This window comes from Dama dama, chromosome 15 (assembly GCF_033118175.1).
Source record: "Dama dama isolate Ldn47 chromosome 15, ASM3311817v1, whole genome shotgun sequence".
Taxonomy (NCBI): Eukaryota; Metazoa; Chordata; class Mammalia; order Artiodactyla; family Cervidae; genus Dama; species Dama dama.
The window spans coordinates 46,404,107-46,525,381 of NC_083695.1; the positions used below are offsets into that span (position 1 = coordinate 46,404,107).

Below are 121,275 nucleotides of genomic sequence, written 5' to 3' on the forward strand. Positions count from 1 at the left end.
ACAAGTCAAGAGATCCAGTTGATAGTACAAGGGATTACCACCAGAGCATCGGGGAGAACTGACCCGTCTCGGTTCCCTTACCAACAGGCTGTGTGGCCTTAGGCTAGTATCTTGACTTCTCTGAGCCTGGGCTTGTCCTTCTATGAAATGAAATGATCCCCACCTCACAGGATCATTATAAGGATCCAATAAAGTAATGCCACACTCTCCAAACTATGTGCCAAAGCATCTGCAAGAACTCACAAGGGCCCTGCTGGGAAGTTTTAAATTTTCAAGGCCAGGCGGAAGCCAGCCACATCTATCAGATGCCATGCGAGCTGCTGCACAAGGGAGCTCACAGCTTCAACGGGAGATCTCGCTGCACTCCTTTCAAGGATGTCGTATTTCCATGAAGTCAGATTTTGCAAACACCACACAAATAATCCACACAGAACATGAAATGAGGAGCGATGGCATCCAATGTGATTCTAAGTTTAGAGAAGTCATGCAGAGCTCACTGATGTACTTCCAATTAGAAAGTAATGGTAGCTCTTCAAGAATAAAAGAAAACTATTATTTTTCATTCAATTTACATGTGTTATTTTCAAATGACTACTAAGCTTTTGGGACAGAAACACTTACTGAGTTGCTTGGACCCAACCATCTAATGAACAGAACAGTAGGTATTTTTTATAGCCCAAGAGAGACATGAAACATTAACCTGAGGTTCAAGGGGCACTCAGGGCACCGTGAACTAAAGTTTGAGAAGTTCTGAAGGTCTTGGTTTGGAAAGGACTCAGTACAGGTTCAAAGTGTGGAATGGGGCTTAGGAACAATTGTCTGGCCCCAAGGCTGCTGGCCAGCACTGCATGAACCTCTCCAGGCCCAGGGCTGGAGGAGACCTTTCTTTTCACGTGTCACCCTCAACTGTGCAGTTATCCAATGGCTGTCTCATGAGCACCTGGCACTGTTCTTGACCCTAGTGACCACTCAGCAGGAATAAGGCAGCAAGATCCCTGGCATCATGGAGCACAGTTCCAGTGCAGAGGTACGGTGTAGTCTAGGCATGCTTCATGTGAAGGCAGGCAGTGGTGAGTGCTATTTGAATGAATGGAGTGTGATGGAGTGAATGGAGTGTGATGCTTGGTAGATAGCTGGGTGCAATGTCAAAGAAACAGGGACAGGAACACCCAGGAGAGAAGACCAGAGCAATGGCACTGAAGTGGGGATAGAAGTCACTTGCAACAGGTATTCAGAGTGACCAAAGCCACGGGCTGCGGGGGAGGAGGACAGCCAAGGAGTCAAGGAGTCACCAGGGCCAGGCAGGACGCAGGGAGAGGAAGCTTCAGCAGACTTGAGTCAAGTGTCTGGAGCGTAACTTCCTTGAGGAGAGGATGGGGAGGCTGCTGCGATGATGCAGCCCCAGCTGATGGCGGTCTTAGCTCAAGGTGGCTAGAGGGGAGGTGGTGAGAGATGGCCAGATTCTGGATTTATGCTCAAGGCGAGCACCTATGCACATTGCTCACAGCCTGTAGGTGGAGGGTGATGGAAAACAGAATTCACAGATGACCCCTGGGTTTGAATGAATGAATGGAGATGCCATTTCCAAGATGGGGACCAACAGAGAGAAAGGGGTGTTTGTGTGTGTGTGTGTGTGTGGGAGGACATGGAGAGTCTAGCTATGGAATCCTGAGGTCCTAATGTCCATCCAAGCTCTTTGAACACAGCTGATCCATGCTGGCACCTCCACGAGGGCAGGTGTGCGGGCAGGAGTCACACAGACCTGCATCCAGACTGGGTGGGTAGACTCAGCTGCCGGCATGACATGATTTGAGAGATTTCCTGAGCCTCTGGACAGGTCAAATGGTGCCCCCCCCACCCACCCACCACATTTGTTTCTTGCAGGAGATGAGCATCGAGTATCGCCACAGCCTCTGCCCCAGCCAGTCTGGGCCAGCTCCAGAGACTATCCCACCAGGGGAGCAGGAGATGGGGCACTGAGGCCCTGCCAAGGACATGGGAGTCAGAGCCTGTCCCTGAGGCCTGAGACCTAGGAGGGGGCAGCAAAGCCAGTCCCTCTAGGTTCCACCCACCCCTTGGCTCTTCTAAAAGGGCTCACCAGCTTTGGAAGAAGTAGCATTACAAATAGGGAGTAGCTTTGGACCAAAATCCTTATCTGTTGAATGTAATCGAAATTCCTCCCTGTGGTCTTCAAGACCTTGAGTGCTGGGGCCCCCACTGCCCTCTCCTCGTCCTTGTCATATGCTATCCAGGCTTCCTTACAGATGTTCAAACCACCATCACAGTGAAGCCCTACATGGGAGCTGCGCTCACTGGAGCAAGCCCTTGTATGTACCAGCACCGCAGTTCTAAGCACACAGTGACTTTGCGCATCTCAGCTTTGGAACAATCCTAGGCAGCAGGCTCTATCCCCTTTTGCAGATGAGGGAGCTGAGGTGAAATAACAAGTGGCAGAGCTGGACCTCACACTAGGCAGAGGACTGGCTCCTTAACAATTATGTCCCTCTGTCTGGAGAGAGGACACACTCTTTCCTCTACCCTGGACCCTTCATCAGGCTCAGCCTGGGAGTGAAGAGATCTTTCCTCTGACTCGGGGCTCTTGTCTCTTTTTAGGGCTCCATTTGACCACCATGTCCTCGGGGAGCTCCTTGGGACCTCCCATCCAAAGCAGGTTCCCGGGTTATATGCTCTATCAGAGCCTCATGCTCATGTCTTCACAGCACTGGCCACAAATGGTAGGTGTGTCATTAATGGTTTGTGACTGGTTTGCTCTCCGTCTGCCCCACACACCCCAAAGGGGGCCTAAATCACTACTCTGTCCCCAACCCTCAGCATAGCACCTGGAAAGGGCCAGGCCCTTGAGAAATAGCTGTGGCAGGCAGGAGGGAGACAGGGAGGGCCACCCAGGCCTGACACCCACTTGTGGGATCAGCCTTCAGGAAGCAGCCTCAGCAGCACCAACCATGCCCGCAGCTGGGGCATCCCCAGCCTCCTTTCCCAGGGACAGGCTTCCCTGTACGGGAGTCAGGCTCCTTTCTCTCCCCGGAAGCACATTTGGGCATCTTTCTCTTCCTCTCCAAGCCTGCTCAGAAGCAAAAGGAAACTCACCCTTACCAGCACCCACTGTGGTCTCTTGTCATCATGCTGGCCGCCCTGAGGGGAGGGCATCACTCAGCCCCACATTCCAGGTAAGGAAACAAGGCTCCAGGAACTGCCCAGGTCCACTCACTTTATTACAGAAGGGGGCCTTCTCCTGCAGGTTGTCCCCTGCTCCTCAAGTATAATAGGAGGTTAAAATGCAGCCATCACTTCCTGCCTCAATTCTGATGGAGGGGCCGATACAGCAGGCAACAGATGGCAGGATGAGCGTGAGAGGAATCACAAGTGCCCAGTTTACACACAGAACTCGGAGAGCCCGTTCCACAACTCGCACCCCTAGCTGGCTTTCGCCTGGACGCGTTTCCAGTGACAGCAAGAAGCAAACAAAAAGTTAAAGGGTTCAAATCCCACATCCCGCTGGTTCTGCCTCTCCCGCGTGCTCACAGCCAGCCACATACTGACAGCAGTCTGGCCTCTCTGAGACCGGGGGTTGCGATCTTGGGTGGGAACAGCGCCTGTGCCCTGAGCCCAGGAGCCACCCCGAGGGCCAGGACTCACCCAGCAGGGGAAGTCTTCCTCCCCTCCAGATCCCTCCCGAGGGGAGCCAAGCGGGAAGAGAACAGAAGACAGAGCACAGTGAACCCTCTCAGCAATGGAAATCCTGGTGATTTTCCTTTCTGTGCCTGCTTAGAGCTTTTCTCATTTTTCTACAATATCTGTGCATTTCTTTTAAACACATAAGTTTGATTTTAAATGAATGCTGAAAAGAAGGAAGACTGATATTAGACCCCCACCCTCAGCACATTTGGGGAGGGGCCACGAGAGGCTGGGGATCTGAGGGGAGCCGGGCTGGGGCTGTGGGCTGTGGGGGACCCTGAAGGGGCCACAGTCCCCAGACCCAGGCCTGGGCAGCCAATCCCATGTCAGACAAGCCCCAGAGGGGCAGGCTCAGCATACGTGTCTTGGGCTGGTTCTCATCCCCAGCAAGGCCTTACTCTGATAAAGCATCAGAGAGGGCATTAATTAGGCTGTGACTCGGTGATGAGCACATCACCTGCAAGATGAAGAAGTGCCACTTGGACAAGACACAACCTCCTGGATCCACAGTCTACTCCTGCTAGTTCACACCTGCAACAGGCAAGTCCCCATTAAAGTCGCCAGTAACTACATTCCTGGCCCACAAAACCCAGATTCAGAGGTGGAAGATATAAGTTAATTCATGGAATGGAGGGAGGGAGAGAGTCTATGCGGCTTGCCTACTTCACCCCTGACACTAGACATGGGGAAACTGAGGACCAGATGAACCCAACGACTCTGGGAGACTCTGCTTATAAACTGTAAGGGCTATACCTATGGCCTTTAAAAAAAAAAGGAAATACCAACATAGGCTACAACATGGATGAACCTCAAGGACATTATATTAAGTGAACTAGGACAGTCAGAAGAAACACAAATTCTGCTTGATTCCATTTGTATGAGGTACCTAGTATAGTCACATTCATAGAGACAGGAAGTAGAATGGTGGTTGCCAGAGGCTGCGGGGATGGGAGTCAGGGGTGAGGTGTAATAGGTACACAGCTCAGTTTGGAAAGATAACAGGGTTCTGTAGATGAATGGTGATGATGGTTGTACAATAATAAGGACATATTTAACACTCCTGAACTACACACTTAGACATGGTTAAGATAGAAATTTTATCATATGTGTATTTCACCACAATTAAAAATAAATTCTTCAAAACAAAACTGTAAGAGCTGAGGGAAAGTGAGGTCAAGGTCCTCAAGAAGATGAAAACCGCTCAAGACTGGGACTCCTTATTGCTCCTCCAGTGGGTGAGGACCCCCAAAGTGTCTCAGGCCACCCCCACACACATATCCATGAGCAGCACCCTCAACCCACCCAACCCACCACATCTCTGGCCGAGGAAGCATCATGAGGTATGCACACCTCCCTTGAGCCCTTTCTCTGTCCCTCGACTATATAGTACCGGTCAGGTGGGGATTCCCAAAGCAGGACATCAGACCCTGAGAGATGTACCCAGGCCAACAAAAGTCTTTGGCATGAAGCCTGTCACAGATGTCTCCCTCTTTCCTCACCAACACCCCAAGTCTGAACAGCAACTGAGTGTCTATCAAAGGGGGGCGATGCTCTTTGTGAAGTGAAAGTCGCTCAGTCTTGTCTGACTCTTTGTGACCCCATGGACTATATAGTCCATGGAATTCTCCAGGCCAGAATACCAGACTGGATAGCCTTTCCCTTCTCCAGGGCATCTTCCCAATCCAGGGATCAAACCCAGGTCTCCTGCATTGCAGGCGGAGTCTTTACCAGCTGAGCCACAGGGTTGCTCTTTGGTGAAGACATAAATGGCTGAAAGCCACATGGAGGAATGCTAAAAAAATGAACCACTGGGAATCGCCTCCTCTCTGCTCTGCCCTGCCCTCCCTGGATGAGAACACGGAAGACATACCGATACACAAGGCAGATACAGACAAGACCAAGAGAGGCCATCTGAACAACAGACAAGCTCAAAGGCAAACACAGAAACAAATCTAATGCAATGATATTTATCAGGGAAATGGGTAAAGTCTGTGATCTGTGCCCAAAGATCCAACTATCGAGAGGGGGATGGATCTCAGCAGTAGAGCATGTGGTCGGTATGACTTCACAGTAAGTTCACTGTGACACCATATGGTTGTGGGTTGCCTTAACAGAGGCAGAACCTGCAGAAAAAAGGGAGGGTAAAGTCACAGCCAGACCATCAGGCCAGAGGGAGGGAGTTGTGGGGAGGAGTGTAAAGTAAAAGAACGGGGGGCCATTTAGGCACAAGTGGATACTAGGTAACTGCCTCTCCCTGGTTTAGGGTATAGCAGAAGCAGTAGATGAAGGGAGAGAAAGAGGGGTTTTCTTTTCTTTACCATCAGTGTATATGGTGGTCTCTCTCTGGGGGTGATGGGTTTCTGGTCATGGGACACTGAAGCCCCCTTGACAGGATGTTGTGGAGAATCTTCAGGCACACTATGGGCTAACAGACACATTTTTAAATCCCTTTCAACAAAAAAATGACTGGTTTTAGAATGGGATGTGAATTATAAAGCTATGTCTTCCTTCCAACTTAAACATGCTTTCAGAATTTCAATTGATTTCAATTGAACTTAAATTGTCCAAAAACCAGCATCTCCCTTAATTCCCATACCCACTTTTTAACACAGGGGGGAAATGATTTCTACAAATAGGATCCTTTTAGACCTAACTCTTGATTTCTCCATGATTTCACAGTACCAATAGTAATATGAGATTTCTCCAAGTGTTCTCCTGCCTGAACAACTTCATCAACCTGGAGCACTGTTGACAACAAAAGAGCAAAATATGAATGCACCCTTTGCAATGCTCAAGGCAGCAGATAAACCCGTGGTTACCAAGTGAAAACCCAGATTCCAAAACACATGCATTTTGCCCACAAAAAGTAGGCTCAAGGCCCTCACCACATACTTGAAGACTTCCAAATGCATGGCTAACATAACTTTTCTGTCTTACAAGGTTGCCACAAGCTAGAAAGCAATGAGACTGTTAATAGCAGAAACACTGATGGGTAATACTGAGATAAAAGACAAAAAATTTATAAAACAGCCAAAAAATTCAACATGCACAGTAACCTGGAGCCATTTAGTACAAGGCAAGCAAAGTGGCAAGCTTTAGAATGGCCTGAAGCTGCCGGTTCCTGGCCACAGGAACCACCGCAAGAGACAATGTTTGAAAGGGCTTTGAAAATCACACCAAGTCTGTGTCTGCTAGTGACGGGGTGACGCGGAGTCAGCCATGAAAGAGGCTGTCCTCCTCTTTACTATGTCAGGGTGGTAGCAGATACTCGCAAATATCTACGCCAAAACTGAGTCATAATTATCAACATCCTATAAAATGAGAATGGTGACAGGACACCTCTGGGGTCTGAAAGCCAGATGCAGCCTGCAAAGGAGGAGGAAACGGGCTTTGAAGTTTGACTCCTGGTTCCACCGTTAACTGGTCATGGGACTTCACACCATCTTTCCAAGCTCCAGCTTCTTCATCTATAAGAAGAGGTAATATATCTACCTCTATAAAGCACCCAGTACTAAGTCCTCCAACAATTATTATTTCCACGACCACATACAAAATAAAGGGCAAGAGTAAGTTCCAATGCACAGCTTGCTCTAGTTACCAGTTCAAATCAGTGACCAACAAAAATCTAGACTTGCTCTGAGCATCCCCGGGAGGACACACAGAATGAACAGTGAGATCCTCCTCCAGATGTGTGGCTGTGTTGCAAGCATCCTTCACCCTGCCTTACACAGCCCCTACATGGTTTTCACAGCTGTGTGGCTTCCTTGATGAGCCCCGTTCCCATCATATCGAAAAGCAGAATAATTTATTCTGCCACTAGAATCTTGAGGAGTAAGCCAACAAGCTTTAAAAGTCTCATCTTTTCATGTCTGGATTTCCATACTTGGGGCTCTAGTTTTCTTTTGTTTTTTTATCTGTCAAAAAGCTAAATCACGAGTGGTCTAAAAATTAAATTAGTTACAAAGGAAGTCATTCCCGTGTGGCAGTAGCAACAAAAAATTATGAAGAAACTAACCACCCAATTCTAGAGAATTGACTGAATAAATTATAATCACCTTATTGAATGCACTAAAGCTATGACAAAATTATATTGTAAGAGGACATTTGGTGCAAAAATATAGTAATAGTAAAATATTAAATTTTAAAAGTAGGTTAAAAAAAACAGTAAGTCAAAATTATCCCATTTTGTGTGTGTGTGTGAATATGTATATATATATCTGTATATACACAATAGTACATATATACATAGTACATATGTGTATATGCACACGTACAACCATATACCATATCAATATATGGTCACAGGTATATATAGTAAATAATACTATTTAGAAATAGAAAATATTTATAAATTAAACATTGATTTTTTTAATTCTAAATAAGTTTTAAAATACATAAATTTATTGGAGATACATATTTATAAATGGGAAGGAAACAAATGTACCAATCACAAATATTCCTCATGGTTGATTCTGGATGCTAAGATAAGCTTTATATTTTTCTTTGTGTTTTGTTGTATCTTCCACTTTTTCTAAACTGACCGAGTATTACTCTCACAATAAGTGTGTCTTTCTCGTGACTCGTGATTCCCCATCTCCTTTCATTCCGATGATGGGAGAGATGCTCTCCTTTAGAAGAGATTTCCACTGAGGTTTCTAAGGAGTAAGAATTGTGTCCTCAGCACCCGGCTGAGACTCCATGACTGCTAATGGCCTCAGTCTGCACTGGAGCTATTGACTGGCAAACGTGGACCTAAGGACTGGCCGTGGAGGACCCACCAGGAACATTTCATCGATTTCCTGTTTGGTGGGGATCGAAGTCAGTGATCCCTTGCACGGGATGCAACCCAACCTGCCAGCCAGCAAAGCCCCTACAAGGCCAGGACTTCTTCCCTCTCACCTACCACAAGTGCCATCACCCAAGCCTGTGCAAGAGCCTCCCGCTCCCCAAATGCAGATTGAAAATTATTTTGTTTGGAGAACTTACTACCTCCTGGACACTAAATTAAAATGCACAATTAGATTTCCATTAAGTTACAGCAAATTCTGCTGAATTGATTTAATCGGCCTACATTCCTATATGACATCATGCTTTAAAGGCTTGGCCCGAACATAAATACTTAATGTAATAAATACAGTCTGAAGTATTTGATCTCCTCGGCAGTTTAATTGATCTACTACAGAGACTGACAGGAAAAATTAAGTTAGTTCTGTCTCGTCTTTGCCAATAGCACATTTTCATCATATAAAGGCACAAGAACGACAATTTCGGTTACAAGTAGAGCTATTGCACACTGATTTTTTGCTAAATGGTCACGTTAAGGGTAAGAATATTGAGCAAGTAAGTGCGTAAGTGGATTTATAAAACTTTTCATATACATATAGTTCATTTCTTTTTTGCTTCATAGAAAAATAGAATAAACATGTTCTGTGATTCCTAATATCAGTTCCTTACAGTTTGCAAGGAGTGTGGGGGTAACAATGTTGGTAGACACCTGTAATATTTAAGCAGAGATTATTCAATGCCGTGGCTAACTGTGTTCACCTATAAACAAATATACAACAGGGTCTAACTCACTCCCAGGTGATTTCTATCACAGAACTCCCAAACTGCTTTCTCCCATCTCTATGTTACGGTTTTTATTGCCTCTTTAACAGGAGTTGTGTTTATTTTTGTACCCACCTCACCTCCCAAATTTGCAGGGTAAGAGCCTTCACCTATCCTCACCCCACAGCCCTGATTCTAGAGCTAAAATGTCCATTCTGGATACAAAGAAAACACTCTATTATATTTGGGGGAGGGAGGAAGGGGAAGTCTATCTTTCCTGATCTAGGGAGCATATTTTGATTCCTCAAAGTTGCCGTCTCCCAGGTCCTAATCTTCCTCAATACCCCAAGAAAAGAAAACCTATGGTCACCACAAAGCTACCCAACCTGATTAATGCCAAAATCCCCAGGTTTATTTGGCAGGTTACCCTGGGGTGGTTTAGTTGCTAAGTCGTGTCTGACTCTTGCAACCCCATGGACTATAGCCTGCCAGGCTCCTCTGTCCATGGGATTCTCCAGGAAAGAACACTTGGAGTGGGTAGCTATTTCCTTCTCCAGGGAATCTTCCTGACCCAGCAATCGAACCCAGGTCTCCTGCACTGCAGGCAGATTCTTAACCAACTGAGCTACAAGGGAAGCCCCTACCCTGGGGGAGTAGACGCTAAATCCCTCCTCGTCAGTCCCACGTGTGCATGCACTGTCCTGATATTTGTTTATTCACTCAGCAAATGCTCTCTGATGGGAGTCAGCTCAACCAACCATTCCTTGTGCTGTGACCCAGTCTGGGGCCAGGATCAATGTCCTGTTTCTGCTTAGATGCCTTTGAGGGGGCCAGCAAAAGATGACAGCACCCAGATCCAAGAACCCTGCTCATCAGGGGAGCAACAGGGACACACACCCTAGGTGATCTGATGCCAGTGAGTGCCACCCTCCCTCCTTCCAGCAGCACCCTGCTGCCTCTGGGCATAAGCCAGGAGCCCTCTGCTCAGCTCTGCACTCCAGGGCCCCATTGATTAGCAGGAAGGGCAAACCCATCAGCACCCATAGGAAATGGCTTCTGGAAAGTGAGTTGCAGTTTTTAAAGCCAGAGAATGACAGCAGGGGCCTGTAAAAGGAACAGAATCAATACGGGGTGTGGGGAACTGGACAATGGGACACTTGGGTCCCTGGCCTGTCTTACCTCTGGTAGACACACTATGTGACCTTGGGCAGTCCTATCCACCTCTGAGCCTCAGTTTCTCCTACTGTATCCTGGAGAAGTGGTGGTAACATACTCATCAAGGAGATTCCTTCCAAATGTTAAGTGCTGGCATTCTTCACCCCTGTCTTCGTGACATTGGCTAAGCACAGAGGATCTAGGGCTGACCCAACCACATCCCCCACGAGGACAGATCATGCTCCAGCCCTCAGGTGCCCTGTTCCCCAACACCTGCACCTTCGGAGGTAAGCCGGGGTCCTGCAAGGCTGTGCTGCTTTCCTGAAGCTGCACACACTGCGGACCTTAGGCCGGGAGCCTCTCCCATTGAGTGGTGAACTCTGCAGGAAGTGGGATCCTCTGCCCTAGTCAGACTTCACTACCTCCTACTCTGCACCAGCCTCTGTGTTAAGGGCAGAGGTGAATGCCTTGGAAGGATCTAGAGGTGATTCAGATAAGGACAGTGCCCTTAAAGCACTTATAGTCAGGACTGGGAAGTTAGGTGAGTTCAAAAACAAACCTCTCAGGACTTCCCTGGTGGTCCACTGGCTAAGACTTTGCACTCCCAATGCAGGGGGCCCAGGTTTGATCCCTGGTCAGAGAACTAGATCCCACACGCCACAACTAAATTCCCACATGCTGCAACTAAAACCTGGTGAGGTCAAATAAATAAATAAATATTTGTTTAAATCCCAACTCACATCACAAGGCCAGAGTATCCTCAATACCTGTGCAGTCAGTCTCCACAGAGGGCCTTCGATGAACCACGCTCCCAGTGTTCACATCTGTGTGCAATTCCCTCCACCTGTATCTGAGCTGGCTCTGTGAGCAGCTTCTATCAATAGAATTCAGCAGAAGTAACACTGTGCCTGTTCTGAATAGAAGTCTTTAACAAGACCTGGCATCTTCTGCATTTATAATCTCAGGATCCAACCACCATCCAACTCCCACCAAAGAGAGAGAGAGAGAGAAAGACAGGGCACTCTCAGCATCCCTGCCAGGGCACCAGGCTCAGAGGCGTTGCCATCCTGCATGTATCAGCCCCAGCCACCATCTGACTGCAACCTCATGAGACACTCTAGGCAAAAGCAGCAACAGAACCACCCGGCTGAGCCCAGCCCGTCCTGGGAATTGGGAGAGACAATAAAACAGCTGGGCAGTCCTGCTGCCGCTTTTATTATACTAAGTTGGGGGGTAAAGTAAAACAGTACTGAAAATCGGAATAAAGGTTATCAGGGGAAAAAGTTACGAGCCAATTTCTTCATGGTCATAGACAAAAAAGCCCTAAACAAAATATCAACCAGTCCATCTATATATAAAAAGAATAACATGTCACCTCTAATTTGGGTTAATTCCAGGAATGCACAATTGGTTTAACATTAAACAATCAACCAATGCAATTTACTGTATTAATATTTGAGAAAGAAAATTCATGTGGTTGTCTCAACAGCAGCAGGAAAAAGTATTCCATGAAATTCAACATCCCTTCATATTCATGATTTTTTAAAATAATAATTAAAATAAAACTCTCAGAAAACTAGGGCAAGAGAAAAACATCTTTACTTGATAAAGTATATGTTAAAAATAAAAAGGCAGACAGCAAACATGATGGTGAAACCTTCATGAGGTTGTGAGAGCTTTCCCCTGAGATCAAGAATAAGGGCATAAAGCCAGTATCAGTCACAAAGACCAGCTATTGTATGATACGATTCCACTCAGAGAAATATCCGCAGTGGCAATAACAGAATGTCCACAATCTGTAGAGACAGAAATATTAGTGGTAACACGGGGCAGGGAAGGTTGGGGGAAACGGTGACTGACTGCTAATAGGTCTGGGGTGATGAAAATTTTCTAAAGTCGATCGTATGATGGTTTCACAACTCTTGTCCATACAAAAAAATCACTGAGTTGTTCATTTTAATGGGTGCATTGCATGGTATGTGAATTGTATTTCAATAAAGCTGTTACTGAAAAAAAGAACAAGGCAACGATGCCTATTATCACCACTTCTATTCAATACTGTACTAGAGGTTCTGGCCAGCACAGCTAGACAAGAAAAAGAGAAATAACTGCAGTCTGCCCTTCTGTATCCCCAGGTTTTACATCCTCAGATCCAACCAACCAATTGAAATCAACCCCCCAACTGGTTGAATACAGAGATGTGAAACCCTCAGATATAAAAGACCAACTATACTCATTATATTACAACATTTTCCATAAGGGACTCGAGGATGGGCAGGTTTCAGTATGGCAGGTGGGGAAGGTCACCCTGGAACCAATCCCTGTGGATACCCAAGGATAACTGTATAAGGTGGAAAGGGAGAGACATATTATTGTCGTTATCTACAGATGATCTGATCGTGAACAGAGAATATCATAAAAAATTGACAACTAAACCTAATTACACGGATAACTCCCCCACATATGCCGAGTCAAAGGAACCAGGCATGAAAAACATATCCCATATGATTCTATTTATATGTATACACATGTACCATTCAAAAAAGTTCAGACTAGACAGTAGCGTTTCAGAATGCCTACTCAGGTGTCTGACAAAACCACGTTACCATTGCAGTCAGCATAATGGGTTTTTTTAGGGACAAGAAAAGTGATATGAGAAGAATGGGGCATGGGGATTCAGGGGCTTCTGGGGTCCAGGCAGAGTTCCAGAAGAAAGGTGGCACATGAGTGCTTAAAATTATTCAGTAAGTTCTAAATGCATATTTTCTGAATTTTCCTGATTATCAGAGTTCATAACAAAATAATTTTAACTGCTTACTAAGATTGTGATTTTTCTTTAAAAATCACAACACAGAGGAAAAAGTGATTAAGAGAATTAGGGGGAAAATGTTTCCAGGGGCTTGAAAGAGGAAGAGGCTGCCTCCAGCTCTGAGTTTAGCCCTGATGGGGAAACACTTATTGGCCAGTAAAGCCCTCCCAGTCTCAGACTCTGGATGCTTTACCTTGGCTTGGAAGCCCAAGGGCCAAGTTGGGAGGGCACATTCTGGGGTAACTATGGGGCTTTGTTCCCAGGAAGGACATGGCCAGACCCTTTCCCAGCACTGGATGCCCTGCCCCTCGCCTCTCACCTCTCTCCTCATCCTCACACATGTGACGCAGGCTCAGGACGGCTATTCTGATTGCAGCATCGACTGAGCACCCGCTGCATGTCAGAACACCCTCATCTGGAGGGACCTGGAGGGATGGAGCTAGGCTACAGGGTTGGGACCAGGTCTGGATGCCTCTGGGCTCCTCCCCACCTAGGCCTCACGTGGGACCAAGGCCTCACCTGGAGCAGGTGGAGAGGGGAACATAAGAGGAGGTCAGACCTCCTTCCTCAGCTCTGCTGTGGTTCTCTCAGCTTAGGCCTGACTCCAGGGGTCCATAGAAGACACGGAGAGTCCCCAGAGACCTGCCTTGCCTCGCAGGCTGCCCATCCTCCCTCTGGTCCCCATCTTGTTGAGGACGGTCAGCTGTGATGCCCCGCCTAGCCAGGGAGAGTGGCTCCATGGCTAAGTTATGAAAGCTCTCCCCTGGCAGCTGTAAGGAGTTTCCACCTCACACCCAGCTCTCCGAATCACAGGTTAGATACAGCCAGGCTAAGTACACAAAAGAGAGGGCCTTCACCGACGGGGGCCCGTCCTGCGGCCAGCACTTCCCCAGAACAAACCCAAGCACTTCCCTCGGCCATCAATAACCTCCTCTGCATTAATGAATTGTGAACATAAGGCTGGCCATTAACACAGTGCAGGAAAACTCTTTGTGTTGCAAAGGCTTTTTCTCTAGACACTCATTATTGATACGCAAACCCTGACTTCATGGGGTAGGGTCCTGCTGCCTTTTTCTTTTCCAGTTTCCATAGGACATCCAATACAGAAATACACTGACTGCCTGCCTGGTCAGGATGGGCCCTCTCTGACCACCCCGGAATACAAAGCACATCACTGGCTGCATGAAACCTCAGGGAAGGAATGAGTGCCCTGACCAGCAAATCTTACCAGGGGTGGGAAGGAGCCACCATCACTGCCAAAAATCAGAACAATGGGGGTTACAGGAAATAGGTGAATGCCAGCAGTGATAAGGGCTTCCCATGTGGCACTAGTGGTAAAGAACCCACTTGCCAATGCAGGAGAAACAAGAGACAAGTGGATTTGAACCCTGGGTCAGGAAGATCCCCTGGAGGAGGGCATGGCAACCCACTCCAGTGTTCTTGCCTGGAGAATCCCATGGACAGAGGAGCCTGGCAGGCTACAGTCCATAGGGTTGCAGAGTCGGACAGGACTGAAGCGACTTAGCACGTCTGCATGGAAGTCATAAAGTTCACAGAAACAGTAGAAGCTTGGAAGAAAAGACGTTTTATTGGATCTTAGAAATATGAGTGGGACCCAGTGACTTGGAAATGAGAATGGAGGAATCTAGTTAATAATGATATTGTTAACTCACACCTCCCACTGGTCTAGAAGCCTCAGATATTCTAATTCACGCTCCCCCCATTTATTCCTGTAAATTCAGTCCTATAATGTCAAGATCCCCAAATTTACAGATGAGGAAGCAGAGGTAGAGATTCCCAGTACTTTACTCAAGATGTACATGGCTAGGGACTTCCCTGGTGGGCCAGTAGTTAAGAATCTGCCTTCCAATGCAGGGGACACAGGTTCGATCCCTGGTTGGGAAACTTAAGATCTCACATGTCACAGGCCGACTAAGCCCACGAGCCACAACTAGAGAGCCTGCATGCCAAAACTAAGAGCCAACCCAGAAAAATAAATCAATTAATTAAAATAAATAAATATCAATAAAAATTAAAAGATTAACATGGCTAAAGAATGCAAGCATGAGGATTCTCATCAGGCAGGCCACCCAGAGCCCTTGCTTAAAGCTACTGCGCTCGTCAGCTGCCTGATAATTAAAGCAGAAAACTTTCACAAATGTGTGGTTTTCAACTACCTGGCTCTATCACCAGTGGACAGTCTCCTGGCCCCTCTGTTGGACTCAGCCCAGTGCCCATCCAGGGGCCTGCCCAGCAGAGACTACATGCTAGTCTGCCACACTTACACATACAGGCTCTCTGTTTAACCAGCCCACCCAGAGGGTTCATAATCTCCTGTCCTTCAAGGGAACCAACCCCACCTCTCATGCTTCCTGGGCTCCTGATTGCTTGCGCAGCCTTGCTGACCCATCTAGATACATCCCTCCATGAAAACCCCTCCATACACCCCAATGCTGAACCTGCTGAATGGGTGTCCCCAGTGCTCCAACCCCAGAGCTGCCCCCCAGCCTCCCGGGGCCTGGCAGCAAGCAGAGGAGAGTCACCCAGCCCAGGACGTGGCAGGGGCAGGACTCCAGGAGGTCTCTGCCCTCAGCCCCTGGCCTGAGGCAAGTCCACCAAGCCAGCCCAGTGTGTGCCATGCCAGTTTTGAGTTGTGCAGATTTTCCAAAGCCAGGGGTCCTTTCCAGCTTCATCTTGGTTTTCCCAGCTCTCCAGCTGCTTCTGAACCCCAGGACCCTACCTTCAACACGTCTCTCCATGCAATGAAAATGAGGGCCTCTAATTTCCTAAGAAAACTATAATCCAGAGTTTTCTGCTACTGACTTCTCAATCTGGGTACTAAAGCTCTGCAAAGCAGCTGGGAGACCTGTTCCCCTTCATCTTTTCTGGACCACATTCCCCCTTAATAAAAAAATTAAAAGCAGAATCTAGATACACCGGCATGTGCTAAGCCACAGTCAAAGAGCTGCCAGCACTCAGCCAGTCCACCCATTCATATTGGAGGCAGGACTTGGGGACAACCCACAGCTCTGTGCTCTGGCACCCCCACCGAGCACAGTCCCTCTGTAACTAGCTCTCTGGATCCACTCCTGCTTGTCTTTTTCTCCTCCAGTGCCATCCACTCCAGGTGGAGATAGTCAATATTCCAAGAACGCTCTTGTTCTCAGAGCACATTCAAAGCCAATGTTGCCAGGAAAGTGAGTTCAACAGTTACTTAAAGGACCTAAGGACTTCAAGGACCAACTCCTAAAGCAACTCAGCACCCTATACCTTGCCAACCTCCAAGCTCCCCCACAAACACTCCTGGAAGCTCTCTCAACGTTCCCCAGGCAAAGACTTCACATCTGTCACAACAACACCTAGAATCAGAGGACCAAGACTTCCTACTCAGAGTCCCTCAACTTTATAGAGAATGATCTGCAGGCAGTCAGCTCTAGAACCATTGGCCGGGGAGGGCTCCATGTGCATCCAGGGAATTGATCCTGCCCAGGCACTGGGAGCCCACATTCCCCTCACACTTAGGCCAGGCATTTTGGTGCATCTTTGGCTTGGATCCTCAGGCCCTGGTCTGGAGTCTTGGGAGTGACACCAAAAGTGCCATCCAGGGCAGGGTCAGCACAGTGCTGTCTTTGGTCCAGGGCTATATGATCCCACCAGGACCACAAAGTCTGGGGAAGGAGACATGAGCACTGGTCTGAGTCCAGAAGCTTAAATTCCCTTTGATTATTTTCCTGTGGGTCATTTGCAAGTTGCCTCAGGCCTGGAGGAGTGGGCTAGGATCTCTGGGCTGTGGTGCTCAGCTGACAGTGGTCCTGGTCTGTGGGTGAGTCCAGATTCCCCCACCAGGGCTCATACCCAGTGGACTCATAGCTGCTCTCACTTGCCAGGGAGAAGAGGTAGGGGGTGGGATGGGGCGGGGCCCAAAGTCCCTACAAGCAGGTGCCCACCCAAAGGAATGAATGAATACATCGTGTCTGGAGGAAAGAGCACATCAGGACCCATGGAGATCAGCCCTGATCTGAAAGGGGAGACCTTGCTGATATAAATGACATGTGAGCAAGTGGTCTTCCTCCCTGGAACCTCAATTTCTTATTTACGAAAAGAGGGATGGGCATGGAAGCCCGGATGTATACCTTCTAGCACCCACATGCATCAAGTTCCCAACATGAGGGTGCCCCCTTGTTGGCCAGAAGCCCCTGAGAAGCAGAGTTCAGGGCACCAGCCTTGCCAGCACCTGGCTGCCCAGCCACTTGTGCGGGTGAACTCAGGAGAAGGCGGCTGACATCCCAGAGGTCCTGGCACTGAGCCAGGCCTAGAAAATTGGGATCGCTTCTCTCTTGGGTCCAGACTGGGCCATGCGCTTAACTTCTGTAGCTCGAGGAATCTCCTGATAGAAGGAGACATTGGCTGTAAGAGTCTACAGGTCATAGGCCTCAAACCAACGAACAAACGTTCCACAAAACAATCAAGGGTTGAACCCCAAGGCATCCAGAACCTGACTTTCAGGTACACAGTTGTTACCCCAGGTCCGGAGGCAGAAGCAAGTCTGCCAAGCACATCTCCAGGGACGGCCAAGCCCACCGGGACTGCAGCAAGGCTGTGCTGATCAGCTGACTTGGTGGAGACTTCTAGCTCAAAAAACCCCACTGCTGGGAGTGCCACCTCACAGGGTCGGGCACTTTTAGAATGCAAAAGTACCCAGCTAATACCAGCTGTTATCTCAGAGCCATCCCAGCCCCACTGACCTCTTGTGCAGCTCTAGAGTCTCCCTGATACATCACTGACTCCACTACCCTATGTGAGAATTAAATGGGCCAAATGCAAGACAGTTTTAAACAGTTCGTAGGGTTCTCACAGCTAGAATACTGGCGTGGTTTGCCATCCCCTCCTCCAGAAAGAAGAAAAGAGGCAGAGTACAGCAGAACTGATGCTTTCGAACCATGGTGATGAAGACTCTTGAGAGTCCCTTGGACAGCAAGGAGATCAAACCAGTCAATCTTAAAGGAAATCAATCCTGAAACCTCTTTGTAAGAACTGATGCTGAAGGTGAAGCTCCAGCACTCTAGCCATCTGATGCAAACAGCTGACTGATTGGAAAAGACCCTGATGGTGGGAAAGATTGAAAGCAGGAGAAAAGGGTGACAGAGAATGAGGTGGTTGGATGGCATCACCAATTCATTTGATATGAACTTAGGCAAACTCTGGGAGATAGTGAGAGACAGAGAAGCCTGGCATGCTGCAGTCCATGGGGTTGTGAAAAGTTGAACCTGACTTGGCAACTTAACAACTCCCACCACCAGGCAGAGCACAGAAAAGGTTTTCAATAATCACTCACTTCCTGCCTTTCCGACACAACTTAGCTTGCAGAGACTAACAAGCCAGCTGCTCAGAGAGACCAGATAGTAAGGGCCACGATGGGTAAGGGGTAAGGATGAGCAGCAAGAGGGGAACTTTGCCAGGGAGGGCAGAACTGAGGAGGAGCTATGACTACAGGAAGAAGAACTCAGAAAGCAGAGATGGGAGGGGTGGAGTAAAATTGTTCCCCACAGGAAGGCAGGCCACAGGCTGGTCTGACCAAGGATGTGCCCATTTGGCCCAAAGAATTGGAAGCCACATTTAAAAGATGGGGTTATTCTAAACAGAAATCTGGATTTCTAGCTTCTCCTGAAATTTCAGTCGTTCTGGCAATGTTGGTTCCATATATCCATTTGCCTGCCAGGGGCTGACCTGAATGGCAGTTGACACTTGAGTGGGCAAATGCTCCCCAGCCCACCCTCCACCCGCACCCAGTTCTGCTGAATCGCAAGGCACCCCTTAGCATGATCCTTGCATAACTGCTGATGGTAGAGAAGCGTGCCTTTTCCCCACCCCTTGCTCAAAAGTGGGAGAAAGACGCACAGACTGAGAAGGTTGCGAGTTTCAAATGATCAAGAAGAGCTCATTTGTATCTGGGGGAGCGAAGGCAAAGCCTCACACACTCGCTTCGCTCACTGCCTGCCTCTCTCTGTAAATGTGGAGGGTGCCGCCTGCCCCAGCACACCTCGTGTCCCTGACTGTAGCCAGGAAGGCCTTCCAGTGAGGATGTCCAGGCTTCCCAAGCAAGTGTCACCGCAAGGTACAAGGATGTGCCCTGGTTTTGTGCACACTGTGATTCCCATCACCTCTGCAGAGCCCTGCACGCCCCAAGCCTTCCCCTCCACCAAAGGAAAGTCTGTTTCCAGCAAGGCAAGTTCAGGGCAGGCCCCAAGGGTGTACTGGGGTTGGGGGGAGTACCTACAAGCAGAGGAAGAAGAAGAGGATGACAGATTCACCTGTCCCTCCCCCCAGCCCTGCCTCCTTCTGATCCGTCCTGTGTCCCCCTCTCACCACTGCCTTCAGCCTCTCAGTGACAGGCAGGCAGTCTCCCCTGCTCCCTGCCAGCAGTCCGGGCCTCTCTCCCTTCCTTCAGCTACCACAGGCCTCCGCCAGGGCCTCAGCTTGCCACAGATCCCCCAAAGGCTGTCCCAGCAAAGAAATGTGGGATTCACCTTCAACTCATGAGGCTGGAGTGGGGCAAGCAGAGAATGTTTATAAAATAGACAGTCACTCCCAGGAGCTGAGTTGGCCCTCACCGAAGCAGAGATGATTCAACAGACAGACACAGGATTGCTCCTCTGTCTGGGCAAGCTCCCTGAATGATACCTATATCCCACCGGTAATCTCTTTCCGGAACCTCCTTGTAATTGAGATCCCCACCTTCATTCTCAGCTCCCTGTCGTCTATTAGTCTGTGACTGTGTCCCAAGGCCACTCTGTAGAGGGCCTCTACGTGGCCCCTGGAGCTGAAGGAAGCACCAAGAGGGCATGGGATCCAGAGATGGATGGAGCTGAGTCTCAGCCTCCTGCACCAGGATTTGCCCAGCTGCCAGGACCACTCAGAAGTGGCTCCAGGCCTCAGGCCCCCACTTCCAACAGTGAAAAATCCCACGTGAGAGTGCGGTATCCAAGGCCTGCAAGCTCTGGCTCTGCACCTTATCTCTTGGTCCCATCCTGTGAGCACCCAACATGCGGGCCATTTACCAGACAAGCCTGGATCTCCTCCCTGCTGCTCTGCACGCCTGTTCCCTGTGCCTAGAATACCCTTCTCCCCTTCTTGCCCTTTAGGAGATTCTCCAGGGAGGCTCCATCATGCCCTCATTCAGACTCCAGAAACTATATTTGCATTGCAGATTGCCATGATGTGTGTGTGTGTGTGTGTGTGTGTGTGTGTGTGTGAAGAACTTGCTGGAGGGAGACCCCCTTGAGGCCAGGAGACCCCAGACCCTAAAAGAGAACACAGGAAACACTCTAGGGGGGCCTCTCCCACTACTAAAAGGCCATAGCCCACACCTGTACCTCCACCTCCCAGACCCACTGTGACAGACAAACCCCAACACTAACACTTGCTGCCCCACGCCCACTCTGGGGCCCAGCCCTGCTCCCGGCCAGTACAGCTGCCTGGCTTCCTCACAGAGTGGGTTTGGGGCCAAGAACTAAAAGACACTGGATGGACCCATTCATCCAGTGGGTTGCCCCAGAAACCCCCGACGGACAGTCCCATCAGAGTCCCTCTCTGTCGGCCTGACAAAAATGGCCCAGATGGTTTCCACCCTTCAAACAATAGCAGCCTTTGAAAAGAGAGAAAATCTGAGAAGACCACAAGCTCCAACAGTTCAGACCGCTGACCTGGAGTAGGAAATAGCAACCCACTCCAGTATTCTTGCCTGGAAAATCCCAAGGACAGAGGAGTCTGGCGGGCTACAGTCCATGGGATCGCAAAGAGTCAGATATGATTGAGCACGCATGCCGATCTCTGACATCAGGAGGCCCCGGGGAAGGCTGGTGGGCGAGCTGCATGCATGGAGACGGTCCTCGAAAGGTGGGACAACTGTCTACTGCAGGCCTCACCCATGAGCTGCAGGCTAGCACCTAACACTGGTCAACTTGAAGAGGGGAAAGGACAGGGTGGGATGAATTGAGAAAGTAGCATTGACATATATACACTGCTGCTGCTGCTAAGTCACTTCAGTCATGTCCGACTCTGTGCATCCCCATAGACGGCAGCCCCCCAGGTAAAATAGATACCCGGTGGAAAGCTGCTATGCAACCCAGGTATCTCAGCCTGGTGCTCTGTGATGACCTAGAAGGGTAGGATATGAGGAGGGGAGGAGGCTCAAGAGGGAGGGGATATATGTGTGTATATATATATATATAATTATGACTGATTCGCATTGTTGTATGGCAAAAACCAACACAACACTGTAAAGCAATTTTCCTCCAATTAAAAAAATTTTTTTTCAATTAAAAAATAAAATAAAATCAGTACCAATGCAGTGGCTCCTTCTGAAACAGCCACCTCTCGGCCAGTCCTTTGGCCAATGCACTTAAACTTAATGACATTCACCTGTATTCTCAAGACATCTAGAAATCAAACAAGACAGCATGTGTGCAAGAGGATGCTGTTTGCAACCCTGGCTGAGCCTGAAAGAAGGAGAAAAGGAGCTGCACCCGCCCCAGGTGCAAGGATGGGCCAGACCAAGAACAGTCTCCACGATCCCTGGGAGGAGGTGCAGACCTGCAGAGTCCAGACTCACCTTTTAGGGAGGCGACGTGTGACAGGGCCTGGGCATAGGTGGCCGTATTCAGGAGGGTTCCCGGCAAGCACGAGGGGAAGAACGGCCCTGTGGGACCCACAGTGCGTCCCAGGCTGGCAGAGAAAGAAAATCACAGGGTGAGTTCTCAACCTGGCATTCCCACCAGCCCCCGCCCCCCAGGCCTGAGTTCAGCCAGCCTCACCTCTGCTGGGCCTCCAGGGCCTCCTTCTTGCTCCGGGCCTGGTCCCCCGGGGGCGGGGAGTTGAGGTTTCTCACCGGTGGAGGCGTCACCTCTGCCATGGGTTCCTTGGCTCCTGGATCCTGGTCAGAGGCCCCTCTCTCTGTTTTCCTCCATTTGGCTCTTCGGTTCTGGAACCAAACCTGAGTCCGTGAAGGAAACACACATACACCCAGAGAAGGCAGAAAATCAGACAAGGAAGTAACCAGAACCTAAACCCAATTGCCTGATCCCCATGCCTGGGCCCATAGGCACCTAACAGCAGGTGTGTGGGAGCACAGCCTCCTCTCTCCAGAGATTTAGCAAAGTGATGCTCGCTGAATTACAGCTTCAGACCCACAGGTGGGTCAGAAAACAAGTGTAGAAAATGTGACAAGCATTTTTAAGATTTTTTTTTAATGTGGACCATTTTTAAAGTCTCTATTGAATTTGTTATAATATTGCTTCTGTTTTATGCTTTGGTTTTTTGGCCTAGAGGCATGTGGGATCTTAGCTTCCTGACCAGGGATCAAATCCACATCCCCTTGCACTGGAAGGCAAAGTCTTAACCACTGGACCACCAGGGAAGGCATTTTTAAATGAGTATCAAATCACAGCAAGTATCCAAATGCACTGCCCAGAGTAAGGGTAAACGTACCCTCTTGTGGAAATTCTCAGTGCATGCAAGTTCATTTATTTGATGTGAAATGTGTTTCCTATGGGGAGAAGGGGGGATTCATCATCAAAGCAGTTTGTAAAACACTGCCCTGCGGTTTCCTCATGCAAAATACTCATTCTCTCTTCCAGCAGGTTTGGCCTGAGTGTGTCTGGACTCATGCATGTGATTTAATCCTGCCACATCATCACATCATGACAAGTACATCACTTGTGCACCCAGTAGGAACACTGACTCTGGAGTCGGCTCCGGCTTAGAATCCTGGATGCCAGTGACTCTAATTCAGAATCCACCGCCATCTTTTCAGGCAGGTGGCTCTTCTACCCCCATTTTACAGATAAGAAAACTAAACACAAAGTGTTTAACTTGTCCAAGATGATTCAAGTGCTATGTGGCAGATCCACAATTTGAAGCCCAGTGGCTTAGCTGGGAACCATGATCCAAACTGTTTGGGAGTAATAATAGTGTGCCCCCACCACCCCCCACCCCCGCCGCAAGCATTGTTAGGAAAATGAACAGAGACGGATGAAGAACACCGAGCACAGTGCCTGGCACAGAGCAATTAATCACGCAGTGAACGTGGGCCAGTGTTATTATCTGCACCATCTTCAGGTTAGGAGGCAGCTTATGATTCACCTGCTCTAAGCACCTTCTTAGAGACGGGTGTGGAGTTCTTTAACCCCTGGGAACTAAGACTGTGTTTGTAGGACAGCCTCAGGGCAGCCAGGCAGACCGGGCCCAAGGTAGCCCCAGAGGTCAGTGAAATCTGCAGTTCTTAACTCTATGCAGCTAAACCTCTTTCCCATCTTTCCTGGGAGATTAGTCCTGGTTTAAAAAAAAAAAAAGGCTTGGCTAGACCCTGCTCCTATTTCCCTGGGCATCCTCTCATCCTCCTGTCAACAGACTGGCCCAGGAGAGAGCCTGGGAATTGAGGCTCACCCCACCTCTGAATTTTCATTCTCCTTTAACTGGGTTTCTTTCTTTTTTAATCTAGTTGGTTTTTAATTGCACATATCAGCAACCATTGAATAATGATTTTATCTATATTCTAAATTTAGGGCAGTTAAATGCAAAGCAAAATGCAGACACTTTCTGGCGTCTTAATTGAATGAAGGTCACAGCTATAACAACATTTAATTGAGCTATTTTTCATTATCATATTTTAATGACTTTGCACTGACAGTTCGCCTGCTTCTGAGGAAAGAGCATGATGGAGTCGTTTATTTCCCTATTTAGTTATTGTTTGACAACATCAGCTTCGATTAAGACCCTGCTTTATAGAACATTAATCATATTTGAATGAGCAAGGGGTATAAATGTAAACACATCTCCCTTCCCGCCAGCAAACCCATGTCCCCACACGGAGGCTCACTAAACAAATGCTTCACAACCATTGTCTGTTTGCATAATAGCCAACAATAGCCCGAACAACAATCCCCAGCTTTAATTGTCACCACCCCTATCTCACCCTTGCACCTTTCAGGGAGAAGTTATGATCTTCCACTTCTGAATGCTCAATAATTGTGTCATTTATCTCAATTTGCAGTTCAGTCTTTAGGCAGCTATTGGCAAGCTGGCATTAAAAAAAGAAAGGATAAACAGCATCCTGGCCAAAGGAGATTTTCATTTCCAAATAATAATCAGTTTAATTTGCCCGCATATGACCAATGATTCATGTTCAGATTTAATAATCAGGATCACATAATCTGATTATAGGGGAAATAATTTGTTTACAACCCCCAATTTACTGCTCAGAATTCCATTATCTCTCTTCAGCCATTGGTTTTTAAGAGATACTAACATGACCCAGGGGAACCAAAAGCAAACTATTATATTTCCTACAATTAGATCTTTGCATAGTCTTAACCCCAAGCCCCTACATAAAAAAGAACAGAAACAGCATGGAGGAAACCCCATAAATAAAATGAATATATAATTGTGCTCAAAGAATAGCTCTCCCAGAGAGACGGCGCTGAGAATCTATTCCTCCTGCATTCGGGCACATCTGCTGGGCTCGACGGGCTTGTGCACTTAAATGTAATCACCATGGAGCTTCTAAAAAGAAATCCTGCTTAGAGACGGTCACTGCGGGCCACGCTCAGCTCAGAGGCAGCCCTTCGATGCTGCCGTTTAAAGATTTTTAAATTGCCCATGTTCTTCATATCCACTTCGCTGAAAGAGTCCACACACTGGAGAAAAGTTGGACATGATGCAATTTCTGGAAAGCAGATTCTACCCTGTTCCCATATGAAAACATAGTTCTCTGCAATTGACCGGCCTTACCCCAGAGCGGTCAGAACTGCTTTGAGAATAGCATCTCAGCTCTTTTTTTTTTTTTTCCAAAGCAAGGAAATGGATGTGCATTGATGTAATTTAGTACCTTAGAGACGCGGACAAATTAGTGTAGAACATTATCACTAGTTAATTATGAATGACCGATTAATCAACCTAATCTAATATTCCACATTATGTTGATGTTATTAAAGTGCATCATGAAAATGACAGATAGTCTTCATTTGCTTTCTTTGGCCAAATGTGCACTATGCAGTCATGATGTCAAAAAAAAAAAAAAAGTTTGCCAGTTTTAATATTAGAGAGTTAAATAATTAAAAAGAAGGTTTACCTGCACTCTGGCTTCTGTGAGGTTGATTTTCATGGCTAGCTCTTCTCTGGTAAAGACATCAGGATAGTGTGTTTGGGCAAAGACTGCCTCCAGAGCTTCTAACTGGTAAAAGGAAAAAATATTTACTGGTGAGAGGTTGCGGCTAGGTGAGAGGAAACAGATGCATATTTCAAATTTTCTATGAGTGGTGAGGAAGTCATTTCACAGATCAAATGGGGAGGAAGAGAAAGAAGAGAGCTCTTTGAAAAGATCCCACAGAATTAAAATTTCAACCGCGGATGACTTAGGAGCAAAGACACACCAACAACCTCAGGGCTATGCCAAGAGGTAGAAGGAGAGAGGAACTAAAATGTATATGCCTTTACATTTAAAGTGCAGCCCATGTGGCTGTCACTGTAGGGCTTGGAAGGATAGAAGCAACTTGCACAAGCCCTCACTGTGTCAGTTCCATGGAAACCGCCTAGGCTTTCTGCTCCAGGGCGCTCTGGGAGAAAGACAGGTTTAAGGGCCCTGGAAACACAATGTCAAGGTTCCAGTTGTAGCCCTTCCACCGATGGACAACGATACCTTCTACAATTCCCTCAACCTCTTGGGCTTTCTAATCTATCTGCTGGGGATGAGAATACCTGACCTTCCTTCCTCAGAAGGTTATTTCAAGGTTGAAACGATATTGCTACATCGCTGATGTGAACATGTCCCCGAGATTATCAACCTGACACAAATGGGCGCCAGCATCACTGCCTCTTCATTTACTATCTGGGATCACAACAAGGTCACCATCCTCTGCCCTCTCTCCAAACAGATTCCTTGACACACAAATTGTTCAAGAAAGCAGAAAGATCCGGTTTAAGATAATTAGTCAGCAGCCTTATTTTAAAAGACAAAGAAGAGCTGCTCAAACTCTGAGTTTTTTGGAGGCAGGAAGTGGCTGGCTTTCAGAAGGGGGACATCATCACCTGCTGAAGAGTGAATGTGGTCCGGTTACGGCGCTGTTTTCTCCGCAGAAATCCATCGTCGAAATCTCCCGTAGAATGGTTGCCAAAGGGTGCAGTGCCTGCGATGAGCAAACTGGATCAGTCTGAACACAGCCCCACCCCACAGTCCTCACGCAGAGCCCCTGCTATGCACCCTCGCTGGGAGGCAGCGGCCTGTCCCCTCCAGACAGAACCTTGTCTAGCCAAAAGTGTTTTTCTTTGCTCCTATTGTTAAGGTTCCCTCTTTTCCACTCTCTCATGCGCGCTCTCTCTCTTTCTGTCCCAGTAATCTCTGACTTTAAGCTCAACTACGCCTATTTCATAGGATGATGGCAACCTTACTCCCCCAGACAGCCAAGTCCACTTGTGAAATTCTGGACCCTCTGAGTCAGGAAGGGTCACTGACTTGAGATGGAGCCTTCATCAGCTTTCTGGCTCCAGCTGCATCTCTACACCTTCAGCTCATCCCTTCTACTTCTGATCTTTTAATAGAAGCCTCAAAGTTTCTCTTTTGCTCACCTGTTACTTTACTTTTCCTTGTTTCTATAAACAATAAGGATTAAAGGCTGGAAAAGGGAAAAGAAAGACATCTCCAAGAGATATCCCCAGCACTCTTCTCCTAGAACTTCAGGGCATGAGCAAGTAAGAAGTTTATAAATGAATATTAATACCATTGGTCACAGCTCATCGGCACCATAGTGGATCTGTTACATAGATGTCAATTAACAAGAAATCTGCTCTAATAGTGACTGTCCTGAATTGCAAGCAGACTTCAACAGAACCATTCTCAAAGGGCATCCCAGCCTCTGGCCAGGCTCATAAAAGACCTACGGCTCCTGATTCTCTGAAAAGAAAGGCATTCTTTCCACAGTCCTCCCTGGCAGCCTCCAAAGCTCGTATTAAGCCGGAACAGAGTTTGGCCCCAAACGTGCATTCAGATCATTTTCCAAATGTGCGTCATTTACTTGACAGTCCACAAAGACTTCTTAACAAAACAAATGAGCAAGTTCCCATTAGCCAATGAATGCTGTACCTGCCATGGACTCCGGTCTCAGAATCACTGCATGCTCGGCATTAGGGGCTGACAAGTCACACTGCCCAGGCATTATCCCTCTGAAGGACCTCAGGCCCACAGTAGCAAGGTCCTTTGGGCTTTTTAAAATTCTGTGTACTAAAATTCTATGTTCTACTCATTACGCTACTCCCCTCATCCTATGCCACAAGACCTTCACTCCCTGGTGAAGACTTCTCCTTCCATTGTCTCATCCAAATTGCTTTCTTCCCTGAAATCCTCAAAATATTTTTCTCTAGCTCATTGGAAACTTCAAAGAGACAGACTCTAAACAGTCTTATTCCCACTATTTTGTGAGAAACCAAATTGTCTCCTTTTAAAACAAAACATCTGACTGGTGAAGATGAAATGCAACCTCTAAGACTCTCCAATCACAATCAGCTTCACAAATTTCTGCTTGCTTGTCCCAAATTGTATCACAAAGTGTACATATAATATCTTTAAATGAAACCCTTTATGTCATACTGGATCCTAAAAAAGGCTGACAGTTGATCAAATTAATAAGAACAAAGACTGACAACCTAATAGAAAAGAGGAAAATATGAGAACATGTTTTTTACTTAAAAATAAATAGAATGGTTGATAATGTTATGAAATTTTAAACCTTTAAATAATTAACAAAACATTTTTGCAAAAAAAAAAAAAATAAGATGCACAATTATAGCCAGTACAGATAAAAGTATAATGAATTGTACACATTCTTCACCATTTGTAAGAGCACAAATTGGTGAAGACTTATTAGAGGATAATTTGACAATATCTGCCCAAAATTTTAAGTGTATATACAGGTATTTAGCCTATAAATATACTTAAAAAGTGTACCAAAATAGAGAGAGAATATTGTTCCTGGTAACAAGATAACAGAAAAAAACAGAAACAACTAAAGTCCCCAACGGTGAATATTTTCTGTACGACATATAATGGAATACTACACAGCTGTTTAAAATAAGCCAGTAGATCTGCATACAATAACACAGAAAAATCACCAAAATCTGTACCATGAAGAGGAAAAACCAAGTACTGAACGATGTGGCAGTACAATCTCGGTACAAAGAAGGCATAACATATACAGGAAAAAATACATAAATGAGGGTAAATGCAGGTAAAAACACATTTTTCTTGAATGAATCACAAGAAACCAACAATAGGGAATATCTTTAGAAAAAGAGATAGAGAAAGAGGATCTCACTTTTCAGTGTACAAGTTTCTGTTCTATTCGAATTTTCTGAGCAGGTAGATGTAGTACTTTTTAATTTAACTTCAGCAAAATTAACTGAGAAGTAAGATTTTGAGCCATGTTTGCTTTCTCCTGTATGACTTTCTAGATTAATAAAAATTAAAAAGCCAGTAGGCAATAATGAGATGTCAGATTCCAAAGATCTGTCCTCCGCCTTTCCATCCGCAGCAGTCACTTCCTCCCCAGCAAGACTAAACTAAAATAAAACACCCTTTTCTGTAAAGCTGGCTTTGAAACACATCTGCAAAGGAATAAAAAAGTTCTTAAAATCCCATTTCCTTTTCTTCTGGTCACAGAAATCATGATCACCATCGAGGCGGGATGTGCCCAGATGCAGGAAAGAAAGATGAGCTGAGCTGAGGGTAGCAGCAGCTCGGTGCTCTGGGGCCACGACAGGCTGGCCAAGGCTCTCCCCAAGTGACTTCTGCAACCCACTCTGCAGGCTGGACTTTCCCCTTCAGCCACCCTGGCAGCCCACCATGTGCTAAATGCCCAAAGCTCAACCATCCCACTTTAACTGGAGAGGTGGGCTGCCGAATACCAATCAGTCCAAACCCGAGATTCAGATATGCAGAAAAGGTGTATCTAGTGCAAAAGCAGAGGCTCTCCCTGCAGTCCTAGGTCAGGGGATGAACCTCTCAGACCTTTATAAAGCCCATCAGCATGGGTCCTTGGGAGCAAAAGGAGGTAAAATGCAGTCACGTGTCTGTCCTTCCCTTCTTAGGAATGCTGATCAAGCTGGCAGGGCTTGAACACTGGTCTTCCTTAGCCTGCTTTAGAAAATCTTACTGAACTCTTAAAAGCTTCTATGGAAAAAACAAAGCAAACTTTCTGAAATCCCTTGTGCATGGCCCAGCTGAAGTCAGCTACTGCTCCAGGTAACCAGGGCAAGGTGAAGGAGCATGCTCTGATATTTCAGGTTCTCCAGGGTCTCACTACCTTTTGCCCTGCCCCATGCCTTTGATTTCTTTACGTCCAAAATTCACTCACCTCCCCCATCCCCAAATAGAGGAGTAGGTTGCCAAAACCAAGTCTTGGTATTGCTCCCAATATGATAGGCTACAGTCCATGGGGTCGCAAAGAGTCAGACACGACTGAACAACTTCACTTCACAGACATCCTGATAGCCCAAGGCTGAGACTACTGGTCTGAGGAAGGCACTGTTAAAGGGCCAGAGTGTGTGGCTTTGCATTTGCCTGAGGCATTAGTAATCTCCTCTGTTTGTGGCGGGCCCACCCCTGGGGAGTCCTCAAGACCAGCGATCCAAGCTCTCCCCTCTCACCAACTTATCCCCACCTAACAATCCACTGCAGGGACCATGCCAAGGATCCTGAAGGAAAATTTATTCTAAGAACTGGAGACCCTCAAAGACCCAAACTCTGGCCATGGGATGCCCATGGGAGTGGGAACTGGTTAGCATTTGGGGTCAGAAAACCAGTGAGTCACAGAGGAGGAGCCATACCAGGGCACTTGGTGGGCAAGGCCGCCGGACTCCTGAGGGCCACGTTGTCCTGGAGCAGACCTTGAGGACCCTGTGCAAGACTGCCTTGGGCCGGGAGTGAGAGCAGCCTGGCAGAGGGTGGCTCCTGCTCCTTTCGGGCCCAGGGCCATGCAAGCCACCTAGTCCACCGTGAAAGATTGATGCAGCCCCCTGGGCAGGGGAGTCTCGATTAGAGGCGTGACACCAGCATCTGTGCTAGGAGGGTCCGCTGGTACCGGCAGCGCACATTGCCTGGGGCCGACCAGCCCAGGCAGAGATGCGGGAGGTAGGAGGCAGGTGGCGACGGGGTCGCAAGACTGGAGCGCGACGTGGGGAGGGGTCTAGGGGGCCTCTACCCAACTGCCGGTGGCTGCGCCCTTCTCCGAGCTGGGACCTAACCTAACCAGCCCCAGCTGCCGCTCGGGCCCTTTCTGGCCGGCACCGGCCTTCTGGAGCAGCTTCGGCTCGGCGCTTACTCACCCTCTAGTTGTGGTGGACAGTGGAAATAAAACATCGCCGACGGCCCGATCGACTGCACGGCCAGGACTCGGGAGGGTGACCGCTGGACCGCCAAGGCACGCGTACGCGTCTATCTGGCCCGGCTGCAGAGCAAACAGCGACAGAGTCTAAGTCTCCCTCTGCCTAAGCCTCCACCCGGCCCGGGAGCGTACTGGGCGCTCCCTTCCTGGAAAATCCCCTCCCAACGCCTTCAGCCCACTATGGGGACTGGCGGGGAGGCGGAGTGCCGTCGCAAGCCGGGGACCCTGTGGGCAGCCCTTCCGTTCGGGTCCACCACCCGGACAGACGTCCCCCAGCCTCGGCCCCAACACCAAGCCTACGCAGTCTGGTTCCCGGCTCTCAGGGGTCCCCACCGCAATCCCTGCTCCCAAGCCACCTCCGCCGAGTCGGCGAGCGCGCCAGGGCATCAGCGCCAAAGCCAGCCCCCGCCAGGAAGGCAGCCCCAAGGCCGGCCGCACCGGGCTCGGGGTGTGGGTGGGGAGTCCCGCGTACCTCGGCGGGAGGCGGGAGAGGAAGGCCGGAGCGCGACCGCCTCTGGTCCGCTCGCCGGGCTCGACTGGCAGCGGGCGGGGCTCCGCGCGGCTGGCGCCCGCAGGACCAGAAAAGTGACTCGGGAAGTGGCCAGATGTCTTGCTGTCTGTCTACAGCGCGCGCCGCCGCTCAGCACTCGCCTTTATAATCTCACGCATAATTGGCCTTAATCTGATTATTTCCAGCGCTGTCTACAGCGAGTAACTTGGATAGGTCTACTGGGCCTTACAAATGGCCCACGTGGTGTAAAAAAAAAAAAAAAAAAAAAAAAAAATCCGTCATTTCTTAGCAAACATCAGGAATGTCTTTCCTCTTTTCTTTTAGAAGGTTGAAACAATCACCACTACCACCACCCCCAAAAGGCATTATTCTCTGACCACTCCACCCCACCCCCACCCCGAGTTCCCTCTGCCTCAAACCTTTTTTCTCCGCCGGAGCTTGACTTTAGACTCCCCTTGTCAGAGGCCTGGTGACTCCCGGGCTGCGAATTGACAAAGAGCTGCTAATTGTCGCCACCGGATGGGTTTTGGGGGGACTCTTTGCACACGGCTTCCCTTTCCAAGCGATCGTACAAAAGGAAAGTTTGATTTTGTTCTCAGCAAGGGGTCCCTGAATTTATGTTCGCTTCTCCATGCAAATGATATGCGGTGGGACCCTTCGCAATTACTTTTAAAATGCATCCGAGGCAGACACTCAGCAGAGAGAGACCGCCCTTCCCTCTGCCTGGGTGAAAATTAAACTCTAAAGTACCGGGCTGAAATTTTCAAGTCAGGGGCGCGGGATTGGATCAAATCACATAAACTGCAAAAAAAGCAAGTCTAATGGCGCATAATTGGTTCTGTAATAGCATTACACTAGGATAATAGCCCGTTACGGCCCCCTGCACTATTAAGTGCTTCCCTGGCGGAAAGCCTTTATGATATTAAAGGGGGAATATAATGATATTTTGGTTATTAAATGCGTGTAATTAATTTATGCACCACTGAAAATAAAGTTGGTATTATGACCCACTCAAGATGCATCAGAAGATGCAAGTCAGACAACTGTTGATAAGTTCTGGTGTCTGTGTTCCGTCTAGACTGCTGATTTTATTTTGGGACGATGGCTTCTTGGACAGACTGCATAAATTGAATATTTTATAAACATTCTAATGCTGCGTTCAGGATCCCTGGCGAGGCAGTAGGTCGGGTCCCTGCATCGCCTGGGATCCAGCCTTGATCTTAAAGACACAGTGAATGGAAAACAAAAGGCCTGGCGGCCCACACGTGGACATCCACCCCAAGGACGGTGCATCGAGCGGGAGGGCAGATTGCCTGCCAGGGCCCTGGACCACTCGTGGATGACCCTCTGAAAACCACCAGGAGGAAGAAGCAGGACCACTTCGGCAGAGACAAATCGGGCCGCTACACTTCAGCGGCCCCTCCTGGACTCAGCCCGCCCAGGCGCAGAAAGCCGACCCCGTCTCAAAGAAGAAACCACTGGAAACGATGGCTGGATTCTGAGCGGAGAGAGCCCGGGGCGCCAGCTTCGCCAGGGCCACCGACTCCAGGAGTCCAGGCGACCCGCCAGCGGGGAGCATGCCTGCAGGTCTGGGCGGCGGGTGCAATAGCAAGCTGGGCTGGCGGGGCAGTGAGAGAGCCATTTCCACTCCATCCGGAAAGGGCTAGAGCCCTGAGAACCGACCCTATTTCAGCCCAGGCCAGGAAGCTCAGCGCGCTCTCTCTCCTTGTCTCCCTCAAAGCACCCGTGCTCTCTGGAGTTCTTTTCAAGAGCCAGGGTCTTCCCTTGAGTGCCTGAGTCTGCCAAAAGCCCCCTCAAACTCCTACCTACCCTAGGCGGCCTCCTGCAAGCACCCTGCGCGCTCCGGAGCCGAGTGCCTGTGAAGCGAGGTGAGGAAGACATCTGGGCTGGCTCCACAAGATGCTCCAAGGAATACCTGAGTATCTGTGTAGGAACCCCAGGAACCAGGCGCCCAGCGCCGCGTTGGCCCCAAAAACCAACGAGGTCCAAGCCCGTCTCAGGTCCCCTTTTCTGACATCGGCTGAAGCAGTTTCCTGCCAAGGCCCAGAGATGTCCCGGGCGCTGGACGGGTTTGTCCTGGGTCTGCGGGCAGGGCGCTCCCCGAGCCTCCCTGTCGGTCAGAACCCTGGACAGCGGCACCTGTTTCTACCGGGGTGCTAAGGGAAGCGACCAGTCACAAGGTCCCCTCTGCGGCCCTGTGCTCCGCGGCGGCGGGACGCACCCCGCCAGATTCTGGGTGTTGGGAGCCGATCCCAATCCGCTTCTTGTCCAAAACGAGAAAGTTACTTGGGACGCTCGCTCAGTGCTCGCAGCAGGGGCTGAACCCTCCGTTCCTCAGTCCAACGCCCAACTTCTGTCCCGCGGCCCCAGCCGGGAAGCATCCCACTGCCGCTCTCCGTGTAGTCCCGGCCTTCCCAGCGTTCCGCTCCCGAGCCTGGCTGTCTCCCCGGTGAGACACTTAGCCGGGCTCCCGCAAAACACTCACCTAGAGCGGGGCTCAGAGCCAGCGGGACCCTCGGTCTCGTTTCCCCGAAGTTCCTCTCCCCCAGCCTCGAGGCCGGGCTCGTTCCTGTTGGCAAAACAGCGAATAAACAACCAACCAAGCAATCACAGAAAGGAAAGGCTACAGCAAACTTTGATGACGAGGCGGGCCCTCTTTTTTTCCTCGGATTGTCTCCGACCCTCCGGGTCGGGACCGGAAAGAGGTGACTCACACGTATTGCTACCATTTCCCTCCCCTCTAAAAAAGAGCTTCGGTAACGAAAAGGTTATTTTTTCTTAATTCCTGTGCGGTAAAATATATTTTCCAATTAACCAAATTCACCGATCTGTCCCGCTTGGACACTCTGATAATTTACAACCTAAAAGTGTACTTTCTTTATCTAAAGACCAAGGTGACTGCTTTTAATTTTCTCTAACCTCTTTACACTTGATGTTCACCAGACTCATAATGTTAATTGGCTTCATATACGGATCATCAGTTTAATGAAGAAATAAATCCTGTGTTGCTTTATGTTTTAACAGTGATTGCTTTAATGAGGAATGTGACGTGTTCCAAAATCAAAGCTGCAGGAGACATTAGAGGGGGCTTCTATTAGGAAGGAAATGCTTATTTAAAGTTAAAACCACCACGGGTCATATTTCAACAGTTTCTGTCAGCGCCAGCCTTCCCCTTTCCCACCTGGGTTGCTTCCAGTCTCTAGAAGGATGCAATTGTGTGGTTGGTCCTCAAAGGCTCCTTCTCTGAATTTAATATACAGCAGCCACAGACTTCATTCTCTCGAAGAATCATTTTCTAGCCACTAAACAGGCATGCTACCTTACCTCCTGTCCAGCAGAGCAGAGAGAAGCTGCAACAGAGTAGTGAGTTCAACTTTCAAGGTTGTTCACTTAAAAAAAATAAAATCAAGTGGGAAGACAGTACCACACACCCTAAGATTTGTGTGCAGCTGTTACAGAACGGTGCCCCTAGCGCAGCGCATCCCTACCACTGAAAATTCAAGCCTCCGCTCTTAAAAGACAGACAACTTCGGCTTGGGCCGAGTGGGCAGTTGCTGACCCAGGCTCTGGCCCCTGAGAATGTCTGCAGGGGATGCGCTGGGCTCCCGTCTGGGTGATGGTAGCTTTCCATCTCCGTATCAATTAATAGGAGAGTAAATCTGCTTTCTCTAATGGGTGTTTGATTTTTCTAATTTTAAGCTTGTTCTCTGTGAAGAAAGAACTGTCATTGCAAAAATACTGAGAGCAGCAATAAAATGCTGGAAATTGGAACATCTAGACCTGGAAGCCCTAAATTGTCCTTCTGTTGAATTATGAGTTATTTTTAATTGATTCCTGAAAAGAATTCCAAATCCTTAAAAAATGTAGGGGGTTGAAATGCCAGGTCAGTGTCTCCAACATCACACATGGTATTTATTTCTTACCATTTGCTCTGTTTTAGGAAAATGGAAAAACATTTGGAGACACCACTGTCAACATCTTTTGCGTCCGAATGCACTGTGTTGGATTTGACTTTTCAGCTGTACTCAGAAGAGATTTTTTCCAACCTCCCTTTCAAAACTTTCTTTAGCAGAAAAAAATTTCAGTAAACACAGTTTAAAACCATAACAATGGGGTCAAGCAGATAAAAATATTTCAGTTTTCAGGGAAGAAAAAAGAACACACTGAATTCCTGTTTACAAGTTTTCAAAGTGTCCAGATGATCTGTAATATTGTTTCACTGTTTAAATTTTTTAAAGCCTCTCAGGTGGAGCTCCCTGTGGCCACACAGCTTTCCCAAGACAGAAAGTGCAGCACATGCGTGCTCAGTAGGGACCCCATACATCCTCTGCAAATCTACTGTCATTTGTAGTTTTGGAAATGGCCAGCCAAGAAAGTTTGGTTTGCCAAGCATGATGGAAGAAGTGGGGGACATAGCAGCTAATTGAAATTCCAGGTGAACAGGGTACTATGAATAGGATACACACACACACACACACATACACATACACACACAAGGAAAAGATAGGCATTTTATTATCTTGGAAATTTCCTATCATTCATTAGTTTTATTGTCATGTAAAAGTAAGAGCAGCTACTTAAATACAAACCAGCTTCCAATAACTTCACCTGCAATGACTGCAGGACAAAGTGTATTCCCATATGGTTCTTGGGGGCTCTCATAGCTGGCTCTAGTCTGCCTAATCCTCACAAGGTGAGAAAGCATTGCACCGGAGGCAGGCCCGCTGCCTGAAGAGTCTGGGCGTACTTGTCACTCAAGCAGGCTCCAGTCCTCATGAGCAAGATGAGCTTGAGCAGGTCACATGCCCTTTGAAGACCCCCATGACTTTCTACACAAAGAGGTGATAAAAATGCCTATTTCAAGTTCTGGTGGGAAGATTAAAAACAGTACTAAAGGGCTTAGGGCACTGAAAATATTCTGCATATTACAGTGATGGATACATATCACTATACTTTTGTTACAACCCAAAGACTGTACAACACCAAGAATGAACCTTAATATAAACTCCTAGCTCTGGGTGATTATGATGTATGTGTAGATTCACTGACTGTAACATCTGATGGGGGTGCTGATAATGGGGAGGCTATGCATAGAAAATTGCTCTAAAAAAATAAAGTCTATCTTTTTCAATTACGGGGAGGGGAGAAATGCTGAAAACAATGCCCAGCATGTAACAACCACTCATTTGCTACAACTGTTATACTATCATTATTGTTATTGTTGTCTTGCCACCACTATGATCCACGAGGGGGCCACATTTTTGGAGAGATGCTACTCTGAGCTGCTCTGGATACTTAGAGATGGCACATGCCTCTTCTGGCTGTCTCCAAGAGGAGTCCACCTTGGGCTGAAGCAGCACCATGGGGAGAGTCCCTCTTTGGCACCTTCTCCTACCCCATCTGCCAGTCTACCAAGCTTGTTTCCTTACATTTTTCCCTTCATGTTTCTTTGCTTGGTTTGTTGAGTATTACTCAGCACACACCTATTTGGCTAGAAAACCTAAACCAAGGCCCTTTAAGCTGTATCAGAGGTGTTTTACTTGGCCAACAGAAATCTTTTAGAAATTCAAATTGAGTGCCTTTAGACTGGGTGTGTCAACTCTACTTACCTACAACCCCCACTATTCCACTCTACTTTCCTCCAGGTCGCCTCTCATATTTGTGTGACCCACCAGGTTCCTGCAGACATTTGACTTTCCTACCTCTGACATAAATTCTGTGTGAGTCTAGCATAATTTCCAGACTGTTAATGCATTCTTATCAAATATTAGGATGGGAAAGGGGTATATCGAGGAAGACAGAGTCCACAGTCCCTGGAGGTTCAGAGTCTAGTTCAGTCCACTTCTGTAAACATTTATCTAGCAACCCCTCTGTGCTAGGAGCAGGAGACACAGACCTGATATCTGGCCACAGGAGTCAATCTCTAGAGATTTTGGATAGGAAAGGAAATGGGAGGGAGCAGGGAGAAGGGAAACTGGCACCATCTGGTACCACTCTGAAAGGCACTGGCTTCACTGGTCTTCTTTCTTCTGCCCTAGAGAGCTCTCTAGAAGGGCAGCTTTCATAATATAGACCATCTCCTGCTGGGGGAGGGGCTCCCAGGATGCTCCTGCATCCTTTTGCAGCTTCAGATGGAGAAGCACCCTCTCTGCCCAGAGCACACAACCAAGTCTCCCCTCAGTCCTCAGTGTCCTGGCCATCATACCAGAGCCCAAGGGTCTTGACAAGGCTCAGTATCAGCCCTCAGCCTCTTGCTTCCCAATTCCTGCTGCAGGGAAAGTCTCAGGGAGCTGGACCATAGTCTGGGATATGTCCTAAAGCTGAATCTACAGGAATCAATTTCTAAGATCCCAACATCCAGGACTACTCTGCTGGATCTACTGGAGTCACTGACTTGGAGCAAAATCATTTTAGCAATATTTAGTTGTTAATTGTAGCTGGCTATTATTAAAGACATCATAATAAGTTGCTGAAAAGAAAATGAAATCAATCCAAGGAAATCTCAAATAGGATCCAGCCTAAAATAGAAGAAAGATCTATCTCCAAATCTAAATGATCTCACCAATAAACCTCTAGGACAAATAACTTTCAAGGTCAATCCTTCAGTGTAAAACAGTTCTCCCCATAAGAATAAAATAACAGAGTTGCTGAAAGTTAAGGGGGAGTGGGGAAGTGGCACCTGGACAAACTGGTTGACAACAGAAGCGGGACTGGAGTCCATCTCCCAGCCACAAGCCCTGTGCTCTTGACTGGCCCTCTTTAATAAGTCATGTTTCTCCTGAAACAAAACACACAGTCAATTGTCCATGCTAGGTGTTCAGTAAATGTGCAGAATTTAATTGAAATGGCTATTAAAGAAATGAAATGTTTGCAACATGAATATTAGTAAGCACAATAAAAGCTTTCTAATTTCTAATAGACTCGAATTATGTAAACATCTACGGTGGGAAGGGAGTAGGTCTGTAATCACACAGACGTGGGGTTAACTTTCTTAAACCCCTTTCTTGTCTACAAAGCAGGATTGACAATGCCTGCCTTTCAGTATCTGGCTGGCCATCAGTACATCAGAACATCAGTACCTTATTCTCTCTCTCTGTCTCATACGCACACACACACTCACATACACACACCCAGTAGGTGCTTCAGAACTGTGACTTCTCTGTGACATGCTTGCAAACCTGGATTTAGAGGACCTTCCCCCTTCTCTTCTGACCAGCCCACTCCTGTCTGTGGTTAGACCCCGCCTCTTCCAACCTACTGTCCCTGACCCACACCCAGTTCACAGTTCTGCTCATACTCTCTGGTTCTGCCTTTGTGACTCGGTTCACCATCATCTTGCCCAGCATGGACCGGCCCTGTGTGTATGTAGCAGAACTTCTCAGCACACTCCAAGAGTAGGGTCCATTCTGCCTCCCTCCCCCCATGCTGGCCTCACTCAGTGGGAGCCTCTCAGAGCCCATTTAAATCTCACTATAAATATTTATTGAATGAACCTGACTGATGTCTGAGCAAGGCTGGTGCAGGCAATTCCCACCACTCTGCCCCATCACCTATCAGCCCACAGCACCCCACAGGCCAGCCTGGTGAGTGGCAAGCCTCAGCTTGACATCCTGATACACACTGGGGACATCCTCCATGTACCTGGCTATCCATCCGTTTTTTCATTCATTCCACAAACAGCTGTGGAGTCCCAGTTGTGTGCCAGGTGCATTCAGGGGATGCACTTGTACACAAGACCCGCAGGGATCAAGGAGGTTGGTGTGTCAGGAAAGCCTCTCATAACCATTATAGCAGAGCTCACTAGAGTCCAGGTTCCAGTGACAGGCTATACCCTGGAAGGGTGGACCCCTGCTCCCCAAGTCTGCCCCCTCCCAAGCCCCCAGCCGCATGGTTCAGAGTCCCGGCCAGAGAGGCTGAGCCCAGCTGCTGCAGGACAGCAGCTGAAGCAGTGATGGATAAGGCTCAGCTTTGCTGGGGAGGTGGGGGGCTCCCACAAAGCTTCCCTGATGCCATGCTGAAGCTCCAATTTTCCTCTTCTTCACCTCTCACTCCTCCAACAGTTGCTCACCGAGAGCCATGTTGTGCAAGAGATGGCTTTTCTTTCACTATGCTTAAAATCTTTTAATTTTGTTTATTTGCATGATTTTTTTTTCTAATATTGTCTCCCCAAGTAGACTAAAAGTTTTGAAGGTAGAGAACAGGTCAGAGTGGGCTCATCATGACATTCTCTGCCCTTAGCCCAATGCCTAGTACCTACTACTAGACATGCAATATAGAACACATAAGAATGAGACAATATCTACGGGTTCAAGTTCAGGAGGACATGGACATCAGTAGAGCATTTGGCAACCAATGCCTCTCCCTGCAGTGCTGGTCTGTGTCTTTCATGTTCCCTGGGATAAGCCAGGGCACAAATAAGTACATGAATCAAGGGCCAACCAATTGTCTCCTCTCTCCTGTATCTCTTACTAATTGTTGCAGAGGGCTTTTGAATAGGCACAAGCAGTCACTTCTGAGATAATAGTGAGCAAAGTGGGCACACAGTGCAGTCTTACAGGAGGAAAGCACTTCTCCTAGGCTGTGTTGCCCAACTTGACTCACAAATCATTTGAGAGCTTTCTCTCTCCCCACTTCACATCCCGCAGTACTAGAATATACGTGGTGTTTCATGTCTGAAATCCCCAGGCTGCTCTCCAGCTCCTGAACATCATCTCCTCATCTGCAACAGATAAATGATTCCCATCTCAGAAGAAGTGCTTTATGATATGGTAAAAGGCTCCATAGATGTGGTGGTGGAGGTTAGCAGGTATGAGGCCCCATCCCTGAAGAGGGGTGGGTTTGGGGAATGGGTAATAGTCTCTCTGCTTTTGCAACTTCTCTGTCTCTCTCCCTGTTCCCTCCCTCTCCCTCAATATCCTCTGTCTGGTCCAGCCCCTAACCGGCAAAGCCTGTGCTAAATTCTGTCCTATCTAAGGGATGCCCTATCTGCCTTAGCTCTCCCAAGATTGTCTGTGTGGGCTCTGACCTCTCACCACCTTCGCCCCTTTAACCAAGAAATAGAGTTCGGATGGGGAGAGGAACCAGTGAAGAAATGGGGGAGAGGGAGAAGATCCTCAATTTTTAATTTTGAAGGGGTGTCCACCTGGCTATTGTGGTGAAAGTTTTGTTGCGTTGTTGTTTAACCAGAATCGATGTTGGCTTTGTTTTATTACATTTGAAATGTGAAGACAATTGTACAGAACACCACTGACCAAGGTCCACAGCCTGCCTCTTTGTAACACTGGTCTCTTTACACAAAGATCATTTCTCCCTGACATCTGAGAGCATCAGAACTTATAATAGATTCTAAGATTTTTTAAGTGAATAGATTTTTTTGAAGTGGTAGGTTCCTTTTATTCTGCTCCTCAGAAAAAAGAGTTTGAAGGAAAAATCAATGAATTAAATGTGAAGATAATTTTTAAAAAGCACATAGGACCATGAAATTTAAAACAGCCACAATGTTACAACCTAAAAGAACCATTATTAACATTTTATTGTCGAGCTTACAGATGTTTTATATGAATTTGTTTTATGTATACTTTTTAAAGAACAAAAGTGGGACCATAACACTACCTGGGTCTTACTCACTTCACAATATATTGTGAATGTCTTTCTGTGTCATTAAATGTTCTTCCACAATATTCTTAGTGGTTCTACACACAGTTAGGATATATGTTCAGTTGTTGGGATAGAGACCTTTAACAGTGGCTTAAACGAGACAGTGCATTTCCCTCTTATGTGGATGTCCACTCTGCTTTGATGGCTCTCCTCTCTGAAGTGGCAGGGCTCCCTTTAATCTGCTTTCTCCACCATCCCTCAGGTGTGGCCCTTGTCCACGTGGCCCAGAGAACCCTCTCCACATCTGCCTCACAGCCAGCAGGGAGGGTAGAGAAGCAGGGTTGGTAGCACACCCTTCAGTGGAGGGCACAGCCCTTCCAGCATCTGGACGGTACACATGCTACCTCGGCTTGCATCCCTGTGGCCGGGAGCATGTCCCCACCCAGCTGGCAGGGAGACATCCATGTGCCCAGATGAATATCACAGGGTCTGTTATCCTGGGAGAAAGGAGAGTGAACACTGGGGGACAACTGTCAGTATCTGCTGCCACAGTGCTGTTTCACTGAGGGACTGTTGTGGAACATTCGTACAGCCATTGTTTTTCTCTTAAGATAAATTTTCCAGTAGACAAACTGCTTGAACAAGCAATAAACATATTGAAGATTCCTGAGAGTCATTCGTGCCTATTCAATCCCTAAGCTATGTCCAACTTTTTGTGACCCCATGGTCTGTAGCCCACCAGATTCCTCTGTCCATTGGATTTCCCAGGCAAGAATACTGGAGTGGGCTGCCATTTCCTTCTCCAGGGCATCTCCCCAACTCAGGGATCAAACCTGCATCTCCTGCAGTAGCAGGAGGATTCTTTTACCACTGAGCCACCTGGAAAGCCCGAGTCTTTTGTACTTGTTCCCAAATCTGTGAAAGCCTATGCCCACTTAAATATTTTTCTTTTTGGCTTCCCTTCTACCTTGAGCGAGCTTCCCTTGTGGCTCAGCTGGTTAAGAATCCGCCTACAATGCAGGAAACCTGGGTTCGATCCCTGGGTTGGGAAGATCCCCTGGGGAAGGGAAAGGCTACCCACTCCAGCATTCTGGTCTGGAGAATTCCATGAACTGTATAGTCCATGGGGTGGCAAAAAGTTGGACATGACTGAGTGACTTTCACTTTCACTACCTTGAGCACCCTTCAACTCCCCATCCTTTACCAAGGAGACCAGCCCGCGTGAATGGTAGACATCAGTGACCACCACCCCAAACTGAAAACTGTAACACAGATCTTGCAAGCCTGCATCAGCCCCTCTCTAGTCTTGGGTGGCAACATTGAAACCAGACAGGGTCTCAGGGACAGCCCAGAAAGTCAGATGGAAAGACTCACAGGCCAGGGAACAATCTGCATGGAAGACCATGATTCCCTAAACAGACCCTTGGGAGGCTGATTGTGGACACTGTCAGGAAACCCAAAGCCAGGGTACACTGGGGTGGGAGCTGGAAGGCGGTGTAGGCAGGTTCTGGGAGAGGCATGAGGTCAGGGTTTTCCTTCCCAGGCTAAGGAGGAAGATAGTCACAGGTCAAATACCAGGGGAGTCGGGACTCTAGCACTCTAGCCTGCTGGCTAATTTCTCCCTAGAGCAGGGGCATAAACAGAGGTCCTCAGGACTCCCGAAATCTCCTCGGCTCCTCCACCACCAGGGCCGCCACCAGCAGACGGGGCCTCTGTTCACACCCCGACAGAATGGCCATACATCCTGGGTCACAGGTCAGCACTGGTGACTTGATGAAAATATGAGCTCAGATTAAAAGGAGAAGAGGGGAAGTGGGAGGAAGGCAGGAAGGAAAACCTTGAGTAACCCCATCTTGGGGACCAGAAAAGGGGAAGGGGGGGGGCTCTCTCTGTCCCCAGTTGGCTCAGCCCAGTTTCCTCAGACTGGGCTGGTGAAGAAGTGTTACCCACTGGCTAAGCTTCTGAGAGTGCTGCTGTTATCCTGACGTCCCATGGCGGTCCCCCAACACAGAGTCACCCCTATTGATTTAAGCCAGAGCCAACGACTTGCCACTAGGTGGCACCAAAATGCAAAGACACTCGCTCCTTCCTCTTCAGCAGGAAGTCCGGCACAGACAGCTTCACATGGAAAACTGAAGCCCCCGCTGATTTATCTGGGTGTTGCCTGCTCCCATCAAAGCCCGGGCACAGAGTGGGGACTCAGAATGTGTGAATGTCTTCTGGTTGCAGGACAGACGGACGGATGGACAGATGGATGAGTGAATAGAGCTGATACCTCCTGCAAGACCTGGGCATGTCTTCTCCTCCAGGTGGGCACTGCAGATGAAGCTGGGGTCCACCCTGGGCCTCACAGGCAGCTCTAGGTCAAGAACGGGCCTTTCCCGATGCTTCTGCCTCTGGCTCCATGTGGGCCCACAGATGGGGCAAAGGGTCTTTATTATACAAATTGGTGGTTTACCTGCTTATGGGGAGGGGAGTGAAGGGGTTGGAGGTTGAAGAGCAAGAGATCACTGGGAGTATCCTAATGGTCTCACCCAGGGCAATCAGAGAAACCCTTCCTGTACCCAGTCCCCAGCGCAGCCTTCCCACCTTCAAAGCTCAGGCCTTCCCATTATTCATTCCCAGCTCAAAGTCATCTCTTCAAGAGAAGACTCCCAGGGCCACCACAGAACTCTCCCCACGTCCCCAACTCTCAGCTCTTCTCCTGCTTTAATTTCCTTCTTAGCCATCAACACCGTCCCACGTTTTATTGGTCCACCTCCCAGCTAGCATGCAAGCCCAGTGGAGCATCTCAGTGTCTAGAACTGCACCTGGCACACAGCATTCTGTTAACCGAACAAACTCAAAGCTCTTCCCCTGGCTGGACCAGCTTCCAGCAGGCTCTGGTCCCCTCCCCCACCCAAGCCAGGACTCCCACCCCCAGGGTGAGCTCATTACCCCTAAGAAGTGCACCTTTGCACAACAATAGGCAACGTCCCCTTAATTACTCTGCTGATTTTGGGTCCTGCAGTCCTAGCTCTGCAGCAGCACCATTGCAAACTTCATTCCCTTACAAAGTCCAGGATACACAAATCTAATATATTTTGTTTTAATTATCGCTGTTTAATGAGCCATAGTGAGACTATGGCGAGGGTGCACGAAAGGAGATCATTTAGGTGAGGCCAGTGCGGAGGTGTTGGTGAGTGAGAGCCTTACCTGAAGTTTCATTTGCAGCTGCATGGCTGCCTCTCTGCCTGATGGAGAGCAGTCACAACCCACGGGGACGATGGCTCCCACAGGCTGGGTGCCTGGCTTGCTCCCCATACTCATGGAGGCAGCAGACAACTTTTTAAATACTTTCTGACAGTCTGATAAGCCTCAAACAAAAATGGCATCTTGTTTTATCTTTTTTTTTTTTTTTTTCATTTTTAGGTGGTTAAACAGTTTATTGTACATATATTCTGTTTGTTGCTTAGTGGCTAAGTCATGTCCCACTTTTTGCAATCCTATGGACTGTAGTCCTCAGGGCTCTGCTGTCCCTGGGATTCTCCAGGCAAGAATACTGGAGTGGGTTGTCATTTCCCTCTCCAGGGATTGAACCAGCATCTCCTGCATTGCAAGCTTCTTTTACTGCTGAGCCCCCAGGGAACCTTATATTGCTTCTACTGTAATGTATTTCTTTGGGGTTTTTTTAGGGGGGTCTGAGTATTCCATGCTTACTTTCCTACTGGAAGGTTCATGATTCCTGCTGGAGGACTGATGATTTGCAAGAGCTTTAAATACAGTAAGATTTTCCCCTTGTTTGTCATCTGTGTTGTATATATTCTTAGTTTATTGTGCGGCAGTGGCTGTGTGTCTACCCAGGACAATCCCACCTGCTCTGGGCTTTCAACTCTGTGAAGCAAGGTTGTCCCGTCACTGCCCTTGAGATGAGTTGGGGGAGGCAGAGCCCTCGTTCCTCCTTAAGGCATTGGTTCTCTGGCTACTCAGGAAGGGACACCGTCCTCCCCAGCACCCAGGAGGACCTCATTCTCACCATCACCTACATCACTTTCCCTCCGCCCTGCACGCCCGCTTCCCTGCTTTCCCAGACACTCCCTCTATTCTAGTGTTAAATTTAGGCTCCTGGATCCATCAAATGTTTGTTTCTGCTTAGGAGGGAACAGGAGAAAGAAAACACAGCCTTGGAGCACCACTGACAGAGTTCAGGGGAAAGGAACTATCCAGAAAAACCACACACAGAGGAGCCTGCAGGCTCCCTGTGTGACGGCTTGCCTTACTTGTCATGTTCACCTTCTAAAGTCAGGGTCAGTCTAGGAGCGGGATGAGTGAGGACTGCTTTCAGCATCTGCTGCCTCCTCAAAGGATGGAGGAATTTGGGCAGGCAGTGTCAGCTGCAGAGAAGGTGGATGGACCATGGAGACAGTTGAGGCCTCCCTCAGGTGACACTCTGCCTGCAGAGCCACATCTGGTCACTCACAAACTGCCCCTGACCATTGCAAGAGCTGAAGCCCTGGGAGGAAGGTGCAGGTACCCGCCTTGCATGGGATTTCCTGGCTCAACCTGACCCTGGTTCTGGTCACACAAAAACATGGAGGGGAACAGAGGCATGAGAGAGGCTTGTCTGCCCGCTGCCAACTACAGACAGGGGATTATTTGAAGAAAGTGGGTATGGGTGTGCTTTCATCTTCAGTCAACAAACTGTTGCCAGGCTAGAGGGGCCCAGACATACCCAGAGCTGTCCTGCTGTCAGGGCACGTCCATAGCAAAACAGCAGAAGGCTCTGCAGACCTAAAGAATCCGTTCCCATATGGATCTCCAGACAGCCAGTGTTCCCAAAGACATGGGCCTATGCAGTTGGGTTTCACTGCAAAATGATAAAGCTTCTGTCTGCGATGGGGATATGGATGTTTGGGAGCTGGGGGACTCATGAACCAGGGTCTCTGACTGCCAAGTGGCTCTGCAGGTTCCAGCCCCACAAAAGGTGAGAGAGGAGGATAAAACCTCAGAGCCATGGAGGGACTGAGCTGGGGCAGAATGAGTCCTTGCCAGTCCCCCCCCCACCCCCACCCCAACTCCATCACGATGGACTGATGGAAAAACAGCCAGGACTGGAACCTGGGCCACTGGGCTCAGGTCATTGTGGCAGGAGTGGAGCCTGAGCAGCTTCATGCTGGCCAGCCAGGCAGGACCCTGCGGGGGAAGTGATCAGGAGAGAGGGCAGGGTCAGAGTCCAGCGAAGGCTGGGGAAGGACTCTGAATGCGGCTTCTACTCCATCTGGGCCAGTGGCCTGCAGATCGATGCTTTGGTCCTGCTCATTCAGGGTTCTGCTTAATTCTCAGCGTGCAAAGGGCTAGTTCCAGACGGCTTTCATCTCTAATGTGCCCCCTGCCTGTCAGAGGAACTGAGACACTCAGTGCACTGTCAACAGAGCCCTCGCTCTCTGGGGCTGAGTGTGGAGCCATCCTCACCATCAGTCAGGGCTGGGTAGTCCCCCGGGGGGCTCCTTGCCCCTGTTTTTGGTGTAGATGACAAGCAAGGGGTTCGTGTTCTCTTCCCTGGCCACTTCCAGTTGACCTTGCCATAGCTGTCCTTCTGCAACATGCCCATCTTGTTTGCAGTCAGGACCACAAAGAACAGAAAGCTGCTGGCCAAGGCCTTCATCCAGATCCAGACAGACACCTGGAGATGCCAGGATCCAAACAGGAGTCAAACAGGATGGCCCTGCAGCCATACAACCTGGGTCCAAACTCTGGCTCTTATCAGCTGAATGCTTTTTTCCCCCAGTGGTTAGCATTTATTGGGAACATTCTACATGCCAGACACTTGATATTTTGCATTATCTGAAACCAGTCTTCACAGTAACTCCATAAAGTAGGTGCTGTATTTATTCCTATCTTACATATAAAGAATCTGAGACTTAGAAGTAAGCTGTGTTGAGATAAGTAAATTTAATACAGACCAGTTCCCTATAAGACAAACCAAATGAGCAAGTCATGGTTTTCTGCCTAAGCAGACCCAAGCCAGAATGCTTTTAATGCATGGCCCTCTCCCATGAGATACTATATTCCTTGACTGGAACCTGAGAGAGGGAACCCCATTTTCTTGGATTACAGATTACCTGGATTATAAATCTGTCATCACACTGAGACGGGGAGGAAGCAGGGAAGGAATAGTCTGTCAGGAGTCACAGATTTTAGCTGTTCTCACCAATATTTAGCAGATTTCTTGACTGTCTCTTATTTACAATATACCCTTAGGATTATTTCCAAAAACATTAAATTTTCCAGGGAGGGGAGGGGTGTTTGTCTTCTGGAATTTCATCCAGTTACAGTCCTTTTCTGGATTGCACTTCTGCAGAGCCCTTCACACTGCCATTCTAGGAGTCTAAAAGATGTTTTAATGTTGGAAAATTATTGTGAACTTTACAACACTAAGAGATTTAAAGGGGAAAAACAACACAATTAAATCAATAGATGCAGAAAGAGCATTTAATAAAATTCAGCACTGGATCCAGAACTGGAAAGAGCATTTCTTTAACGGATAAAAATCATTTGCCAGAAAATAAAAGCAACCACGTGTTTAATGGTAAAACTTTGGAAATTTAATCTTCAGTGTCAGGAATAAGGCAAGGATGCCAATCACTGTCAAATATATTATCATATTAGAAATATGTAGTATAAGTATTGAAATGAAAGAAATACAATTGTCATTACTTGCAGCTGACAAGATTGTTACATCCAGGACAATTTATAGACTTATTGGATTTAATAAAAGAGTTCAGCAAGGTTGCTAAATACAAGACCAATATGTAAAATCCAACAATCCTCCAGTTCATAAACTAAAAAATGGAATACTTAAAGTGTTATGATAGCAAAACTGTAGAATTAGCAATAAATGTAAGATGTGCATGACCTTGTAAGATGTAAGTGAAAGACAATGGAATTATGTCTTTATAATATGTATCATGAATAAAGTGATGTGTTCTATTCATAGTTGAGAAACTCAGTAAAGAATCCTCTGCAAGCAACCTGTACAGTCATTACAATTTCAAAAACAAGATCCAAATGTGATAAGCTGATTCCAAAACTTAGGAACAAAGGTCCAAGAAATTTCTTAGAAGATGAGGGTAATCATTCTACTAGATTATGATTGCCAATTATAAAGCTACAATGATTAAAATGGTGGGTTATTGGCAAAATTAAGTAAGTAGACCAATTTAACCTGAGTACAGAGACCAGAAATATTCCCATAATTACATGGAAATTAGATATAATGATAGATGAAGGCTTATAAATCAGGAGGGAAAGGATGAAATGCAGTTTTTAAAGGTGCTAGAAAAAGTAACTATCCACATGGAGTTTGCAAGAGAATTTATGAGAATGTAATCATGGCTTTAGTTAGGAAAAGGGTTCTCAAGGAAACAAAATGAAACTGGATTTGACTATATTTAAATTAAAAACTTCTGTATAATATCATAAAGTCCTCTATTCTAATTCTCCATATCTTTATGTAGAAGTTAAAAAATCCCTAACAAAACATCTATAAAATAGCTAGGAACATCTATAAAATAGCTAGGAATCGACCTAATATGAACTGTGCAAAACCTTCATGAAGAAAGTTATTAAAATTACTCCAATAAAATGAAGCCTATCATGATACTAACGGCAAAAACTATATTATTTAAAAGTCTATTATTCTCAAATTAATGTATAAACTAATACAATCTCAATCAAAAGAACAACACGATTTTAGTGGAACTTAATAAACTGATTCTAAGTTTCACCTGAAACAGAAAATGCACAAGAATAAGACAAGGGCAGTGGGGGAGAAGGAAAGGAAACTGGCCTATAGATAGCACAACACTGTACCAAGTCAGTGAAGTGTGTGGTCATGGGAACAGAATCTAGATCCACTACCCAGAAACAGACAAGTGAGCATATGATAAATTTGGCATTTTTCAAATGGTCGGAGAAAAGATTGGACTATTCAATAATAGCAGGAACAATGGCCTTTCTGTCTTAGAGACACCTCTGAAACAGAAAAGAACCTATAGTAAAACTAGGTAAACATAACATGAACAGGGAACTTGTAAAGGAGGATCTACAAATGGAAATGTTTGTTTTATAAGTAATCAGAAAAATTCAAGGTAAAACAAGGTATTTTCAACCACAACACTGGCTCAGAAAACAAACTCCTAAGATTGACATGGGCTACTGTTTCCAAGAGTGCGGAGAAATTAGTTCTTTTATGGGGTGTGAATTGAAGGAGGTAGTTCCACAGCATCCATTAAATTAAAAAACCCACCTAATTTTAAGTCCAGCAATTCCATGAAGGTAGAATTACACTTAGAAAAATGAAAAAGTGTCTAGCATACGTTAAATGAGAAGTTAGTTGCTAAATAACGAGGATGATAATTGCATTTTTGTAAAATCACATGTAAAACAAAACAAGCTGCTGTAACAAAGAGACTCAAAAAGATAGTGGTTTAAACAAATCAGGAATTTATTTTGCTCTTAAGTAACCGGTGAAAAGGAAGCAGTTTGAGACTGGCAGGCCAGAATCTCCATCCTCAGCACACAACTCTGACCCTTTTGTGTTACTGCTTAAGCTCCCAAAGGCAAGGTGGCCAGCTCAAGAGGGGAATGTTGAGCGAAGTAAATACCCAATTTCTTATTTCAGGGCACAGTCTGGACGTTCTCTTCACATCCCACTGCCTGTCATGTGGTCACAATTAACCATTTAGCAGAGTGTTAAGTGAGCAGCCTCAGTGTCCAGGTAAAAGGCAGGAGTCTTAGCAGGAAAGGAGAAGGGAAAAATGGACATTATAGCAGCAGTTGCTGCCACATGTATCTGCAAAGGCATAGAAAACAGCTTAGAAGAATACACACCAAATATAGTACTTATCTCTGGAACAGGAGCAAGAGGAGTGGGAGGCAGAGTATTGCTTGAAATGTTTTAAACAGTGATCATGTTTTAACTAAGGAATTTTTCACATTTCACAAAATTTTAAAATCCTTTATTGTAGCTTAATACCAATATAACATGTTAAATACATTATTTACATTGTACAAAGATTTAAAGGTCCAAAAATTATTTTTCATCTAAATGAATAAGTTATTCTACGTCGTTAAAACTATGATACTTGGAGCATTTTCCTCTAAGTGTCTCCACCCAGAGGCATGATGACAAAGTTTACCAATGTCCAAACTGAGACACAGGCAAGGCAGTGACTACCCAGGGTCTCAGCTGGTAGCAGGGCTGAGACAGGCTGGGAGTGAAGACCATCGCCATGTGACCGCATCATAACTTTTGCCAGCATTTTCTACTTAAAGAGAAGGCTACAACTTCCCTTGCTCAGTAGACTTTAGATTTCAGACAACAGAGGTATGATACCCAAGCACTTCATACTCGTGAACAGCATCAGTACTTTAATCTGAGAACAAGAGGGATGCAATTTTCTTATAGGTTAAAGATAACAACAACAAAAAAAGAACTTCCCAGAAACAAAATTCATGAGTTTTGACTCCCTTCTGAGCCAAGTAGTCAAGTCTAGGATGTACTGACCCGTGTAAAAGTCTATTATTTCTAGACAATGATGGCAGAGTGAAGATGATAGGATCCTCTTCCTCTAATAATAAACCACTCTAAAAACTGAATGAAATGAACAAGCCACAATCCAGAAAAAGAAGCAGAAAATCCTGCTGGAAATTATGACTGACTATGACATCTCCTGTCTAAAGGGAGGGAGTCACAGGCCAAGCTATTTAACAAAATCTCAGAAAACATAACTAAAACCCAAGTCTTCAATCAAAAGCTTCATGTTGCCTAGTGGAGCTTCTCCTTGACTCTGAAACCCAGAGCGCTCCTCTTTGAGTGGCGGAGAAGAGCACACAAGAGATCTGCACCCAGCTGCTCACTTTCAGCATGAGCTAGATGGGAGGAAGGCAAACACAATACAGAAAAATCAGAAAGAGGGAAAACAGCAAGCCAGAGAAAACAAATCTAAGAAACAAACAAACTGGACCATGACAGTTCTAGAAGACACTAAAGAAATCCAGTCAATTTAAGAAAACAAGACTTCAGAGCTGAGATGATAAAAATAACAGTGAGAAGGAAAGAAAAACAAGGGTAAGAAAACAAACTAAGGATCGAAACACCACCATAACAGAACTCTAAACACATAAACAACAACCAGAAACAGACGCAGATGAAAACCAAACCTCTAAAACTGTAGAGTCTCGGTGAATGCAAAGGGAAAAGAGAGACGAAAAGGACTAGACAGAGGAAAGAGAACAGTGAAGCCTGACAGAAAGTTACCGGCATCCTCAGAAAGGAAGACAGTGAGTTAAGGAAAAAATGTTCAAGGTTCCCTCCCAGCATGGAAGCAGAGAAAAGGCTGGAATGGTGGTCACCATGTGGTGATGATGGTATATCTGGGTATGCTCTGGAGTGATGTTTCTATGCATGGGTATGTGTTGGTGGTTTTATCTGTACTTACTTTTGGTTAACCTTGAGCTTTTGCTTTTTAAAGATAACATTTCATTTTCCTAAAACCAAGAGTCGGTGTAGGAGGAAAAATGTGCCCTTTGTTTAAAATAAAGCAACTTTAAACTGAGAAAACTATAACCTTCTGCAAATAACACATCTCATCACTTATTACCAAACTATTCCATGCTTTACAAATAAAAAACTTGCCAATTTAACGGTACCTTAATGGAAGATTGTTTAAAGGCAATCGATAGGATTCAAAAGGTAACAAATGTGATCTCTTTTTTGAGTGGCAAATGATCAGTTTAAGCATTTAAAAATGAGGTACCCAAATGATACTGTTAATAGCTACTGATGAACTGATTATCTGAACAGGTCTAACTGAATGTAAGACATGTTTTTAGCACCAATAACAAGAATTCTTGCAAGTTCTAGTCTATAGACTTCCAATGAGCAGTAAGTAATGTATTCCCTGATAGCATCTTCTGGGTAAAAGAACAAGTGTGTTCCAAGGATTAACGGTTAGGTCCCTGATTTTATAACATAATTCATTTCGGAACAAAAGAAAAAAAAAGTCAACCCAGGTATTTTTAAAACTTAAGTTTTGGAGAAGAATTTCTACTTCCTTAAAGTTTTGTTTATGAGGTAGCTATCATTCAAAGTAAACATCAAATACAGCCAACTTCCACTGACAAACATGATAATTAAATAATTAATGTTTTCACCAGAAAAAGTCAACTAGAAGTCCAGAAAGTAATGTTGCTCAGCAGTATTCTGGCTTGAGTTTCCAAATGCCTTCGCCAGCAGAAGTTCTATGAAAAGTGCACAGACTTCTCAAGAGTTCTCTAAAGACACAAGACTGTGATGCTGATAACTTGGACTCGAACTCCCGCAGTATCTCCCGGGTGCTAGCCTGGCCATCAACTTGGGCCTGAAAGGCAATGAAGTTTCTCATTTCCACCAGAAGGTCATCGTGTTCTGTGCTGCAGTGCAGCGAAGCAGCAGCTTCTGGGAGGTGCCCGCTTTCACTTTCTAAGCGCTCTGGCAAAATCAGGTGGTTTCTAGCTTTCATTTTAGCCAAGAGTGAGGATGAAGCGAGGGCCCCGGATGAAGACTCTATGTCTTCAACTTTTCCACTAAAATGCTCCGAAGCATGATCTTTTCCATCCTTCTTCACAGCGCCATCCTGGAGAAAGAAGACCAGTGCATGGATATATTTAATCCCCTATTTATGCTCCCACTTATTTCTCCAAAGGCTCTGAGGGGCCATAAGATAACACATGTGCCCAGGGCGCTGAGGCTGATGGGGGAAGAATGAGACACCGTCTGATGCAAACGGAAAGGAGGGGAATTAAGTGTCTAAATTTACCTGCTCTTAGAGAACATTTCCTAAAAAAGCCCCCAAACTACACTATCTACTTCGTCACCATCTTAAGTGGTGAGCATGGAGGGAGGGCCAGGCTTCCAGAGAAGACTTCGAGGAAAACCATCTCCAGGAGGTACGGGCTCTGTGGGCTTTTCCTGTTCTTCCTCCCAAAGTTTCCCTTATCTGGGCACCATGGGATAAGGAACAGTATCAGAGTTGTACTTCTTTTTCTTCACTTTTAAATCTTTTACTTCTGTACACCTCATATGAGTTTCCTCAGAACAGCAACAGAAATCTAGCTTTTCTTCGTTTTCCTACTGCTAAAAGAACATAACACGGGAAGTCAAAAAAAGTTTCTCTACCACTAAATGTGTTCAAATTAATCTAAAAGTAGGAGACTGAACCTCGGAGTTTTCAAATTTCATAAACAACACAACCCTTAAGCAGAAAAAAAAAAAAGTATTAAACAATAAGAATATGGCCTACTATTTACTCTCAGTGAAGCACTCAAAGCATTTAGGGGGTTGCAGGAGAGGGAGAGACAGATGTGATGCTTTGGCAGCTTGTAAATTACAAACAATACTCAGGTGATTTTCTAGATCTTTATTCTAGACAGTAGTGGTGCCTCGAGCTAGCACTTCACCTCCAAGTGGGGCAGGCAGTATGGGCAGCAATACGTATCACCTACCCTGTGTGAACTTCTGGAGGACAAAACAGAGATTCTACTACGGATCTTGGGTTAAAGGCTTTGTCTTTTCTAGGAAGTTAGCTAGCCCTTTTAAATTCACACAAAAGTGCTTCATAAATGCACAAAAGTGCATGAAATACAAACAGTAGATGTCATTATGCCAGTGATGTCCTTCACATGTGGAATTGAGTGAGATTTCCATGGCAGTTCAATCAAGTAAATCTTGTGAATAAAAGTGGGAAGGCTATCAGATTACCTGGCATTTTTCCTTTGGAGATGCTGAAGAGGGATGCTGCACAGAGAAACTGGAGTTCCTTTTCTGACCGAATCTGCTCCTAAGTAAGGAAGAGTCACAGTTGATAAAATGTTACTTTGGGACTTAGAGATGAGAATGCCCTTCCAACACCTAAACTCTTGGAGAAATTTTCTTCTGCATGGTTATTTTCTCACAGCTGTGATGCTTCTGCTCTACCCACTCCAGTTCAGATCAGTGCAGTTCAGTCGCTCAGTCGTGTCCGACTCTGCGACCCCATGAACCGCAGCACGCCAGGCCTCCCTGTCCATCACCAACTCCCGGAGTCCACCCAAACCCATGTCAGATTCCTATACTTTTCTGGGAAATTACTACTGCATCTCAAGGTAAGAACCACTCAGTATCCTTGCTCAAGTCACAGTGGAAACCACCCTCGAATTCTAGGTAGGAAAACTACTCTAAAAGAGCAGAGTAATTATTGATTGCTGAAACATAGCTAATCATCTTATTAAAGTTTAATTGTTATTCTATAACTCTTACTATTTTATAATATCACCTCTTAAGCAAAAGAGATTTCTCCTTTCCTCAGAAAATTAGCTCTGGAAAGGAAGGAATGAAAGCAAAGAAGGTAAGATGGTAAGTGTACCTCTCTTAAGTTATGCACATCTGGCTGGCCCAGTCCCTCCCTGAGGGATTTGCTCCTCCTACAGATAAATAGCAGGAGTGTCTCTGCCTGTCCTGACTTTACTCCCAGCCCGGCCAGTGTGGCCTCCTCACAAGCATGTCAGGGTGGCGACCTCTTACTTTTTTCCCGCTGGTGCACCAGCAAGCCCTCTGTGGCCAGTCCAAGTGGGCACACCCGACGCTGCCCCCAGACACTGCTGCCGAGAGAGTCTCAGTGCTTTGAGGGCATCCTGAGCCACGCGGCTGGCCTCCGCCTCCACCAGGACATAGTCTGGACTGGCTCCATCCATGATGGCGTCGTGCTTCATGACACTGTGCACGCCCACTGGCGAGAGCAAAGCAAACCGTGAACACGCTATTTCAGCTCAGACACACTCACACCTTCTCCTCTGTCCAGGCTAGTGTGCTCTGGGTGGAGGGAAAAAAGCATCAACATGTTTGGCTGCTATTCACCCATGACCACCAGGACCCACAGACTTTTACAAACGGTGCGGATCTTCACCTGCATCTCTACCCAATGAGGGAAGGGCTGTCAACTATCACTGCGTTGTATCATCAAAGCATAATGCTTTAATTACCACACTTCCACAAGCTTTTCCCTGCTATCTGGAAAATTTTAAAACCTTCTACTAATGTATCCTCTATTGAAGGGGGAAAATAAAAAAGTATAAACAAAAATTACATAATTTCTAAAAAGTAATGATCAGAGAAACACCACACACCAGAAGAATTCAATACAGTCACAGGTGGAAAATTCATAGACCTAAATATTTATATTAATAAAAACGAAAGAACAAAATTAAGTGAACTGAATTTCAAGCAATTTATAAAAATTAGGACCAAAAACATTAAAACAACAACAAAAACAAAAAGGAAGAAAGTACTGAAGATAAAATCAAAAATTACAGAGGCAGAGAACAACCATGGATCTAATTAATTAATCAAACTCCTGGTTTATTGAAAAAAAAAAATCATGAAACAACCTACTGGTTTAACCTGATCAAGGAACAAAGAGGGAAATAGACAAAAATTGCAAATGACAAGGGGGAAATTATCCTGAAATAGTCAATTTAAAAAAATTATTACAAGAGTATTTTCTACACCTCCATGCAAATAAACTTGAAAATTAAATAACATACATAATTTCTTAAGAAAGCAGATCAGGAACTGTAGGAAAAAACAGAGAAAGTTACCAATGAACTACCTTACAATAAAGCACCAAGCCCAGAGGCTTTTCCTCTGAGACACTGTACGTAAGCCTGCTTTCCTGAATAGAGACCCATTCGGAGACCTTTGGTAATTCAAGACCGTCACCTTGGGAACACAAAGACCTGTGAGGCCTGAGAAAGACAGTCCCAGGGATGATTCAGCTGTGCAGGCTGGCCTGTCCTACAGGGTCCTGAGCAACTGTTAAAATCTGCTTTCCTGATGTTTCTCCCTTGATATTAGCTATCAGCTCTCCTCCTTCCAGAGTGCCTGCCTCTGGCCATGCCCTTTCCTCTCCCCGTGATCTGTCACTTGACTCTCCTGTGGCTGGAAAATCAGATATATAGAGCATGCAGAGAAATACTCTATGAATGTTCAGGTGGTACAAATCTATCTTAAGCATTGCACCCCTCCTGCGTGTGGTTAGAAGTCAGGTCCCACTGTTCGCTCAAGGTTGAAATTCCCCTAGTAAAGAGAGGTGAAAATGATTTTCAAAGATGTCAGTACAGGGCTCTGCTGGTGGCTCAGTGGTAGAGAGTCTGCCTGCTAATGCAAGAGAGACAGGTTCGATCCCTGATCCAGGAATATCCCACATGCCTTGGCGCAGCGAAGCCCGTACAGCACAACTACTGAACCTGTGCTCTCCAGCCCTCGGGCAGCGACTACTGAGCCCACAACTACTGAAGCCCGTGCGCCCGAGAGCCTGTGTTCCTCAACAAGAGGCCGCCGCGGTGCGAAGCCTGCATGCCCCAACTGGAGGGGAGCCCCTGCTCACCACAACCAGAGAAAAGCCTGCCCAGCAAGGAAGACCCAGCTCAGCCAAACATGAATAAATAAATAAAATTATTTCTGAAAATGTCGGAACACTTCAAACCTGACTTCTAGAAGGAAAACTACTTCCAGTTGAGTGCGCATTCCGCTCTGTCAGGGATGCCTGCTCCCACAGAAGCAGCCCCTCGGCTCTACCCCTGGCACACCTGTGGCAAGTTCAGCCAAAGGAGTACCTGATTTTCTGAAAAGCTTTTCCAGGACGTAGTCGTCATGGCTGCGTTCCTTGGCCTCGCTCTCATTTTCACTGTCTCGCCTCCGGTACTGCCTCTTCTTCACCAGGTGTGGAATTCGAGTTCCCTCAAACTTGGCGTCTCTGCGATGCTTAGAGCTCTTCGGCTTTTGATTCGGCCCCAGGTGTTTCTCCATGGTCTCCTCTGCCACGTGATGTTTCATTTTCGATTTGTGTTTATAAAAATTATTTTCCGTTTGCTCATTCTCCCAAAGAGGTTCTCCCTGAACTTGGCAGCTTTCTCTTTTATCAGAAAGACTCTCCTTTTCATTGATGCTTTCCTCACCAGACATCCCACACGTTCTGCTGATTCTTGGAGAATCTGAACTGTCCCCATTTTCATGACTCGCTAAGGACTCCCGTGGCCTGGAGACTGTATCTGTCTCTTCTCCAAGCCTCTCACTGCTGGTTTGACTATGAGGTATCTGAGCGGCATCATTCAAAGGAATGCCTTGGTCAGAAGCTACTGCATTTACTTCAGCGCCTGATCCTATAGATGTCTCTTCCGATGACATGGCATCATTTGCAGATGTCTTACAATCAGGGAACTTTTTGCCCACTGGGACATTCTGGTCTGTTCCACAGGCCGGCTGAAGTCTTCTTTTTAAATGGCGTTTGGGTGTCTGAACATCTGAACCAGTTCCTATGAAAGAGAAAAACATGCTAATGTCATATTGCATAATCCTTACATATTTCATTACTTTAAGTTAAATTATTTCATGGAATACCTGCAAAAATAGCACTTGTTTCAGTGCTCTGGGATGTATCAGGACTACTCAGAGTAAACAGCTCATAAAGATCATTGGACTTGAAAAATCGTCTTTGCTTTGGATCTTTTAGCACTCTATTTGTCAAAAACTGCTTGAAGATTTGTCTAAAAAGATAAAAATTAAGCTGGTATGAAACAATGTTTGGCTGCACCTCAGGATTCTAAACTTATAGCAACTGTTTATTAATAAGGTTAAAAACAATCAGATTCATCAAAGACATTTAAAAAAAAAAGCACACACAATAAGCCATCTAAGCTTATTTTAATGAGAAAGAAAAAATACGAGAAATTATTAAAAAAAATATATCTCTCAAATTACAGCAACTATCTCTCTGAGATGGCAAGATTTCTTGTAGTAATACTCCTTAAAAATTCCCTGCTCCAAAACCTGGTGGCATGCCTCTCCCTCTTACACACCACAGCCTGGAAAGCAGCTTCTGGTCAAGGGGTGCAGCTGAGTGTACTGACCGGTGGTAAATCTTTTCTTCAATGGTGCCTGCGGTTAGAAGCCTATACACCGTCACCTGCTTCTTCTGGCCTATCCTCCATGCTCGCTCCCGGGCCTACGGCAGAGAAAAAAAGGAAAAAAAGAAAGTGAAGTCGCTCAGTCGTGTCTGACTCTTTGCGACCCCACGGACTGTAGCCTACCAGACTCCTCTGTCCGTGGGATTTTCCAGGCAAGAATACTGGAGTGGGTTGCCATTTCCTTCTCCAGGATACAGCAGAGAAATGCGGCTCAACAAGGGCCCTTCTCAGCAACAAGCGCTGACTAACAGCCAGTCACTTCCTTCTACTCCCCAAATTAGAACTTTGGCTAATGAGGCTAAATACACCCAAGGCCTGTTAAGGAAGACAAATGGGCAGGCGACAAAACAGACCAAGCCAGCTCTACCTGAAAAACAACGGTGTCAGTTTCCTCCCATGTCCTCTCTTCACCCACGTCTGGTGTGGATGCTACGGGTAAACTGAGAAGACCCTCCCTCCAAGCAGAAGACAAGACACAGCCAGGATGTGAGCTCTACGCTGAGGCTAACATGGCATGGGGGGATGCTCCTGAGGGTAAGCCATCAGACAGTATGTCACCAACACAGTCCTTTAAGAAAATAAACATACCTGCGTGTCTGTGCTTGGGTTCCAGTCGGGATCATAGATGATGACGCGGTTTGCGCCCGTCAGGTTGACTCCTAGGCCACCCACCCGAGTGGTCAGAAGAAACACAAATATGGATGTGTCCTAGAGGTGAGACATATGACACTCGGTATGCACATGGAAAGTCAGTTACAGCTGTTCACCTCAGCCTTCACATGTTCTACACATGGAAGCCTGGTTGCAGTACAAGCAATGGATTATGCCGTAGAGACCTTTGGTCAGTCAAGATCTCAACTCACAGCTTCTGCTTTTCATAGCAATTGTATTATCAATGTTTGAAAACTGAATTTTTAAAAAGGAATACACGTTCTTTGTTTAAACACATACACACATCCCATTAACCCAGAAATGTATCTAGTTAAAGCTGCCCAATCCCAGATGTAGGCACTGTGGGGGCAGACCTCTCCTTCCGTCCCCTCTGCACAGTGGCATCATGTGACTTCATGGTTCTGTCACTTGTTACCTCATTGTATCTTGTAATCAGTGGTTGTCTGGAAGCTATTGCCGTGGTGCCATCCATCTTGAGATAGGAATAGTTTTGGGCTCTGAGAAATACTTCAAGGATGTCTAACATCTGTTTGGGAGAAGGGGTGGAGGAGGTAAGAGTTGAAAAATCAAAGATACGCCTCCAGTGAGTATGCGACACTCATATAAACAGGATCACACCTTCCCCAACAGGCTTAAATTAAAAGGGGTTTCTTGGTTCGAGGTGGATAAATAAAACTACTACAAGAGTATTTTTGGTATTTCCATACTGTCCTTACAAATTTTGTAAAAAACAGGACATCTGAGTTCAGACAAAACTCACCTGCACCCCAAAATCACATGGTATTAAGGTCTCTTTTTAAAAAAGCCATCTTCTGGGCACCAACTCTAAATAAAGATCCACCTCCTGAAGAGCTTTGCAGCTTGCCACTTCAGTATCAGTGGATGGATTTGCCTTTGGAATCATTTTAAACCATATCCCATTTTTTTTTTTATTGGTTATAAGTCATAAAGAACCAACTTGCTTCTTGTATGAGGCTTGTATACGCACCTGTCTGGACTGAGAAAACAGCAACACTCGTTGGCCCTGCTTGTGCCATATTTTCAGCAAGGACTCAACAACTATCATTTTCCCAGAACGTTTCCAGTATCCAAACTGATCTTCCCCTAGTTCCTCATCTGGAATGCCTTTAAGATTCTTGGGGCCTCCAGAAAAGAGATCAGGGTGGTTGCAGATTTTTCTTAGGGCTACAAGTCCAGAGAAAATCTATGGTACAAAAGAATCACCCCATGTAAAATAATATTCACTCAAGAAGGAAAGGAAGGAGGCTGTTCAATACATAACACAGATTAAGAAGTAATCCTTCATCAGCTTTTTAGTTTTCTCCCCAGTCACAGCATATTAGGAATGGGAAGAACCTTTACACATCTTTTCCTGACAGGGCAAGTTCTCTAAAAACAAAGTCTTGTTGGACCAAACACACCTACTGGGGTCATATTCAATTGCTGATGATTCTCCCTCTAGCAAAAAAGGTTCACAGTATATAAAAAACTGGTTCACATTTTAAACATAAATAAGAAATATCATGCCCATTCTCTATGCAAATCTGGGCTTCCCTGGTGGCTCAGATAGTAAACTATCTGCCTACAATGCAGGAGACCTGGGTTCAATCCCAGGTCTCTGGGTTATAGCAAGATCCCTTGGAGACGGGAATAGCAACTCACTCCAGTATTCTTGCCTGGAGAATTCCATGGACAGAGGAGCCTGGCAGATTATAGTCCATGGGGTCTTAAGGAGTTGGACATGACTGAGGGGTCCCAAATAGGAAAAGAAGTACATCAAGGCTATATATTGTCACCCTGCTTATTTAACTTATATGCAGAGTACATCATGAGAAACGTTGGGCTGGAAGAAGCACAAGGTGGAATCAAGATTGCCGGGAGAAATACCAATAACCTCAGATATACAGATGACACCACCCCTTATGGCAGAAAGTGAAGAACTAAAAAGCCCTTGATGAAAGTGAAAGAGGAGAGTGAAAAAGTTGGCTTAAAGCTCAACATTCAGAAAACTAAGATCATGGCATCTGGTCCCATCACTTCATGGCAAACAGATGGGGAAACAGTGGAAACAGTGGCTGACTATTTTTTGGGGCTCCAAAATCACTGCAGATAGTGACTGCAGCCATGAAATTAAAAGACGCTTACTCCTTGGAAGGAAAGTTATGACTAACCAGACAGCATATTAAAAAGCAGAGACATTACTTTTTCAACAAAGGTCCATCTAGTCAAGGCTATGGTTTTTCCAATAGTCATGCATGGATGTGAGAATTGGACTATAAAGAAAGCTGAGCACTGAAGAATTGATGCTTTTGAACTGTGGTGTTGGAAAAGACTCTTGAGAGTCCCTTGGACTGCAAGGAGATCCAACCAGTCCTTCCTAAAGGAGATCAGTCCCGGGTGTTCACTGGAAAGACTAATGTTGAAGCTGAAACTCCAATACTTTGGCCACTTGATGCAAAGAGCTGACTCATTTGAAAAGACCCTGATGCTGGGAAAGACTGAAGGCAGGAGGACAAGGGGAGGACAGAGGATGAGATGGTTGGATGGCATCACCAACTCAATGGATGTGGGTTTGGGTAGACTCCAGGAGTTGGCGATGGACAGGGAGGCCTGGTGTGCTGTGGTCCATGGGGTCACAAAGAGTCGGACACGACTGAGCGACTGAACTGAACTGGAGTGACTAAAATTTAGGGAAATCTGCCATGTAACTTAGCAAATGCATTTAAATATTATACTCCTAAGTACCTCACTAGAAGTTCTACAGTTTACTATGTGAGTCAGAGGTTGAAGTTCCATTGACTTTTACATTAGTATATCAGAAAACATGCCACATGGAAAATACACAGATGGAAACAATGTGTGGGATGGTTCACAAGGCAGAGGGCTTAGGAGCCCCAGAGTGAGAAAGCCCACCTGGCCACCCACAAGCAAGCAGGCACCTTCTACAGCTTTCGGCCCATGACTCAAGTCACACTCACCAGTATAAAAGTTCAAGTGGAAAAGATAAACCACAAATTGAGCAATGATCAGAGAGTATGGTTGTTCTAACTAGTAAACAGATAAACAACACACGATCTGAACAAAGCAGGAACACCGTCAGCACTCCCCAGAGTCATCTGTAACTGATCTTTCTTCCTTGAGATTTCTGCTGTCCAACACAGCAGTCATGAGCCACGTGTGGCCACTGAACACGTGAAGTGTGGCAAGTCCAAACTAAGATGTGCTACCCATGTAAAATACCCAATTCTGAAGACTCAGTACAAAAAAAGAAGAGTAAAATATCTCAGTAATTTAAAATTTTTGATTACATACTAAAATGATATTTTAGATATGTCAGGTTAAATAAAATATCTTATTAAAGCTGATTGTACCTGTTATGCTTTTCACCTTTTTTAATGTGACCATTAGAAAATTTAAAATCACACACATAGCTTGTATTCTCTATCCAGCACTGGACAGTGCTGATCCTACCCACCTAAGGCTTCACAATTTGGAGGCATGTGAAGATAAGTCAGGGGACATACAGGAGAGATGAATAAATGTGAATGGTTTAGAAACCCCCTAAAGATGCCAACGATAGATGAAATAAACTGCTAAGAGATGGTTAAAAGAACAAAAAAGGACTTGATCTGGAAGAAAAAACATGTAGATATCATGGGACACAGGAAGCCTTGTCACCCATATTCATCTCCATCTGCCTCCATGTAGGGGCAGGACAGTGAATTTCAGAGCATTCCCTGCTCCTCAGCTCTGCCTCCAACGAGGACGAACCAAAGACTAAGGAATTTTACATGTCAAATAAACAAATAAATAAAATATAGTTCACATTTTAAGATACTGAAGCACAAAGAAGTTGAAGAGTTTACATGGAGCTTCTGACTAAAGCTGATGATAAACTTACTACGAAGGCTTAATAAAGAGACATTTACACACATATATTGCTGAGTATGGCCAATAACTAAAATGCTATTACTTACACAAAAATGCATTATAATAATTCTTCCTCCGTGCACCCAGCAGCCCCGGGCTGCTCCCGACTTTCTACATGGGGCCGGCAATCCCTGTAGGACCCACCGTCACAGACCCCGTGGTCTAGTGCATTTTTCCACTACACCACACGGTGCTGGGTTCAAATGTTAACAGTGCTGCAGTGCAGATAAAAAGGCAGCATTCTCAAATCACGTGTTCTCTTACTTCTGGAAGGGCTTCAAAGGAAGTAAAGGTTCACGCCCAAACGTTTTCAAGACGGTAACACTAGTGAATCTCTGACTAGTACTAGTCCCCTTTCCTCCCCCATGTCCCTTGGTCCACAGCTCTTTCTCTCCAGCTTCTATTAATATTATTTGGCTGACCTGCATCTCTCCATTGAGAATCCTGTAAACTTCTTTGGAATCAATGAAATTTTGGTAGACTTTATGTTGTTCATCTGTAAGACGGCAAAACAAGACCTAGGCAGAGAATAAAAAAAAAAAGACTTAAAAAACTTAACAGTACAAAATACTAAAATAACAAAATCAACTAATCAAAACAAGCATGATGTATATAATTTTCACAATGTGCCTCTTATTCAAAACAAAACAAAGCAAAAATACATCTTAGAGCTGAACAATGAACAGGTCCCTCCTTCACAGCCCCTCAATCTCCATCATCTATCCACCTTGTGATCCCCATGACCCATGGTCCCCACCCCACTATCTCTGAGTCTCTGAAGCCTGGCTTCCTGCTCCCAAGGAAGTTCAGGACCAGGTTCACAGCCCTTCCTCCATGCCAGCCTCCAAGGGCTCAGACCCTCTCAGCTCGCAAGCCCCTCACCCAGACTTCACTTCAGCAAGCCCGACAAGGCTCCAAAACATTGCCTGGCACCCCCTTCCCTGAGTTCTAAGCCACACACAAGATTGCCAGACTGATCTCTGACAGCAACCCTTACCCTGCCGGCCAACTGCGCCTACTACTCCACGCCACTGCCTCTGTCTCAACCTCTGATTCATGCTGATGTGTGGCAAAAACCATCACAATATTGTAAATTATCCTCCAATTAAAATAAATAATTTTTTTTAAATCCAACAAAAACAACAAAAATAGAAACTGAAGCTATCAGGCCTGATCAGTCTCAAAAATAATCTACTGATACTTCTTCATCTGCCATGAAGTTATTTTCAGAAAAGGCCCCCTACGTGAGGTCCAGGACAACCCTTCTTCCATCTTCGTACTAGATCCAAAAACCTACTCATCCTCATCAGGTCAGTGCTCCATGCCTTAGATGCTCCAAAACCCAAGGGGGAAAACTCCCTGAAAGAACGTGCACAGTGACCACCTCCTCTTGCCTTCTAGTCACTCCTGAGCCCAGAAGGCTCACATGTCACAGGCAGGTGTATACAGTAGACCCACCTGCCCCATAGCACCAGCAACCACACCTGTTAGCCTCACCAATTCTATATGTGAAAAGCAGAAAGAATGATGGGTACATTGTGCTTTAGGAATGTTTTGATAATTCCCGGTTTTACAGACCTGTTCGTTTTTATCTGGCAAAGAAAGGCTCATTTTGACATCCGACTTCATTCTCCGCAGTAAGTATGGATTTATGGTATCTCGTAAGACGCACGCACACTTATAAGCAGTTTTAACCTTTAGTAAGAGAAAAGGGGAAACAATTACCCTGTATAAGGACTGCATTTGCTCTTACCTCACAATTGATTCCAAAGTTTAAATTCTTTTTAAAAAAAGGATGATCAATGGTTGTACAAAACTATTGGAAAATGGTTTGGAAAATTTTAAGTTCCATACATTCCAGGATGCAACATCTTTCATAAGATGATCAGTAAAAACAAACAAACAAACAAAAAAAAACCTTCTCATTAACCAAAAATATACAAAAGAGCAACCAGGTAATTTTGTGCCCTATTCCACCTCTATTTAATTACTGTTATATACTTAAACCCTAAAGTAGAGATTTATTCAGTGCTTGACCCCACCCCCCCGGCAGGGAAAAAACTGCTTTCAAACAAATCTCAGTTTATAATCTTATATTCTCCAATGGCCACAAAGGGGCTGCTACTTCACAAAACTGAAGATCAAACGCTAACTCTAGGGAAACGCCGCAGCAAGGGAAACAGCAGATAATAAGCAGAGATTACTGCCCACAGGAGATTCAGAGCATAAATTCAAAGAAAGCCCTATGATCCCAGCAATGAAAGGTCACTCCAGCCTAAAATGCAGCATATGGCTCTGTAATGGAGCAAGGCCACATGAGATGGGTATTAACTGTCCAGAGAAAAACAAAGACCCACAGCACAGGAAACCACTCCCCCTGCAATTTACTTAAAGGCAAACAAAGAATTCAATAAATTATTGATACTTAAAAAAGTCTAAATAGGCTTAACAACCTACTATATACTAGTTAATGGAACAAGAAAATCTCCAACCAAAGCTTAAACTTAAAAGAAGTTACTGGCAAAATGAATAAAAAAAAGAGCTTGACCATAATATATTAATACAGAAAAATTCATGTTAAAAAATTAACATGGTAGAAAAGAAAACACTTCAAAACATCCTAAGAACACCTCACTCATGTCTGTATGTGTGCTAAATCGATTCAGTCATGTCCAACTCTTAGAAACCCTATGGATTGTAGCCCGCAGGCTCCTCTGTCCATGGAATTCTCCAGGCAAGAATACTGGAGTGGGTTACCATACCCTCCTCCAAAGGATCTTCCCAACCCAGGGATGGAACCTGTTTCTCTTATGTCTCCTGCATTGGTAGGTGAGTTGTTTACCATCTGAGCTACCCAAGAATGGCAACTATGGCATCACTGACTCAATGGACATGAGTTTGAGCAAGCTCCAGGAGTTGGTGATGGAAAGGGAAGCCTGGCGTGTTGCAGTCCATGGGGTCACAAAGAGTTGGACACGACTGATCAACTGAACTGAACTGATGGTCTTAAACAAAAAGGAGCAAATAATAGCAACACCCTTGCTCCCAAGGACTTTACAATCTAAAAAAGGAAAAAAGACAAGTGCACAAATTTCTGAAACAAAGACTTCAAGTAAGAAACAACACTATATTTACATCATCTCAAAGTATTCCCCCATGACTTATCAACTAACTTCAAAGAGTTTAGAAATCTGGCACACTTATCACCCTACCCCAGTAATCAGACCAGCACCAATGAAGGGATAAACCCACAGCACGTGTCTCCAGATAGGAATGGAACACTAAGAAACGTCATTTCTGAGATATTCTTGCCAATAATGTGTAACCTGATTCCAATCATGAAGAACGGAAAGACAAACCCAAGGTAAGGAACATTCCACAAAATAACAAGCCTGTAGTCTTCAAAAATATCAAGTCATGCAGGCAAAAGAAAGCTTAGAGGAACTGTGTCAGATGAAAGGAAACTGAAGAGACATGGGAATCAATGGAACAACTGACACAATGTGAATGACATACAGATTAAATAACAGAATTACATCACTGCTACAGACTGTCTCCTGATGTGGATGTTACACTACGGTTATGTAAGACATCTCTGTTCTTAGTAAATACAACTGAAGGATGTAGAGGAAAGGGGTATAGTGTCTGCAACTTACTCACATGATTCAGAAAAAAAAAAAAAGAAAAACTTTGTGTGCATGTGTGAGAGGTAGGGGAGAGGGTGGGAAGGAAAGAAAAGCAAATATGGCAAAATGTCAGCAAAATGCTAAAAACCAGGGAATCTGGGTGAAGAATATACAGGGGTTCTTTTTACAATTATTGTAACTTTCTCTTAAGTTTGAAATTATCCCAAAATAAAAAGTTAGGAAAAAAAAAACAAAAATCAGGATACCTAAAGGATAATGGGGATTCAATGGAGGAAGAGAACTCTTATAAAAGTTAACTGAAGACCAAAACTCATTTAATCTCAAAATTTTAAAGGTATTAAATTGGTTTTTGATAGTCCTCCAATTTTAAAGATCTAATATCCTTTTTCTAGTTTTAATATTTCAAAATATGTGACCACCTCTTTTGGTGGCAGGCTTTATTTCTGTTATAACCTGGCAGGTACAAGCCCAGCCTGAGGGCTGTGCAGGGACCTTGCCCCCAAATGCCACAAACTGCCCTCCAGTTGGCCTTACCTCCCGATGTTTCTGTGTGTGACAATCCCACTCTATCAGTCACCCAGGCCTGAAACCTCAGAGGTAAGCTACAGCAAGCTTGTCCAGTCTCCCCCCACCCAATTTCCTTTATCAGTTTTCTTATCCACCTCCACATCTTGTTTGTTCTGTCGAGAAAACACCACCTGGGACTCTTGCTCTCCACCTCCTTTTCTCAGGATCACCACCCACAACCAGGTCCAGGCTCTCCTCACCCTGACTCCCAACAACTCAAGAAGGTCCCTCAAAGCCAGCCTCCCTCCCACAACTACCTGCAGCCTGAGTAACCCTCCAAGCACAGCTGTTCCCAGCCTCCTGCTCAGACACCTTCAGTGGCTTTTCCCTAAGCGTTTCTGCCTCCCTTCAAGACCCCACATCCACAGCTTTCCTGCAACTCCCCCACAAGCATCTCCAGTTGAGTTAAGCATGTCTCTTCATTGCCCGTGGCCATACAGAGTAGCTGATGCATATGGTTGCTCTAACCTAGAATGTGCCACTCTTTCCAGCCTTTTTTCCCAGAATCAGGTTAAAGGATATATGTCTTCTGAAATCTTTCCTGGTTTCCCCTTTTCTAAGCTTTTACACTACTTTATAAGATGCACTACTCCAATTTGCACCATTATATGCTGTCCAGAACAAATTCACTCTTGTCTCATAATTCTGACTGCTCTTGAATATTTTACATGATTTTTTAAAAACTCATCGGGAAAATTATGTGCTTTTGAGCAAAAATAACTTTGTGATTTTTATAAGCTGGGCCATTCGCCTTACATTGTGAAAGACTTGGCTACAAAGTATAGTATTTAGTAGGACTGTTTTAAGTATTAAAATGCCAGAAGTGTTACCTGGCCAATACATTACCTGTACCGGGGAGGCATTTGAATAACCCCCCATGGTGATGGGGACTGAGAACTGCTCCATGAACACAGGCAATGTACCCAGCTTTCCCGGGAAGATGAAGTCAAAGAGAGACCACAGTTCTCGGAGGTTATTCTGCATTGGTGAGCCAGACAGGATGATGCGATGAGGCGTGCGGAACTATTACCGTAAAGAAAGGACTTTTCTATTAAATTCACCTTTTAACATATGATCACCAACCCTATCCAAAAACACTCCCATGCAATCCTGTCATTTAACACAACTACATATCATTTTGGTCTCCTCTAAAATATAGACATTTTATGCAACTTCAATTCTTCAATTACACATAGATAAAAAATATACATACATAGATAATGTATATATATGGAAGAATTTTTCTTATTGTTCAAGTTGAAGACTATGGACTAGAGTTGGATGTGGTTACACTCTAACAACTGATCTGTACAAGACACATTCAGTAATATCAACAATTAGAATCTGAGAAAACATGATTAAGGGTAAGAACAAAAAGTGTTCAGCATTAAGGCAAAACATGTATTTCAAACTCCTTATGCAAAAGCACAAGGAAAGAATCCCTAAGTGTGTTATTAAAAGCAGAGAGTTTATTCTCAATGAAACATTATCCACCTGGAAACCCCCTTGTTATAAGAGGTCACACCTGTTTGCAAGCAAGGGTGATGGCAGCATTTGGATTTCGAATTTTGTGTCCCTCATCCAAGATCACATAGTGCCAGTCATGCCTGCTAATATCATCTTGCATCAGTCGAATGTAGGAGTAAGAAGTGATCAAAATCCCATGACAATGAGCAATTTCTCGAACTAGTTTCTCCTAAAACAATGACAAAATGGCAAAGCCAGTTTTAAATAAGTTAAATGAACATGACTGTTTTTTCAATTTTTTTTTTTAATTAGAGGATAATTGTTTTACATGTTGTGTTGGTTTCTGCCGTACAATGTGAATCAGCCATAATTTTATATATATATACACACACACACATATCCCCTCCTTCTTAAACCTCCCTTCCCTTCCCATCCCAAGCATGACTCTTAAAATCAACCTTTCAACCATGATACAATATAAAGCACTTTATAAACATATACATAAACATAAACGTAATACATACAACCTAGTTATGTATTATCACACTGGAAATCTACTTTACGTTTCATTAATCTGTAAGTTGTAAATGCTGATAATATTTCACTATTGTGGGGGAAGAGAGTCAAAGAAAACCAGAAAAAGATGTAACATGTAAACACTTGCCCAAATTTTATTTTTTAAAAATACCCTTTGTGTTAATCCGTATTAAACGTCCTTCCACTTTAAACTGGGCTTCCCTGGTGGCTCAGACAATAAAGAGTCTGCCCACAGTGTGGGCGACCCGGGTTCAATCCCTGGGTTGGGAAGATCCCCTGGAAAAAGAAATGGCAAACCACTCCAGTATTCTTGCCTGGAAAACCCCATGGATGGAGGAGTCTGGCAGTCTACCATCCATGGGGTCACAAAGAGTCAGACACGACTGAGCAACTTCACTTTCACTTTTCACTTTCATATTAAACTTAAAACAAGGTAGATGAAAAATGATTTATTATTCTAAAACAAAAGCAAGAAAATGAAGGAAAAGTCAAGGTGACAAGAAGGACAAATCCAGGGGCTCTAATGATGTGTAACATGAATTCAAGGAGGACAGAGTACAAGGGATTAAAATAAGTGATTTTTTTAAAATGATACCAAAAAATTCTGAGAAGAGCCTGGAGTCCACGGAGCAAGACACTCCTGAGTGCCAGGCAGACACAATGAAAAAGCCACACACCTAGACATATACCAACTAGATGTCTGAATTCCAAAAATAAAGACAAGAGAAATGCTGTAGCTTCTAATTAGAACAAAACAGATTTTTTTAAAAAGATTCCCTTCAGAAGAAAAGGACTCTACCTGTGTTGACTATCTTTTCTGCAACACTAAAAATGTCAGAGAGCAAAGGGAAAATCTTTCCATAATTCTAAGAAGAGAGCAAAGACTCTAGAATTCTGCACTGATCCAAATTAGCAGTCATGCTTGCCAGAAAAAAATAAATTCCACCTTTAGACAGTCAAGGACAAAAAATAAACTAGCAGGAGATGGCCTAGCAATGGCATGCCACATCCAACTGGTGCAGGGGTGCTGTCACTATAAGAACGTGGTCCCTCTGCCTGGTGGGAGCAGGGGGCTGAGGACTCCACACTCTGCACTGGGGCAGACAGCAGAACGCCCCACCCGAGGCTCAGCACGGACGGGGGCTCACAGCACCTCTGAGAAAGGACAGGGTCCTTACTAACCCCAACTTACAGATGACAGAACTGTGGCTTAGAGAGAGTAAATAACATTATCAGGTCACAGAGCTGGGAAGTGGTGGAGTGGGATTTGAGTGTAAAAAAGAAGCCGACTCCACAGCTAGTATTAACTAAGTATTAGGCAACACTGCCTCTTACTTAACTACGAAAGAAAATATTTTTAAGGGAAGATTACATATAATATACTTACCAATCTTAAATTATTACAACAATAATTAAACGTTAAAATATTGTTTTAAATACTAATGAAACTGTTAAGAAAGAATCTAAAAAAAAAATACATATATATATATATATATATATAAAAGAATCTATTTTTGCATTACTGCAAGTCCAGTTTAACAACCAAGAGTAAGAACAGGAGAAAAATAAGAGTGTACTTAAAAAAAATCCCTTATCCAAGGCTAGAATGGGGTGTACATAGGTAATGAATACTGTTTAATTCTTTACCACAACAGAAAACAGGCTAAAGTACATTTGCAAAACATGTGAGCCTATTTACTGATAATAGCTGGTGCTGCCATTCAGTCACTAAGTCATGTCCAACTCTTTGTGACCCCATGGACTGCAGTCCATCAGGCTCCACTGTCCACAGGATTTCCCAAGCAAGAGTACTGGAGTGGCTTGCCATTTCCTTTTCCAGGAAATCTTCCCAAGCCAGGGATAGAACTGGGGTCTCCTACATGACACACAGATTCTTTAACACTGGGAAGTCCTAATAATGGTGGTTTAGCTGTTTGTCTTCAGCATAAATATCAGAAAAGAAACAGATTGTAGGACTATCAAACCACTGTCAGGGAAAGAAAGGAATAGGAAATAGACAGGTGGTTTCAGACCTAACTGCAGAAGGAAATGGCAACCCACTCCAGTACTCTTGCCTGGAAAAATCCTATGGACAGAGGAGCCTGGTGGGCTACAGTCCATGGGATCGCAAAGAGTCAGACATGACTGAGCAACTAAACTTAAAAAACTAAACTTCAGACCTAACATTTATTTTGGGGTTGCTATGTGACAGTGGGCTGACAGCAGTGACATTTTCCACTAGGAGAGTGTGGCCAAAACCTAGACTGGCACTGAGAATTAAGTACATGGGAACCATTAAAGATATGCCAAGGAAATGCAAACAAAAACCTGTGGGACACGGCCCCGCTTCTTAGAATTCAACATTAGAAGGGAGAGGAAGCCTAAAGGCAACTGAAAGTTTAAAAGTTAGGATACAAAGGATCTGAGGCTTGCCATCAGTGAACTCCTTCTGACAACTCTCAGCAGAGCCTCAGCCCACATAAAGGTCCTCACTCCTCACACCCCACTGAGGCTGAAATCAAACCAAGCAGCCACAGCAAGAGGTGAAAAAGGGACAGTGAGACAGGAAGATAAAACCAAGAACTAGTGAAGCTTAAGGACAAAACTTTGTAGAACTGATAAAGAAAAAATGTAAACAGCTCTTTGAAAAGACCCCAAAAGAGAGAGACCTCTGTCAAGTCAGCCTGAAGAAAAGACTAACACGGCAACATGAGAAATGTTAAGAGTCACCACAGAGGCAGTGAACACAAAATATCAGCCAATGCAGTGTGCAACTTAATGCCATCTGAAACCTGACAGAGGACGCTTACTAAAAATAAATAAATTACCAAAATGGACCCAAGAAAAATGAGACAAACCAATCAGACCCGTTCTTAAGGACTTGAAAACAATGTTAAACTTTTCCCACCAGAAGTCTACTAGACCCAAGGGTTTTATGAGTCAAGTAGGTATCAATTCTGCAATTTAAATGACTCCAAAATACAGAACAAGAAGACTAGCAAAACCCTGTTTTCAAACCTGACAGAAGCAATATACTCACATGTACCCCTCAGTAGAGATCCATTGCTTTATAAATAAAAATTTAGCACTATATTAAGCGAATAAGGCATCACAGGAGTAGAATCACTAAATATTAGGAAAACTAACACAATCATTCATATAATCATAATCATATAAATTTTATAAACTCAACATCTTCAAAAATATTATCTTAATAAACAAGAACTAGAATATTTTTTAATTCAATAGAATATAAAGGGTGTAACACTGACCAAGAAAATTTTGAATGAGGAAAAGAGAGAAACTGTCTTACATCACACACACCTCAGGGCTCACCTGAACCTTCAGAGGTGAGAGCTGTAATACCTGGCGCTAGTAAAGGTTCAACAAGTGAGAGCCGTATCATTAACACGACACCGCTGTACCTTCTCCCTATTCACGAGCTTCAGTGCCTGCACAAAACTGCACAGAGGGAGCCATTTCCTGACTATTTTTTTTTTGGTACCTTATGATGAATGCACTGCCTCGACTCCACCCACTTCTCCCTGACCAGAATGCTATCCATGGCCTCGGGTCCCACCACGGCAGTGAGTGTCCAGCGAAGACACGCAAGCTGTCCAGAGATACACTGCTCCACCTTGCACTCATCCCACCAGTGCTGAGATTTTCAGAAGCCAGAGGTGATTGTAACAGCTCCTCTGCATCTTAATTTTCCACTGGAATTCTGAGCAGGCAGCCATCGCAACTCTATCTCCATCTCCCCCTCCTCCCGGGAGAGCAGTGGCTGCTAGAAATCATGGAGCAGGCGGGGTGAGGGACAACAGCGAATGGACACACGGCCACGTCCTGCACCCTGAGTTCCAGGCGTGGGGATGTGTGCACAGAGAGAAATGGGAGAGGAAAACAACAACTGTTTGGGGCCTGAAAGACAGAAGTGAAATTACCACTCACATTTGTAAAGTGTCCACTGCATCACAGCCAAACCCTGCCCATGCGGTTTGTTCACGACCTTGGAACTCCTAGCTGCTGAATTCACCAACTCACCACCTTCATTCCACTACACTCCAAGCAACACCACCCTGAACTGGATTCTGGACACCCCTCTACCACACTTAAACAAATGGGACGCCAAACCTCCCAGTTATGCACCACCAGAGTGATGCTTAGCTTCATGGGCATGTCTAAGAACTGAAGTTTATTTCGAAAATTCTGAGATTTAAGCTATAGCTATGGAAATACAAATTTTCTACCATATTCAGAAAGATGTATGATGATGAGTAAGAATCAAAGATGCTTTTATAAAAAGAGTAAGAAATTTGCTGAACGTCTGCATTGAAAATATAACCTCCACTTACCAGCCACTGGGTAAAAACACATCTAAGACTATTTGTTTTCACCTGATTCCATCTCAGAATTCTGTAGCTGCCTAGACCGGAGTTTCAATAATGGTGAATTGTTGAATATTATGGAGGTCTCTATCCAAACACTTAAGACAAATCATCTCGGGCGGTTTCCAAATTAAAAGCTTGTAAAATATGTAACCTCTCCGAGTTTTTGCAATTAATAGGGTACATCTGCAATTAGCCTGACTTACTGAATGCAGTGCTGTTGTCATTAAAAGATGTCTGTGAAAGTGCTGCTGTTATTATGGGGGCTCAAGAGACCAATCCCTCCTAGAGGGCAAACAGTGGACTGGTGGAAAACAACAGCCATAAATCACACTGTCAGGCAGCGGGGAGCGCCGAGAGGAGCACAGGCACATGAAGGCCATTCACAGGAAACACAGCCCGGCAGCTTCCCAGGCAGAATTTACTGCACCTGTAATTAATTAAAATTTCCTTCAAGCTAAATCTTTAATAAACAAGGATTTGTGCTGACAATGAAGAAAAAAAGGGCCCCGGCAACATAATTTTACAATATCCCTTACAGAACAATCGCAGCATCTATCATGTCTTGTATCAGGTGTATATGCCGTCTTGAAAGTTAATAGGAGCTAACATCACTCTGTGTTATAATTTGTGTACCTGGAGTGGATCTGAAATAGTTAGGATGCTTGAGGGACCATGTGGTCCTTTTCTACTTTTGTTATGTTTTTTCTTGACTCCCAGCTTTTTAAAAAGCCAAGTCTTTTCATGCTAGCGTTTCAGAAAACGGGCCTTTTTAAAGAACATGTGATGGCAGTCGTGCCAGATGGCTGCATCCTGGTGTGGTCTGTTCTCTGGTCACACCCTGCCTTTCCCAAAAAAGAATTTTAACATTCTATTTCACTGTATCCATTTGGAGCCAATGTACCTAGACACAAGGTGGAAAAGGTCTACATGGGAAGGATTGTGAATATTTTTTATAAAGTGAGTGTGAAGTTTCTATCTCAAGTATAATTACATTGAATCAATCAGAAACATCAAATGTCTTTTCTCAAGTACTGAGATGAAGAGGCCTACCATATTCTTTGTTTTCAATAGTAGGAATTACCTGAGTAAACATTATATGCTGGGGAGCTAAGTTTATTGTGCACCCATATGAACCCAACAAATTCTCAAAAAATTACTAAAAAAAAAAAATACCCATTTTCAAGAGTTCAAACAAGGCTCAGAGAAGCTGAGCAACTTGCCCCAGGTCACAAAGCTATAAAATGGCAGATCCAAGATTCAAGCCCTGGCCTGGTCATTATAAAATCTATGCCTTTAAATCTTTATGTCACTGCTCCATTTCCTAATCCTATGGCTCTAAATATCATGAATGGATCAAAATGATGAATCTCTTTGAATTATTAATATCAAAACTATTCCACAGTATTACCATGGCCTACAAAGCAGAGAAAGGTGAGAGAGCTTTAAAGTGATAACTTTTCAGAATATAAGCAAGACATTTCTCACTAGACAACTTCCAACAAATTGAAAAAAGGGTCCTTAATAATTAAATAAACTTTACAACATAGTGCTAAAGATGCCACTACCTGCTGTGAGTTATGAGATAAGTATTATAAAGCTGTCTTCTTTTATTATCTTTTCATGTATAGTCTTTCCCCAAGAAAATGGTTAGTTTTCCAAGGCCAGTTAGAAACATCATATCCATTTTTGGCAACCCAAATAACATCACATACCTACAATATTGTATTTACAGTTATTCAACAAATAAAGATTAATCAACTTATGTATCAAGTTTCTCTCCATTAGAAAAAGGGATCATAAAACATAATGAGAAAAGGAAAATCCGAGATTCCTAGTAAATGAGATTTCAACTGACCATTAAAGGAGATTCAGAGCCTGAAAATGTTCTTATCTGATTTGATCATTTGATTGAAAATATTGGCAAAAAAAAACATATTTTTTTTTTGCATGGTTGCTGAGTATGCATTTCATAACTCAAAATTATGCTGTCAACCAAAGAGAATATTAACAAAGACAATATAGGGTCACATAATGAGAGAGGTGGGAAGCTAAAAGGCAATTTAGGGAAGAAAAATGATAAATAAGTTCCATTAGAAATTGTTTGATCATTTGTTATCTATTCTCTAAATGAAAAACTTTAAAAATTTTCCAAGTTTAACATCTGCCAGTTACAACAAATCTTTAGAAAAATAAGAATAATCTACTGAATATGAATAATAATTCTGGCATTATTACACTGTTAAGCTTCCCAAAGAGAAATTCTCTTCCCTTCCCTATTTTCTCCAGCACTGAATGTCCCTATCCCAGAGTGCTGCCATTTTATTTAGACAGGACAGCCAGTGGGCACAGAATGTTTCCCCATGGAAAAGAGAAATTTCAACCTACAGGATGGAAAGGAAGTTAGACAGCAAATGCTGGCTTAGAGGACAGAACAGCACTTGCAGGATATTTGTAGTGTGATTAAGAAAAGTAAACTCTGTTGCAATTTAACATACACCTGTAAGCCAACAAGTGTGCATGGGTGGTAACAAGCATCTGTACACACAAAACAAATACAAAAGGAAGAAGCAGAGGGATCAGATGCTACTCAGTGTTTTAATCCAGAAGCCAGAGTTCTGATCTCAGAAATGTTCAGAAATAGGAATTTTGTTTCCATTTCTGGAAACAAGGCCTGTGCAGAGGAATTAACACATTTTCAATATGCTATTATCACAAGTAATAAACTGATACTAATATTAATAATAAACAGTGTTTCTAAGTAGATAGTATGGTTTGAAAGATACAGAAGACCACCTTTTCAATCTTTCCAATAACAGCTTACAACTTTAGAGATATGAGATATGAGATACTTTATAACAGAAAAGGAACTGTACAAAGAGTTAAGGGTCAGAGTAAAAACATAAGCCTCCTTACTTTTCCTCAAAACTTAAGTAAGAAACTTTCAAATTAAAGTCCTCAGTAAACCATTACGTACTAGAAAAACTATGAACAATTGTATGTATGCACATATCTGTGCATAACCAGACATCTCAGAAGGTGCAGATCACTGTTAAAAAAGAAGTGAATAATCTGTTCTTTAAGGTTTTGTTTGCCCTCCAAGCAAGTTAAGGAAGCAAGACTCATCAACAGAGGCACTGACCAACGTCAATTCTATTTCCATTCATTAGTCAATGTATTTCGTTTGCATGAAGGCTGCTTTTCAGGCTAACAGAGGAAATACAAGTGGGCCATGATATGGTGAAGGTGTAACAGAAAAGGCACAGAAGAACATAAAAGGATAAAGAGGAACCTGTGAAAAATGTGCTTTTTAAAGATATGCCATCAACTAATGAATTCTAGTACAGGATTCTGCAATACAAAGCATTAAGAAATGTCAAAAAACAAAGAAGTGAAAAAAGGAATCAAAAATATTTTACAAGGGTGATAACAAGATAGCTACAATTTAGCTTGACTAGAAAAATGATTGAAACTTATTTTCATAAAATAAAAAAAACACTGCTAAAAAAACACTTTTTAAAAACTGCAGCATTTACCTCATTTCATTAATTATTTCAACTCACTTATTTTCCATTTATCGTTTAAAATTCAGGGCAAAGTCAGCTGGTTTCAACAACAGCTAGTACAAGCAAGATTCCACCTCACCAAACCTGAGCTACCAAATTATAGATACTCCTGTTTCACTTCTATCAAAAGCTCTGCTTACTCATGATCATGAACAAATGGGAATTTGGAGGAAAGGGGGTCTTGGCAGAAGTACAAAGACATTAGAGCTTAGTGGCTCACATGTACTTAACTCAGCAAGGCAAACATTCACCAGCCCCCTCAGCTGGCACTGCTTTCATGGGGGCACGAAGACCTCACTCAAGAGCTATGAAAATCAGTAGAGAAGAACTCATAACAAACTGCCACTGCTCATCTACAGAGTAATGTACTTTACTGCAAACCCCAGTGAAAATGTGTAATTATCATCTATTCAGCTATAGGGGCACTTGGGATACAAAAATGATGAAGACATAGTCTCCACTCTGCAGAACTTACAGTCTAGATGATAGACAGAAATAAGAATTTAAAAAGCATAATACACGCTATCTATGCTACCCATAGAAGAACAGATGATAAACTTCCTTTTTGATGATGTGGCTAAAACAACAAGTAAATGAAGAAATGCCACCTTCAAAGAACAGTGATTACACTTAAATGGCAATCAAGGATTCAGACAACAAAAAGCAACTTAATTAACTAAAAGGCAATAATACAAATAACGAAAATCTCAAAATGGCAGGCTGTTCTTTTGCTCATTAAAAACACATTTTAAATGCATGTTAACAAATGCCTTTACTGATTAAAATACTAATTACATTTTGTACCTACTTTCCTACAACTGTTTAAAGCCAGTAATGCCTCAAATCCAGCCAGTTAACTATTGCATAAGGCCCTTGATTTCTGGTCCCACTCAGGGTATCAGGCTTGTGTTTCACTGGATAAGAACATGTCTTATCATCACCATGGGCTGTTAGAATGATAAAGCCTACATTCGTAACTGTTCTGAAAATACAGAGTTCTAAATTGAATCGAACAATAAATGCATGAAAGAAATATCAGAACATACATCTGAGAGATAAATGGATCAAAGCAAAAACAATCATGTAAAATGGAAGGTTTTAAAACAAAAACAAGCAAAAAGGTATTGAAGTATTGTAATGTTACCTTTTTGTGGGTAAAGGACCCCGTTTCGTGCAGAATTGCCACTCTGAATGGAGGCCACCACGTGTGAAATTCCTTCACCCACTGATGCATCACCGTTGTTGGACAGACAATTATGGTCGGACCCAACCCCTCGAACCTGCACCCAAAATGTCCAAGAGGAAAAGACAACCATGAATGATAGTATACGGATGATTAACTGCCAAACATGAAAAAAGAAACAAACAAAACTTTACAGCTCGAAAAAGAAAATCCTACTGAGGATAAATCCACCTAGTGAAATCCCTACAACCCATTCATCAATGAGTGGATGCATGTATTAACAAGAACCACCAGCTAATATGTTAAAAATATCATCTACAGTAAAGTAAATCAAACAAAAACTACCTAACAAGGAAATTTTTCTCTCTTCTTCTATTTCAGATTAGTGAAGGCATATATGGTATATATCAACCTAGGTGAACATAAGAACATATTCAATCAGTTTGAAGCTTTATAGTTTTCACCCACAGGATTTCACTGAGTCTAAGAGCCCCGGGAGGCCAGCAGGATAAGAATCCTGCAGTGTCCAGGCTGCTGAAGGTTGGTGTGCCCAAGGTGCCACGGTTACCAGGAGATGGAGTAACACCTCAAGTCAGTCTTCTGAAAGCTGCAGCCTACTTTTGCACTACATCACTTCTCCATGTGATACAAAACCAGTGGGTGAGCACCAGTGACCATTTCTCCCAGAAAGCCCCAGTCAACGGAGTTCAAGAGTCACAGTTTTCGTGGAAAGCAGCTGAGCGTTACATATCAAGAGCCTTAACAACAGTCGCATGTTGACCAAATAATCCCAAGACAAACATTCGTGTACCAAGATACACACTGTAGCATTCTTTGTACTGCAGAAAAAGTGGGCGCTACCTGAACATCTGTAAATAAGAGACAGGCTAAATAAACCATCCTATTTCTTTACTACTGCACAGGCAAGTAGCTAGGAGCACTGCCTAGGTCTGAACCCCAGCTCTGCACGTACTAATGGAACTTCAGTTTCTCATCTTAAAATGGGAACAACAGCCAGTTATATGAAGTTTAAATCAATAACTATAAAGTGCTTAGAACAGTATATAGTAAATACTATTAGGATTTGTTAAGACAGAATATATCATATAACCATTAAAATCATCTTTGAAGAATATGTAACACCTGGGAAATGTTTCAAGGTCTTTCTAAAAACCACATAATGTATGGAATCATTCCAACTCATTTACACACAGGGAGCCAGAAAACTGGTCATGGCCACTGTGTCAACATCCATCTCTCCCCCTTTTCCTTCCGGACAGAACAACTGTGTGCAGGTGTCCCCTCTTCCTTCCCAGACATGTACTTGATGGGACTCTGACCACTGTCTGGTTACGGCAAAGAGGGAAGGCGCCAGAAACAGTTCATCTGCGGCCTGTTAGCACGCAGCATTCCCCTAGAGATGCTCACCAGTCCACTGAGGGGCCTGGGAAGACTGGCTGGCTCATGGTAAGGAAGCACTTATGCTCTAGGTCAGGGATAGTGTCATCTCTCGGTCTCTCCTGCTGCATGTGAACAAGGAAAGAAGAGCCCAGCAGCCACTGGCGGTTGAGTTACTGTGCAGAGAGATCTTATGACCACAAAAAGAATTGGCCTCAGGAAAACCTGGGCCCCCGAGGAGACCACTGGGCTGCTTCTGATCACGCTGTGTCTACAATCTACCTCCTTGGTAGGTTCCTAGATGTATCACATGTATGTAAACATTTAACCCAAACTGAAGTCAGGATTTTTTTTACTGGCAGTCAAAATATCCTGATCCATACGACACCACAGGCACCTGACTGAACCAGTACCCTTCTGCCCGCCTTCCTACATGTCCACATGGAACCATGTCTGAGCCAGAGCCCCACCACATCAACGCTTCTACTACTCCACCTTCAGCCCTGCTGAGAGACGGGTGTCAGTCAGCGCAGAACATGAAACCCAAGCCAAAGTCAAACTGGCTATGGGAATCTCTTCAACACCAGACTCACACTCAGCCACCAGAGGCAACCAGGAGCCGAGACTGACAGAGGACACTGGAGCCTATATCGCCTACCTCTCACTCTGCAGCAGTCACTGGCGATTTTTAAACTGTCATGCTCTGTCTGCTGCCTATTTCTGCCCACAAGGATGCTGACTATCTGAAGCTATCCACTGCACACACTTTCCCCATGCTACCATCTCACTAACCCTCAGTTTCAATCACTCTATTCACACTGGTAACGTGAATCTAGGTCTCCAGCCCCAGTCTCTTTTCTGAGCTCCAAAGTACCATTTGCCTGGATGTCCAACTACCGGCTGGTCTCTCCACTCAGATGTCCCCACAGTACCACATGTCATCCTCCTCTGAACTGTCCCCCCTCTGGGGTTTCCTAATCCAATGGAAAGAACTGTCACCCATTCTCCAGGAACCCTCGGTGGAAACCCAGGCCTCTGCCCACTCCTATTCTTCACCACATCCAACCAATACAGAGTTCATATCACAAACACTTCCTCTCTGGATCACTTTGTCTCTCCACTGTTAACACTCCCCTTCTGGCCACTATCATCTCTTACCCAGGATACTGCACTTTCTAGCACCACCTTTTTAAGAAAGCACAATCAGAATGCCTCATCCCTTTGCTTAAGAGCCTTTTCATGTTTGTTCCTTACTCTTGAGACAGTCCAAACACCTCACCCTGCTGTATGAGACCACGAGGATCTGACCTCGGGCCACCTCTTCAGCATCACCGCTCTCCAGAGCCCTCATCCTGACCGACCCCTCACAGTTCAGCACCCCTCCCTGCCAGCACTCTTTTCTTACCAAGTGTAGACTCCTCTGACCTCTCAGCCTTCACCTTGTCCCTTCTTTCCCTCTTATTCCAACCACCCTCAACCTGCCCTTCAGCCCTCAACTTCCTCCCTTCCTGTCCCTTTCTCTCCAGGTAGGTTAAGGACCCTTCCTTGGTGCATCCATACTAGTTAGGACTCCACATTAACCCTGTCATAATATATATCACCCTTTGTGTGTGTGTGTGTGTGTGTGTGTGTGTGTGTCTGTGTGTGTGTGTGTGTCTGTGTGTGTCTGTCTGTGTGTGTGCGCACGTGCATGTGTGTGCAGGACATCCTTTCTAAGCTCCTTCACAGTACAGGGGTAGCTTCTTCTTTAAATGATCTCAATGTCTAGATCACAGAAGGCAATGAAAGAATATTGGCTTTTTTAATGAAAACTTCTTTTAAAAGGTTGAAAGAAAATTATATTGAAACATTAAAAGAGATTATTTTTGAGTTGGAGATCATGGTTGACTTGTTTTTTTGCTACAGTTCAATAAATAATTCTCAAACTTAAAATTTTTTTTTGTAAACTAAACCACACAGCACTGGAAATAGTAAAAATTATCTGCACAACTGAAAAATACTTTGTAGAAAAACAAGCTACAACCTAAATAAGGCTGACCCTTTTACTCCAATGTAACAAAATACCGCCACCCATTTCTAAATCCTCCCAACCTTCAGCTAGTTACTGCCCCTGCCCCTCTGCTCCAGAGAATGGGCTCTGATCACAAGAAGCCAGGAGCTGACAGCTCCTGAAGAATTCCCAGCAATGTCTCAGCGTCCCCCCAAGGGCAGGTCCCCTCAAACTCCTTGGGAAGAGTATAGCTCAGCCCTGGCCCCTTCTGCGACAATACTCCCTAAAAGGATTAAACACAGCAACTTCTTATATCCTCCAAGAGCAATTAGAGAGCTATCAATATGCACATACTGTCTAAAATATTTAAAAACAAACTCACTTTCAAATAAGCATAAATACATACATATGTTTTTTGCAGGTCATACAGCATTTTGAGGTCATATAAAAGGTCATACTCCTTTTATAACATGGTCGCTGTCAACTGCTACAATATTATTTAAGGCCAACATTTTATTCTGGCCTAACATCTGTCTGGCATTATTATGCCCTTCAATTTCTACCATTCCCTTAGGAAACTATGGAGGTTTTCACACAGAGTGGGAATCCAGGAGCAGACCTAGACTGCTCCAGAACCACAGAAGGGGCAATCACATCCATTAACAATCACATCAACTGTACCACCCTTCTCCAATCCTCAATACCAGTGAGATGATCTTAAGAAAGGGCTAAATGTACTAGAGCAATTAAGTACCAATTACCAAACTGGCTACAGTTTCCTTCATCTTTGATTATCATTGATTACCTAATAAGTATACAAGACAATACCTCCGTGGTCAAATATTTCAACCTGCAGGATAGAAATCTGCCACTCATAGCCTTGAACTTATCAGGAATTACAAAGTAAAAATATTTACCTTTGAAAGTTTACTAACTTTTTCAGGCCATTTATTTGTAATTAGGAATTTCCTAAGTGATATCCAAGACTTCACAGTATTAACTGAAGTTTGAAAGGTTAACCATTTATTTCTTCTCCATCATAAAGTTCAAGGGCCTATCATTATAATATGAATGGCAAGGAGAAAAGTATATAGTGTATACATTAGGAACTGGGAAAACAACCAGTATAGATTTTTATTAACCACATGTAAGTATGCTTTTCCTTCTTTTTAAAAGACATTACATATAAAACACATTTAAGAAACAAAAATAAAAAACTTCTTTTTACCATTAAGTTCCTTCTTGGTATCCCAGAGACATCCATGGTTTCAGGATCACTGACCTTAAAATTACAATCCTAAGACCATTCAAATAAAAGCCCCAAAATCTACAGCCTGCAAGAGTTCAGAGGAAATTTACACAGCCCATGAAGCAATGCTGGCTCATGCAGAACTTGGTTTGACTATACACCCGACTATTTCTCTTTAGGACATAAACCTAGAGGAAGACTCCAAGTTCACCTAATTTCAGAGGAGGACATGCTATAAAATTGTGAGAAAAATGTTATACAGTTTGCCCTGGTACAGGCACAGAGAAGAGACCAAGCTCCTCTGAACACCTCTATTCACAGAGACCAGTCGTTTGGCTGATATATAACTGCATTCTGGGAAGCCACTTCTACCAATACTATCTTAATAAAGATGATCTGGGCTATAATCCAACATGCCACACTATTTCATTATGGAAAAAAGGAGATGCACATTGATAGTTAATTGATTACAGCTGCTGCTCATTATTAGCCCACAGTTCACTCCTAGTTGGATTGTCACCACTCAAGAGAACATGTTTTAATTTTTCGATCAAAACTACACTGCAGGGATGATTTTAGGTTTCCCAGGCCCAGCGTATTAGACCCCACACAAGTTTCATGATAATAGGAAAGGAAGGGAAGAAAAGAGATGGGAAATAAGAAAATCCCAGAAATCATTTAAGGAAAGAAAGATAGTCTTAGAAACTATCTAGGGCAGCTTGGGGCATTCTAGTTATCAAAACCAAACCAAAACAAACGAGAAATGCAGAGGCAAGCCAACCAAACAGCTTGTTTAGAACAGAGAAAGCACTTTACAAATGGTAAATTAACGATATACCTAGGTAAGAAAACACTAAATGCCCATTTTCAACTTTGACTTTTCCATTGGGATGGAATGTTTTCACATGAAATGTAGTAGAATTTCAGTATTGGAAGAAAAAAACTCTGTTTCAACACTTTATTGTAGTAACAACAAAACATTTAATATTTAAAAATCTCCCAATATATTTTTCCCTTCCTACAACTGTGTAAGTATTTCTAAAATATCCTAAAACTTTAAGTACTGCTCATGGGATGTGCTGATCTGCTAAATTAATGAGAAAAGTAAGGAATAAAAACAAAGCAAAAAACTCTGAAGATTAAAATAAAAAGTTCTTTACTTAACACATTATGGTTTGTATTTGACCAACTCTAATAATCTTGCCTGGAGAATCCCATGGACAGAGGAGCCTGGCGGGCTACAGTCCATAGGATCACAAAGAATTGGACACAACTGAAGTAACTTAACCCACAACACACACAACATTCCACTAAACATTTCTCATGATGAACCAGAGTGTAAACAGTCACTTTCTGCTGTGGCTGACTTCAGGCACACTAACACTCTTTTAAAGGGGTCGTCAAATCACATCCTGTGACTGCCTAGGGTTTCTACGATGTAAGTGTCTGGTAAATATCTTGCTGTTACTCATCAGGTAAAGCCTATTAGAATCCAAGGAGCTGCTGGATTATCTGGGTTTAAAATTAAATATTCCACATAATTCATCTAGCACTAATTGATTTACATTATTCATCTACCATTACTGATTTACATAAAAAGTCAACTTATAGCTTAAATATGGAAATGCTCATTGAATTTCAAGATAAACTATTTCAGTCCTACCACAAAGAACAAGCATAGCTTAAATGTTTATTCTTTCAGAAGATTAAAGTTTTAATAATTTGAATTCCTAAAGAAAATAAAGATTACAACCAAAAAATAATTTTCTATCATTTTATATTTCTATCATTTAGACTTTGGCTTTCAAATTTATATAAAATTCTTAAAGACTGGGAGAGCAGGGAGAAAGCATAGTGAGCAGACAAGTATGTAATGTCATTAAAAAAAAAAAAAGCACTATCTACAAATGCTATCACGTGTAATGATTACAAAAGAAATCCTCCAAAGATTCAACTTTTCCCATGAATAGACTTTGTACTTACTGTAATGCTCACCTGGTCTCCTGCCAGAACAAATATTTTAATGTAAAATTTAATAAATGGAACTAAAGGTATTACATCTAATTTAAAATTCCATATTGTGTAAACTATTGATATTAACATAATTGAGTTTGTAAACAATCCATTTGTAGACGCTAACCTTAGACACTGTATTGACCCAAAATATCTAGTGGGGCTCATCTGCAAAATGAAGCATCAATGCCTGGAATTCATTAAAAGTGTTACATGTTTAATTTCTCCTGCCCTACAGCTCCATTGTCTCGTAAAAATTTTCCTTTGATGTCCCCCACTAAAAGAATTAAAGGAATATTGTAATTGAAATGTCATCAATAATTCACAAGACCCTCCTCCACAGCAATACATCTGATGAAATATTAATTGAGCTCCACAGACTGACAGTCTGCAGAGGAGCACTTGCCTGTAATTTGAACCACGAGTCCTGATCTTGCTGTAGCTCAGACCTGCCAAGAAGGCAATTATCTGGATGGTCTTGCCCAATCCCATTTCGTCTCCCAGAATCCCTCCTGCCTGCTGGCAGTGCAATTCCCACAGCCACCTAACACCTGTCTGCTGGTACCTACAACAACAAACACCAACAAGAAAGGAAAATGGCAAATGGTGGGTAATACAGATCATAACAGAAAGCACTCATGAATTAATCATTTAGCGAGGTTCTAGTACCAGTCAGAGAAACATGCCGGATGTGTGTTTTACATGAGTATTATATTTATAAGGTCATACATTTTTGATTACCTAAGGCATAAAATCACACATTTTTCTTTACAGAACATTAACACATTTCTAATTAAACTGATAGATAGGGTAATTAGGGACTATTTCATTTCTTTTTCAGCATTAGAAATAGCCTGGTAAACAAGCATAAACTTATTATCTTTTATTCAATATCTTCCTGAAAAAAAACTCAGAATGTTTTTTAGTTATATAAAGTTCTGATAATTTTTCTATGAAAAGATGCATTAACATTTACTTTTCCAATCTGAACAGCATAAAAAAGCAAGACAAAGAAGACTATAATTTACAGTATATACTGTTGAAAAGTCACTTGGTAATCATATTATCTTTTTATAGGAAAAATTAAATTTTAAGGCCATAAACAAGTCTAAAGAATAGGGCTAATCACAAAATTAGTACATAACAGATGAGTCTGTCATACTACTAGCAGAGGCAAAAAAAACCAAAAACAGTTTAAAGGCTCAAAAACACAAAAGGTGTTTTAATATTTTAAAGTAGAACTTGATTCAGTGACTTTATCATAGATACAAAGGTCAGTGCTATTAAAATTTTAAATAAATTTTAAGCTTGATTTTAAATAAGTACAGGTCAAATAGAAATAATACACTCCCCTCTAAAAAAAAAGAGGGTTGGTATTTGCCCTTTCCCATCAATGGTATGTTTAATGCAATAATCTAAAAGTGAAGTTTAAAAAGGAAAAAAGCAAAACGCATTTCTGAGAATGAAAGAAAGATTTAACACTATGGAATGGCATAAAAATTATATGCCAAGTTTAAAAATCTAAAGGAAAAAGCACTTAAAAGACAATGAAAGCTAAAGATTTTTTTTCCCTCCCAAAGAAAATACCAAGGCTAGTGAGATGGCTACCCTAAAAGAAGGCGATTTTGTTGTTTTACTGCCCAACTGTTTACTCTTTGGTACATGGTATCTCTACCTAAAATCTCATGGATTTCAGTCCCTGTGAAACTAGTTTTATTTACTCTTCTCTCAGTAAGTATGTCATCGTTAACTTTCCCCCAGTATTTTGAAAATCAGCTGTGGAAAAAAATGTAGTCCAAAAAGTTCCCCAAAAAACTGATGTACGTTCACAATCCACTAAATTCCAGTCAACTAGCCTCCTTTTACTGAGGTACAAAACTAGGGGGCCAACTCCTCTGGGAAGAACAGGGGCCAAAATCTTCCAGAGGTCATTCCAAAGCTTTCCCACTACATGACACTGTCTCCACCCAACACGGCTCCAATCCCTCTCTGTCTGGGGCCAATTAACTGAAAGAACCTAGAGAGGGACAATCGAGAAACAATGAAAGGAGTACCAAAGGGTGACCAGCATGGTATCCAGGGGGAGTTAGGGCATCCGGATTCTAGGTGACCCATGAGAGGCAGAGAGTGTGCTCAATGTCTCCTCATCTACAATTTCCAAGGTCATCCAAACAACATACGGTTGTGTGTATAAGAAGTTGATTAACACTAAAGAAATGACTTAAGGAAAAACACCCACTAGGCAGCCTTGTAAATCACCTCACTACATGGAAATCCCTAACCACACCTGGGGACATTGTGCAAAGATGGCGAAGAACAGATGCCTCTTTCTCTGAAGGCCCTTGGGCTGCGTCAGCACACTGGATGGTAGGCATGCATCACTGGATGAGCACTGCCGGGACTGGGCTCTGATTCCAGCAGTATCACTAACTGACTCAGGTTTTATTGCTTTAATTTCCTTAATAATAAAACACTGTAAAACAATTCCATACTTTAAATGAAAGCAGGCTATGGAATTCAGTTTTCAGATCATTTGAAAACATAAAAATTACTCTTCAGGAAAAGTTAAAGATTTTTACAAACTGCTGTAAAAGAGTAACAAAATTACTATACTCTGCTTCCCCCATGAGACTGAAGCACCACAAAAGAACCACAGATAACTGGTGTATTTTGGCACTGTCACATTAACCTAAGACTGCATTTACTAGTGTGGCTAAAAGTAAGGTCAAAAGATTGAATTTTGTCACTTGATTGCTAAATCACAGAGTCCAATATATTTGTTGAGTAAATTTTCAAAACAGAATTTCAAAAGTTAACCAGGATCGTGCAGCAAATAGCACTTAAATAGATAACAGCATCTGCTGACTCCTTTGTGTACAAATATATCCTGTTAATTTCATTCCACAGAGTGTGGTAAATACAGTAAAAATATATCTACAGCTTAAAATTAAATTGGCCTGGCTAAAACTCAATCATGAAAGAAAAATGGAGACTCTGCCAATGATACTACATTTTTTTTCATATAGCAGAATAAAAGAAACAGAAGTTTTGTAACATTTGAAATATTGAAACTTCTGCTTCTGAGAGATGAAAAATGAAAATAAATATTTTCAAGGAATGTGTAATTGAGACAAAATTTTTTTCAACATGTATTTACACTAACTACAATAAGGCTAACAGTCAATACACTGAATCTGATACACTCTTAATAATAAGTAAAGTTTAGTTCTATTAACCCTGAAATTTCTTTGCTAGAAAGTCCCACATTTAGACAAAAATGCACATTCAACTTCATTCTTGAGGGTATTTGCCAAATCACTTAACACTCACGTAGAAGTATCCTGTCTTCATTAAGTTAATCTGTAACCTGGGTATTCCTTCCGCTAGTACAACACAGATACTATTTGGCCTGTTTCTTAGTAAGAAATCACTTTAGAGAAGATGAAAAGAGTTGCCAATAAATATTATCTCTATTTATATTTCCATAGTTAATTTTCATTTGGGAAAAGCAACAGCCAAAGTAGCCACTTCTACAGGCTATAAAACATCTCCAAAAATTTATAGAGATTCCCCACAGTTCTTCTTTATAGTTCTGTCCAGTATAGCAACCCAACCAAGATATTTCACATCTTTAGCATTCAGCTTTCTTATATGTTCATTGGGATAAAATAACTACTCCCTCTGTCCCCTCCACCCTCAAGAGAAAAGTTAAAATTATAATAAAAGCTCTTTGAGAGGAAATATAAAAAGCAGGCTCTTTTTAAGTAGACATCTTGCACAAGTTTCAGGCATGGCTATCAGCTGAATCTATGAAGGAGATTAAACCCAATTGTCTCAAAGAAAGATGTTTACATCCTGCACCCAACTACCAAGTGATGATACAAGAGACAGAAAGAAGCTACTTAACACTTTAACTTCCTATATGCATCAAGGAAGCTTTCTTAAAGTACCTTGTTAAGTAAATCCCAGGAGGGATGAGACTGAAACCCTGGCTCAGTATTTACATTCATCACGGAGACTGTACTGGACCTTGTAGGCTATGGACACGCATCTACCACAGGGTATCCATTTATCTGCAACCCTGGGCCATTTCACATATAAAACATAGTTTTTCAGTCCTGAAGGTGTTTGCCTACATCTTCTCTTTTGATGTAAGAATCACATCTACAGGAAATACTTAGATACACATTTGGTCAGCTCAAAAGTATTATACCCTTAGGTATAATACAAGACATTCAAAAAAATAATCTCTACAAAGTTTTTTTTTTCAACACAGAAGTATAAGACCTCTGCAATATTGATTTTAATAAGCAATTCTTCTTAATTAATCTGATTTAAGAAATTAGAGGTTTGGCCCCTTAAAAATGCTAAAAACAACAACAAAATAACTTGATATAAATAGCTTTTAAAGTGTTGTTTTTAGTCGGCTGAGACAGGTCCACATAGATTTGTAAGTTTATAAACACACTGAACGCACACTTCAGTCAATTTATTATCATCTAATTTTAATGAACAGCATGTGGCTAAAATTTCATTTGACAGTAAACCGTATTCAAAATAAATTGCTGCAAGTACCTTAAGGGCCCACAGGTTAACTACTATGTAGTTCCTAAAATATTAATTTGTACACAATGGCTTGATGACAGATGTAAAGGAAGGAACACATGGCACATACTTAAAAAGTTTTTTGAACAGAAAACCCGGCATTTTAAAACCTTCGTCAAATTCAGCATCGCTTTCCTCAGAATCATCTTCAAGCCTCAAACTCTGCTCTTTGTCCTTCAGTCTCAGTTTCTTCCATCTCCTGCCAGGATAACAAAAACCATATTTTCATTACTTTGGTTCCAAACCAGATTAAAATAGATAGTTCAAAGTAATACAAAGAAAAAAAAACAGACAAAATAGAACAGTCCTTTAGCTTTCTGCTGCCATCATTACCCAAAACACTGATGTTCAAGAGAGAAAAAAAAGATTCTCTTTTCCCTCCTCTTCAATTCAATTCTCATTTGAATTATTATAGCTGCTCTAGAAATATTCCTGTAAGGTCTCATTTCATTATCAAAACTACTTGCTCCTCTCCCGGCATACCCTAAGGGAAAATTCCGCTGCTAGTTCCTAAGATATATGAACTTAATTCTAGAAAAGATTCAGTGGAAATTTCAATATAACTAAATTTATAGATACTAAATGTCATAGCTCCAAAATGACAATGTAAGAAAAAATAAATTTTATTTATAATTACTATTTCTGTGCTAAAGATATGATGGCCATAGCATAAAACAGCACAACCTCTTGGAATATAAAGCAAGTTTTCGGTCAAAATTACTGTGTATCAGATTCACATGTTGATTACTTAATTAGGGACAGGCATCAACAATATCAAAGTATGGATAATTGTACGACTGAGAAAAGAAAGTGTTTGCTAAATAATATCTAAGTTATAAATTTAGTTATATGATGCTTTTCAGATACGAAATAGGATGAACATTTATATTTCAGAAGGGTGACTCCATGTATGTATAACAAAAGAAACATCTAAAGATCTGAGAGTATTAGTGATACAGCAAGGCTACTGGGGAGGTACAGTCATTTAGTCAGACTAATTCTGCACCCATATAACTAAAATGGACACTGGTGTCATAAGAGAGGGAAAAAAAAAAGTCAATAGCCTCACATTCTAGTTGCTTCCAAAATAATAGGACAGCTTTTTGCAGTATGCACGCAACTGACACTTTGAATTTCACAAAATGGCGGAAATGAAATAGCGCAGTAACACAGATAAATGCCTTCCAAGTAGAAAGCTCACAGGAAGGGGATAAGAACAGCAACGCATTTAAGACGTCATTAATCTGCCCTGACTATGCAGGACTAACAGAGAAAGTGTGAGGGAAGGTAGAGGAAAACATGAGAGGATAATATTGCACACGCGGCCCAAGTGGAAGAACGTGTTTTCCAACACCAATTACCAAACCAGCACAGAGGCCAAACACACGGGCAAGAGGCAACCCCGTGCGTAGATGCTGGAAGGCCTTAAAAGCACGTCCTCTGATGAATTCTAGCCTGGTGAAAATTTCAGCGCTTCAGAGTAAGGAAAAGAAGGGCTAGCTGAGGCTTAACTGTGATCAGTAAGGAAGAACTAGTTGGTGATCTGAAACTACTTCACAGGGCACTAGGAGAACCTATAAATAAGCACTGCTGCTGATTTCCAGAGAACAGACAACAGAAAAGGCAGTACAAGGCCAAGCCTAAGAAAAAAGCCATCACATAACCATGAAGTTTAATATGTGACAGTGTTTTTTTTTTGGGAAAATTTTAATGGCCTTTTTGTGCCTAACCTCTAAAGGCAATCTCTTCCTCTCTTCAATTAGTATTTTTCTTTCTTAAAAGTCATCACCACGCAATTCAGGAAGTACCTCTAAGTGGCTCTAACAGTCTTAGCTCCTCTTCTGAGTTGCACATTATCTACAAACTCAGGTAAGCACAATGGTATATAGTAGTGCTTCTCAACGGCGAGGGTGGGGGGCAACCTGGGCATCCTCTGAGGGTGACCCCCACTCACACCCCAGGATAACTTGACAATGGAGACAATCTGGTTGTTCCAAGTGCTGGGGGGCAGGGAGACATACTACTAGCATTTAGCAGGTAGAGGCCAGGATGCTGTTAAACATCCTACAATGTCCAAGACAGTCCTCTACAACAAAATATTACCCAGCCTCAAATATCAACAGTGCCAGGCTGAGAAATTCTGATATAAAAGTATCCCTTACAATTAGAACTTAGAAACTAAAATGATGTATATCCATTTTCCTGATATATATATATATATATATATATATATATACATATCTGATTTTCATTATCTGAAATTTAGCAAGCAAGCAATTTCAGATAATGAGATAGCCCTCAGTACCCAAATTCTTAAAATCAGAGCTCAGAACCAAACATCTGCATAATAAATTTCTTTTTAGCAAATTTTGTGGATAATATAAATTTTGAGAAAAAAAAATCACAGCCACTTAAAAATACTTCATTTTGCATCTACTCAAAAATAATTTACAGGAAGAAAAAGAAAAGCACCAGAAGATGCTGGCTTTATAAGTTCTGCACAGCAAGGTCACTGAATATTCTGCATCCAAGAGTTTCACACCTTAAACTTCACTGACAAATGAGAGCTACTTCCTTAGACCTAGCCAGTTCATCTTTGTGGCTATTAAATTTCCCACCACATCGTGCTGCTTCAACAGAGTTTCAACTTCCTCCCTCTCACTCTTTCCTCTCTGAAATATATAGGCGTCATGTTGCCACAGAACACACAGCACCTAGGAAACCGCATAAGCCACTACAGAATGATTGCATTCCAGTGCCTTCCGCTTCATAAAGAAAGATGAAAAGAGACAAACATTTATCCAGTTTGGCTAACAGATGACTAAAGGCGGTGGGGAAAAAAATCATTATTGCCTACAAGTATTTGTATCGTTGTGAAGACAAATTGCTCCAGTAGAATCGTATGCACATATTAAAGACAGAAAACACCAGCGTTATAAAACCACATGCACGTGTGGCTCCAGCTAAGAGATTCCCCTGGTATATAGAGCAGTAATTCCTCACGTGGCAAACAACCAAGAGACCTGACCGTCTAACCAGCGCCACGAACGCGGGCAGCACCAAGTGTTGGTCAGCAAGAAGTACCACGTGGCACGCTAGTGGGGTAGAGGAGGGCCAGATTCACTTCCACGCTGACAGAAACAGATGTCTTCCCATCTCAGATGCCAACAGGGTCTAAAACTGCTCTCTTCAGTGTGGTTAACTCGCTGGTCCTGCAGACTGGCAGGCTGAGCGGCCTGCCCAGTCTTCAGGTATAAAAGGGGCTTCCGTGTTGCGAATAAAGCGGGTCTGACGTATGCCCAATGAGCACAGGCCCAAACCCCCAGGCTCAGATGGTCCAGAATCAAATCCTACTGCCATGTATTACCACTTCAGCCCTCAGCAAGCAACTTAACCTCTTTAGCAAAGAATGCCATCTATGTCACTGGATTTGAGGGAGGATTAAATGAGGTGCCACATATAAAGCACTTATCATAAGACAAGAATATAATAGGTGCTCAACGAATTAATGTATTATACATAATCATATGTACTTACTAAAACCTCACACAACCCTGAGAGAACTGTCACAATGCTCATTTACAGCGGAATAAACAGAGGCAAAACACAGTTCAACACAATCTGCACGTGAGAAGACAACGCAGCACGAACACGTGACCAGACTCTGGAACAGGTACATCTGCTCAAAAATGATGACAATCTGTCAAACGGATGCTCAGTAAATGACTGTGAGGAGCACGATCACCATGAGTAAAGACACTTAGCCATCAGAAGATATCTGCTGGAAAATGTCAATTTAGAAGTTCAATAACAGATTTGTAAATAGTAAATTGTCATGAAGTATGGCCACCTTTTTATATGATAGTAACAACAAGATAACTACAGATTAACCTAAAAATGGTTGGGAGTGAGTCAAAATTAAGATCTGGACCCAGAGATCTGAAATCTTAAAAATGGCCTCAGAAATGTCTCAATTCAGTTATTTCAATAAATAAGTTAGATGATGGATTTTAAAAGTAGAATGGGGCGGTAAATAGTCCAATATTTACATTTTTGAAAAAGAAATCACTTTGCATGTTTTCTAGCCCCTCGTTTTAAAAGAGTCACACATGTAAGAGTCACAGCTGCAGCCACATAAAACCAAGCGGGCCTGGTGTTCTCTGGCAGGGTTTCCAGCTCCCCACACGATCGCCGTAGTCAGCCCACTGCTGACGCTGCTGGCAGCTACTTAGAAGAGAACCCAGTAATAAACATAAACTTACAATTCCAATCAGATGCAGGCAGGGCAAATGCTCCTTGGCTTCGCCGCATTCGGGCAGGAGTGAGAACCTGGCCCAGGCTGGGGGCCCTGGGGCTGATACTGCAATAACGATCTGTCAGCAGCGGCTCGGACCCAGGGCCCAACAGGCAGCAACGCTGCACAACCAGCTCAACTGCACAGGAACAGTATGTCCTTCAGTTGTAACCTACCGGCATGCCTTGTTGATGGAACCCTGAGAATACATCTGAGAAGTTAATTTCTTTTCGAAGGAGAATTTCCAGCATCTCAAGGACGTTCAAAATGCCAGAGCAGAACACAGTCAGCTGCCACCATGCCGAACCTTGGAGCCCACTCATCTGCATGCCCTGTACTGTCCCCAACCTCCCTCCCGCAACACACAATTTCATTCACGTGCCTGGGGACCCTTCAGACCTCAGCCCGAGCAGCACCTCTGGAAGAAGTCTTGTGCAACCAGCCAGTTAGATGTCCCGTCCTCCAGGTGCCTTCCTAACACCACGCACCTTGGGCACACCTGATGTCTCCACTACCAGAGTGTGAGCATCTTTTGAAATCTGTATCTGTCTCCCCTGTTAGACAGGGAGCCACCTGAGGTCAGAGATGGTCTCAGTCATTTTCATATCTTTAAAGACTAGTATAATGCCCACCTCACCAGAGGCTTGATAAATGCTAAAGGAATGAATCAACAGAGTTCAGAATTGGGTGAGGAGGACCCACGGGCAGAGAACCATAGCTTGAAAATGGTCATAAAATACGTCCCTCAGAAATGGTTCAAGAAACGTCCTGTTCTAGCTCCTTTAGGTCTGCCTCCTGCCGCACTTCCTGCCCCTTCTACATGCATGACTCTGAAATACTACTCTGGGCTGTAGCCACTGTATAAACATGGCTGGGTCCGCTGCAAAGAATGAGGCTTGGCCAAGAGCGACTGCAAAGTCAGAGTTGTTTAATTTAGAATTTTATAAGGAGGGGAAAAAAAAAAAAGAGGAGAGTAAGCTCATTACATTTGAATGACAAAAATTTTGTAAGTTGTTTTCAATTCCTCATTCCTGTTTTTCTGGGTTTCCTAGGGGATTCACTTTGCAACAGGATTGGTTTTTGCACACCAGCTGATGGGAAGAAAATAAGGAGTCCTGAGTTTGGGTCCAAGGCTCCCAAGGACCAGGTGGGAAAGGCTGGGCCAAAGATGCAACTTTTTATGAAAGGATTAATCTCTTAGCAGAGGAAAAAAGAAGTTTGCATAGCCCTAATCTATATTTACATTACCAGAAAGGAAATAATGTTTCTAGTGTTCCCACTTTCATCTTTTCTTTAATCCATACATATAATAGTCACAGCTGCAACCCAACAAAATGAGGTGAATGTGTTACTCACTGGGAGGTTTTCTAACTCCTCCAGTCCCTCAGACTCCAGTGGCAGCTACCAGAGCAGAACCAGCAAAAAACACAAATGTAAGCTACCCACTGAGAAGGAGATACTGGATGTAGCCAGAGAGCTACATTACAGGTCTATAACTAGTAAGGGGAGGTCTGAACTTCAGAAATATCATTTAACAACACTGCATTTGTCTCCTCGACCACAAAATGAGCCAAATAATAGGTCCTTATAGGATTAAATGAAGTAATATGTTTACTATATGCTTTGCAAACTATTTTTAATACTGCATACATGTCAGATACTATATCACAATTATTGGCAGATTACACAAAAATGCAAAACTGAGAAATCTGAATTAATTGTAGGTTAAATGTGAACAGTAACAAATGTCAAGACACTGTGGAACTGCAATCTAAGGTGGGCAGGAGTTAAGTGTACCAAGTCTAGAAGGTCATCACGCTACTGTGCCTGTACTATCAGCCAAGATCAAGATTATCATGGTCACTCTGAGCACTCACTGAGTGCAGCAAAGATGCAGAAAACCAAGCTTTACAAGGCACAAGAGAAGGATCTGGAACACTGACCTCTGAACAGAGAAAACTAAAGAACCAGTGTAATCTTGACCCACCCACACTCAGAACCAACGAGTAGGCTACTGGTTAGAAGAATGCCCCCTGGGCAGATGTCTAGTGCCCCCTAGTGTGTTCCAAGGAGAAATAATTTTTTATTTCTCCCCAACTGTTAATAATGTACTTATATACATATTTTATCACTAAGTGGACACAGTCATATTAATAAGAATATAATATATGAAAGGTAAAAAAAAAGCCTAACATTAAACAAAACTAAGTTTATAAGAGCATATGCAGTATGAGTTGGCAATGCATATTAAATACAACTGTTAAAAGTGCTTTTTACCCTGGAAAAACATTCTCTCTTCATACACACAGATATTTACATAAGCTCTTCCTCATGACTCTCACAGACCCTCTTACTGGCTTGATGAAATCTTACTAGAAAATGCTTTACCTAGTGGACATACAAATATCAACACTAACTAATTTTTGTTGAGTGTCTGACATCTGCCAAATGTCTCAGGTGTTACCTTTCGTAATTCTAACATCACCCTTGAAGAAGGTACTGTCATTTACAGATGTGGAGATACACAAGACCTTATAGCTACTTGGTAAGACTTAGGCATTCTGACCCCATGGCCTGTGATTTGCACCCACTATGCCATATATCCTAAAAGAAATCCAACCTTGAACATTCACTGGAAGGGCTGAAGCTGAAGCTCCAATACTTTGGCCACATGATGTGAAGAGACAACTCTGGAAAAGACCCTGATGCTGGAAAAGATTGAGGGCAGGAGGAGAAGGCGGCGACAGAGGATGGGTTGGATGGCATCACCAATTCAAAGGACATGAGTTTGAGCAAACTCTGGGATATAAGGAAGCCTGGTGTGCTACAGTCCACTGGGTCGCAAAGAGTTGGACACAAATTAGCGACTGAACAACAACCAAAATGCCCCCCTAGCTGTGGACAAGCTATGTTTTGAAATTATATATACATACATATTATGTTTTAATACATAATATATTTTTTAAATTTAGAGGCAGGAAACACCCTAATAACGACAACTAAGAGTAACTGATTAAGCGTGCTGGGTACTGCTTTAAGTATTTACATGTATTAAATAATTTAATCTTTACAACTCTATAGACAGATACTATTCTTAATCTCTTTCTTAATTAAAGAAAGGTAGGCAGGGACAGGTAAAGCAGCCTGCTCAAGATCACCAATGTGAAGATTCTAACCTGGAGTCTGTGCTCCTGTTACATAATCTTGAGTTTCAAAAACATTTTCAGACTTGCAAAAAAAATCACCCTTTTTCTCATAGCAGCAGCCAAAAAGGTCAATAATCATCTCTCTAAATGCTATACAATGAAAACACTTGTACAAGAACAAACTAAACCCTAAAACGTCAATTCAAATTTGCTCAAGAAACATCAGTGTGAAAGTCTAAGGAGAGGAAAGATGGCCATTGTTTGTACAATAACATGATTCCCTCCACACCGTGCTGCTGTGCAGGTTGGGTCAAAACTCACTCTTCACTGGACACCTGCTAACTTATCCAAGTAACAGTGAAATCAGTTTAACAGTTCTTCTGATTACAGATAACCTGGGCTGAAAAAACACATTAGTTCAGTTAAGTCACTCAGTCGTGTCCAACTCTGTGACCCCTTGGACTGCAGCATGCCAGGATCCCCTGTCCATCATCAACTCCCGGAGTCTACTCAAACTCATGTTCATCGAGTTGGTGATGCCATCCAACCATCTCATCCTCTGTCATCCCCTTCTCCTCCTCCCTTCAATCTTTCCCAGTATCAGGATCTTTTCAAATGAGTCAGTTCTTCACATCAGGTGGCCAATGTACTGGAGTTTCTGCTTTAGCATCAGTCCTTCCAATGAATATTCAGGACTAATTTCCTTTAGGATGGACTGGTTGGATCTCCATGCAGTCCAAGGGACTCAAGAGTCTTCTCCAACACCACAGTTCAAAAGCATCAATTCCTCGGTGCTCAGCTTTCTTTATAATCCAACTCTCACATCCATACATGACTACTAGCTTTCACTAGATGGACCTCTGTTGGCAAAGTAATGTCTCTGCTTTCTAATATGCTGCCTAGGTTGGTGGCTCTTCCAAAGAGCAAGCATCTTTTAATTTCATGGCTGCAGTCACCATCTGCAGTGATTTTGGAGCCCCAAAAAATAAAAGTCTCTCCCTGTTTCCATTGTTTCCCCATCTATTTGCCATGAAATGATGGGACCAGATGCCATGATCTTAGTTTTCTGAATGTTGAGCTTTAAGCCAACTTCTTCACTCTCCTCTTTCACTTTCATCAAGAGGCTCTTTAGTTCTTCACTTTCTGCCATAAGGGTGGTGTCATCTGCATATCTGAGGTTAGTGATGTTTCTCCTGGCAATCTTGATTCCAGCTTGTGCTTCATCCAGCCCGGCATTTCGCATGATGTACCCTGCATATAAGTTAAATAAGCAGGGTGACAATATACAGCCTTGACATATTCCTTTCCCAATTTGGAACCAGTCTGTTGTTCCATGTCCAGTTCTAACTGTTGCTTCTTGACCTGCATACAGTTTGAACATTCTTTGGCATTGCCTTTCCTTGGAATCGGAATGAAAACTGACCTTTTCCATTCCTGTGGCCACTGCTGAGTTTTCCAAATTTGCTGGCATATTGAGTGCAGCACTTTTACAGCATCATCTTTTAGGATCTGAAATAGCTCAACTGGAATTCCATCACATCCACTACCTTTGTTCATAGTGATGTTTCCTAAGGCCCACTTGACTTCGCATTCCAGGATGTTTGGCTCTAGGTGAGTGATCACACCATCATGGTTATCTGGGTCATGAAGATCTTTTTTTGTATAGTTCTTCTGTGTATTCTTGTCACCTCTTCTTAGTATCTTCTGCTTCTGCTACGTCCATACCATTTCTGTCCTTCATTGTGCCCATCTTTGCATGAAATGTTCCCTTGGTATCTCTAATTTTCTTGAAGAGATCTCTAGTCCATGCCTGAAGAACTATGGATGGAGGTTCGTGACATTGTACAGGAGGTAGTGATCAAGACTATCCCCAAGAAAAAGAAATGCAAAAAGGCAAAATGGTTGTCTGAGGAGGTCTTACAAATAGCTGAGAGAAGAAGAGATGCTAAAGGGAAAGGAGAAAAAGAAAGATATATATATTTGAATGCAGAGTTTCAAAGAATGGCAAGAAGAGATAAGAAAGCCTTCCTCAGTGATCAATGCAAAGAAATAGAGGAAAACAATAGAATAGGAAAGACTAGAGATCTCGTCAAGAAAAAACACATAATATACTTAATACCAGACAAAACAATACACAGGCACACCTTGGAGATATCACAGGTTCAGTTCCAGACCACAACAAAGCAAATATTGCAATAAAGCGAGACATATGAATTCTGTGGTTTCCCAATACATATACAAGTTATGTTTACATTATACTGCAGTCCAGTAAGTATGCAATAGCATTATGTCTAAAAAAGCAATGTACATACCCTAATTAAAAAATGGTTAGTTAAAAAACTGTTAACCATCATCTGAGCCTTTAAAGAGTCAACCTGTTTGCAATAGCAACATCAAAGATCACTGATCATAGATCACCACAACAAATACAATAATAAAAGTCTGATATACTGTGAGAATTATAAATGTGACACAAAGATATGAAGTAAGCAAGTGCTACTGGAAAAATGGCAATGATAGACTTGCTTAAGGCAGGTGTCACAAACCTTCAATCTGTATTGCCTATACTCAAATGCCTATACCAACCTAGAGAAAAAGCAAACTATACCTCTTAATGGGAATTGTCAAATACTAGGAGGCTGAGATCATAAATTAATAAAATGAATATGCCCTCTCCAAAATTTCCAAGGAAGTCACATATTTTGCTGCTTGAAATTTACAACTGACCTTATTGCTCTGTTTTCAGTTTTAAGTTGCAAGGGCCACTAAGATCTGTAGTGATTGTGAGGGGAAAGTCACACATCATACAGTTAAATCATTCCTAATGTAGGGTGAAATTTCAATATCAGGATCATTCTCCACTTATTGCAATATCCATGAAAGAAATTCTACAACAGAAGCACAGTGAGTACAATTTGATTTTTAAAAATATATTCAAGGCACCAAGCTGGGTATTTAATATAGTTTGCATTTCTGTGGTGCAATAGGTTTTCTATTTCAGACAGCTAAGAATCCCTCCCAGATTAGTCTAATTTGCTAAATTGAGATACTCAGTGTTTTACTTTTCTTATCTGCCTTTTTATGGTCTATCTGGGTGGACTTAATTGGCACATCTGAGCAGATGAAATACCCTCAGTTAGGAGTCCAGATCTCACAGAGTAAATTAAGACTGATGCAGACAATTATGCACTGGAGCTGAGGATGAGAGGTGTGTGCAGAGCACGAAGCAGAATTAGTCTTCATTTGTGTCTTAGCTTCGTCATTTAAAAGAAGCCAAGATGCTCTCTATGAAACCTCCTTTAGGGAGTTAACTTTTTCTTCTCTCTTTAAAATACAGATTACTACAAGAAAAGAAAAAGGAAAAAATATATATATAAGTTTATTTCTTAAGAAAGCAATTAACTCCCAAAAACTGATGACAAGAACTGTCAATAAATAATTATAGTTTCTGGGTTATATCTAGATTAAATTTTAACCAAATTCAGATTTTTAGAGATCAAATGATTTGGGGTATTTTTTGTTTGTTTGTTTGCTTGCTTGCTTTGTTTTTAAGGCACAAGCAAATCAGGCTCTACAATGTAATTTGGCCTTTGCCTAACTGTGACCTGAATTTCAGTGCAGTACAAACAGAAGTCTAATTGAAGGATAAACATGGTACAATCACAATGCAAAGGGATTGACTCTAGACAAGAGGAAGAGGCTCTGTGAAGACAATAAAATGGAGACAGAGCAGCTGGGAGCGTGGGAGGCACAGCCTTCAGCACCATTTCTAGCCAGGGCTGGGACCTGCAGAAGTGTGAGCTTGTCCTCATCAAGTCCTCACTGAGGCCATGCCCTTCTGGGTCCACGGCACCAGTCCATGCTGACAGACCCCTCCCTCCTGACCCAAACCACCTTCAGCTCCACCCCAACCCCAGCCTTCTCACTCGCTGCTACCCTAGGCAAAAGACCTCAGCTTTCTCGGCTCAGGATCCTGTCTCCTACGGGGCCGTGAGGACTAAACCACTGGACCCACAGAGACTGAAGCACTGCCAAGTGGTACGCATTTACTAATGTCAGCTATCCTAGTTCTCATACAACCTCCTCCCTCCCTCATGGATGGCCCCCTTGCTCAGACCTCCAAATTTCGAATCCAAGAGACTTTTTCAACATTTATCCTCCTGGACTTGACTCCTCTTGGCATCTGAAAATAACAACAGCCCTCCCCTTCTAGAACTAGGCATGTATACAGCCAAACCCTCCAAACCAGGGTCCAACTCACCCCTACCACAGAAGCCACAGTACTCAAGGGAGGGGTGATGAAGACACCATCTACCCAGACAATTTAGCCGTGTGGAGGCTTCAGATATTCTGTAAGATTTACACAATGAATGGAGTCATCTGACTTTTTAACTCCAAGCTATTCACACTAAAATAAAGTTTAAAATGTGATAAAAGAAAAACCTTTAAGATTAAAAATGTATCAGAAACCAGTTTTATCAATGGGCACCATGACTCCAGATTCGGGTTACACCACACCATGAGGAAAATTCTATCCCCATCCACATCAGACCTGTCAAGCTTTCCAGACATCCCAGCAACCTCCCCAAATCTTCATCCGACTGACCTGAGTTTGGTCTCCAGCCTAGGGAGGCAGGGGTGGCTATGTCTTGATTCTTGGCACCCCCGTGTGGCCATATATAGATATTGCCCATTGCACCCAACTCCAAGTCCTGGCTTCAAACCCCAGCTCTTAACCAGTGAGATCATGGGCAAGTTGATAAACTTGAAAAGGCCAAGACAAAGTGTACACCCTGCTATAATTGTAACATGTGACAGAAATATATGCATAGGATCAAAGACTGGAATGAAGGACTTCCCCTGCAGAAATAATGTGCCCCCAAAAGCAAATCAAGCACTTTCCTTTTCAATGATGCACTGAAGTTTGAGGGTAAATGTGGCAAGTGCTTTAACCTGCATCCTCAGGTTCATATCAACATATCTGAACCACTCCACAGACCAGGCCCAGTGCTGGGACCAACCTTCTCCACAAAATCTTGCTTAAAGCACCTCCACCTGATTTCATTCCACTCTTCCACCCTGGTAGGTCCCATGTGTGCCCTTGTCCCCTAAAAGACTGCAGATTCCTCGCAGGAACGGAGCCAGGCATTCATGCAGTGAGAATAAAGATGAAGCAATGGAGTTGCCCTCATATCTCAACTGGGAAATGAACCAACTACACTGAGGGAAGCAGGACTGGTCATCTGGCAGGGAAAGGTGCGTGCATGAGACGTGTGGTCTTCCAGGCCACTCTGGACTCAACCTGGGCACATATCACCCAACACCGAATGTGTCTTATTTCTATTAAGTGCCCCGGGAGATCCCAGATCCTAAAGCAATGGATTTTACGGAAGACTTCACAACTGAGAGCCATACCCTAATGGAAACTTGACTACCACAAAATTAAAATAAAAAATTATGGATGCTTTGTAAGATCTGTTAGCACTGACATGAGTAAGAACCAACAGAATAACTGCTTCTAAGAAGTGGCCCATTCATCACGGTACATAACCAGAGCTATGAAAATCAGGGAAAAAAAAGAAAATCAGGGAACACCATTGAGGGGACAGCCTGCAAATGCAACAGGACAGAGAAGAAAGCAGGATAAAAATGTGGAAAAGGCAAAATATACAGACAGTGTAAAAGATGGTTAAAACTTCCAAGACTGACCTGAAATCTTGGGCTAAGTCAGAGAAAGTAGGATTGTAAGTGCTATTACCCAGATGCAGAAAATGTTAAGCTGTAGTAAAGGTCTGACAGGGTATTCCTGCTGAACATCAACTAAAATCAAAGATACCTAGTCAGGACTAACCTAGGGCCAATGAAAGACATAAGACTCTCAAGCTGTGAGAACTAAGCGGGTGAGATGTCTAGGAATCATCCACTTTTACTTCTAAGAGTTCAAAACAACACTGTAATTAGCATGGCTATACTTTAAGCCCTGTTATATAAATATGTACAATTCAACACATATTTAAGTTCAAAAGGTACCTGCCCTGGATATATATTTCTAAATTCTAACCATTAGGAAAAACTCATTTTCTATGTTGTAAACTAGCTGCTGCTGTTGTTCAGTTGCTAGGTCATGTCCTACACTTTGCAGTCCCCACAGACTGTAGCATTCTCTGTCCATGGGGTTCTCCTGGCAAGAATACTGGAGTGGGTTGCCGTTTTCCTCTCCAGGGGATCTTCCCGACCCAAGGATGGAACCTGCACTTCCCGCGGATCCTTTACCACTGAGACACCAGGGAAACCCCTTGTAAACTATATGGGGCTTTATTCTGATCATCAATCATCAAACCACACTATTAATAAGATAAGAAATCCTAATCTTTTTCTTCACTCAAGGGGTTACCATTACAATTTCAATCTGTCTACAAAGATCAACAACAAGAAACAACAAAATATAGAGTGACTGGCAGTTTTAAAATATCCTTAATATGCTTTTCAATCCTGAGCACTTTACTTTCTTTTAACATCCCCCAATCCAAAGAGTACCAAGGGAGATGCAATATAAACATTTTAATGTGGATATCTGCAGTTTAACAATTATCTGCCTTAATAACTGTAGCTATAAAATTTTAAGAGCTATAGTATTTTGGTGGCAATTAGGGTTATTGATATTTCTGAAACTCATTGGAGATTCTACTGTAACTTGAGCAAAAACTGACTTCTGATATGGCTTTGGATATAACAGTTTTACAATCTTAACATTATTAAGAAAAACTTATTGCCATGAATTTAAATCTATATTTAAAATTCAATCAAAACAAACTGCTCTTGATCAAAATACCGATATACTTAAAATACATTTAATATTGACTCAATTTAATGGCAAGAATATTCATTCCACTTACAATCAATATGGTGAGATTAACACTTTTATTAATTCTCTACAGCAGTCAAGGAAAAAATATGCTGCTCACTGTTCAAGAGTATTGAGTAATACCCCTCAAACAACTTTACAGATATGGAACGTGCCAAGTAACTTTAAATTTGCAATAAGAAATGACAAATACTAAGCCACTCCTCAACCCTGTCTTGCCAAGTAAGGTATTACTGCAGTGTTGAGTGTAAGGGCTCTCTTAAAGACCTGGATCTAGGTTGCAGGTACTCAAATCATTTATGAAAATAACTATGCTCCATCTACTTCTAAAAGGTTAGGTAGGGAACATATGTGGCAATGTGGATGGAGAATGTCAGCAGTTCTAAACAAGAAGAAAAGAATATCAGGTCAATCTTCATTCTCAAAGGTTAGTGGGAAGCTACAAAATTACAATAAACTACACTGAGAAAAAAAGAAAAAACTGTTGAGGATTGGGAAAAAAATATCCTGGGAGCAAATATTTAAAAAGTAATCTGAAAAAAAAAAAAAAAAAGTAATCTGTTAAGCAGATTCTCACATCCCCTTGAGTTTCTCAGTGCTCTCAGCAAGCTAAAGGCTGAGGCTTGAGTCACGCAGCATAGTGTTCCGTGAGACACAGTGGACACTGCAGGGTACACACTGGTTTTCATGGTTCACAGAAAACGTGTGAACAGGCAACGCTGACTCCACAAACGAATGTATTCACCTTCCTTTTATCTTACTTACACCAGATACTGACAAAATCATGGAAATAAGAAGCCAAAGTTAGTCTCTAGCAAACACAAAGAAAAGACAGTGGGAAGGGTATCCTGGACATTCGAAGCCCATTTCTGGCACTGGAAGGTTTAAATTCTTTAAACAACTACTTTTTTAAGACAAGGAAGGAGGCATTTAGGAAAGCAATCTTATTCTTTCATACACTAAAACTTAAACTTCGGCTCTCTGTGCTTCCTGGGGGCGCTAGTGATAAAGAACCCACCTGCCAGTGCAGGAGACATAAGAAACACAGATTCGATCCCTGGGTTGGGAAGATCCCCTGGAGGAGGGCATGGCAACCCACTCCACTATTCTTGCCTGGAGAATCCCATGCACAGAGGAGCCTGGTGGGCTACAGTCCACAGGGCGGCACAGAGTCGGACATGACTGAAACGACTCAGCATGCACACACGTACTCCTGAAATTACCTCCACCCAGCATACACCACACAAGCCAACCTCCTCCTCCTCCCCAGCCTTGTGGCAAGGCACCCACTCTCCAAAGGAAGGCACACAGCTCCTGCTTTATTCCTTTGCATGCCTCTTGACCCAGCCTTCCCCTTAAGCTTTTCTTCTTAGACTTGCCCCCAAATCTGAATGATGACCCAGAAGTAGAAGCATCTTGGGTCAGCTCCACTGAGGATTCAGGGGCTCTGATGATTCTATCACCAACTCAATGGACATGAGTTTAGGTAAACTCTGGGAGTTGGTGATGGACAGGGAAGCCTGGCGTGCTGTTGTCCATGGGGTTGCAAACAGTCGGACATGACTAAGTGACTGAACTGAACTGACAGTTCTATTGGGCTAAGGCTGCAGGATGTCCAATCTTTGGATGAATAGGGGTCTAACACACTAAGCTAGACCAGAACTCTTATTAATAAACCTGTCACCTACAATAAAACACAGCCCCTGTGGACTGACCTTAATCGTTGCTTATAATAATCTTCATCTCCATCGTCTCGGCATCTCACTACCTTCCGACCTCCTCCCGTGGCTTCAGCCTCTTCCCCAGAACTTGGAAAAAAGTCATCATCGATCTCCTGCACAGTGACTTTCTTCTGCCGTTTCCGGCGACTGAGCACCAGCCTCTGCTCCCAGCCAGTACTTTCCCCGGGCAGGTCGGCACCCACTGCCTCCTCCAGCTCCTCCTCCGTGGGCAAGTACTCAGAGTCTTCACCCTCAGAGTCCCCCTCTGCCTTTGGTCTCACATCACAATGCCAGGGTTTCTTTCCCTTTAGCGATCCCACCTGCCCCTGGAGCTGAAGAGCCCTCTTCTGGAGTTTCTTGATTTTTTTTTTCAGGCGTTTATCTGTTTTCGATAGAACTTTGCCTCTCTCATCTGGTTTGTTTTCACGGAGCGTTGAGCTCAGCTCAGGAGTGGCCGAGGCTGCAGCTTTTTTAGCTGCTCTTTTATTACAAGTTTGCTTCTTTCTTTCAAAGGACAGTTTCGCTTGATCTGCCAAATACTTTTCAAAGCCTGATGCTTCATTGAGCATTAGTTTTCTGGGTTTTTTCTCCTGCTTCTGAGCGATCTTAGTACCAAAAGGTGTCATCTGGCCAGTGCGGACGAGCTCTTCCCAAGCGGTCTCCTGAGCAGGCATGAGCATGCTGCCAAGGCAGGATGGCTCCGCTTCTGAAAAAGGGATGACAATGCATTGGGTACTAATATAAAACTTTCCAGAACAAACATGTGTGCTACTCAACACATAGATACAAAAAAAAAAAAAAAAAACACTGATGTACTATACTATATATAAAGAACAGTGAAATTTAATATACTCCTATTCAAAAAGGTCACTTCTCAGTAACTTTTCCCAAAATACTGCATTATAAATATGCTTTCTGGGCATCCAAAGACAGACCCAGTCATATGTAACATACAGAGAGAAATTTTGCCATGTTTCCTTATCAAGTAAAGAGTAGTCCTTGAAGAAGCAATCTCCCAAGTTTGCACATCACTGCTAACACCAGCATTGAGAGGGACTTAAAATTCAAGAGACAGCAGAACTGAAAACAGAAATCTAAACAATCAGCATGCACCTAAATAGGTTAGACATAAATGGTGGCTCTGCTCCATTCAACAGGATAGTCACCACGTGGCCATTTAAATTTACATTGAGAATTCATTTTTTCAGTTGTACTTGCCACACTTCAAGAGCTCAATAGCCACATGTGGCTAAAGGCTACCATGATGAACACCACAGACAACATTTACATTATTGCAACTATGTCTACTGGACGGCACCACGACAGATAAGTAAACTGACTAAAGGGACGAACTAAAATTGGAAGTTCTGCTATACTAATAGAAAGCCACCCAGAAATCATTCCTCTTTCATCAGCTGAAATTAATCTCTAGCAAAATTACTTTATCCATAGCCAAAATATCAAAGGAAGCAAGGCTTAACGGGGAGGAAACCATATTCTAAAATCTATGATCTCTTGCAGGCCAATAACACCCACGCAGTTTTTCATTAAATGTTCACTAAAGAAAAACATACATCAGAAAGTGCACAAATCCTCAGTGTACAGCTCAGTGAATTTTCAGAAAAATATACCCACACACACCTGAAGATGGAAACAGCAAACCACTCCAGTATTCTTGCCTGGAGAACCCCATAAACAGAAGAGCCTGGTGGGTTACAGTCTATGGGGTTGCGAGAGTAAGACACGACTGAGCAACTAAACCACCACATACCTATACACCAGCACGCAGATCAGGAAGCATAAATTACTAGGATCCCCAGATCTGCCTTTCAGGGTGTCTCCCAGCTTCTAGCCCACAAGATACTGACTGACCTGTTAATGCTAAAGATAAGCTGGACCTGGCATTGAACTTGGAAATGTTTGTGCTTGGTCTGGCTTCTTTTGTTCACAATTATGCCTGTGAGTCATACTTGCTGTTGAATTTGGTTGCAGCCTGTTGACTCTCATTGCTGCTGTTAGTACAGTATTCTATTATACAACTCTACTACAATGTTTCCATCCTACTGCAAATGGACGTTTGGGTAGTTTCTAGGTTTGGACTACTGAGAATAATGTTGCTACAAGTATTTCAGTACATATCCTTTGGTAACACTATGTATACAATTCTTTGGGTATATTAAGCTCTGGTAGACAACACTGAACATTTCCAAAGTGGTTCTGTCAATTTTAAGTTTTATCAACAGTGTTTCAGAGTTTCAACTGATCCATATTCTTGCCCTTCCATTTTAGCTATTCTGCTAGGTGTGCAGTAGTGCCACTCAGGGGCTGGAATTTATATTTCCCTGAGTGGCTAATGCGGAAAAGGCAATGGCACCCCACTCCAGTACTCTTGCCTGGAAAATCCCAAGGATGAAGGAGCCTGGTAGGCTGCAGTCCATGGGGTCACAAAGAGTCAGACACAACTGAGCGACTTCACTTTCACTTTTCACTTTCACGCACTGGAGAAGGAACTGGCAACCCACTCCAGTGTTCTTGCCTGGAGAATCCCAGGGCCGGGGGAGCCTGGTGGGCTGCCGTCTATGGGGTGGCACTGAGTCGGACACGACTGAAGTGACTTAGCAGCAGCAAGTGACTAATGAACTAGGGAACATCTACACAGATTTGCTGATCTTTCGGGTAGCCTCTTGTAAGGAAAATGTCCAAATCTTTCGCCAATTTTTCTTTTTTTTTTTTTTTTGCCAGTTTTTCTCACAGGTGGTCTTTAAAAGAAAAAAAAAAGATTTCTAGGAATTCTTCATACATTCTAGACTCAAGTCCCTGCTTCAACACAGATATTGCAAACATTTTTTCCCATTCTCTTAAATGCTATCTTTCAGCAAACACAAGACCTTAGTTGTAACATAGTTCATTTATCAAATCTTTTCCTTTACAGTGAGCATATTTGTGTCTTGTTAAATCTTTGCCCCAAGATCATGAAAATGTTTACTATAAGTTTTTTTTACCCTTCACATTGGAAGATCTGCAATCCATCTGGAATTTACTTTAGTATGCTATATAATGGGCCAATCTTCACATTATCTTCATGTGAATTAACCCAGCACACTTAATGAAAAGATGATTCTTCTCCACAGCACTGTACTGCGACATATATCATACATTCAAGTGACCACATATGGGTGGGTCTGTTTCCTGGACCCTCTATTTTGTCCCATTGGTGTACTGGTCTACCCTTATGCCTCTACTGCACTACTGTCTTAATTATTATAGCTTAATAACAGGTCTGGATATTTTATTCTTCTTCAGGATTGCTGTGGCTATTCTTGACCTGATGCATTTTTATATAATTTTAGAATCACTTTACTAGTGTCACTCACCTCAGCCTACTCTTCCTACCCTACACCCTCTCCCTCAGAAAACTCCCTGAAGTTTATACTGGGGTTGAATTGAAACTAGAGAAGGATAGAACTGACATCATTACAATATTGTATCTTCCCATCTATAACCATGGTGTATCTCCCTCATTCATCTTCTCTTAATTTTTCAATGACATTTTGCTGTTTTTTTTTGTTTTTTTTCATTTTGCTGTTTTTAATGTAGAGAGCACCAAAGAAAACTACTTTTTTAAACTAAGAGTTATTTCCAGGTATTTTGATTTTGATTATAATTGCCATCTTTACTAAATTTTTATTTTTTACTTTTGCTCATATGTAGAAATATGACTGATTTTTCTATACAGACCTTGTGTTCAATGACACTGCTAAATTCACATAGTAATTCCAGTAGAACACCCACTGATTCTTTCAGGCTTTCAATATGACCAATCACACATTCCGTAAATAGTGATGGTTTTATTTCTTTTCTTACATTACTACACTACCCAGTAGAATGTAACAGGAAAGGTGATAGCAAGCACCTCATATCATCACTGATCAGAGGAACAAAGCCAACTGCTGCAGTTTATCCCACCAAATTCCAGGAAAGGATTTTTTAATCAGATAATCCTCACAATGATTAAGAAATGGATCATTATGTGGAGAGCAGGGAAAAGGAAATCTCAGGAAAGCATGGGAGCAAAGAAATGAAGGTCTACTGTGCTTATGCCCATCTCAAGACAGGCTTGGAAGGTTAAAGAATGTAGCCAAGGTCTATACCTGGGAAATAAAGAGCTGGGGTGCATAAAGCCTAGACACTCTGCTCTCCTGCCTCCCCAGACAGGGCACAGAGCACCAGGGAGAAGGAAGGGACCCCAGAAAGTATGGAAGAGGAAGGGTGATAAGAGAGACCAGGAGTCTTAAGTGTTGGCTAGAGCCCCAGTGGAAAGAGATAACAGGAAACAGGCGTTCAGAAAAAGGGCAAGGCCATAAGTGTACAGACTTTAAGATACTAGAACCTAGGTGGCCAGAGAAGCCATAGGGAAGAGGTAAGATTATTTGGAGAGACGTAGTATTATAAAAAGAGGGCTCAGCAAGAAATTCTAAGAGTAATTATTATTTAAAATAAGCCTAGAAAATCTGGTCAAAAACAACTCAATAGAAATGGTCAGAAGGCTGAAAGGAAAATCAGGAGACAGACATGGCTCCTGAGAGGCAGGGAAGTAGCAGCTGCTACAGACAGGCCAAGTGGAGCTTTTGGATTGGGGGAAGCAACAATTACCCCTGGGTCGACTTTTACCAAACAAATAATAGGAAGCAAAAGATAACAGCAAGTTCTAGGCAGCCAGATCAAGAAAAAGTTTTTTACCAATGAGAAATACAGCATTTCAGCAGCAGGAAGCACTGGTCACAGGCCCAGTGGATTCCGTAGGACAACTCTGATAGCACAGCTACTATTTCTTTCCATCATTTCAACCGAGTCTTCACAATTCTCTTGTCTTACTGAATGGAGTCAGCACAAAATATTTGCTTGAAGGGCTTAAATCCATATTTCAACTAGTAAATAACTGAACAGCTACCAACAATTTCTAAACACACATACACACACTGACACTCAAGACATTTTGTTTCAGAACTTATGCATCTTCCCAAAAGGTTTTCCAAAAGACACCCATCCAGGGCAGTGATATAAGCAATACGGCATGGATTAAATAACCTGAATTAAGATGCCTTAACAACAGAATTGATGGTTAGAAAGCCTCTCAAATAGGTCCCAAAAAGATTTGAAAAGCAATTCTATGAATGTTGACTGGTGATACTGGGTCAACAAAATATAATTCAATCAAGATATTGGGTGCCTTTATGAAACTAATTATACAAAATGTTAAGATTTCTAATTTATTAAACGTAATACTAAATGGGCACCAGGAGCCTCTATTAGGGTGAGTTAAAAATTTACTTTCATTCTCTGAAGCCCCAAAAGACTTGTTAATTTGTTTCATCTCACAGTTTCTCTCTCTCTGAACAGTCTCAATCTAAACATCAAAGAGCTGCTAAAGAAAGATACATAAAGGAAAATAAAAACAAGTTAGACTAGTAGACCAAGGTTAGGGTTAGGATTAGGGCTAGACTAGGTTCTATAGGTGTAGAGAATAAAATGTCCTATGTTTGTTTTGACACTAAGCAATTAAATGTATTTGTCCAAACACCCAGGCTGGGACTGAAGAGACACCCTCCACTGACAGAGGTTATCAGGCCGCAATTCGAGAACAGAGACACCATCCCCAGGATCCTCACCTGCATCCTCCTCCTCCAGACTGGCATGATCTAGTTCAACTTTTACCTCTGCTCCTCCAAGGATGGCCTGGAGTCGCTTTTGTTTTGCTGTGATCTTCTTCAGCTGTTGTTCCTTAAATGGTAAATGTTGAATACAAAAAAATAGCAGTGAAGTGATTAAATACAAAAGGCTGCATCATAAAATTTTAAACACTTTAATCAAGGGCAAAATCAAAATAAAACACAACAGCCATATATTACTATTACTACAGAGAAACTTATCTGAGTAACTGCTACTTTTCTAGCAGGAAGTAGCGTGTTCCCCCAGGCAGCACCCCGTCCCCACCCTCCTGACTGGGTGGCACAGTCCTCTACTGGCTAAGCACCTAAGCTCCACATGCACTGACCCTCCACTGACTTGGGAGGTGGCACTGCTCTACTTGTCCCCATCACACACTGGGTAAATCACAACATTTGTTTCTGACCTTAGCTGCCAAAGGGCTATGAGGTCAACAGGCTCTATGGCAAAGAAACACATAAATGTTCAAACAGTTGAAAAAGTCAGCCCCCTTGATAATCTACCATATTTCTGATTGGCCTTTATAGTACACTACTCAATCACAACATTCTAAAAACAAAATCTATTTTGACAGACCCTTTTACTCTGTCCTTCCTGCCCCCTGCCTTTGTTTTGTCTTCCTCCAACATCACCAGAACTCAGCTATGTGGCCATTCCTAGGGACGCCCCGGTTCACTAGGCCTGTGGTAGGTGGTTCTTCTTTCCAAGGTCAAGAATGTTTAGACAGCAGACGTGCGTGTGGGGAGAGGGGACATCCTGATTATGGACACCATGTTGTAATGACTTGCAATTCTGTTTTATCTTGCAGGTTTTCTCTCAGCAAATTCTCATTTAAAACAGCCTGTCTCTGAATAGTCTCTCTCTAAACATCAGAGAGGTGCTAAAGAAAGACAGAGGAGTAGACAACCAAGTTAGACTAGTACCTAAAGTGGTCTAAGTATTGGTCCTCGCTGCTCTTTGAAACCCCAACCCACCAGAAGCCCACTATTCACACGCTCCCACAGAGGCCAGATGGTCCCCTGTCTGCTCTGGGGAGACCCCGGCTGCCTCACTCCACTGTGAGCAATGACCTGTGAGCTGCTGCTATGGAGTTAAGTGAGGAATCAGTGTGGTGAAGACCATGAACTGGTGAGTGGAAAGCCAAAGGAGGAGCCAAGGCTACCTAGACCCCCAAAGGTAAAGCCCAAACAGGCGTCGTGAGGACCCTACTCGCTGCCCTGAATCAACTGCAAGCACAAGGCCATCTGTCAGTCACTCTGGACGGCAGTAATAAAATGATTAAAACCAGCCATTTCTACCTCCTGCCATATGTTGTTATGGAGTGTACGTAAGTTCTAAAAAATGATTCAGACTTTATAAACACAAAGTCAAAAGTAATAGACATTTCCCTGCCCTTAAGTCCAACAACCCTAAGTGCAGGCCCAGTCGGTGTGGCTGGGTGACAACTGAACACCTAAGGCCAGCCTCTTAGGACAGTGAGCATGAGTGTGGCGGGGGCAAGGGCCATGCTGACAGGAAACACGGTGCAGACAGTCAGTAGAAGCAGGAGCTGAGCAGGAAAAGAGGGCAAGTCCACATGAGATGAGCCAGCGTGAGAGGCTGGAGGGCCAAAGAGGAACCTCAGCTGGGGGGAAGAAAGCAACGACGCAAGGGAGCCCACGAAAGTACGTGAGTGAGGAGGCGAAAAGTCAAAAAAGGGAACTTTCTCTCAGTTGTGAAGGTGCCTGTACATGTGTGTATGTATTTTTAGGAACACTCTTTAAACACAGGATGTTAAAGGGAAACAGCCAAAAAATTAAATGCATAAAATTTAATTCTCTATTGTAAATTTGCTTAACACTTTATAAATACTTTTCAGAATACCTATTTCCTAAATATTACATGAGCTTAAATAATGACTGTTTCCAAAAATGCAAGACTTAAGTGTTTTCTAGAGTCACCTTGTTATACTTCTGTCGTTTTACAGAATCTAGTTTCCTGTTGATGTCTTTGTTGGTGGCAGCTTGAGGGCCAAGTTGTTCAATAATTTTATCAATCTGTCTTAGGGATGTCGTACATGACCTGAAAAGAGAAAATGTCTATTTTCCACTCTGGTAACATTTTTTATAGAATAATATGAAAAGAGGAATGCTAAAAACATGTCCCTTTTACTTCTCATTAACTAAAAGACAAAAGAAACTAAACCAGACTAACATATTCTTTTTGGACACTAACAGAACTTGAAAAGTTGTTATAAATCTAAGACGACTGCTCATGTTTTTCTTTAATCTGGCTAATTTTAATCTGCTGATTCCCATTTGCAAACTGATTCATTCATTCTATAAGTATTTTAAGAAACTATATTATATTATTTAATATATTCAAGAGACTATGCAAAAATGATGGGCAATGTTGTCCTTGTATATCAAAAAATGCATATACTTTTTTTTAAAGACAATTTTTTAGAGCAGTTTTAGGTACACAGAAAAACTGAGAGGAAGGCAGAGATTTCCCATATACTCTTTGCCCCAAATATGCACAGACTACCCCATTACCAGCAACCCAAACATGGGTTTTTAAAGCCCATTATGGGAGTTTCCCAAAGTTTGGAAAAAAGTACTAAACATATTTAAACATTTTCTTATATAAATCAGACATCTGTGATAGTATTTTTCTTTTGTATGACTAGAAAACTTATTGCTATATTATTACACTTTGGAGTACAAACAGAAAAAGTCAATTTATAATAGACTGCTCCTAAAATAGACATAGAATTGCAACCCCCAACTTTCAAAAGACAAATTCAATACTGACACTTGTGTAATTTGCTGTCTATATCCTCTGTGGATTTCAGCAGAAAAGATGTTATCAACGCAACTTACTGGTGGTTTTGGCACCATGTGTCACCCTCTGCCTAGCATTAGGCAGTCTCGTGACTCTGCAGCACCCTACTCTGTCACCTCTGCAAGCAGTGGACACATTTCCAAGGTCGAACGTGTAAGGTGTGAGGACATCAAGGTCCTCACACCTGAAGATCAGACTACAACTATTGGAGAACACCTGCAGCTCAAGAGGCTCAAAGAACACACCAGAAAACTGTTAGCAGAAAACAGGCCCTTTAAGTGCCAACAGTAACACAGCATACTCCACGGGGTGGCCAACAGCTCCATATTCTTCCCTCTCCCCTCCTCCAGCTGCTCCCACCTGACACTGCACCATCCCTCCACCTGGTCCTCCCCTTCTCTCTCCTGCTTGCAGCGCGCTCTGCTGAGAACACTGGCTTTGGGAGGGCAGAGAGGCAATGGAGAGTGAGCGCACCTCAATCCTCTGCCCCCTCTTTCAACCCAGGTCCAGACCTCTCCACAACCAATGCATTCTGCTCAGCACAGCCCAGGTCTGTTTCTCCTCTAAAGCATAAGTGAGCCTCCATGGAACTTCACTTTTCCTTAGAGAGTCAAAAGTACAACAGAAGAAAGGAAAAGCTGGGAGGTATTTCTCACTGTTTCCAGAAATGCAAATCTGAGGTACCAAAAGACTGGCCCTCAGTTTAGGAACAGGAAACTAGAAAGAAATTATAGGATGGGGGGAGAGGGCCGGGGGATGTTCCTGGTATCTGGAGTAGGACACATCAGATCTTCAGACACACCTCTCCTGAGAACCATTCTGTGCACAAGCTTGCAGGATCTGGGCCACTCAGAACTGCACTTCTCTCCAGGACATCATGTGTAACAGCTGCCAAGAACTGAACTGCGTGAGTACTGTTTACAATGCTCCTGAGAGCTAGGGTTTAAACACAGGTCAAGGACTTACTGACTCCATCTTCTGATTTAAGGTTCTATAAATCCCCTCAATTTTTGGACTACCACAGGTATTGTCTAAATTTTTCAGACAGAAGTAAAATCAGAGAGAAGGCGGTCCACACTCACGTGAGGTCGTCCAGGACTGACCGATACTCCTTCTCTGCCTCGGCAAGCTGGGCCACGCGGGTGGCCTCATGGATGGCGCTGTCCACCTGCTGAAGCACCCCTTGCTCCAGCACATCCTGGTCGTAGACATCTACACCCAAGCCCTGCAGCTCCAGGGCCTGCGCGCTGGGCTCCACCGCCTGGATCTGATGTCTGTCGATGTGCAGCAGGGCTGGCCCTCTCCCGGGAAGTTCCAAGAGACACCCTTCGGTGGAAGTGGAGGGTCCATTAGCAGAGGAACAAGAGGGGAGGCTCTGCCCCAGGTCCACGTCGCCATCCTTCTCCTGCTTGATTGTCCCCTCTTCACTGACACTGACAGCCTGGCTCTGTGAACAGTCTTGCTCCTGAGTTTGACTTGAGTCGGGGATTCTTTCATTTGGCATCCTCTTCAGACTATCTAAAAGGAAAAAAATTTTCAGCAAGCCCATCAGTTACATGGAATTGTATTTATAAAGTTTAGCAAATATTTATAACTAAAGCAGATTGATTTCTCAAAAGACCAAGCAATAATCCTCCAATTACATAAATTCAAGTTTCCAAGCATTATTTATCTTAAAAGAACACAAGTTATGGATCGTCTTGAGTTCTGATAATAATTAAGAAAAAATCCCAACAACAGAAAAAGAAATGCAGTATCATCAACAAGAACCCTGGGGTAGCCACCTGAGAAAGCTGGCAACCAGAATCCCAAGTGATGCCCACAGAGACTTCTCCAAATCAAGCGAAGTCATTTCACTGCTGCTTTCCAAGTGAGCCTCTTCACTGCATTATGGCACAAATGACCTACATTAGAGCTGCATGATCAACTGCAACATACAGATTTAGTGACTTAAGAAGAGACTTGTACAGAGATTCTCTACAAATCTAACACTAGAAACTTTTAGGTTGACTATTTATTCCAATAAGTAGAAACCTCTGAAAAGAGATAATAAATAACACCACTCAAATCAGAACCTCAGTTAGATTAATTAAAAGTCTCAAAAATAACTCCATTTCAATGCATGATACAATTTCTCACCAGCAAGCTAGCAAAAACACAATGACTGATAATATCGACTACAGGTAAGAAAGAGCCACCTTCACATAATGCTGGTGGGAATATAAATTAGTAAAATTCATTTGGAAGGCAGTTTAGCAATATCTGCCAAAATTTAAAATGCACATTACTCGGCACTTATTCCAGAGAAATACTCACATATACATAGGCTATTTATTGTAGCATGTTTAATAGTTTTAAACCGGCATTAAGTATTCTCAACGGTAATAATATAGAAGCCAAGTAAAATGAAAAGCCACGTCGTATGAAGGCATTTATATTGCAAAAAAATGTGTACCCACATCTGTGTGTACGGAATGCATTCAAAATAATCTGAAGACACATACTAAACCTGCAGCATTGGAAGAGGGGAAACAGAAGGAAAAGGAAAGAATAAAGGGGAACTTTCACATTTTACAACAAGAAATCAGGAACTCTTTTTTTCTTTTTTTTTAATCAGGAACTCCTTGAATGAAAATGTGTTTGCTATGCTGCCGGTATAACTCCATCTAATAAATGCTTTTAAATAGATTTTTTTTTTTTAAGTGACAGCTTATCTTTTTATTTAACTGTGAATAAACTATTTCTATGAAATGTTCACAGGTTCCCCAACAAGCTCCACTCATTCCTCATTAAAGTGATGCCAGTGGCCAAGCACTAGGACACGAGGATGCCAGGAACTCAGTGTCACCCTGCCCCAAGGGGCTCACTCTCTACTGGAGAAGCATGCCAGTGGGGCAGGTGGATAAAAGAGGCACAGACAAGAGGCCAGGTGGACACAGAAGGGACAGTGTACTGGATCTGGAGTTCAAAACACACATACAAACTGAGTTTTGAACGTGTGACCCAAGATCTGATACACATGAGGTGTTCAAGCATGTGGAAAGGAAATCTCAGGGAGGAATCTAAGATAACAAGTCTGGTCTGGACAAGTGAGTCACTGGTGAATTCAGTCACGAAAATTTGAATCAGAAAGGAAGCAGATGGGAAGCAGCCAAAGCTGCCCGGCCAGAATGCAGGCAGAAACATGAATCTGGGCTCTAGAGAAAATCTGAACAACATGTGGAAATACCAGCAGAGTAAACAGCCGCAGGGATCCCAGGGCTCTGACAGGTACCAAAGATTCTTTCAGAGGATAAGAAAGAGGCTAAGTTTGAAAAGGTTAAAAGTCAACATCAGAGAAAGAAAATTCCTCCATCTGGGGCCCTTCTGATTATTTCCAGGAGAAAGGATCAGACTGGCACTCTATTGCTTTCAACAGAGAGCAGGATTCTGGCTCCAAGCCTTCATGCTAGCTAGAATTTTTTCATTGTTCTTATTTGTATGTATACAAGGATTTCCTTTTCAGTTCTTAAAAAATATACTAATCAATCAAAATATTAAGTAATAACTCTATAGTGCAAAGACAAGGTTAAAATAACGATGTTTGGAGAAAACGTCTAATAAGGAGTTAGGAAGGAATGGTCAAATATGGAAAATAATATGGCAAGTTCTAAGGAAACTACAAAGGTTCCACTGGATTTGGAAAGTTGATCAGTGGTTACCTTAGTAAAAGAAATCTTAGCGAAGCAAAGGGGAAAAAAATCAGACTGTAGTGGGATAAGAAATGAGCAGATAAGGAAATAGAGGCCTAAGGATAGGCTACTGAAGAGAGATCACTGGAATGAAAAAGTAATCAAAGGATGGGGAAGGAAAATTTGGTCAAGAAAAACTATAGGATGAAACTTAGTGGGGATTAGGGAGATAATCTGCAAAGAAAGTGGTACATGAGACAGCAGCAAGTACAGAAGTGAAGAGGGCATAGCACATCTTTCTCTGACTCTGGCAGGAGGATGACTCCTGATGGACAGGTGCAGAGTAGAGAAGCTTAGGTGGACCGTAGAGAAAATACTCTATAAGGCAGGAAATTTGGGCATTACCTGAGTCACGGGACATAGTTGGGATGGGAGGTGGGGGAGAGTAAGAATCTAAACTAAGTAACCTGTAGAAGAGAAAAGGTGATGGGGAACAAACACTGGTGACATGTGTGGAAGGCCTACCAGAGGCTAGTTCCCCAACCAGGAATTGCCAACAACCCCAATTTTCTCCTTCAGTAATTAGCAGTCCCGGGGGAAATGCCAATGTTGGGAGTCTTCAGAGTAGAAAGGCAGATGTAGCTTGGGGGTAAAGATGTTGAGGAGATAAGGAGAAGTCAATACAATGCTGTAAAAACAATTATCCTCCAATTAAAAATAAATAAAATTTTTTTTTTAAATAAATAAAATTTTTTAAAAAGATGCTGAGTATTTTAAGTAACTGACCTTGGGGGTTCAAGCTGGGTATATTAGGGAAAAAGAAACAAACAAGCCAGAAGGCACTGAAGAGGGAGGAAGGAAAAGGCAGGGGAAAAGGAAGAAAAGAAGGAAGAAAGGAATCAAGACACTTGGAGAATAGACCAAAGGGCAAGTCTCCTAGGAATAAGAGATGAAAACCAGGAAGTTCTGGTTAGAAGGTGGAATTTCAGAAGTGAAATAAATCATCTGACATTCAATAAATATCTACTGAGTCAATTACACCAGACAATGTACTATGTCAAAGAGTTTCTGTCTGCATAGAACTCAGAAGCTCTTGCAGATGACATATTTTAAGAATTATATATATGTATTTACATACATAAATATATGTGTGCTTAGTTGTTCAGTCATGTCCTACTCTTTGCTCCCCAATGGACTGTAGCCCGCCAGCCCCCTCTGTCCATTGAATTTCCCAGGCAAGAATACTGGAGTAGGTTGCCATTTCCTTCTCTTACATAAATAAGTATTTATACATAAATTACACACACACAAATGTAACTGTGGTAACTGCTACAGAAAAGTACAGACTTCTTTATAACAAAATAACAGAGGAGCCTGACATTATAGAAGTAGGCGTGAGGTCAGGGAGACCTCTTTGATAAACTGATATGTGAACCAGCATCTGAAGGATGAAATAACAGGCCAAAAGTGAATATTTTGCAAAGAAACAGCATGTGTGATTTCTAAGGCTGGTAAGAGTTGGTGCTATTGAAAAACTGGAAGAAGGCTGGAGCATTCTGAGAAGTCTTTATTGTACATGAATTACAGAGTTAAAGAAGCTGATAATGACTCCATTTATTTACAGAACGTCTTCTAACACTCTGCAAGACTTAACCATCTGGGAAAACAATATCTTCATTGTCCTCCTTTAAGCACTGCGGGTCTGTGGGAGGCGCTGGATACAGGTTTGGAGTTTTAGTTGTATATATGCAAAACTGGGAAGGGGAAGGGGTGTACTTGAAGATGGAGCCTTAAGCAAGGACCACATCACGGGGAGCCTAGGGAAATATGAACTTGGATTTTTCTCCAAGTGTAATGGAGTGACTCTTAACAGTTTCAAACAGGGTGATAATGCCGTGACCCAATTTATGTCTGTAAAAGATCAGCTGGACTACAGTATGGATAATCGATCGGAGGAAACAGCGCAACATGGACATGCTGGGACCCGTTCGGGTGAAAAGTGACAGGAGCTTGGAACAGGGTGGCAGCCGTGAAGATAAGATGCTACGTGGGAAGTCTTTATGCTACAGCATTTATATGCGGACTGCTCAATCCTCCTTCACATACACCTGACTTGTTTTTACCCCGACTGTCCCGTTCAAATAACAACTCCAGTTTTAATCGAGATCAAACAGGGCCGGGCTGACCCTAATGAGGGGAGCGGGGGCAGGACACAAAACCGGAAAGTTGATGCTTAGTCGCCGGCCCTCCTTGCCCTCGGGGGAGCCAGAGGCGGGGACCCCCCCCAACCCCAACCCCGGTTCCTCCCAGGTGAGCGCTCCCTAGCGTTACTTCCGGCCTCAGGTGTGCTGGAGCGACAGCCGCGCGCCCAGCCCGAGGGCCCGCTCCTGGCCGCCCGCGCGAAAGGGCTCCATCCCGGCTGCCAGGGGTCCAGACGGGGCTGCGGCCGCCTGGAGAGTCGGAGCGGGCCCCGGACATCTCCCGCCTGACATTCAACCAGGCCGCCAGAACACTCACCCCAGGGCCGCGCGGCCACCCGTACGGAAACGTACACGCAGCAGCCGCAGTCAGCACCGGCAGAACTTGCACTAGGACCGGGCACGGCGCGTGCGTCTTCTGCGTCTCCTGCCCGCCGTAAGCACCGCCCTCAACAATGACCCGACAGCCGTGCGTGGGCGGGGCCTAGGGCGCATGCGCCGGCTTTAGGGCTTATTTTGAACCAGGGCGAGGCCACGTGGTTTGAGCTCGTGACACAGCTGTGCTTTTTCTACCTGGGAGCCGAGTGCGGAAGTGGTCCTGGTTGCTGATCTCTGGCTTGTGGCTAGCGCTTCACGCGTGGTGAAAAATACATCTTTAGTAAAGGCGATTATAAGAATTAAAAGAAAGAATAATAAGAATGTTTCCAGAAAAGGTAGAGAGGGATACACAGTGTGCCGAGCGACTGTGCTGACAATTAACCATGAGCCCCAAAGAGAAAGTAAGCTTGGGGAAAGGAGCTGTGTTGAGCGCCGCACGTTTCAGTAGCCGGCTGAAATGTCTTCTGGCACGGCTGTTAGTACGTGAGGAATCGGGAGGGGGCTTATTTATCTTTGTTCCCCCTCTTACACACACACACACACAGACAGCCGCACGCACGCACCCCGGGTGGTGTGTGTACATAATGGGCCTACGTCAGTGTCTTGATTGCGTTAGTCAGTCACTTAATATTTGTCCTCCGATCGAAAAGGTAAGGAGGATTTTTGAGCTGGGTGAGAATTCAGCTGGGAACATTTGAAGAAACAAAACGGTCACACACAGGTTCAGAACAAAGGGAGAAAACTGAGCTTCACCTGAGGAAGGAGTAGCCCCTTTGGGCGGCAGCTGTATCAAACAGCAGCTGCTTTGCCCAGAGATTCCTGCTCTGGGAGAGGGTGAACCTTCCAGGGATCAGCGCCAGAGAGCCTTCTGGGAGTAAGTGACTGTGGGAAGGATCTTCTGGGTCTGCGTAGGAAAGTGCCTTACTTTGATGTCTGAAGTTGGATAGTAGGAAAAGGGAGTGGGAAATATACTTAAAACACTCAATAATAGCACTGTGTCTGTCCTGTTGGCATTGCCAATCTACATATGCCTAGAGCCATCCCACATCAAGATAACTTGTTTTCTTTTCTCAAAAGGAATAAAGAATTCTAGTCATGTCTTGAATAAAATATTGAAAATAGTAATGCATTAGTAAGATTAGTTTGAATGCTTGAATGGGAGAGCAGTTTTCCCCAAATATATAGTGGTTACCACTTTGAGAATGAGGTCCACTTTTTAATGTTTACGGTTTTGGTGAGCCCCTATAAATCATTCAGAATTTGGACGGGAAGCAAATGGTACACTAAGACTAGGTAGTTGAGAGTTAATAACAGTGTTTACAGAGGTGTGGGCAGGATTTAGGAAAACAACTCAGGATGGGATAGTAACCCTGGGGCTGGTGAGAGGCCAGGAGCCTCTCTGTTGACATCTGTTTTGGGCTAGATTGCATCCCTCAATTCATTTGAAATTCTA

At 43.6% G+C, this 121,275-nt stretch overlaps 2 protein-coding genes across 2 annotated transcripts in view; both read right to left on the reverse strand.

The window, feature by feature from the left end:
* DRGX (dorsal root ganglia homeobox) overlaps window positions 1–30,611 on the reverse strand; it is a 31,020-nt gene extending 409 nt beyond the window's left edge. Inside the window, exons 1-5 of the mRNA XM_061163078.1 lie at window positions 30,578–30,611; window positions 26,291–26,388; window positions 25,335–25,436; window positions 22,021–22,199; window positions 21,819–21,931 (exon numbers count right to left, since the gene is read on the reverse strand). Coding sequence (XP_061019061.1) covers window positions 21,819–21,931; window positions 22,021–22,199; window positions 25,335–25,436; window positions 26,291–26,388; window positions 30,578–30,611 — 526 coding nt within the window. The remainder of the gene's footprint in view (window positions 1–21,818; window positions 21,932–22,020; window positions 22,200–25,334; window positions 25,437–26,290; window positions 26,389–30,577) is intronic.
* Window positions 30,612–47,326: 16,715 nt separating this feature from the next.
* ERCC6 (ERCC excision repair 6, chromatin remodeling factor) lies at window positions 47,327–119,871 on the reverse strand. The gene is made up of 21 exons (XM_061162014.1): window positions 119,764–119,871; window positions 114,658–115,093; window positions 112,693–112,813; window positions 110,695–110,806; window positions 105,020–105,731; window positions 89,070–89,198; window positions 84,801–84,959; window positions 77,706–77,841; window positions 68,129–68,299; window positions 67,450–67,626; window positions 63,968–64,084; window positions 62,812–62,907; window positions 59,448–59,663; window positions 58,875–58,985; window positions 58,376–58,495; window positions 57,731–57,825; window positions 57,222–57,367; window positions 56,438–57,136; window positions 54,348–54,552; window positions 53,547–53,625; window positions 47,327–52,422 (listed from the first exon to the last, which is right to left on the reverse strand). The coding sequence occupies exons 2-21, from the start codon at window positions 115,077–115,079 to the stop codon at window positions 52,000–52,002; spliced, it is 4,446 nt and encodes a 1,481-aa protein (XP_061017997.1). The 5' UTR covers window positions 115,080–115,093; window positions 119,764–119,871; the 3' UTR covers window positions 47,327–51,999.
* Window positions 119,872–121,275: the final 1,404 nt, after the last annotated feature.

Bases quoted from the DNA above. Each gene is read 5' to 3' on its own strand.
- ERCC6 (XM_061162014.1), bottom strand. From the start codon at position 115,079: ATGCCAAATGAAAGAATCCCCGACTCAAGTCAAACTCAGGAGCAAGAC. The intron at 84,960-89,069 runs GTATGTGCCATG...TTGTTGTTGTAG, and splicing joins CTGTTCAAAAAACTTTTTAA to GTACCAGCAGACAGGTGTTA. The intron at 59,664-62,811 runs GTCAGCCAAATA...TTTGTACCATAG, and splicing joins TTCTCAATGGAGAGATGCAG to ATTTTCTCTGGACTTGTAGC.